This window comes from Armigeres subalbatus, chromosome 1 (genome assembly GCF_024139115.2).
Source record: "Armigeres subalbatus isolate Guangzhou_Male chromosome 1, GZ_Asu_2, whole genome shotgun sequence".
In the NCBI taxonomy this organism is placed as follows: Eukaryota; Metazoa; Arthropoda; class Insecta; order Diptera; family Culicidae; genus Armigeres; species Armigeres subalbatus.
In genome coordinates this window covers 110,129,378-110,249,501 of record NC_085139.1, presented here as the reverse complement: position 1 = coordinate 110,249,501, position 120,124 = coordinate 110,129,378, and the positions used below count along the sequence as shown (strand labels likewise).

General features: G+C 42.1%; 3 protein-coding genes across 3 annotated transcripts; 2 read left to right on the top strand and 1 right to left on the bottom strand.

Annotated features, from left to right (window-relative positions):
* The first annotated feature begins 1,096 nt into the window (after positions 1-1,096).
* Positions 1,097-48,572, top strand: LOC134204782 (uncharacterized). The gene is made up of 12 exons (XM_062679585.1): positions 1,097-1,318; positions 1,385-1,465; positions 1,534-1,834; positions 5,623-5,705; positions 5,767-6,006; positions 7,636-7,888; positions 7,958-8,149; positions 8,209-8,461; positions 8,526-8,700; positions 8,781-9,103; positions 47,840-47,931; positions 48,007-48,572. The coding sequence occupies exons 1-12, from the start codon at positions 1,141-1,143 to the stop codon at positions 48,548-48,550; spliced, it is 2,715 nt and encodes a 904-aa protein (XP_062535569.1). The 5' UTR covers positions 1,097-1,140; the 3' UTR covers positions 48,551-48,572.
* LOC134204770 (aminopeptidase N-like) lies at positions 48,534-73,806 on the bottom strand. Its single transcript, XM_062679580.1, has 5 exons — positions 73,239-73,806; positions 50,942-51,088; positions 50,746-50,881; positions 48,865-50,682; positions 48,534-48,801 (listed from the first exon to the last, which is right to left on the bottom strand). Exons 1-5 carry the CDS (start codon positions 73,754-73,756, stop codon positions 48,547-48,549), a joined length of 2,874 nt encoding a protein of 957 aa, XP_062535564.1. The 5' UTR covers positions 73,757-73,806; the 3' UTR covers positions 48,534-48,546.
* A 10,999-nt stretch (positions 73,807-84,805) lies between these two features.
* Positions 84,806-110,062, top strand: LOC134204761 (membrane alanyl aminopeptidase). The gene is made up of 7 exons (XM_062679574.1): positions 84,806-84,943; positions 106,891-107,562; positions 107,624-108,959; positions 109,018-109,208; positions 109,267-109,432; positions 109,491-109,630; positions 109,694-110,062. The coding sequence occupies exons 2-7, from the start codon at positions 106,892-106,894 to the stop codon at positions 109,995-109,997; spliced, it is 2,808 nt and encodes a 935-aa protein (XP_062535558.1). The 5' UTR covers positions 84,806-84,943; position 106,891; the 3' UTR covers positions 109,998-110,062.
* Positions 110,063-120,124: the final 10,062 nt, after the last annotated feature.

Below are 120,124 nucleotides of genomic sequence, written 5' to 3'. Positions count from 1 at the left end.
GTGTCTGCACCTATCAGAACGTGGTAATGGAATGATGCAAGAATTATGCGGTACCCATATTTATAGGTTCCCTTGCTCTCAATATTTTTCATTGAAAACAGTTTCATGCCTATTGAAACAAGTTTTTCGGGTCTTATCAAGCATGGACATGAAAGGCATACTTGAAATCTGTCGATTGAGGGGATTACCCCAGAAATTCGTCCACTGAGACGAACGCTATTAACGTTTAAAACCTTTCAACACAGCGTAACGCTGTCGATTTGAATTTTTTTAAATGACACCCGGTATAGTAAAGAGAGACGTAAGTCCTACGTCAAAAACATACTGCTAGAAAAAAGGCCTATACGTGGTGGACTGCCATGACGAATGCTTTGATAGCACGTGCTATTTGCACTGCGGATAAATTTTTCACATGTGAAAATCGACCTTCGTGTGAAAGACCGTTCCGTGAGGTGGCCCATGAACTTTTTAAATGTAATCAACACGTTGAATACATAGAATACATCTCACGATTCAGTATTTCCCTAATAACTTTTCTTGCCAGCATCAAATCGTTGCGTTGGGGAACGGTTTCCCATAAAAGTTACTGTTTTCATATTGATTATTATACAAACTTCAAACTGCGCGTGCTCTCTCAAATTACATCCAAATTAGTTGAAAATTTGGGAGGATTATTAAAATGGCAAATGCAATCTTTTAAGCATCGGGAAGTAAAAAAGTCAGAATTTGAATCACTCTACCTTGCATCTTACCACTGAGTTACGTTAGCCCTACACGCGTTCTGTACAAAATAAATGTTCCTAATTTAGTTTATGTCTTTCCCATTACCATCTTACACGATTCAGCACTCCAGATTTGGTTGGTTTACAAAAATCTTTTCTCTGTTGAAGAAGAACTAATGGCTCATTTGAATAACAAATTTCTTTGTGATATTTAAACGTCCCACTGAGCTCGGATCGGAGGGAGATCAATATCATATAAACAGAAGCGACGCGGGTTTTTCATTCATGAAGTTGAGTCACCTCACCACTAATCAGAGGTTGATCGTAAAACCCCCTCGAAGCAAAACAAAACGGATCAGTTGCACTATCGTTCCAGGCGACGCTTCAGCAGTACCGTTTCAGTGCTCGGAGTGATCGGATGCTTGGTTGCAGGCCCTGTATTTGGTCAAATTTTGGTATCAGGTATTGTATACTCAGTGACAGGTGTGAATGTCAAGGACTATCAACGATGAAAAGTAAAATGAAAGTCACAAGGCAGCTGATAAGCCTGTTACTATTCTTCTTCTGCCGTTTCGTGGGGAATTCTGTTGATGCAGGTGAAGTTGTAATTCAGCTCTAGTGAATGATCACACTAAATGCGATTTATTGCACTATCTCTACAGAATTATTACCCGAAAATGTGCCCTTATCGCAAACCACTTCGCTGAATCCACTCATGCCGAACAACGAGCAAAGTGTGAAAGGTTAGATTTTTCCAGGTTTGAATTCACTGAAGCAATGCTGTCGAGCACGAAACATCTCTCGATTTCAGATTGTCCCTACACCTATTTCCCGTACGCCAAAAGGGGCATGGCTAGCTCAATATTTGCGGAACCCTATCGAAACAAGACGTTCGCACATGTCGTCAAGCTTGATACCGCCGGCGGCGAGGCATCAAACTGTGTCGGTGTTGTCGTAGATCAGTTACACATTCTGACGACGAAAGAGTGCGCGCAAAAGCAACCTCAGACTATCAGCTTCCAGAATGAAACGCTACCGCGTTGGGGAATTCTCAGCACGAAATACCACACTAGCCTTGATGTCGCCGTTCTGCAGCTGAAATCCGATTTGAGGTAATGATGGAATTTAATATTGTTTTATTGTTCAATAATCTAGCTCAGCTGATTGTTGCCACATTTATTTTAACTTATAACATATTAGAATTTTGAAGAAATCATGAGCAAATTGTAATGCCGTCTATTTTTTTCCTAACGAAGTTTTACTAAATTTTTGTTATGAAAACTCATATGTGAATATGTACGTTATGTGGAAGATATTGATTTGGAAGTACCGTTGCTGATCAGTACCGTTGCTGATGAAGAATGTGTATAGCCGCCAGACATTCTAAATACTCACGCTCCTCTAATGTGGACGTGTACAATACAAATGTGGAAGTATTGGCTTGAGAAATGGATTGCGAGTGATTTGACTATGCGTCCAATTTGGGAATCTCGAGCTCGTTCAGTAGCCGCTAGGTTGCGAAGGCCGACGGAGGTCCTTCGTAGCTTAGTTGGTTAAAGCACCAGTCTAGCGTACTGTAGGGTCATGGGTTCGAGTACCTTCGAAGGGAAAGTGGTTACCAATACATTTTCCAAATCAATATCTTCCACATAACGTACATATTCACATATGAGTTTTCATAACATTGTAAATTAACGTCCAATCCAAGAATAAAACTCTTGAGAAGCTTAGGAAAACTGCGCGTAGGGAGTTCAATCGTGCTAAGCGAACCGGCGATTGGAGCCTATACAGAAAGGCCCTGACGAACTACAACAAAGAAATAAGGTCAGCCAAACGGAAATCGTGGATTCTAATGTGTGAAAGCATAGAGAATACACCCGTAGTGGCCAGACTCCAAAAAACTCTTTCAAAAGACCACTCCAATGGTGTGGGTAGCCTCCGAAAGACGGATGGTTCGCTCACTGTAGAGCCTAGCGATACACTGAGCGAATTGTTAAAGATCCACTTCCCTGATTCAATCCCTGAGTCGAGCATCGGCGACCAAGGCACTGGAATTGCTGTCTCAGATCCACAAGAGATCCAATCATGGGTTTCTGGATCTAAAAAAGACGCAATAAAGGTTGCAAAGGAAGCTTTCACTCGGGCCAGGGTTGAGAGGGCTGTGAGATCTTTCAAGCCATTTAAGTCTCCTGGCATGGATGGAATATTCCCAGCGTTGATCCAGAAAGAGGAGAAAACACTGGTTCTACCCTTGGTTGAGATTTTTAAGGCGAGTCTGATTTTGGGGCACATACCTAACGATTGGCGTCAAATCCGGGCTGTCTTCATTCCGAAGGCAGGCAAGAGAGATAAAACCAACCCCAAAGCATTCAGGCCGATAAGTTTATCCTCTGTAATGCTCAAAATTATGGAAAAGGTACTATGCGAGTACATAAATCACAAATTTATGAAAGCAATGCCTTTGTCAAAAACCAATTCGCTTATCAAAGTGGAAAATCTACGATCTCGGCACTACATACGGTAGTTCAAAAATCGAAAAACACTTAATGCAAAAGAAATTGCTCTTGTAGCATTTCTTGATATTGAGGGCGCATTCGATAACGCTTCTTATTCGTCTTAGGGTCAGCAATGTTGAGGAGAAAATTCGACCCATGCATTGTTACCTGGGTACATGCTATGCTAGCTAATCGGAAAATCTCCTCTGAGCTTAGCGGTTCATACATCACTGTTAAAGCAACAAGGGGGTGTCCGCAAGGCGGAGTGCTTTCTCCTTTGTTGTGGTCACTGGTGGTGGATGAGCTTCTAGACAGCTTAGAGAGAAGAGGCTTCGAAGTGGTTGGATATGCTGATGACGTTGTCATTATTGTACGAGGCAAATTCGAAAGTGTTATCGTGGAAAGAATGCAATCTGCCCTAAATCACACTTTTTCCTGGTGTCAAAAGTATCAACTAGGCATAAATCCTACAAAACTTCCATTATCCCTTTCACCAAACGGAGAAAGGTACAACTGAAACCCTTTTCTTGAATCAAACACAATTAGTTTATTCAAGTGAAGTAAAATATCTAGGTGTCATACTCGACGCAAAGCTTAATTGGAACTCTCATCTCCAATCAGTTGTGCAGAAAGGTCTCAATACACTTTGGGTTTGTTCAAAACCCTTGGTAAAAGATGGGGCCTAAAACCAAGTATGATCATGTGGATATATAAAACCATTGTCCGTCCCAGGACAACTTACGCTTCCCTTGTCTGGTGGCCTAAAACTAATGAGGCTGCTGCAAGGGCTAAGCTCAACAAAATCCAACGCACCGCTTGCATAGCCATCACTGGTGCAGTTCGTAGTACGCCCACTTTGGCCCTAGACGCAATGCTTCACCTGCCCCAGTTAGATCAATTCATAAAGCTGGAAGCGGAAAAAGTGCTCTAAGGTTAAAGAGAACAAAACACTGCTGTCGGGAGACCTTACGGGTCACCTCAGCATATTAAATGAATTTGCCATAAATCCCGCAATAGGAATTTGTAGTGACTGGATGGAAACGGTAGTCAATTATGACTTACCTTACGATGTGTTCATTCCTTCCCGCCAGGAGTGGGAAGGAGGTGGACCCAGCGTTCCAACAGGCTCTAAAAATTTCTTCACAGATGGTTCGAAAATGAATAATCTGACAGGATCCGGAATCTATGGCCCTTCAACAAAAATTTCTGTCCACTTAGGACAGTGGCCCACAGTATTTCAGGCGGAAATATATGCAATATTAGAATGCGTGTTATTATGCCTGAGGAGAAAGTATAGATTTGCAAAAATATGTATTTTCTCTGACAGCCAAGCGGCACTTAAGTCGCTTAATAACTACACTTGTAACTCAAAGCTAGTGTGGGACTGCATTCTGGCTGTGAATAACTTACCCATACGCAATCGAGTCTACCTATATTGGATCCCAGGACATACGGGTCTAGAGGGAAACGAGATTGCTGATGAGCTAGCCAGGAATGGATCTAATGAAAGGTTCATTGGCCCTGAGCCCTTCTGCGGGATCTCAGACTGCTCTGTAAAAATGGAACTGAACAAATATATGGTCAGTCAAATCACATCAAACTGGAATGCACTTCCCCATACGAGCCAATCCAAAAGGCTCGTAACGATTAACCCCAAGAAAACCCAACAACTATTAGGTCTCAACAAAAGGGATCTCAACATCTACACCGGTCTAATAACTGGACACTGCCCCTGCAGATACCATCTACAAAAGATCGGAGCAATCCAAACCTCAAATTGCCGCTTCTGTGACGAGGAGAGAGAAACATCAGAACACATCCTCTGCTATTGCAGTGCACTCACTCAACGTAGGTTCAAAGTTCTCAGCAAGCCCTTTTTAGGGCCTGCTGACATATGGATCTTATCCCCCAAGGACGTGGTTGGCTTCATAAAGCTAGTCTCGCCAGAATGGGGGAGTCACATACTGTAACTCAGGATCTCTATTCATCAATAATAGATGGTCTTAAGTTCAGTCGATACCAAGGTATCTCAGTGACAAACATGTTACTGAGATAACTTGCGTATTTCACAGCAAAAGGGTATATCACAATAGTCCTAAAATCTGGACGCAGTGATCTTCACCCGACAAACGAGGAAAAAAAAACGTCCAAGTCGGGTGGTTTAATCCCCGGAAATAGGCAATTATCTTTGATTGAACTAAATTTTTGTTACAAGTGGTCAAATAATGATACATATGCAAGCAATTGCAAACCGTTTTTGTTTAACTTTTCCATCAAGACTGGAGTTCTTAATCATTGTTTCTATAAGAAGTTATGGTCGAAATACAAATCCATGTGAGCGTGAGGCAATGGTACTGATCTGTTTACTTAATCACATTTTTTCTGTTACTTTTAACGGTCCCCAGTATCGATGAGCAAATTATTCCAGCGTGCTTCTGGAGTTCACCAACCAAGAATGGTTTTTCTTCAGTTCAATATATCACAAAAGGTTTGATTTTTCATAGATTATTATTTGCAATGAAATTATATCTAAATCGATTTTGTTTTAGATAGTCACATTGATGGCTTCACAGTTAAATCAACAAAGTGCACACTTAGAGAGCGTAAGCAGTGCTACGATGACTCTAGAAAAAAAGCAAATGGATTCGTACAGGTTGGTGCGATTTCCAACTATAAAAAGCATCCATTTGTCCTAGCGCTTGGTTCTGGAAACGATGGAGCATTGTTAGAGGTATCACAATATTCAGATTGGCTGTTTGAATCCACCGGCACCAGTATGGATCCCATAGGTAGGATGGGTAACTTATATTGATAACAGATGCCGTCGCCAAGCGGATATAAAGTTTACATAGGGTGACCATATGGTATCCTAAAGGAGGACATGTCCTCCTTTTTCATTAGAAATCAGATGTCCTCCTTTTGCCCTGAAATGTCCTCCTTTTAGGATATTTTAAGAAAACAGTTGCAACAATAACTTTTTCTGAAGATATTCTAGTTTATTAAACAACACTAATTCAGAGATCCAATCGCAAATGAAACGTGACAAACGATTGCGTTTTTTGTGCTTTCTTATCTAAATTATTTTCCTTCATGTTTTCGAATCAAATCAATGTAAAAATCAAACATTAAATGCGTAAGTTACAGTAATTCAGGTGTCGAAGATTTCAGTAGAATCGGAATGGTGAGAAATGGATAAGGGAACGTCCACAAACTACGTAACGCTTAGAGGGGGGAGGGGGGTTGAGCGAAGTGTGATGGTTCATACAAAATTTTCAGATGTTTCATACAAAAAGTGTGACATAGCGGGGAGGGGGGTCGAAAATGCCTAATTTTTGCGTTACATGATTAATGGATCTTCCCTAACGAAAAATGCAAATGCCTCACAAAATGTTATACAAGTAAACACCCATCGAACGCATATATCGCACGGTTCGTTTATTGAATATATGAGGCGACGAGCAGCCGCAGTTTCTTTAGTTTAAATCTAAACAGTTTTGAATTTCTTCAGTTGAACACTTTGTGGACTAATCATATAGTTAACCGAGCAGGAGATATTACCTCAATAATCCCTCATTCTGTTATTGATACCATAATCTGTTATGAGCTAGCCTTGCATATTTAAGAGGTAAAATATCAAAAATTAATATGCGTAATACTTCAGGCATAACATACTCTGTTATTACAGTACCAAACGCATCACAAATTATTATTCGTTTGGTATTGAAATACCTAACTATGCTATGGCTTAAGTATTTTGCATATAAAATTTTGGTGTTATTTTTTGGTATTTTATCTCTTATGCAAGGCTAGTTCATACCAATTTCTGTTTTCAAGGTCGTCGCTCCTACTCGGGTAACGGTATAGTTTTTATTCACATGCCTTAAATTGTGATTCTCAATGGCATTAAAAAAATCTCCTCTGGTCTACTAAGCATCTTTTGTTCGGTCCTAATAGAACCTAATGAAGTAAGTGATCTAGCTATTGCTAAATGTTCAGATTTGTATGCAATGATTCTTGTGAAAAATTTGTGGAATATGTTTGAAAATGCTAGCATAATAATAGTCAATATTTGTTCACTGTTGATTTTAAAATTAGTTGAAGCTATAATCTTCTTATTATAATAATAGTGCTTGCAGTTCAACTGGAAAGTGCTTAAAATAGACTATGGAAAGAGTCGGAAATGTTTAATCTGGAGATGAAATGTTAATAAAGTAGAAGAAGTGTCGTTTCTGCCTCGACTTATATAATATTCTTAATCATTTCGAAAACTGAAAATCCGTCGATTTTTTTTGTCCTCCTTTTCAACCAAATGTCCTCCTTTTTTGCTAAGACTCGGGTGAATTGTCCTCCTTTGGAAAAATTTGATATGGTCACCCTAAGTTTACATGGCTTTCTCGTCATCCTTCTTCCAATGACAGAATGCGCCCTGAAATACTACAAACTTCGAGAATATGACGATAGCGTTGTTGCTCACCGGGACGGAAGATTCCAATCGGTTCAGCTGCAGAAGGCCTACATAGCATCATCGGGCAGCTTCGGTTACAAAACAAGAATTGGACATTACGTTGAGGATCCTGTGAAGGATACCGTCGTGACTTATAGCTGTTACGGGACTTTGATTCATCGTCAGTATGTGCTGACTTCGGCCAGCTGCATTAACAAATTCAAAGAGTAAGACCGTTGCTGAATGAATCCTTGGAATAAAATGGGTTATGCAAAATATATTATTTCGCTTTCCAGTGAATCACTTATAGTACAAATGCGCGAGAGAAAGAAATATGAACTGTCTTCAGATCCTGATTATTTGGTGCAAGAAAGAAGCCGATACCGAGAAGAGGTGACTGTTGATCGGGTATTCTTGCATCCTGGGTACAGCGAAGCTCTACTTGAGAACGATTTGGCCCTGTTGCATCTGGACCCAGTAGAATTAAGGTGAGTTTGGTGTATACACGATTCATAAGTTGATCAAAAATATATGTACCTTCAAGCAGTTTCGACGAATACTTCAAACCAGCCTGTTTATGGACGCATGATTCCATCGGAATTAAAGAGTTTCAAACCGACGGTCATGGTCCCCAAAGGACTGTCGAATTTCTCGAGGAACGGGTTGAATTGCTACTCAAGGACAGAACTGAAACCGAGCTGTACCTGATATCGAAGATATTGGATGACTGCCCCATTGACTTGCTAAACAATCAAATTTGTGTGGGTGAGGAAGCTACGTTAGTTCCCGGTACTTGTACGGTAAGTAATCAATACTAATCAACTTTTAACTAATTTTCATATTGCCAAAACTGGTTGATTACAGTCTAACCTGGGTTCAGCGATGTCTCGAGAAATAACAGCCATTCCAAGATTCTTCTATGATTATGTTTTTGCAATCAACAGCGAAGGAAATGATTGTGGCATTAATACACCGTCCAAATTTACCACGGTTTCACCGTATATCAAATGGATCGACAGTGTTGTCTTTGGAGAAAATGGTAATCAGAAAAGTGCTGGATGTACAGATGACGATTCGTCAGTGAGATTATGAAAACATTTATTTTCTTCGTACATTTAGTTCAATTTAACAACTTAGATGTCTACTATGGAGATGAATGCAATCTACAGGATGGAACATCGGGGGTGTGCTTAACGGTTCCGGAATGCCCCGGAGTTATCGATGACCTGACTGAGGGGTCCACCGGCAATGTGGAAAAGTGCGGCTTCATGAAGAATGAGGTTCTGATTTGTTGTTCAGCGGTTGATTCCGCTCAAAATAGAAAACCCAGCGAGCAGCTAAATGAAGTTGTGGCAGAAATCGAAAAGTGTCCTGAGCTCTACTCAGATCTTCGCGACCAGAGATCACCACATCAATTGTGGAGCGGTAACATGACGTTTTTGGTAAGTAATTTCAAATTTTTGCATGTGAAAAAAAATGGATGCATAAACTGAAGCTTACACACAGTCAATGAGGTACATGATTTTTAAGTCCGAGTTGGACTCCTGTGTATTCATTCTAAAAGCTGATTTGCAGATATACCTACATTATTCATTTATGTCTGTCTTACATTTTTACATTCAACCAGAGAATGGGAGATTTTAATGCATTTCTACATTATTCACATGCAGACACTATAGACGAATTTCGCGCCAACCCTTCTATGGGGCTGGCAGCACCATCTCAGAATCGAATGAAACTTGGTGGGCATAAAGATATGGTATTTCTAAGCATACTTAGTTTTTCATTGTCAAGAGTAACATTTGATGAGGGCCTAATTTTTTTTCATGGATTTTTTATAAATCGATGTAACTCTAAAATGACAAGACCTACAAAAAAGTGTTGTATGGCGGACTGTCGTCAAATTCCCAGAAGTTTTTTGGAAAAATATCCCAAAAAGAAAATACCGATTTCTACACTGAAAAAAAAAATAGTTTTAAAAATTAAAATCGATATTACAAAAAAACTTCATCTCAGAATCGATGAAATTTTTTCTGCAGATAGGTATTTTAATTATCTAACTTTTCTGGGAATAATGTTCCTGTGACATATTTAAGGAAAAATAGTTTTTCTAACAAAAACTTTTTTTATGTCCATATTGAGTGAAAATTTAGCAGCGTGTTTTATGCCTACTGCGCCAATTATCAATCCCGTGAAACAAGCACTTGTTCTTGAAGCCACCGTTTGTTGGTGTGGCGCTAGTGCTGTTCTTGAAGTTTAAAGTTCCGTTCATATTGCACCGATTACATTTCACGCGGGTATTTAATGATCGCAAAAAGATTTCGATCGTGAAAATTTAAATTTCAATAACTTAAGTTATATTGCTCTGTTTTCGTCATTTATCCAGCATTTAACGTGCGGTAATAGCCGCCACAATATAATTATCATCGAAATCAGTCGAAATTATCACCGAAAAAAACAAATAAATTAATTTCGATAGCCGCCACAACTAAACATGTTCTGGTAAGGTGCAATCTATTTGACGATTGTCTTGTGTCGCTTGACATCGCAGCGATCTTCATAATCCTCATGAATTTATCATTATTGACGAATAAAGGTTGCATGAAGAAAAAGAACCGCATAAAAAATCTTCCCGACTTTCCCCCACACTAAATCGGTTCTCGTCGGTAGCATAGACCAATCTTGGATCCGTCGAATTTATAAATTGTTTCACCGAGCATTATGGGATTTTTACAGGGGTGCTAGCCGACGCTAGTTTTTTTTTTTTTTTTTTTTTTCCAGTAGGGTGGGAATCTGCATCCAGACACCGGTGGGCTACCGGCGAACGGGGTTTAGCTATTGCCGACCCGCTAAAACCACCCTGTTCACAGACCCTGAGTCTCCCCGGAACAGCTTTTTAGGCATTACTTCTGGGAGGGGTCCGTGCTACTACGCACGCCCACATACTAGCTACCCACTAGCTTCAAATCACAACTAGCTACCCACTAGTTCCTCTACCTCATAACTAGCTACCCACTAGTTCCGCTACTACTTAACCAACTACCCGCTGGTACCTCACCCTCGAGACTAGCTACCCACTAGTCGGCGCTATCCGACTGCTGCTCGGCGCGCCAATTGCGCTGCAAGATGCTGGCAATCTGAGTGGTAGCGGCCGAGACCGCGTTCCACTTATCAACCTCTTGACACATCCTCTGGATAAGATTATCCGGAGTAGTGTCCCTCCCGCACACCTCTAGCATTCCGCTTCTAACATCGACGAAACGAGGACATACGAATAGTACGTGCTCGGCAGTTTCGTCGACCCCTGGGCAGTCCGGGCAGACGGGAGAGTCCGTATGCCCAAACCTATGTAGGTACCACCTAAAGCAGCCATGGCCTGACAGGAACTGTGTCAGATGGAAGTGAACTTCCCCATGCCTCCTATTAACCCATCTTGATACGCTAGGTATCAGCCGATGGGTCCACCTACCCTTAGAAGAGTTATCCCAGTCCTGTTGCCACTTGATAGTCGAAGTGACTCTAATGGCTTTACGGGCTCCTCTGGTTCCGCGCATGTCGAAACTCTCCTCGTCTTCCCGTATGACTAGTCCGATGGGTAACATACACGCAATCACACAAGCGGCATCCCGTGATACCGTGCGGTAGGCACTTATCACTCTGAGACACGCTAGCCTGTGTACACTCTCCAGCTTCTGCAGGTTACGTTCGACGCTAAGCGCCGAGGCCCAAGCTGGACCGCCGTATCTGAGGATAGATACTGCAACCCCAGCTAATAACCTGCGTCTGCTGGAGCGCACTCCCGAGCTATTGGACATCATCCTGGATAATGCCGCAATAGCTGTCGAAGCTCTCCTGCAGGCGTAATCTACGTGACTGCCGAAGTTCAGTCTATCGTCGATCAGCACCCCGAGGAGCTTCACCTCCCGCTTGGATCTGACAGTCACCCACGCGAGCCACTGCCTCCTGTACCGACTTACGGTTGTTAACAACAACCAACTCTGTTTTGTGATAAGCTAGCCCCAGCTGCCTTGAGCTCATCCATTCCTCCACTACAGCGATCGCGTGGGCCGCCGTAAGTTCCACTTCCTCAATCGACTCTCCGTAAACCTCCAGCGTTATGTCGTCGGCGAAGCCAACGATCTTAACACCTGGGGGGAACTTCAGTCTTAAAACACTATCGTACATAGCGTTCCATAGCACCGGGCCCAGGATAGATCCCTGAGGGACTCCTGCGGTGATAGAAGCACTACCCTCCCCTTCATCGGTCTCGTATAAGAGTACGCGATTCTGGAAATAGCTTTCCAAAATGTTGTACAGGCCCACCGGAATGCCCAACCGGAGTAACGAGAGCGCGATGGCATCCCAGCTTGCGCTGTTGAATGCGTTCTTGACGTCGAGCGTCACTATCGCACAGAATCGAGTTCCCCTCCGCTTGCGTTGTATCGCTACTTCCGCAGTTTTCACAACCGAGTTGATAGCATCCACCGTGGACCTACCCTTACGAAACCCAAACTGATTGCTTGACAGGCCGTTCGTACCTTCGGTGTACGGGGTAAGCCTGTTGAGGATAATCCTCTCAAGCAACTTCCCTGTGGTGTCCAGTAGGCAGATTGGTCTGTACGCCGATGGGTCACCTGGTGGTTTCCCGGGCTTCGGCAACAGCACCAGCTTCTGTCTCTTCCACCTATCGGGGAAACTGCGCTCGTCCAGGCATCTCTGAACATGTCCGGGTTAGCCATGATCGCTGCCTTCAGAGCGAGGTTTGGAACTCCGTCGGGCCCCGGAGCTTTGTTCGTGTCAAGGGTTCGGGCCACCGCAAGCAACTCTTCGTTCGTCACCGCTGCCACTTCAGCCACTTCAGCACTCGCGTTCTGCGGTGCTGGTTGTGGCCAAGGGCTTGTGGCATGGGACGGGAAGAGAACCTCGATAATGCGATTCAACCTTTCCGGCGACCGTTCGGGAGGCGCCAGCCCCTCTGGTCTTCGCCATTACTATCCTGTAGGCATCGCCCCAGGGATTAGCATTGGCGTTCAGGCATAGGTTGTCAAAACACTTCCTCTTACTGCTACTGATGGCCTTGTTAAGGGCCAACTTCGCAGCTTTGAACGTCAAGCGGCGTTCATCCCTCAACTGCTCAGAGCGAGCTCTCTGCATCCTTCGCCTAGCCCTAAGGCAGGTTGACCGAAGGTCTGCGATTGCTGCACTCCACCAGTATGCTGGAGGTCTACCGTTCCTCGGTGGTGCCCTCCTCTGCATACTGGCATCGCATGCACGTGACAGGACAGCTGTCAGTGCGTCCCCTGTAAGACTGTCGGTGTTCCAGTCCCAGCGCCGCGGTGAATACTTCGCTGTCGAAGCTTTGGGCCTTCCACCCACGGACCTGACGGGGATTTCTCAACCTCGACTGCTGCACACCACAGCTGATCACGTAGCGGATGGCTAGGTGGTCGCTGTGGGTGTAGCCTTCGTCGACCCTCCAGTTCAGTCCCCGGCTAGGCTGGGGCTACAGAACGTAACGTCAATGAACGATTTCCACCCCGTTCCTACGGAACGTGCTGGTTGAGCCGTCATTGACTAACACGACCTCCAACTTTGCTAGAGCCTCTAGCAAAGCTTGACCTCTCTGATTGGTGCAGCGGCTTCCCACTCCACCGCCCAAGCATTGAAGTCCCCGCTATGACAACCGGCTTCCGACCTACAAGGTCGGACGATAGCCTATCGACCATCCGGGTGAATTGCTCTATTGGCCACCGTGGTGGGGCATAGCAGCTACAATAGAACACCCCGTTGATCTTAGCTATGGCGACACCTTCGACAGGTGTGTGTACGACCTCTTGGACCGGAAACCGGCCCGTTGTGCAGATCGCCGCCATCTTGGAGTCGTCCGCGACCCAGTTTCCATTATTGACAGGGACACGGTACGGATCTGCAAGAATAGCGACGTCGGTCTCTGACTCAGAGACCGACTGCCACAGCAGCTGCTGGGCAGTAGCACAATGGTTAAGATTCAGCTGTGCTACCCGCACGGCGATTTCTTATTGCCACCACCGAAGGGACAAGTAGGTCCACCCATAACATGGTTACGGGCTTGCTTCCTACTAGCGCAGATAAGGCACCTTGGTGCTTTATCGCAGGCCTGCGCAAAATGTCCCTCCTCTCCACAACGACGACACAGGTTACTTCGATCCGGCCCCTTGCACTCCCATGACTTGTGACCAGATTCGAAGCACCTAAAACACTTTTCGACTAAAGGTGGCTGGAATATGCTTACTGGGCATATTGACCATCCAACCTTCAGTTTCCCGACCGCCGTCCGCTACCGGTAACTTGAACCAAGCTACCTGCGTGCCAAAAGGTCCACCTCTAAGACGAATAGAAGACCGCTCGACTTCTATATCGCACTGTACCTTTAAAGACGAAATGAGGTCCTCTGCCTCGGTGACTTCATCCAGCTGTTTACACCGGAGGGTCACCTCGGTGCCCAGAGACCTCACTTCCACTCCCTCACCCAGGACCTCCTGGGCCAACCTCTTATAGGCGGTACCGCTCGCCTGCCTTTGCTCCACGCTTCAGCACCAAGATCAGTTCGCCTGCCTTGGTGCGTCTGACGCTTCGCACGTCCTCACCCAGTGTCGAAAGTTTTTCGGCACCTCGCATGGTCTTAAGAACGTCGGCGTACCTCTCTTTGTCGGTCTTGACCAACAAGGCTTCGCCTCTGTCCCTAAGTTTCCTTGCGGGGTGAGGACCCTCTCCCCTCCTCTTAGATCTGCTAACGAGCTGCCAGGGATTTTCGGTCCGCTGAGCAGTCGTCGCAGGTTGGCTACCATCACCCTTGGGTTTAGTAGCCTGGGTTGCCCTTCCCTCGTGGTTTCGCCTGATTGGGTGCCCTCTCTCGACGATCGGGCGCCCTATCGGACTCGACCGTACCGCTGTCCGTAACAGTAAGGCGCCGCTTAACGTTACCGGACCGACCCTCTGACTGCTGCCGGGCGCGTTTGGAGCGCGCCGCAGTCCCTCCCTCGCCGACACTCGGGGTGGTACCAATCACCTCTTGCGTCGGAGCCTTCCCTCCAAGGAAGGAGAAGGGTCCTGCCCCCTTCTCGCTTCCAACCTCCCTCCTAGTGAGCGTGCCGTGTTCGCGTTTTACCGCTTGAACCGACTGTCGAAGTACCAGAAGTTTCTGTTTCAGATCCTTGCTGATATTATTTCGACCGCTCGTGAACTCGATGATCTCATCGAGCTGCTTGGCGACTAACCGGATACCGGTTAGAGGCTCGCCTGGTGTGTTGACTACCTGAGCATCGCTCTGGCTGTCAACCCCTCCCGCTGGGGTAGTGCTGGTCCCGTGCAGACCAGCTACTGCCTCAACACCGTTCTCCTCCCTAGTGAGAGGAGACCTCGCTAGACCCCTACTTGCGAAGGGGTCTCCCGTTGCGCCTACGGCGCCCCTACCTCTTGAAGCTGGAGTAGACATAGCTCATGGGTCCCCCTTGCAGCTGCCATCGAATCCTACTGAAGTAGTCGCCTCTATGATCTCATGGTTGTCTATGCTTGCAAGCAAGCAGGGAGGCCATGCGTGGGTTGACACTTTCGTGTTCAGAGCCAGATCGGCGTTAGTCAGGAGTTCATCTGAGCCTACTTCCGTCTGGTCACCAACCAGACAGCAGACTGGACAGCGTGCCGCAAGGCCCGCCACGGTTTTATGGGACGAAAGGCAGCCTTGCCATTAGCCCACCCTGCCGTTTCGAGTCGGTTTCACCCGGCTCTACTAAGGGAGTAGAATGACTCGGCTGTCAGCCCTCGCAATACACAATATAACAATATACAAAACACACAACCTTTAACACGCCTGCCATAACCGTAATTGAGACTTAAATGGCAGCCTAAGTCTCAATGCGCTACCGCGCTCCCTCGTTTGTAGTCCATTTAGCCGCCTAGCCCTTCAACTGCCGTTGATACGCTATCGTTTCCAGCGAGCACCGCGCGGAGGCGAACTACGCTGCCCGCCTAGCCGACGCTAGTGAGATTGAGCTTATATGTCGGGCAGCCTGCGTTCGCGGAGCTGAGGCGCGATTTAAATCTTTACACACGATTTCAACGAAATTTTGTTCGAGCATCCACGTTTGTTCTCTGTGAAATAAGTTTATCAGACTCCGAATGAAAACACACATTAAGGTCCGTCTCATTTACCGAATTAAACGTGAAAGTGCCAGTTCGAAGATTTAATAAATACCCAGTAGACTGGCCCAGCTTAGTACGGGGAAAATTTTTTTTTATCGAATTCAACGGGGCACCTCCCAGGATTGTGTCTTTTGGTGAGAAAATCAATCTCTCAAAATTTAAGCTTAATCGGTTGTTGTATGAGCTGGCGCAATTGATTTGAAGTTTGTATGGGAATTTCAGCCAAAATATATAGGAAAATACACCTTCGCCACTCATTCGATCTGAAAATTGGTTCTGATCGCTCGATTGAGCTCAGAATTGTAAAAAGGGCAGTTGATATGTTACAGAACATTGTACTATGGTTAAATGAACTTTTACTTAGCTTTGAATTCAAAAATGCTTGCCCCGTGGAATTCGACAACTTTTTGTTTCCTGGGCCAGTCTAATACCCAGTGTTAAAAAAGGCTGATGCACCCCCCAAAACCATTAAAACATAAATCTATCAAAAGTAATCTTGCTCTGCAAGCTGGGTTATTCGATAATTATTGAACTGCCACTATGATATATGAGACAGCACACCTACTTTTCAGTTGACGAAATCAATTCATCTATTTGATCTTGACACATAAACTCTTTGGTTACAAACTTGAGCTCACTATAATGAGGGCATCGGAACTAAGATAAATTAATCTACTTAGCCACTGTACGTGTCATTGACAGGTGTTTTATGGAACACTATTGGAACCTTTTTCCTTTACATTTGATCTGATCCAACTGGAGGTGGATATCGCATTCTGGATAAAATTTTGCTTTACTCTGGACCAAATTGATCCCTCTCCAAGAACTTGCTTTGATAAAATTAGAAAGGTGCCCTCAGATTTTTTAAATATTTTCCCTTCAAAATACGCAGAATTATCGAATTGCTGTGCGTATACATGAACGATTTTTGTTATTGAATTTGATAGCAGAATTCCCCTTTCTATGAGATCTATGCAATAAATCATGTTTCCTGCCAACCCTCCATCAAATCCGTCAAATCTACAAAAAATTAGAAACCTAAGAACAGATTTATATTTTTTCGATTTTTTCGCAAAATGTTTGTATGGGTGACTAACGGGGGATCAAGTGTCCCCATATTGAGGCAATAACTTCAAATCCAAATATCCCAAAACTTTGATGGAATGTTGACATTTTCATCAGTTCAAATCAAAAAGCATATTTATGGCTTGTTGCTGTGAAAAAACGAAAGACTTTGGGCATTGTTATGAAAAGTTGTTCAAATTTTGCGTGGCCAATAAAAAAAATCTTGACAGTTATCACCAAGTTTAGCGCCAAGTTTTCGGCTTCAATCACATTGTATGCAGATGACAGCCGTTTCAGGGGGCTGCCAATTATAGGTTCAGCAGCCTATCATCAACCAACGACAAATTTTGGACGTATAAAAATTTGTTTGGGAAGCAATTTAGCATAATCTAACATAATTGTGGACCAACATTTCAAAATGGTTTATGTTTTATTTGACTTTTTATTTGACTTTTTATTTCACTTTTTATTTGACAGCATTACACTTGCACTGTTAGATTTCTCTGAAAATTATTCATTCATTATCCAAAATGCTGCTCAAGGTTGGAATAATTTCCAGGCAACAATACATCCATTCAAAGTTTACTTTAAAAGAAACGGTTAATAAGAAAACCTGTTCACTTATTCATTTCAAAATTAATTGACTTTTTGGAAACAGTCGATCGATTCTACAAAAATTACTTTTGTGTCTGGGTGAGCTGTAGCACATTATAAAAATAAAAGGAACTTTGCAAGCTGTATAATTTAAATTCAAAACATGGCTTAGAAGCAGAATGGCACTTTTTCACAACATCGCACGGAAAAGGCCCTTGCGAAGTTATTGGTGGCACTCTCAAACGAATGGCAAAACGAGCATCTCTTGTCAAATATTATGGAAATACTATCAAGACTCCTCGGGAGTTGTACGAATGGGCGAATGTGCACGTTTTCAAGCAAACAAAAATATCATTATTTTACATTTCTGTTATATTACGAATGAACAATACCGCCATCGGGGGTGGCAATGGGTCTGGGGGTGAGAATGGGTCATCGCTCTCACCGCGAGCATGGAGGGCGTAGAGCAAAATCGTTCAAAAAGGTCTCTTATATTTTCGTCTTCTTGTCCTCAGATACATCCATTCTACAAGCATTCTAAGTAGTTGAAACCCCCATTTGACCCATTGTCACCCCCGACGACGGTACTCAACAAAAGTTTGATGAACTTTTCAAAAAAGCAAAAACTATAATTGGCACACAAAAGCTTCATTCTTTTATACCAATCGCTCGTAATAAAATCCTGGCTAAAAATATTCCAACTCAGATGAAGACCCAAAAGTCTTTGAATTGTTCAACTAAGTTTACAAATTAATGAGTATTCAAGTAGAAAAAAGAATTAAATGTAGTAACAAATAAAATTGAAGAAAAAATTGAAAAAAATGCGGAAAATTTAATATTTTTTAAATATGCGTTTACCGGAAATCCCCCTAATAAAGTTACCTATCAAGCTTCATCGTTTGGAATCAAAATGTTTATCTGATAAAAAAAATCGACCTCCAATTTTTTTGCTAAACCAATTTTAATCTTTACATTCATTAATTTATTTTCTCGGTGAACGAAACGCTCTTTTATGTTTCAGACTTCATAGTTCACACAAATTTACAATAGCTGAGGTTTTTTTGTAATATCGATTTTAATTTTTAAAACTTTTTTTTTTCAGTGTAGAAATCGGTATTTTATATTTTGTATATTTTTTCAAAAAACTTCTGGGAATTTCACGACAGTCCGCCATACAACACTTTTTTGTAGGTCTTGTCATTTTAGAGTTACATCGATTTATAAAAAATCCATGAAAAAATTAGGCCCTCATCAAATGTTACTCTTGACAATTTTTGAAAAACTAAGTATGCAGAGTGGCTTAAAAATACCATATCTTTATGCCCACCAAGTTTCATTCGATTCTGAGATGGTGCTGCCAACCGCTGGTCGAGTTGACGCGAAATTCGTCTAAGGTACCCCGGGGCAAGTGGGACCTAAAAAATCGCTAGTTCAGCAAAATTGTTAACGCAAACTTAGAAAACAGGCTATTTCAGGACATTAACCACGGATACATCATTATATGCTTCCGTTGTTGAAGTGTAGACGTGTTGTAAGCCATTTATTCAGTTACAAAAAATATTGTTTGTGACATAAATAAATTTACCTGTGGGACCCACTTACCCCTTCAAACGGGGCAAGTGGGACCTATTCTGCTTTATACTGTCGAACGTAACTTATTCTTCAAATAAGATAAAATAAGTAGATAAAATGTTCATATAATTTCTGAGTCGTAGTATTTCAGATCATGGATGGAGGTTTATTGTTTGTCAGACTTTTGTTTTTTTTTTGCAAAAAGAAAGGGATTACAATGTTAGCAAATATAAAAACAAGACAACAGCCGGTTCACTATTTAATTGTCTGTTTCCTTGCTTTCCATTAGCTTACTTTTTTACCACATGTGTTGGATGGAAAGGATAAGCAAATCTTTGATCACTTTTCGAATGAATGTTTCTCTGTTTAGAACACAAATTATTACATAAATTAGTACTTCAAAAGGAACGTTTTTTATTCAGGCGATGCGCAGTGATGTGAATTTGTAATAGAACGAAATGGCCAATTTATGTCTTAAGCATTTTATTTATCTGAAAATCTGTTAATCTGATGCGAAGTTTAAAAATAGCAAAACACAAGACAAAACCTGTTGATCTATTGTAGAATAAATGGATTGTTTGCACTGTCAACGGAAAATTTCGCATAGTTATAACCATTGTTTTTTTCCATGAGGGAGATCATTTTCAGGAAGTAAAATACAGATTTGGTTAATCAACTGTACACTACTTCTTAACAACGAAATTTCGGTTGGTTAACCAATGATATCAACTGCATTTGATTTTGATCCATATGATTTATGAGTTTCGAAGTTATTTTCACTAGACATCAATTTAAAAAGGTAAAATGGCTTTATCGAAAATGTTGTTCAAATATGTCCCACTTGCCCCATGTATGTTAAAACTCAAGGGCAAGTGAAAATTGCAGATGTTTGCTTTAATCAAAACTTTTAAATCGTTTTTGATGTCACACAATTATTTAATTGCTCAAAATATTCACTCTCCACATCAATGATGAATTTAGAAACGACTATTTTGTTGGAAATCCATTGGATTAAAATAAAAGTAATAGCTTTTGCCGGTAGTTTAAAGTCATGATTAAACAATACCATCAGTATGGAGCCGCAAATGGTTTTGATTCCAAATATTTTTGTGTCAGGCGAATTCGTTGATAGTTCTGCTTCATCTTTCTAGAACATTGTTATCATTAAAAACGTTCACCGATTAATCGGCAGCCATAGTACCCACTTACCCCGTATTTTCACTTGCCCCGGGGTACCTTATATAAGCATATATTGGCATATACAATATAGCACATAAGCTATATTGGCATATACAATATAAGATACAGTATAAGATTGAACCGCAGTGTACTGATGGGTAGAGTGTTAATAATAGTTATAATCTGATTCGTCAAGCAGTAAATTTATTTTTGATTGCATCCTGTTCCACAATATGTTATGCTTTTAACAAAACATATACTTATTTAAGTCTTGGCTTGGATTCGAACTAAGGCTTGTCTCAAGCACCACTTAGTTCACCCGTGTGCTAACCGCCTGTTCCAATTTGAAAACTTATACCTACACGGTTAGAAAAAAGTACCTAATATTAGGTACTTTTCACTCAAATCGGGGGTTCAGTGTGGGAACCCAAAATTAAGTAATTTTTTCTTGAAATTAAGTAAAATTCACTTAATATTAAGTAAAATTTACTTAATTTTAAATAGAAACTAACCAAAAGTTAGGTAAATTTCACTCAACTTTTGTAAACATGAGATTACTCAACGTTGGGTTCCCACACTTTAATGCCCTTGTTGAGTGGTTTTGCTCTTCATTTTATGACAACAAAGGGAAGAGGGAGGGAGATGCAAGAGAAAAAAAGTACCTAAAATTAGGTACTTTTTGCTAACCGTGTAGGTGTGATGGTTGAAAGCCAACGTAGTACTAAGGACACACCTGTGGTACTTCTAAAATGGAATAAGAGGACAAGAAAATTATTCCAAGACTATCTTTGATAAAGACAAAGACATTTCAATATTCTTGTTCCATGGTACTTATACCACCAGTGTGTCATCTATAAGACACAGGGGAAATTCCAATGAATCATCAATGAATAGCACTACGACAGAATCACAAAAAAAGTGTATTCGCGATGCTCATGTGTTGGATTTGCAATTTACGATCACTTTAGTCAACTGGTTTCTGGCATTTATTGTTTGATTAGGAAAATTCTTAAATTATAAGGTCACAAAGTAGGAAAAAGTCTGTCGCTTTAACGGCGTTGAAGTTACTTGCACTTCCGTTGCATATAAGTTGAATACTAAGTTATTACGATATCTGAATGTTCTATCAATATTGTTCAGGCAAAAATGGGCCTCCCAGGAGACACGATAGGCAGGGATTTTCCAAACTGTTCAGCTGCACATTCGCATATGGAGACGCATGGTAGGGTTATGCGCTAATTCGTCCATGGCGCTAGTATCCGTCATATCAAATTATAAATCACTAAATACTCGCGAATCGTAAACTGAAATAATGAACTAATCATCTGGCGAGATAGAAAAAAGTGTACACTACGATTTGCATTCATTTAAATTACATTCCGGTGTTACTTACTTGAAATACAGTTAAATTTAACTTTGCGACTGTGACTTTTTGCACAATTTTATACGTTATCCGTGGGACGAAGGAAAATCCAGTTCGTTCACTGCTGTAGAAGACGCGCAACACCGACACCAAAATCAACGTAATTCACTGATTATCACCGCACTTTTTCACATAAGTTTCACTCTGCGCACTAAATAAAAGCAATGTTTATTGCTCAAGTGAAAAATTATTGAAAAATAACTACCGGAAGGCGTTCAAATGATCTGTTTTTTCAAACTTTAGAGCGTTTGAAATTTATTTTCTTCGTCGCCTTGTTTATAGTCGAAAAACGCGTTGCCAAACTGGCGGTTTGAACAGAAATAATCTTATGTTACACATCTGATAATACATCATGCAGTCAATAAAAGTAGGTTTTTCAATAATTTTCCGCTAGCGTAATAAAAGTAAAGTATTCCAAATAAATATTTTTCATACACACTCGTCATTCATACTAAAATTTTCTACTATTCCAAAAGTTTGAAACAGGAGAAATAATTTCATAATAGAAATTTGTTGGCAGCACTATCCACGTACATGTTAAGCATGTGTGTTAGTTGTTTGACAGACTGAGGCATTTAACTGAATGGCAGCACAATCAAAGCCATTTTTATGCGGTCGAAATGGGATTGCACTAGGAAATTTTTGGTAACTGGAACCGAAATAAACTTTCAAATTTGACTTTCAAAATTGACCGAAATGATAGTTATTCTGAATGAAGTCACATATAAGTCATCCAGTTATCCAAGAAATGGCTTGAGCTCAGGAACAAAGATTTGCAGTCCTGTTTTAAGTATGGTATATGCTCCTTGTGTTACAGAGAAAGGATACGTAGATGATCAATTTTCCGATTTCTAATATGGAATATGCTCTCTGTAGTACAAAGAACAGAATGTGTTCACAGCATATGTTCTTGGTCATCCAAGAAATCCCTGGAGTAAGGCCTTTTGGCCTTGGCACGGCAAATGCTGGGTAAAGCGTACCATTGGTACTTCGCGTACCTGAAGGAATAAAATAGACCCCATCTCGCGGTCCTTAGCCTCTTACCCAGCAACTCCTATCCCTACCTCCCCGCGGTGCTGGCCGGGATACGAGCAACCTTAGGGAAGATCGGGTAACCAACCCCGGTGGGAACTATGGTCGTATGCTGACAGGGAAGGGGGGGTTTGCTCCTCTCCGGTGGTGCAAATCTTATTGAGCGTCTGTTCTCCATGTCAGGATCGGCTCACAACAGCGTCTGTTCTCCATGTTAGGGGCGGCTGATCATCGTCCGAGTGCCAGCGAGGGACTCTAAGTGAAACTGTGCACCATGGTCCACCGGAAATAAGGAGGAATGGTCCTCCGGAAATTTAGGGGGTTTGGTGTCAGGCCCTGCAAGCCAGCCTTTAAAAATCATAAGCAACGAACAATCAACAAGAGAGTACGGACCGGAACCATCGGCGAAGACCACTGCGACGAAAAGGGACTAGCGATTGGAAACTCGGTTCGTGGAACTGCAAATCTCTCAACTTCATCAGGAGCACACGCATACTCGCCGATGTGCTCAAGGACCGTGGATTCGGCATCGTAGCGCTTCAGGAGGTTTGTTGGAAGGGATCAATGGTGCGAACGTTTAGAGGGATTCATACCATCTACCAGATCTGTGGCAATACACACGATCTGGCTTTCATAATGATGGACGATATATACAGGCACGTGGCCGATCAATGAGAGAATGTACAGGTTGAGGATCAAAGGCCGGTTCTTCAACTTCAGCATAATCAACGTCCATAGCCCACACTCCGGAAGCACTGATGATGATAAGGACGCATTCTACGCGCAGCTGGAACGTGAGTACGACAGCTGCCCAAGACACGACGTCAAAATCATCATAGGAGATTTGAACGCTCAGGTTGGCCAAGAGGAGGAGTTTAGACCGACCATTGGAAAGTTCAGCGCTCACCGGCTGACGAACGAAAACGGCCTACGACTAATTGATTTCGCCGCCTCCAAGAATATGGCCATTCGTAGCACCTACTTCCAACACAGCCTCCCGTATCGGTACACCTGGAGATCACCACTGCAGACAGAATCACAAATCGACCACGTTCTGATTGATGGACGGCACTTCTCCGACATTATCGACGTCAGGACATATCGTGGCGCTAACATCGACTCTGACCACTATCTGGTGATGGTTAAACTGCGCCCAAAACTATCCGTCATCAACAATGTTCGGTACCGACGACCGCCGCGGTACGACCTAGAGCGACTGAAGCAACCTGATGTCGCCACTGCATACGCACAGCATCTCGAGGCAGCGTTGCCGGAAGAGGGTGAGCTCGATGGGGCCCCTCTTGAGGACTGCTGGAGTACAGTTAAAGCAGCCATTAACGACGCAGTGGAGAACAACGTCGGGTATATGGGTCGAAGTCGACGGAACGATTGGTTCGACGAAGAGTGCAGACAGATTCTGGAGGAGAAGGACGCAGCGCGGGCGGTTGCGCTGCAGCAAGGTACCCGGCAGAACGTGGAACGTTATAGACGGAAGCGGAGACAGCAGACCCGCCTTTTTCAGGAGAAGAAACGCCGCCTGGAAGAAGCGGAGTGCGAGGAGATGGAACAGCTGTGCCGTTCTCAAGATACACGCAAGTTCTATCAGAAGCTCAACGCATCCCGCAAAGGCTTCGTGCCGCGAGCCGAAATGTGCCGGGATAAGGATGGGAGCATCTTGACGGACGAACGTGTGGTGATCGAAAGGTGGAAGCAGCACTACGAGGAACATCTGAATGGCGCTGAGAGTACAGGCAGTGAAAGTCAAGGCAGCGGAGGAGATGACTACGTCAGTTCAGCGGACGATGGAAGCCAACCAGCCCCCACCTTGAGGGAAGTTAAGGATGCCATTCAACAGCTAAAGACCAATAAAGCAGCTGGTAAGGATGGTATCGGAGCTGAGCTCATCAAGATGGGCCCGGAAAAGCTGGCCACTTGCCTGCACAAACTGATAGTCAGAATCTGGGAAACCGAACAGCTACCGGAGGAGTGGAAGGAAGGGGTTATATGCCCCATCTACAAGAAAGGCGACAAACTGGAGTGTGAGAACTTTCGAGCGATCACCATCCTTAATGCCGCCTACAAAGTGATATCCCAGATCATCTTCCGTCGTCTGTCACCATTAGTGAACGAGTTCGTGGGAAGTTATCAAGCCGGCTTCGTTGACGGCCGCTCGACAACGGACCAGATCTTTACTGTACGGCAAATCCTTCAAAATGCCGTGAATACCAGGTCCCAACGCACCATCTGTTCGTTGATTTCAAGGCGGCATACGACAGTATAGACCGCGTAGAGCTATGGAAAATTATGGACGAGAACAGCTTCCCTGGGAAGCTTACCAGACTGATCAGAGCAACGGTGGATGGTGTGCAAAACTGTGTGAAGATTTCGGGCGAACACTCCAGTTCGTTCGAATCGCGCCGGGGACTAAGACAAGGTGATGGACTTTCGTGCCTGTTGTTCAACATTGCGCTAGAAGGTGTCATGCGGAGAGCCGGGTGTAACAGCCGGGGTACGATTTTCAACAGATCCAGTCAATTTATTTGCTTCGCGGATGACATGGACATTGTCGGCCGAACATTTGCAAAGGTGGCAGAACTGTACACCCGCCTGAAACGTGAAGCAACAAAAGTTGGACTGGTGGTGAATGCGTCAAAGACAAAGTACATGCTTGTGGGCGGAACCGAGCGCGACAGGGCCCGCCTGGGAAGCAGTGTTACGATAGACGGGGATACCTTCGAGGTGGTCGAGGAATTCGTCTACCTCGGATCCTTGCTAACGGCTGACAACAACGTTAGTCGTGAAATACGAAGGCGCATCATCTGTGGAAGTCGGGCCTACTACGGGCTCCAGAAGAAACTGCGGTCGAAAAAGATTCGCCACCGCACCAAATGTGTCATGTACAAGACGTTAATAAGACCGGTAGTCCTCTACGGACATGAAACATGGACAATGCTCGAGGAGGACTTGCAAGCACTCGGAGTATTCGAGAGACGGGTGCTTAGGACCATCTTTGGCGGTGTGCAAGAAGACGGTGTGTGGCGGCGAAGAATGAACCATGAGCTCGCCCAACTCTACGGCGAACCCAGTATCCAGAAGGTAGCTAAAGCCGGAAGGGTACGATGGGCAGGACATGTTGCAAGAATGCCGGACGGCAACCCTGCAAAGATGGTGTTCGCTTCCGATCCGGCAGGTACGAGACGGCGTGGAGCGCAGCGAGCGAGATGGGCAGACCAGGTGCAGAACGACTTGGCGAGCGTGGGGCGTATCCGAGGATGGAGAGATGCGGCCTCGAACCGTGCATTGTGGCGTCAAATTGTTGATTCAGTGTTATCTGTTTAGATGTTAACTAAATAAATGAAATGAATGAAGGCCTTTTGATCTACACGCGTAACTAAGGATTAGTTTTCCTGTTTCAAATATGGTACATGCTCTCTGTAGTACAAAGAACAGAGTGCGTTCACAACATATGTTCTTGGTCATCCAAGAAATCTCTGGAGTAAGGCCTTTCGATCTACACGCGTAACTAAGGATTAGTTTTCCGGTTTCAAATATGGTACATGCTCTCTGTAGTACAAAGAACAGATTGTGTTCTTAGCATATGTTCTTGGTCACCCAAGAAATCCCTGGAGTAAGGCCTTTCGATCTTAACGCAGAACTAAAGATCAATTCTCCGGTTTCAAATATGGTACATGCTCTCTTCATTATGGGTACATTACATTTACAAAACAGGCCTGTAGATCATTGGTTACGCGTGTCGACCTGAAGGCCTTCACTTCCGGTATTTCTTGGATAACCGTGAAGATCTGCCATACGCAGGTTCTATCATATGTACCACAATGGGTACATTACATTTACAAAACAAGTCTGTAGATCAGAGGTTCCCAAACTTTTGGATATGCGACCCACCTAGAAGAATCCCATATTGCTTGCGACCCACCAGGTACCAAATGCATTGATTTTGAGAAAATTGATAAAAATGAGATCGCGTTAGATTGGACAAATCATAATAAATTACTTTTTATCCCATCATTGTATTTGCAAAATTTCGTCAATTTTTTGGATTGGATGTGGATTGGATTTGGATGGGATTTGAATTGGATTTGGGTTGGATTTGGATTGGATTTGAAATTTATTCAGATTGAATTTGAATTGGATTTCGATTTGATTAGGATTGGATTTGAATTAGATTTGGATTGGATTTTAAATAGATTTGGATTTGATTTAGATTGGATTCAAATTGGATTAGGATTGGTTTTGGATTGGGTTCGGGGCTTAGATTTGGGTAGTATAGGACTTCTTTCTACTTGTCCAAATATCGTATAACTAAAAAAGGCCGTTGACCTCGTCAGGTTTGTTGTTCTTCAATCATCCAATCATCACTTCGATCCTTATTCCAAATAAGGAATAGATTTGGGGGACAAAATAGTAACAAAATTATGAATTAAGATTCGTCTTTCGCGACCCCCCACTGAACAGCCCACGACCCCCTGGGGGTCGCGACCCACAGTTTGGGAACCTCTGCTGTAGATCATTGGTTACGCGTATAGACCTGAAGGCCTTCACTTCAGGGATCTCTTGGAAAAACCGTGAAGATCTTCCATACGCACATTACACTACCCGCCAAAAGTATGGAAGCGCAAAAATAAGTGTTGCATCACCCGCTTCGAATTTTGCAACACCCCAAAAAGTTTAGCATCACTCTAGAACTAACATATTCGTGATCATGTATTATCGGATCTTTTCCATTTTGAATGATGGAACCGTCTACAAAATTGTTCACGACAACAAGTACGTTGATAGTGAGGACAATTTAGTTCTCTGGGCTGCGATGATCGCCGGGTGAACATCCGGCTAGTCCGGATTCCGGAACATCTGTTGAATTTCATTCTAAAATGTGATTCATCCCAGAGAACTGCGTTATTTACATTATCTTTCGTAATCGTATTGTGACAACAAATTCAATGGAAGCACCACTCATTGGCCCTGTGTGGCCACCCAGTGGGCCTCTGGGAGTTCCGGAACATGCCGTGAGCTGGTCAATTTTAGTAATTCGTTCCAGAAAGCTGCGATTTTTTCTAATACGTTTGTTGTAGCAATGTCAGAGCAACATCAATTCAAGTAGTACTCATTGACCCCGGTTGGCCACCCAGTGGTTCTCCGGGTGTTCCGAAACATCCGATAAAGTGGTCAATTTTGGTAATTCGTCCCAGAAAGCTGCGATTTTTTCTAAACCGTTTGTTATAGTAATGTCAGAGCAAAATCTATGCAATCCCCACTCATTGACAACGAGTGGCCACCCAGTGGTCTTCCAGGAGTTCCAGATCATCCCGAGGGCTACGTGTTTATCTTATGTCTATTTAATGTTTTGTATCTGGTTTCGAAAATCGTATTGATCCTGGGTGGCAACCAAATAGCCTTCTGGGACCCTTCAGGGACCCTGGGACTTCTTCAGACCCAGGAATGTGAATAATTTCAAAATTTCCTCGTAGATACTTTTCAAAATGCTTTCTTACAGTAACCTGATATTTGAATCGATTGGGTACACATCGGAGCACAAAGTTGTCCTCTGGAAGAGCTGATTTGCTTATGATTCAATTCCAGAATTCAACACAGAACATAATTTGTTTGAAATAATTTGAATTAAAAGTCGGAAAACGAAGCATGCTCAACAGGTAGTTTTGTGTAACTTCTGACACAACTGAAATAGTGTCCTCTTTGATTCTGGGTGGCTACCAACTTGTTATTCGAAAAATCGGGAATTTCCATGAAAATCAAATGTTTCAGCATTGGTCTAGAAGTTCTATGGTTTTCTGGTTAAATAAGGGGTTTTTTAATCAGAAAGCCAAACTAATGCAGTGAACACATGTGAAAATAAAATTTGTGGGGTTCCATAATGTATCAAAATTTATTATTCAGGTATGTTTTGGTACATACGATTTAGGGGCTGTGTCCGTCCATATACCTTTTCCACCATGGACACCCTCAAAATCAGACTCTTCCTTAGGGTGGCTCAAATTAGTATGGAAAAAACATTAATAAATAAGCTCCAAATTACTGTTTTTCGATATTTTGTAACGATTATGTACGTAAAAAGTTAATTTGGTGCAATTTAATTTCGGGTCAAATTTTGTCCCTTTTGACACACTGTGAATTGTGCATAGAAATTTAATACACACGCGCGATCAAGCTATATCACACATAGGGAAGCAAATGATTCGTACCTAGCCCAACTATAAAAGGGCCTGCGCTACACGAAACTGGTGTCAGTTTTGATCAGTCGATGGGCCAAAATCGACTATAAATAAACATCCCGGGACAACAGCAAGCCTTGGCTTGGAGGATCAGCCGTCACGCCGGGATGGCAACAAGCATCGTGCCGTTGAATGATGCGACAGGCAGTCGACGCAGGCCGTAGGTAGTATGCCTACCCATCGCTGGTGCCGTGTGGACTCGTCATCGAGTGAACAAGGCAGAGCAGACGTGCAGTTCGACAGCGGTTCCGCAACAGTTGGACACCCACCACCCACCAGGTTGGATATGTGGTTTTGACCGCAACCAAAACCAAAGAGTTATTAAATAATTTTCCAACAATGTGGTGTGGCGACGTTCTTCAAGTCATCTCTTCGTCTGTCCTGCACTGGTCTTTTGCAAGCAAATGTCATCGAGAACCGACGTAAGTGATGACGTTCAGAAGACCCAACATCCAAAGTGATATTGTGTCATTACTACTCTGCAGCGTGGAGCGGTCGGTTCTTGGAGGTGTGATGATTACGACAAGCAACCAGTAGCGTGAGTACTGCTGCCCTTCGGGGTGAAGAAATGTGCACATGAAGAAAGAATTAGTGGAAATTTGAAGCGAATTGGCCAATCGAAATTAGCATGTAACTAAGTGAAATAGTTTGATCCGCTTAATAAATTTTGATGTTTTTTCGCGATGTTTTGTTAAAGTTAAATTTGCTGTGTGTTTTTTTTGTTTATTGTTTTATAAAAAACGTGAACCGAACAAATTCGCGAGAACGGTTTTCGGACCACGACGTGGCCGACTAGCTAGCGGGCAACGAAATGAAATTTGGCAATCCTCTTTTAGGATTGGCGCTTAAGCCAGATTTTTAAGGCGTTTTTGTTCGGGATCATTTTATGTTGTTGTTTGTTTTAAATCCACCGAATAAAACCGTTACAATTTCTCCATACATTTTTCCATACTAATTTCCAATAAGTTTAGCACCGCCCAAACGTTGTCCGATATGGCTGAAATTGTGTCCATAGCATCAGGGCGTCAAATAGAACGGAATAAGAGGGCGGCCCATCAAGCCACCTTACTCTGTCTCTATTATTACTAGCTATTCAAAATTACAAACAAGCTATCCAGTTCAAACAAATTAAAATCTATTTAATATCTGCATTTAGCAGAGACCGAAATGGAACAGATAATAATTAAATTAGTACTAAACTTAAAGCGCTGTATAGTAGGAGGTTGAGGGTTCGAGTCCCTCCAAGACACGTGTATTCTTTTTCGCAAATTTCATATCAATTTGTCCATTTCGAAACATATGCTGTGCATATGCACAGCCAAGATATTAAACAAAAAAATGGTTTTCGTACGGCCGAGTTGCCGAATAATATGCAATTAATAGTACTAAACTACTAAATTTTTGCCTCTTCAAAGTATCCTCCGTTCGCATATATTACTGCCTTGCACACCCTCGGCGTCGGCATACGGTTGATGAGCTTTTTCAACGTTTCCTCTCCAATGCTTTGCCAGCATGCTTGTAAACATTCCCATAAATGATTGTGGTTTACTGGTCGCATTTTCCTCACATTTCGATCTAGTTCATTCCATAGCAGCTCTATGGGATTTAGATCCGGAGATTGAGCTGGCCACTCCATGTTAACTAATTTCTTCTGCTTCTCAAGCTCAGATGCATATCCACGGCAAAGTTTCGAAGAATGCTTGGGGTCATCTCCTACTGCAAAGTAAATCCTTTTCCTATGAGACTCAATCCATTTGGTACAGCATTTTCTTGAAGAATCTTCAAATAGCCTTCCTTGTTTAGTATTCCGGTGATCCGGATCAAATCTCTCACTTTCGTCCCAGCAAATGAACCCCAAACCAAAACAGAGCCTCCACCGTGCTTCACTGTGGGCACCACGAAATTGAAGTTCATTCGTTCACCAGGAAGGCGTCGAACAAATATTCGCCTCTTGGTGGAAAACAGATCAAACTTAGATTCATCGGTAAACAGAACTTTCGACCATTCCTTACTTGTCCAGTTTAAGGTCACTCCTGACGGAATCCAAGTTCCAAAGTGCTCGCGTTTTCGGGGGCACACCACTCGGTTCATAGGCGGCGCACAACTGTCATTTTTGTTGATTTAGCTTTGCTGCGTCGCAGCATGCGTGAAATAATAAAAATGACAGTTGTGCGTTGCCTTCGTATCGAGTGGTGTGCCCCCGAAAACGCACTTGAATACTTTTAAACTTGGATTCCGTCAGGAGTGACCTTAAGTGATCATGTGCCCATTTCAAACGTTTTTCTTTGTTCGCTTCACGTAATAAAGGTTTTTTCCCTGCAATGCGGCCTCTCAATCCAACTGCTAAGAGTCGCCGTCTCACAGTTGTCATTTTACAGTCACACATTTTACGACCGTGCTTGGCGCCACCATCATCCGTGAAGCGATGTGTCGAGTATTGAAACCTTCATTATGTAAGGTTATAATGGAAGCACGCCGCTCGTTGGAGAGTTGTTTTGTGCCGTAACTTCTTTTTCCTGCTTTTGGAAGGGTTTCTTCTTCAATGATATTTTCTGCTTTGGGTTTAAAACTTCCGCGAGGTCTTCCAAGATGTGAAATCGGTGCACTTGTAGCTCCCTTCGACGAACTATCCTGGATACAGTGGAGTTGCTTATGTTCATGCATTTAGCTATTTGTCGCGTCGATTTTCCTGCTTCGGACATCTGCTTGATGCGGATTTGATCGTTCACATAGATCCTCTTCCATTTTTTTGATCCACCGGGTATAGTCTGATTAGCAGTTCGGTAGTCACACCTCTCTCTGATGTTGCGAAGTAAATCGTTTCGTTGCTTGCTGCTGCTGAATTTGATACAATTTCAAATAAATTTAAGAAAAAATACAAAATACAAACTATTACCATCTGCTGTAAGGACGATTAGCAACGGAACCAGTAGCCTTGAAATGTGCAACAAGATGACAGACAGTTGGAGGCGTTACCGCCATTTGCAGCGCTATTTGCCTTGAGGAAACTCCTGCTTGGTGTAACGATGTAATTTGCAATCGTTTTTCTTTAATTGTTCTTTTCCATGATTTCTTGACAATACTTTCGTTCTTCAAAGTTGGATGTTTCTTGGGAGGTTTTCTAGATTTTTGGTCCGCTTCAATTCTAGGTCTTCCTGATCTAATATTACTTCTGTTACTGTTGTATAGCTTATGCCGATGAATTGTTCTTACAACTGCAGACTGACTAACACCGACACTACACGCAATATTGCGAGTGGAGAAGCCTTTGAAGTGTAGAGCAATGATATTGCAGCGCTGTTCCAGTGGAAACTCAACTGTTCTACCCATTTTGACGCTCCAAGGTTCAGCTTTCAACTGTTTTCCGGTAGCTACTTGGATGATCGAATGTCTTTTTATAATACACGGTAGAAAAAAAGTACCTACGGTTGAGTATTTCAAACTCACTTTTGGATTATTTCTTCACATTTTTTCATTCACTCTTCCTTCTGTTGTCAAAAAACGAAACAACTCAACGGCGTCAATTCAGTACGGCAGGAAAACCTTAAGTTCATTCCACTAAAAAGCTCTAAATAATTTTCTTACCTGAATAGATTGTCGTGACATTGTGAGGATAATCTGACGGTTGACGTACGAGAACTGACATCACGAACAATCCTGAACTATTTCTGTTTTGTATAACAGGACATTTTATAACATAATTTCTATGTGTTGAATGAATGTCTATGTGGAATGAACATACCTGGCACCCTTGATATTTCTGATTTGTTTTAGCATAAATTTGAATTACAGTTAGCTTTCATTTTTCCACTCTTCTTTACTGAAGTCTCTGTACTGATTTAAAATTCTGGTCAATCGCGTAGCAGCAACTACACATTGTAGGGTCAGAATGTTACCACCCATAATCACAATTAGAGAACAGCTTTTTGGAACGTGTTGCTAGCAATGACTATTTCTTTGAGTATATCGGAGTATATTCGCTAGTCATTTAAGACTAAAACAAAAACTAAAACTATTACTCAGGATTTACAAGTATTAACGATATTGATTGTGCTCTTACATTGCTATGACTAAGTCGCAACATTTTAGGTTTGATTTCTAGATTTAACCACTTGTTCGAATATTTAAATATTACTTACTGGCCACCCGGGATCAACTAGTGGTCTTGGCAATGATTTTGCTCTCAACTTTCTACCTCATGTCATTTATTAAAAACCCAGAATAATCCACCTAGCATTGACGATGCCTTTCATAAATAATTGCCTACATCACGGCTCTTGCAAACACTTTGAGGCGAATCAATTAACCAACCGTATATGGTTAAACACACCATTTTCTTCATAACTGTTGAACGCAATGATCGATATTGATTATATTCAATAGTGATCAACTAGAGTTTGTCCCCAGTCGAACGCAACTTGTTGGGAGAAAATTGGTTAAGAATTACTATATGAAAAAAGTGGCTAATGTTTTTCGGTTTTCGTGTGCACACACACACACATACACACGGACTGTGTAACTCTCAATGACGTCCACACGTCTGGAGAGTGGACGTCCTCACGTCCCAAACTAGCTCACCTCGTAGGATAGGTCTCAGGGTCGGCAATCGACCTGCTTTAGGGAACACACGGACGAAACGAAGCGGACTATACTAGCCAGGACCAACCACTTGCATGCGTAGGACTACTTTCATTGAAAAAGAAGAATAGTGAGATACATTTAACTTTTGTTTTATTTTTTTTTCATCTTATTTTAGGGTTAGTGGGTTAGGGTTAGTTTAGGTTGCGGCCGATCGGAGAAGTTGGGGCCCTTTCGGTGTCATGCGGAGATCGTACTCCCAACATACCTTACACAGTTCGGGGAGATGTCGCCTTGGCGGCATGAAGACTCTGTCGGGTGACTTCGGATTGGCCTGAATAGCTGACCGGTCTAGGGTATCGACTGCCGCTGGAGCTTGTTCTGTTTTGGCCACGTGGACCGACCGGATGCGAGGACTGGTGACGCTTGGCTTCGTTCGCTGGGGTTTCGGCGGCAGCTGGAGCTTGTTCGATTTTGGCCGCGTGGACCGACCGGATGCAAGGAGGACTGGTGACGCTTTGCTTCGTTCGCTGGGGTTTCGGCGGCAGCTGGAGCTTGTTCGATTTTGGCCGCGTGGACCGACCGGATGCGAGGAGGACTGGTGACGCTTTGCTTCGTTCGATGTGGTTTTGACGGCAGCTGGAGCTTGTTCGGACCTGGCCGCGTGGACCGACCGGATGCGAAAAGGATTTGGATCTCAGGGGTGTATCCTGCGGAACTTCGTCGGAAGTACCGGCTGACGCGCCGGACGGGACTTTCCTAGTAATCGACGGGTGGTGGTCAATGCGTGCGTTGGTCGGGGGCTTCCGATTCCGACAACCGCCGACTGTTGCCGTGGCCGTTTCGGGGCTAGCCTCTTCGGAACAACAATCAACGAGAAACCTCCACCTGGCAATCTAACAATGCCTTAATGACGGTTACGGCGCCCTCAATGGCGGTGACTTGTATCGAACGACGGGACAATTCCCGAGGGAGTCTTCTTTGATGATCACTACTCCGGGTATTTCCCCGGCTGGCGACTTGTCCGGATTTATTCGTCTTGCACGACAAACGAGTGCGAATAGAGTGCGAAATGAGATTTTTTCCGCGATTCACGTGGTCGATAGCGTCGATGAGGTACGTCTATCTGCTACGATTGATCAAACACGACTCTCTCCGATCCAACAGATTTCTTCTCCTCTTCCTTTTTCTCCTCTTCTTCGCCACCGGATATCAGGTTGCCTCTGTGGTAGCTCGCCCGAGGGATGCGAGTCGTCGTTTTTTTAGTGTTAGTTGACGTTACACGTTTAGAGTAGAATAATCATAAAAAAGTTTGCTTATGCGATGATTCTACTCATTTTGTACTACATGCGAAGTCTCACAGTGCTTGGTTTATACTGTCGTTAGTGTAGTTAGTACAAGTGGATAGTTTGACTAGTACATTGTTGTCGGATTCGGTAACAATCATCCCCCGTCGGGAAGAAAAATTGGGCCGACTAGAAGGCTCAATTTTTTTTCCTTTCTAGGATAATTTGATTTGTTCGTAGGTTCGTCAGAAAAGGAGTCTCAATAACGGCAACCTCAGAATCTATTCAATGAAGACCTGGGTTCGGATCCAATATTATTTAACCTCTCGTACCAATTTGCTTTCACCCCCTTCGAGATTTGAACTTCACTGATATTGCCAAATCTACCTTTGTGGCTAGGTACGCGACTCAGAATCTTTACTATTTTTCGCTTTTTAAGTTTCTTTTTCTCCTTTTTTTTAGTGCGGAAGGCTCTATTAAACTACCTTCCTTAAGTTACTTAAATCTGTCTCACCTACTCATTCTTTCAACTCTATCACCTGCGTTCATTGGGCCCTTATTCATCCATTCATTATCCTTTCATTCTTATACCATAATTAGATTCCTATTACGTATGACCTAATCATATCCTATACCTTTCAGAAGACATGTCCCTTCTCAAGATCTGTTCACCGAGCCTAATTCTGTCTCGTGTGGGCTTAGTGCATTCTAGTGCCTAAGAATTATATTACTATTATTCAAATGTGTATTTCCGTTAGATGCATAACGAAAGCATTCCATCAAAACCAAATTCAATTCTAAGAATTTATAGAATTGGTTTGTAGTGTGCAGCAACAAGTTTGGGTTAATTCTCTGTGAACGCACGGAACAGGCGAATCACAGTTGATTTTTTCGCCTCAAACATCGCAGTTAACTTCAGGTCATACTCTTAGGTATCACCCTAATAATTGTTGCTGACGTTTACCAAAAAAGAAACGAAAACCCAAAGGTAAACAAAACAACGATAGCGCAGCTTTCTGAAAGTGAAAGCAAATCTACGAATCACGATTATCTATTTTATTGAATAGGAGGAACTTTTATATTAATGCTGGGTAAGTTCATTGAGACTCCGGCAAGTGAACGTGCTACCTACCCTGGTTTTAATTGAGAAGCCGGCCAAACTCCTAGTCGCTTCCCGGCAAGGTCCTCGAGCTCATATGACGAAGTCCCTTGTTTTCGTATGATTTTCGCTGGTAAGAATTGTGGCCCATACTTGGCGTTGTAGTGCTCTATGGCACTTGACAATTTCATGTTGCGGCGATATACAAGCTGGCCTACCTGTAAGGCTTTGCCAAACGTGCGATGACGGAGCTCATACCTTTTCCGGCACTCTTGATGAGCCTTTTCCAGGTTAGTCTTAACCAGATCGCAAATTTTTCCATATAATTCTTTTTGTCTAATGGATCGCTCTTCATAAGATAGAGATTCGTCAGAATCCCCTAGGCGATGATCAGATCCCTTGGACAGCATTTCATATCCGTGGGTTGTAAAAAAAGGAGTGAGTTCAGTACTTGAGTGGACAGAGGTGTTAAGCACTGTCTCCAACTCGGACAGCTGTGTATCCCACAGCCTCTGATCCTCACGAACGTAGGAGCGGATGGCGGCATTAACAGTACGGTGTACACGCTCCACCGGGTTGGCCTGGGAGTGGTATTTGGCGTTAAGCCAATGTCTCACGTCAAATTTTTGAAGCAACTTCCGAAACTCATTTGATAGAAAGCAAGTCGCATTATCGGTAATGATCACCTCGGGCACCGAGTTTCTGAAAAACCACTGATCACGTAGGGTGTTACAGAGAGAAAAACTATCTATTTTCCGGAATGGTATTAACATTACCCATTTACTAAACAGATCCATGATGGATAAAATGAATTGGTTCTGTTTCCTACTTCGGGGCAACGGGCCAATAAAATCGATTGCTATTATTTGCCAAGGGTGCGTGGTGATACGTTGGTCCCCTAATGGGGGAGCTAGGGCTATATTGGATGCTTTAGTTTCCTTACAGACGGTGCACCCCTGAATGTGCTCCCGTGTCTGAATGGCCATACCAGGCCAAAAAAACTTCTGGCGTATTCGAAAGAGTGTTTTATCCACCCCTAAGTGCATGGAACCATCATGATTCTCCTGAATTATCCCCAGCCGTTCATTTGGGTGGGGAATTTCCTTCCAGTCGAAGCGATTATCCTGCGCAGCATTAGGTGTGGATAGATATTTGAAAAGCTGACCATTTCGTATTTGAAAGTCAACATGATCCGTTGGCCTTTCGGTCACTTTATCTAACAGGTCCTCGTACCATTTTATGGCCGTGTCATTCTCGATAGAAGAGTCCGACTCGGGGTTTACTAAGGTAAGACATTTGTCCTGGTTTTTTGGGTGCGGTGGCAGTGATGGCCGCGATACTTCGTGATATTGCATCCGGGACCGTGTTTTCCTTACCTTTTCTGTGCAGAATGGTCATATCATGATGCTGCAGTTCCAGGCACCACCTGCTGCATCTGGACGCCGTCTTCCATTTTGCCGTCATAATATGGGTTAACGCAGAAGAGTCGGTGATAAGTGTGAAGTGCGACCCTTCTACGTAACCCCTGAAAGCGTCGATGGACAGGAGTGCAGCAAGGGCTTCCTTCTCACACGCATGATAGTTCCTTTGAGGAGTTGTCATTTTGTGAGAGAAGTAAGCTATTACTCTCTCCTGTCCTTCTTGCAACTGGGTGAGAACCCCCGCAACCGCTACGTCACTAGCGTCGGTTTGAATGCTAAATTCTGCGCTAAAGTCCGGCGAGGATAAAATAGGAGCCGAAATCAATTTTTCCTTTATTCTTTCAAAGGACTCTTCCGCCGCCTCGTTCCAACCCAAAATCTTAGATTTAGTTTTCAAGAGGTCAGAGAGAGCGGAAGTGACCCCACTAAAGTCATCAATGAAACGACGATAGTAGTTGGCCATCCCTAGGAACCTTCGCAGCTTTGTAATCGTCGTCGGCCTTTCGTATTCAACTATCGCCCGAATTTTTCAGGGTTTGGACGAAGGCCGACGGTAGAAAGCAGGTACCCTAGGAATGGCAGCTCACTAACGCCAAATTTGGATTTATCTATGTTTATTGATAAGTTTGCCTCTGATAACCGCCTAGCGATCTCTCGAAGCAATCGAATATGTTCTTCGAACGTCTCCGTGACGATGACAATATCATCGAGATACACGAAGACGTTCGGTTCCAATTCACCATGCCCCAGTACACGGTCCATTAGCCTGGCCAAGGACGCAGGACTGTTGACCAGTCCAAACGGGAGCCTGGTGAATTGGAACATTCCTTTGCCCTGTATACTAAATGCAGTGTACCGCCGAGAACTCTTTTCTAATGGGATCTGGAGGAACGCTTCAGATAAATCAATCGTACTCAGGTATCGAGCCTTGGGCAAATGTCCCAAGATCCGCCCAGGATGAGGCAATGGATAGGCATCTCTAATGGTTCGCTCGTTCACTTTTCGAGCATCTAGGCAGAGACGGACCTTCCCCGATGGTTTTATAACCGGAACTACGTTCGACGACCAGTCCGAGTGGGCTCTTTCGATTATACCCAATGTCAGCATACGGTCGAGTTCGGTGGCTACTTTCTCCTGGACTTTTGGAGATAGCGGGTACGGGTATTGGCGTACCGGAGGTTTTGTTTTCCATTCGTCGGAAATCTCTATTCGATGTTCCGCTAGTGGTGTTAACGTAAGAGTTTCAGAAGTGGCCACTTTGAAAAGATTTTTCACTTCTTCAATTTGGCCTTCTTCGGCAGTCGTAAAGGATAAAGATGGGTTCTCAAACTGCACGGCTTCGGCCGTCACCAAAGCACACTCCTGCACAGTAGGCCAAATTTTGAATCGGCGCCAGAAATCCATACCTAAAATACAATTTGCGGACAAATTTTTAACTACTAGCGTCGGTATAATTTTCAATTTTCCTCCGAAGTTGAAAGGAACGTATAACTGTCCTAGTACCGTAAGCTCGGAACCGTTGGCTGACCGTATTTTAGTGACTCGATTTAAGGGTTGTAATTTGGTGCCCTTCATTTTGTGGTATATTTTCTCGCTAAGGAGTGTAAGTTGGCTTCCCGAATCTAACAGGCCTTTCTCGGTTAAGCCATAAATTTTCACGGCCGCATACGGTCTATTGTCTGGTTGCCGTGATAATGATATCGTCAATGATTCTTGGGGAGCTCCCACATAGGCCTCCTCTGGACAAGGCTCCCAACAGTCAGAAGAGGTTATCCCGAAGGGAAAGCTATTCACACGCTGGGGTTCGAATTCGACGGTCGGCGATTTTCGACCGCCTGTAGTCCGTTTTTTTTGCAATACGGACAATGTTGTGTCTCGAATCCTCTAAAACCACATACTAGACACATCAAGCCCTTAAAACTACGACACTGATCCAGTACATGATTAGTTTGTCGGCAATACAGGCATTCGTGATCCCGAGGTGGCCTATATCCCTCAACCAAGTAATCCAATGTCCTTTTTGGCCTCGAGCATCCCTCCATGGGGTTATCTGCCTTGTTTGACTGAATGGAATTTGAAGGCTTCGACTCATGCTTTGCAACCGCCTCTTTCTTGACCGGAGTGTTCTCTCTGGTCCTAGAATAATTTTTCTCCTGTGGCTTCGGATTGGGAGGATGCCGAGAAAATTGTTTCTTACTCTCTCGATTGGGGTTCTCTACCGATACCTCATTCGTCGATTTATCGGTGTCAAACATCTTTGTAAAGAGTGAAAAGTTCGATGCATCAATCAGGTGTCCAGCTTCGAGTAATTCGGAGGGATTAGCTACGGGTTTCCAAAGTAATGCTTTTTTGTAATCCGAGCGCATATTCCTTCTAAGCACTTCCACCCTTTCCCATTCGCCCATGGGGTTTATCATGGAGCGGAACATACTTTCCATCTCATAATAATATTCCTGAAATGTCTCGTTTCGAACTTGTCTCCTCTGATATATTCTTGCACGCACTAGAGAGTCTAGCTCAGGGTGTACAAAAGCTTTGCGGAGTTCTTGAACTAAATGCATCCAATTTGCAAGTCTCCCCGATGACCTCATGGACATATACCAGTTCAATGCTGGTCCAGTGAAAAGGTGAAAAGCCGAATCGAATAATTCCGATTCTAAGATACTCTCTGATAGGGCCAGCTGAGAGACTAGATGAAGAAACTCATTCAGTTTCAAACCTTGGTCTGTGCCGGCGTATTTACTCAGTTTCCATTTCGAAACCGGTAGAGACTTACGGTTATTGGCTCGTTGTGTAACATCTGACACACCTTGAGAGAAACTGGCCATTGGATAACCGACGTTTATTGAGCCGATCGGCGCTGTGGTCGGAATGTTACCGTAATTGGTGGAATGACTGGGTAATGGTACCTGTTCACTACTTGCCAGTGTTCCTGTATCAAGACGAGCCCACCCCATTCTACTAGTCAAATTATAATTTGGTAATGAGGCAGTTGAAGGGCAGTTGTTAAGGTCTGCACCACTGAGGCTGAACTACTCGAGTTTGACTCTCTTTCGCTCCACCCTAAAGGAACCATTTTCCATCCCTGGTTTGACTGTGCAGTGTAAGTTTGCATGTGATTACCAGAAGTGTAAGTCGGTGTCGTTAATGACGATTGCCCTGAAGCAAGCATTGTTGGGGATATAAAGTTTCCTGCAGTTACCTGTAGCCAGTTGTATCCAGTGTTAGAGCTGATTGAAGCGGCCACCTTAGGTGCCGTATTTGTGGGGGTTGGGTTCGTGAAGGTGCTTAATACTGGATACCTACCTGTACTACTACCAGGTGCGTCTGGGCGACCCATGTGAGAGGAGAACACTCCGGTATCGTTTCTCCAATTGGAAGAAGGATTTAAAGGTACTGAATGAACTGAGTACTGTGGTGCCTCGGAAAACCGCACCTCGCGTGACGAAAACGTTTTTTTCGGTATGGCTCCTGTGCAAGTCATCGGAGTCTGTAAGCTTGAGACTTCTGACATCGGAAATTTATCGGACGGAGTAGTCCGAGAAGCTGTATGTTTTCTTTGAATTTACGCAACAAATATAGTTCGTGTTCGAGCATTAAAATTCCCTGTTTCAATCCTTCAGGTTCCATATTATCTGTATTCACTAAACCTAATCTTTGCAGCGAGCCCAGCAGATCTTCATCCACTGAACCCGTATCGTCCGCTGGGGTTTGACCTTCAGCCGGCCTAGCGGTTACGGTGAACAGTCTCTTAAGGCCGATGTCTTCGTCATTGCGCTTCAGATAGAAAAAGTCCCTCAGATATGTTAATACTCTTTCTTGCATATCTTCTAACTGAGCCACCTTTTCTGACTCGATATATTTCCGCAGTAATTTTATTCGGTTTCCCAGATGCAGTAATGAAGACTGACATCTCGGGGGTAACTTTCTGTGAGAATCCTGCAGTGTACATTCAATTTCTCGCAATTTACCTTCACAAGCAAGAAGCTCGTTGTGTGGCTCCCGCTTCCACGAATAATCTTCCTTACCTTCCAATTTCTCTAACTTCAGTCTCTCTCTTAAAGCGCGTCGTTTCCTAGACATGGATTCGTTGTGTTCAAAAACGATTTCACGTATCTCCAATTCAAAATCTAATTCGTCCTCATTGAGATGGTCCACGCGAATATCAAAAAAAAACTTCTGGAGATTCTCCTCCGACCATTCCATAAGTTCATCGGCTTGAGCCATTTCGAATTCAATTTATCCTAACTCAGCCAATAACAAAATCTAAAAAAAACGCCTTATTCTAGAAATCCTAACACTACTATTTACACCTTTAAACCTATACTTTTCAATTCAATGCAGTTTAGTTCAAATCCAATCAGCGAAAAATAATAATGATATAAAATTGTAACAAAATAGAGTTTATAAAAAATGAATCGAAGCAATTCAATAGAATTCGTAATCTCTATAGTAGAGCGACTCGGATCGGTAAGAGCACCGCACACGATCAAACGAACTTCAGCCGTATCCCCAAATAGTTCTGTGTATTGACGCCACTAAGAAATCTTCACGATGAACCAACGAAACACATCGTGAGTCTCCCCAAGCAGGTTTAAAATATTCTAAGCTGAGTTATGAATATTTTTTTCTAGTTGGATCGCCAATTGTAACTCTCAATGACGTCCACACGTCTGGAGAGTGGACGTCCTCACGTCCCAAACTAGCTCACCTCGTAGGATAGGTCTCAGGGTCGGCAATCGACCTGCTTTAGGGAACACACGGACGAAACGAAGCGGACTATACTAGCCAGGACCAACCACTTGCATGCGTAGGACTACTTTCATTGAAAAAGAAGAATAGTGAGATACATTTAACTTTTGTTTTATTTTTTTTTCATCTTATTTTAGGGTTAGTGGGTTAGGGTTAGTTTAGGTTGCGGCCGATCGGAGAAGTTGGGGCCCTTTCGGTGTCATGCGGAGATCGTACTCCCAACATACCTTACACAGTTCGGGGAGATGTCGCCTTGGCGGCATGAAGACTCTGTCGGGTGACTTCGGATTGGCCTGAATAGCTGACCGGTCTAGGGTATCGACTGCCGCTGGAGCTTGTTCTGTTTTGGCCACGTGGACCGACCGGATGCGAGGACTGGTGACGCTTGGCTTCGTTCGCTGGGGTTTCGGCGGCAGCTGGAGCTTGTTCGATTTTGGCCGCGTGGACCGACCGGATGCAAGGAGGACTGGTGACGCTTTGCTTCGTTCGCTGGGGTTTCGGCGGCAGCTGGAGCTTGTTCGATTTTGGCCGCGTGGACCGACCGGATGCGAGGAGGACTGGTGACGCTTTGCTTCGTTCGATGTGGTTTTGACGGCAGCTGGAGCTTGTTCGGACCTGGCCGCGTGGACCGACCGGATGCGAAAAGGATTTGGATCTCAGGGGTGTATCCTGCGGAACTTCGTCGGAAGTACCGGCTGACGCGCCGGACGGGACTTTCCTAGTAATCGACGGGTGGTGGTCAATGCGTGCGTTGGTCGGGGGCTTCCGATTCCGACAACCGCCGACTGTTGCCGTGGCCGTTTCGGGGCTAGCCTCTTCGGAACAACAATCAACGAGAAACCTCCACCTGGCAATCTAACAATGCCTTAATGACGGTTACGGCGCCCTCAATGGCGGTGACTTGTATCGAACGACGGGACAATTCCCGAGGGAGTCTTCTTTGATGATCACTACTCCGGGTATTTCCCCGGCTGGCGACTTGTCCGGATTTATTCGTCTTGCACGACAAACGAGTGCGAATAGAGTGCGAAATGAGATTTTTTCCGCGATTCACGTGGTCGATAGCGTCGATGAGGTACGTCTATCTGCTACGATTGATCAAACACGACTCTCTCCGATCCAACAGATTTCTTCTCCTCTTCCTTTTTCTCCTCTTCTTCGCCACCGGATATCAGGTTGCCTCTGTGGTAGCTCGCCCGAGGGATGCGAGTCGTCGTTTTTTTAGTGTTAGTTGACGTTACACGTTTAGAGTAGAATAATCATAAAAAAGTTTGCTTATGCGATGATTCTACTCATTTTGTACTACATGCGAAGTCTCACAGTGCTTGGTTTATACTGTCGTTAGTGTAGTTAGTACAAGTGGATAGTTTGACTAGTACATTGTTGTCGGATTCGGTAACAACTGACAGACATTTGTTCAGCTCGGCGAGCTGAGTCGATTGGTATATAACATCATGGCTCTCCGAGATTTCTATAAAAAGTTCGATTTTGGAGTGAAATGATAGCCTTTCGGTACAACTTTGTTGTACGAGAAAGGCAAAAAGGTCTCGTTGTCTAGAACGAACTTCTAGACTTCTATAGCCAACGAACTGTCCTTGCAATTATTTTGATCTTACATCGCCACAACAAACGGGTTAAAAAAAAAGTCGCAGCTTTCTGGGACGAATTACAAACATTGACCACTTCACCGGATGTTCCGGAACTCCCGGAAGACCACTAAGAGGCCACCAGTGGTCAATGAGTGGTGCTTGCATTGAATCTCTGACATTGCTACTTCAAACGGATTAGAAAAAGTCGCAGCTTTTTGGGACGAATTACTAACATTGTAAACTTCACCGGATGTTCCGGAACTCCAGGAGGACCAATAGGTAGCCACCAGGGGTCAATGAGTGGTGCTTGCATTGATTTTGCACTGACATTGCTACTACACACGGATTAGAAAAATTCGCAGCTTTCTGGGACGAATTACAAACATTGACCACTTCACCGGATGTTCCGGAACTCCCGGAGGACCAGCGGTCGGCCACCGTGGATCAAGCAAGCGTAATTTAGCATTGTTTTTTTTTTGTCATTTTGCGATTACGAAAGATGATAAAACCTGGCATCTTGCTGGTGACTTCGCACGTTTTTCTGAATCCGGATCATCCGTATGTCAACACGGCGGCCTATGCACCCCAGGGATCTAAATTGTCCTTCTTCATCGTTATCGTTGTGAACCATTTTGTTGAAGGTTCCATCATTCAAAATGGAAAAGATCCGATAATACATGATCACGAATATGCTAGTTCTGGAGTGGATATAGTGCTAATGGTTACTTGGGAAGATTTGATAGTTCGATAGTTATTTCGATGCGACGAACGATTTGACATCCTGGAGAAAAAAAAATAGAGAAACACACCAGATAGTGCATGTTTTTCAGTTGTTTGAATCGCAGATTTTCCAATGGATTCCAAACGAAAAGCGAAGAAAAGCTTTCGATTGCTCGATTGCTTTTCGTCGATGTTTTCTTTTTATTATTGTAGCAAATTGCGCTAGTTTGTCGATGATTTAACGGTTTGGTGCGATAAAGGATGAATGTATCTTGCACCAGAATCGATAATCTCGGTTGTAGCTTTTAAAATAATTGAGCTATTAACAAAATATGAAATCGATCAATACAGTTACGTCCCTATTGAGATTCTCACGTCCGAATGTGTGAGTGGCGATAAAAGGAAAACAAACACTCCTAGATGGTGCTACTCAGCAAAGTTTGGGTAAAAATGAGTATATTTCTCATATATTTTTTGACTCCTTCGCAACCATTGTGATGACTCGATCAATTTTGAGGTTATGAGCAGAAGGAAAACAAACATGTATTTACACATGCCGAATTGCACATCAGTGTGCGAGCGTTAAACGTCACTCATCTCTATGAAACTAAGCGCGAGACTTGATTTATTTATAGTCGTGTTATGTTTCACAATTATTTATTTTCAGTGAGTGTGGCTGAAGTTTCCGGGTTAATCAAAAGCCGAATTCAGTATAACAATTTCTTTATTAACAAGCGCTTTGACAAAAAGGAGGCCTGGCGGTAAGGATATCATTAACCACAATTAACGAAAAGATGTTATCATGATTTTTCATTTCCAGAACTATTCTGCAATCCTCGAGGCTGCATATCTATACTATCGATCAAGTTAAAGCTAAATGGAATAAAGGTTCCCCCAAACACACGCGATGCGACAGTCGCGACGCGATTCTATTCTATTATTTCTCCTCTAACTGGAGGTGCTACGGAAAATGGTGAACAGAGAGCTGACCAATGGGTGCACTTCGACCAAATGCATGAATTCATGTCCAGTCAGCATACGTGTTACCCTCCTCTTGTGGTCAATAGTAACGGTAATATAATCAGGAACGCCCATAACAGCCCAGAACCTATATTGATAGTGAGTTTGTTATTTCAAGTTGTTTTGACGTCAGTGACTATATTGTCTTCGATCCGGAACCATCCGCGGATAGCGTTGAGGATTCTACAACATGTGAGTACAGTGCATTCGCCCCCTCTGAATATGATGGCATACAGAATCGAGCTTCTACGCCACGTACGCCACTACGTACCGATTCAGCAGTGGCTGGTCCTTTGGGATGTGGACGGCAACGTAGTACCAATGATGAGGATGACCTTCGCAATATCCATACGGATAAGAAAAGGAAGAACAATAACAATAACAGCTGAATTGATCGACGGTACAGCAGCAGTGCCTTTCTCTGCTTTGTTCTCTCCGAGGCAGCCAAGTTGGTTGCGACGAGACGGACGCAATGAGAAAACAGAACTGTGCAATAAAAATCCTATTCGACTAAATGCTGATGTCATATTAGAAATTTGGAGACAGTACTCGTCGATAGCAAATCCCTTCCGCACGCGATGGCATATGAGCAAGTCAAACCACCTTCCTTTTGCCAGTGGAGATATATCAGATTCCACACTGATATTCTTCCCTCCCCCTTCATACGGGAGCTTGACAGAAGGAAGGTCGTGCGATATGTGCCATCACAAATATTGCCCTCCGCTCGCTTTCAAATCGACTTCTATAAAAACATTCTTCATGCCTGCCGTATCCTAACGGAACTATCAATTCTATACTTTCGCCTCTAATGCTATCATGAACATGTACGTCCAAGTTTGGAAGATGATATTAGCATTTCCATATCATTCTTATTAGTATTACTTTTTGTTTAGACTCAAGTATTTTCGTCGTTTCTCGTCTAACTTTTGAAAACTTATATTTAAGACATGATAACTTATTGTATGTTTAAATTATTGTACCTTTGCGAATTGTCGTTCCACAAAATGTTTATCATATCAAAATAACCACTAAGCTGTCAAATTTCCAAATGGGCCCACTCGGATTTGCATTTTAACTATTTTTGAGAGAATAACCATCGAACTGTCAAATTTTAACTAAAAGTTAAACGAATCGGTGGAATGGTTCGCACCCTTAGTTGAGCCATGGCCCAACCAGCGAAGAAGGCCCAACTAAAAAGTGACCCAAGTATTAAAATCCCAACCAGCGAATCACGACTAATTTGAATTTAAAGTAATAACTGCAAAAAAACAGATGGGACATTTTGACAGATGCTAAGCGATAATGTTTTGTAATATAAAAAACTTCGTGTTGGGTAAAATTTTTGTTATTATTCTTCTCAACAATAAGCATTTTTAGTAACTAATAGCTCATAACCAAATTCAGATTTGGTCCGCTCTCTATGGAATTCCAATCAAAATGGCTCGTGCGCGCTGGAAAGCGTATCTAATGAAGCAATCCCATTAGCCTTCATTAATCGATATGAGTGCACATTATTAAATAATTTATTTTAACCTCAACAAACCAGCATTTCACCCAACCAATAAAATGGCGTATTTTTAATTTTACCTAACCAACATAAAGCGTAAATCATTTCTTGTCAAGACCACCATATTTAACAGAAGAGAGTTGTAGACTGTTACAGCAGTTGTGGATTTCGCGATTTTCGCGGATTTGTAGCGGATTTATCCTTCCAGTCTGGAAAATCGCGTTTCTGTTTCCTTCAAACATAGTCGCGAAAATCTTTTTATGTGGGCGTTCGCGAAATAAGCAACCTGTTAAGAAGTAAACACTTTTAATATTCGACCATTTCAACTTCGGAAGCTCCTCCGGGAATTCCTCCTACCAAATCTTGGAAGGATTCCTCCGGAAGTTCCTCCGGGAATTCCTCCGGAAGTTCCTCCGGGAATTCCTCCGGAAGTTCCTCCGGGAATTCCTCCGGAAGTTTCTCCGGGAATTCCTCCGGAAGTTCCTCCGGGAATTCCTCCGGAAGTTCCTCCGGGAATTCCTCCGGAAGTTCCTCCGGGAATTCCTCCGGAAGTTCCTCCGGAAGTTCCTCCGGGAATTCCTCCGGAAGTTCCTCCGGGAATTCCTCCGGAAGTTCCTCCAGGAACTCCTCCGGAAGTTCCTCCAGGAACTCCTCCGGAAGTTCCTCCAGGAACTCCTCCGGAAGTTCCTCCAGGAACTCCTCCGGAAGTTCCTCCAGGAACTCCTCCGGAAGTTCCTCCAGGAACTCCTCCGAAAGTTCCTTCAGGAACTCCGGTTGATAAGAAATTAAAAAAAATCTGTCTGACTAATCTGTCAATCATTTTAAAGACCAAAAAATGCGATTTAAAATATGCGATCTAAGAAAATTTCATCAGTTCATCCATTCATATTATTTCTTTGTTTCTTTTAGGGTCTTCTCAAATCACATTCTTCACAAACCACATGTGACGCTACTCTGATTTCCAAAAACTTTTTCATCACTTCTGCAAGTTGTTTTAAAAGGTATATGTAATAATGTTGTCACGCTCGAAATTGTTCAATTTTCGTAAAATGTATAACTAACATGTTTTTTTGCAGGTTCTCCAGTGATGAAAGTCTATTCGTTGAAATTGGACAAACCACCCGTCAACAACACGACGTTGAGAAAACTGTAGTCCATTCTCTTTACACCGACAATAGCCACGAGAACAATCTGGCCCTGTTGAAGCTGAAGACCGCGATCGTTGTCAGTGGGGAAGTGATCCCAGCCTGCTTATGGAAGAATCGCACACACGTCCCATTTGCGTTGAGCGTCCTAGGCACAAAGGAAAAGTTGTTCGACCTACAAGCCTACCCGTTGTATCAACAACGGTGCGAGGAGAAACGATTCTCCAACGTAACGTCCACGGAACTGTGCGTATCGTTCGAGGGACCTTTTGGGAAGTATAAGCCGAGCATCTGTCACGATGCCGGAAGCGGAATCTACAACTTCTACGCCCAAGGAACGGATGAGAAAGAGGTTGCTTACTTGGTAGGCCTCTATACCCGGGGAACTGACTGCGAAGACGATGCGGTGGGAGTGTTCACTCGGATAAGTCATCATTTTGGATGGATCAAAAGTGTAATTTATCGTTTGGCTTAGTGTATTATAGCAAGAAGCATCATGACAAGGGTTAAAAGGAATCCGGCCACAATTGAAGAAGCCCCTCCTCCGCCCGGACTGACGGTTGTTGTACTGAGTGTGTAATCGTTCGATACTAGCCAGCTGCTGATTGCTGCCGAGTGCTTGTTCACCCACGCGACGTTCCGTTCGGCTTGGACCAGTGCCGCGTTGGCAGCAGATTTCACGGAATCTGCGAATACTCCTTCATATTTGGTGATGATTTCTTGAAGCTAAAAAAACGGGAATTAGTACTGCGCCTCTGAACATTTTGCCATTATGCATTCAATGCTTACCGTGTCCAGTCCTTCTTTGTCGTTAACTCTGTTCCCGATTTCCGTGAATATGTTGGTCACTGTTCCGAACAGGTATGATATGTCCGGATAATATTGCAACATGAACTGCAAACTTGCGCGGAGACCTTCGTAGCTGCCGCTCAGCACTGCCACCAATATCTGATTCCTTTCCGATCCTGTAAACTGGAACCCTTGCAGGTTGGTAACGGTCAAAGCCAGATACAACTGAATTAGTGTTTCATTCCTGGTACAACCCATTCCGGTGATGAAACGGCCGAGCAAGCCATTGTCATTGTTGTCTATGGGCAGGTATTGATCGAACATCGTTTGCATCAAATCTAGGCTAAGCTCGGGCAAATGTTTATTAATGGCACAAAATGCAGCAGATTGGACCTCCTCAGGACATAAATAGGATGCGTTATTCATGATTTGTACCATAATGGCCTGAGCATCATTAACGCATTCATCCACCCCGAAGTAGCACGCCAAGTATACGGAATTTCCCAGATGAAGTCTAGCGATGTGGTCAGTCGCATTTAGGGTAACGTTTGCGTAAATGTTGGTTGTGATTTTCCGCAAAAAGTCTTCGAATCTAGAGTAGTTTATGTTACTAGACAACATTCGGTTCAAATGGATGAGCGCATTGTAAGCTGTGCTCCAAGGGATGTACTCACTTTCCCTTTCCAAATATTCCAATAGGGAAAGAGCAATTTCATAACTCAGTTCCCCTGCTTTGGCTAGATTGCTTGCATCGTCAACTAATTGGGCACGATTGATAACCGGAATGGTATTCGAGTTATTTGATTTCAGAACTTCAATTAACGCAGCCCAGTTTACACTGTCGTAGTTCACTCTGTAAAACCCTGTCTGTTGCTTATTGACCAGGACCCAATCAACATCCGTTGGCAGCTCTTTTATGAATTCTGAAACAGTTGGTGTCAACCAATCGATCGCTGATGTATCCTCAAAATCAGCCTCCGCAGAAGTAGCGTAGTTGATTGGCACGTAAAATTTAGTATCTTCGGGAGCAGCTACCCCTTCAACAGGCATCCAGAATCGCTTCTGGACTAATGTAACAAATCTTCCATTTTTAGTTACCGTCACTACCGGATAACCGGCATTGTCTGCCCAACTGTTGAACACAACTTTAATGCTGTCCGGCAGCGGAGCTTGATTAAATTTCTCCAAGCTCTCGTAGAGATAATCGGGCGTTGTAGTCGTGTAGCTGCGGCTACTAATGTAATCATTCAAAGCGTAAATGAAAGCGCCGAAACCAATAACGTTTTGGAACATCCGAATGACCGAAGCACTCTTGGCATACACCACGTAGTCGAACAAACCATTCAAAACATCTGGTTCCGTAGCGTAGAAACTCATCGGTCGATTGCCAGCTTTGTCATCTTGCGAAAACGCCGAGTGTACGTTATTCACTATGAACTGTTCCCACAGGCGCCATTCGATCTCAATCTGCGAAGTCACGTAATACTCAAAATACCTCGCGAATCCCTCGCTCAACCAAAGGTACGTCCACCACTCCGGAGTCACCTCGTTGCCGAACCACGAATGCACAAACTCGTGCGTAATGAGATCGGCAATGTTTTGCTTGGTACGAGCCGTAGTAGTAGCTTCGTCGTAGATCAGGTAAACGGCGCGGAATGTTATGAGACCCCAGTTCTCCATGGCACCCATGTTGAAGTCCGGAATGGCGATCAGATCAACTTTCGGTAGCTGGAAACTGTGACCCAGGAGACCCTCCAGCATTTGCAGGGATTTCGAAGCAAAATCCAGGGCGTAGGTTGTGTGTTGCACTTGGTTCTCCTGAAACACAAATTGGAATCGTTAATATTATCGCAAGGATCATCAGTACAATTTGATTCCTACCGGAGCATATACTCTGATACGATCCTCTTCTTTTGACAAAGTTTGGTAATCAGATACAATGAACGCCAGTAGAAAACTTGACATGTAAGGTGATCTCTCGAATTGAGTAGTTGAATGCTGTTCATCATCTTGGGTTCTAATGATAAAATAATCTGTTAGACGATGGCTTTCTTGAATTGGTTACAAATAGTATTACATATTCTGTACTGGCATGTTTGACAATGCGTGGTATTCAGAGCGATGTCGGATTGTGACGTCGAAATAAGCTTTGTAGGATGGCTCATCGTAGCATGGAAAAACGGTTCGCGCATAGGTCGATTCGAAATGCGTAGTGGCGATGAACCTGGAAAGAATGAAGTACAATCGAAAATTTATATTACTGGTGATTACGCTTGTTTGACACACTTTGAATACGAAAGAAACCAAACTTTCCGAACACGACTTTCAGTGGTTTGATTATTTATTATTTTATTATAAGTCCAACGCAGTTGTTCTAGGGTCTCCAAATTGTACAGAAGAAGATATCAATTGATTTACCTGGTCAACTACGACTGACATAAAACCGATAGCAACTCAGCGTGTCCAAGTCCCTAGAGCCCTTGCGAATACTGCACCATTCAAATAAGTCCAACGCAGAATTTCTAGGATCTCCAAGTTATCCGGAAGTTGAGTTCAATTTATCTACCAGGTCAACTACACCTGACATCAAACCGATAGCAACCAATAGTGTCCATAAAAGCTCTTAGAGCCCTTGTGAATGCTTCACTATTAAATTAAGTCCAATACAGATGTTCTAGGTAGGGCTTCCATTTTTCCCGGGAAACAACTTCCCGGGAAACGGGAAATGAAATAAATATTTCCCGGGATTTCCCGGGATCCCGGGAAATAAAAAAAAAAACTCTCGAAACCAAATTCAAAATCGTAGTTTAAATTTTGTCGTAAAATATGATTTCGAAAATTTACATTCTACATCAGTGATTCTTGCTATTTGGCCCTCAAATGATGAAAAAGTTGTTGAAAGCCTGAGAAAGTTTTTGTTCAGCTTGAAAAGCGTTAACTCCTTCTACAAAACGTTCGCCATGTCATAGGTATCAGCATCTGCTCTGGCTCAAAAGTAAGATCTGCAGTGTCCTGATGAGCTCCGCTATGTGCTACTTTTCCATATTTTTTTTTTAAAACTTTTTCAGGTTGTATTCGCATTTTTTTCAGTTTTTGGACAACGACGGCTTCGAGAGATTCTCTTCTATTATCACCAAAATATTCCTAACATGAACTTTAAATATACTCGACGAATTCTTTTAGTGCATAGAATCTTCTAGTCAACTTTTAAGAATAAGCCATTTTTATTCATGTCGTCCACTTGAAAACGTTTTCGACTTTGAATGTATTTAAAGCAGATGAATGAAATATTTGAAATGAGAATTCTTCCTTTGTTTGAAATGCCGAACAGCACCTGAAACGCATCAAATTGCAAAAGTTTAGCGTTGTAAGACAGTTGTAATGATCGCATACTAAAGGCCTAAAATCTGTTTTCCATCAAGATCTGTTAGCCCACCAATATTATAAAGTATTCAAATGAAATATTTCAGAAATATCTCAAAATACAAACGAGTTTTTGGAATATGAGTATTTTCGGATTGAAGGTCTTAAAATACCATTGACAATAATAGAACAAATCTGCCAAAGCGGTCACTGCTATTGCCTGAATATCTGCGAACATTGGTAGCTCTGCTGTTTCACCACAGACACTAAATTTTTAATTCGACTTCACAACGTTTACCGACGTTTGGACCTACTGAATAAACGAACGATAGATATAAACCGGTTCTTTGTCTCGCCTCTCTTTCAACACGTGTTGGAATGCACTGTATTCTTAAACTTCAAAAGAAAAACGAATAGTGAGATGATGCTAGTAAAAAAATGTAATTGATACCCCAAAATCCGTTATCATCAAATTAAAAAAAAAGATAATTATTACAAAATATTTAAGTATGTTCATTTCCCGGGAAATTCGGGAAACTGATACATAAATCCCGGGAATCGGGAATCCCGGGAAATATGATTTCCCGGGAAATCGTTTCCGGGAATGGAAGCCCTAGTTCTAGGGTCTTCAAATTGTCCCTTAGTTAAGTTCAACAGGTCTACCACGTCAACTACGCCTAATATCATACCGATAGCAACCCAGCGTATCCATATAAGTCCCTACACACTTAGCTCATTTTACAGTATTCGGTAAATTTTACCGAAATCTCAACCGCTGAACTGTTCGGTAAATTAATTTACAGATTTTTTGTAATTTTTTCCATTGCTCAACTGTCAAAATCACCGAAAATCAGTAAAATAATTTACCGAACAGTTCAGCAGTTGAGATTTCGGTAAAATTTTACCGAAGTCGGCGATTTATTTTAAGTGTGTAGAGCTCATGTGCCCGCATGGAAGGATGTCTAAAAGCGAACAGGAATCTACCTCGAAAAGACGCAAACCACCTTAGTCAAGATTCATTTATACTCGGGCCCGTATAATGGTACATTCGGCTATTTACAATTGTGTGTGTATCTACCGGTGCACTCGTCGATCAAATGCCACGCGCCATGTTTTTTTCATTTTTATCATTCGCTTCGCACGCGCACCGTACATCTCGAACATTTTTGGAAGTTTTACATTTTGTTTTTTGTTTGACAAATACGTATTTCGACCTCAACAGTAAGGCCGTCTTCAGTGTCTCGTACTTGACTCGAATTGAACTAATTTTCTCATATCTCATTTTGCAGCTGATCTTCGTTGTGATGAACCAGGGCAAGGGAAGCAAAACCCTTGGGACGATACTTCAAGACAAAATTTTCAAAACGACTTATCTGCTTTTGTAAACAAAGATTCAAACGACGATTTGACGAATCTCACAGCTCTTCCAGGCAAACCAACACCATCAACAGGTAGGTGAAGGTTTCCGCCACCTGTTGATGGTGTTGGTTTGCGTGGGAGAGCTATCAGTTTCTTCAAATCGTCGATTGAATCTTTGTTTACAAAAGCAGATAAGTCGTTTTGAAAATTTTGTCTTGACTTAAGGTACGCATTTGGACGCTACGCCAGCACATTACAGTGTAATTCCTTTCGTAAAACCCCGGTGATAACACCCATCGCAACGGATTGGCGGAAGCGACTATGTAGTGAAGAGCACGATGCCGACTTTGAAACGTCGATTCCGTTGGGATGAGACAACCTCCAACGTTACCCCATCCCATCGTGATGACGCTGACTACGCATGCCACTCCGTCCCATGGGGGACACCCGAACAACTGAACGACACTCCGAGTCATCACCGAGGTCATCACACGTAGAAACCGATTTTCCGACGATAAGGATCTGGTTGATATTCCGTGGATTTATGCACATGTCCAGTTTCTTTCCTATCCGATTACCCACTATGCACCGTAGTTAGTTTTCCCCAATTTATATTTAACCATAATTATCAATATACAAAAATAAAGAGATGTTTTATATCTTCCTAAAAATGCGGTGTTTCATGGATTTTTATGTAAATATCAACAGAGAAAAGAAAAAGAAGAAGCAATTTGGTACCCACATCTAGGAGAAATCTAGAAGACCCGTGGTATTCGAGTCTAGAAGATATCGAGGTAAAATCTAAGAGACCACACCTGTCAAATCCCTATCGGTTCAATCGGTCTACTCGTCTAAAATTTGAGGTAGACACCGGTTTAAACGGTTGTTGCATTTGAGGCGGATTTGAGGTCTGACAGGTTCTAGACATCGAAGAAAAATATCTAGGAGACTCATCTTTTTGTCTCAGAGATATCACGGTAGATGTCTAGAACATCTTTCCGAGCGGGTGAATGCATTCAAATAAGTCCAACTCTGGTGTTCTAGGGTCTTGCAGTTGTCCGGGAGTTGAATTTATTTGATCTACTTGGTCAGCTACGCCTGGAATCAAACTGATAGCAACTAGAGATGGGCAAAACAGCTCATTGCAGTGAGCGGATCTGATCCGTTCAGCTCATTGAAAAGAGTCAGCTCCTTGGATCAGCTCTTCAGTTCTTTAATGCTACATATAATAAAACATAATTGTTAATATTATTATTTTAATTATTGTTCAAAAATTTGAAAAATTTATGTCATTCATTAATTTATTCATTCATTCATCATTAGCTACAGTGAGGTAATAATTTCTATTGAAAAACCGACAATTTTAAACTAATAACATTTATTACGCTTTTTCTGACCGTCTAGTTTTGAAGTCTAGGAGTTCATTTAGAACCATCACATTTATTTCTATACAAAAACTAACTCAACATTATTTTCTATTCATAATTCTAAGTTACATTTTGTTGATACCGTTTCTCAAATCGTTAATTTAAATAATTCAGTCCCTAGTCTCTGATATGTATATGAACCATATCACGTGTCATAAGTTTTCTCTTCATACTGGGTGCAGTAAATCAATGCCTTGTTTGCGCGCGCTTCTAACCCTTCTAACCATGCGTAGTTGACATTTTCATACAAGCGAGCCCATTCATCTATATTGGTTCCCGAAATGCGAGAGAAATAGAGTAAGAGTAATAAAAATACAGAGCACGGTGCTACAAACAAACCGAGTGCACATATAGCAGTATGCTGGCGGGAAAACCCGTTGCAAGTAAAAGATCCGATCCGTGCAAGACACAGCACCCAGCTCGGTTCGTTTGAAGCACACGGTTCGCTCGCTAGAATCGGTCACGACTGATCCGGATCGAGATTCGTGTCGCACGGATCTGAGCTAGTGGCGCAGCTCTCGCTTCCATGTCACAGCAATTTCGAGCTGGACGACGACATGAGCGGAACTGAGAGTTGTTCGGATCTTCGGATCTTTTGCTTAGTACTGTTCGTTCGCTACCGCACTACTAGGTATCTTTTGTGTGTCCGTTCGTAGCGCCGAGTATGTGGGTATGGGTTAAGAAATAGGCGGCAAGCTAGATTATTTTTGCTTGTGTGTTTCTTATTCCTCTCTGTAGCAGAAATGATTTCTGTTGCTTGGCTAGATGGTTCTGTCGCTTGGCTTGATGGTGCTTGAGGTGCAAATAATAAACGATCAGCACGTGCGCGGTACTGGACTGGAATGCTCATACAAGCTCGCTTGTGTTGTGTACCGCGAGCGTGGTATTTTCGTTTGTGCTGTACAAAATACAACAGCGCGCGTACTCGAGTGCGTACGCTCGAGGGAGTTTCTCTAGGCGCGTGTTTGACAATGATGTCATCAATTTAAAGTGAGCTGCTGAGCTGGGCTTCTTTAAAAAAGATCCATGGCTCATCAGCTCAATGTAAGGAAGCGAATCTTTGGAACAGCTCCTGAGCGGAGCGCCCATCTCCAATAGCAACCCAGCGAGTCTCTAAAGTCCTTGCACGCTGACACGCTGGGTTGCTATCAGTTTAGTTGCTATCAGGCATAGTTGACCTGGTAGATCAATTGAACTCAACTCTCGAACAATTTAGAGACCCTAGAACATCTACGTTGAACTTGTTTGAATGGTAAAGCATTCACAAGGGCTCTAAGGATTTATATGGACACGTTGGGTTGCTATCGGTTTGATGCCAGGCGTAGTTGACCTGGTAGATCAATTGATTTCAACTATCGGACAATTTGGAGAACCTAGAACATCTGCGTTGGACTTGGTTGAGTGATTAAACTCGATTGTATGAGATTTGTGCAAATAATGTATCAAGAACTACTATAAGGCCTCCAATACCTCTGGAAGATTGTGGTGAAGTTGCTCTAAATAAATGAAAATTTTCATCACTTCAACATAGAACATCTGCATTGGACTTCGGATTGATACCACGCGTAGTTGACCTTGTAGAGCAATTGAACTCAACTCCCGGACAATTTGGAGACCCTGGAACATGTGCGTTGGTGAAGCAATGGAGGCCTTATGATAGTTCTTGTTAAATTATTTGCACAAATCTCATACAATCGAATTATATTGAAGAGCCCTGTTAGTACGGGCTGATCAACGAATCATTAAATCGTCAAATATGACCAGTTCTATATATAATTGCCTAAAATTGCACTTTTGGGTCACCTAGTTTTCAGAACTATAAAAAGGGGAGGGTGCGGAGGGAAGGGTTGGCATGTACATGATTATTCTCCTTGATTCTAGTGGAAATTCTGAATAAAAACCTTTAAAAACCTCCGAGATACATGGTTTTCAAAATTTAAAGTTCGTCTTGGGCATTTACGGGTTAAACGTCCTCTCCATTGTGGAGAAGGGCAAGTGCATTAAACCTTAGACAATTAATAATTAATGTATTATTAATCTAAGATTAAACGGAAGCTTGGTTCCGGCCGTCCGACAGTTCTATGGAATGTATCAAAAAAGGTCGAATGACAAAAGGTCGTGAGCACAAAAGCTCGAAAATAAAAAATGTAGAATGGGACAGAAAGTTGGAAGGACAAAAGGTCGAAAAGGACAAAAGGACGAAAAGATGAAAAAGGTAAAATAAAAAATAATATAAACGTTCGTGTTCTGCACACAACGTACAGCAGCTTAAGCGCCACTCCCTGGTTAGAGAGACTGCTGACGCTTTCTATAGGTCTGGCTTTGAGACCCTATCTTTGGGCGAATTTTCAAAAGTGGCTCAAACACTCGTGATTCTTTGACCATCCATCCATCCATTCAATTAGAACGAAGATCTCAGATTTGAAGAAAAAAAAACTAATCATGAAAACAGTTCACACTTTCGCGAAGAAATAATTGTATTTTAGGTCTAAGGAGGTTTACAATTGTTTGTTTTTAAGTTGGACGTCGTTGCTACAGATCGAACTGCAGACGAGATGGCCTCTGTGACGCTATCTCTCACTGCAACTCAGAAGGTCGCGATGGCAAGGTACCCTGTTGTGGAACTGTCCAGCGGCGGCAACTAGTATGAGTTCCTCTCTCTGTGCCTCGAGATGGGTGACCCGGTTGCTCACCGAGATATAAATGGATGATGGTGCGCCGAGTTGGCGTGGAAATCCAGAGGACAAGGCTCTCGGCTCAGAATCTATCTGCGGCTGCCGCAAGTGCGACTCTCTTTCACGATGCGCGATTCTCTCGATGACTTCTTTTCTACTTTCTACTTTTTCTACTTCTTTTCTACTCACCGCATATTGGTGAGATCGGTGATTCAGGGCAAGATACCAATCCGAGTCTCAAGCCCTAGGGGTCTAAACCCAAGAAAAAAAAAAACCCTCGTTGAAGGGAAACTATCCCACAACGAAATTAGTTTTGTGGCCATTTGATCAAATAGGCATCAAAAAGGCTTACCTATGCTTGTTTCACTCCTCGCACTTTGGATTAACTTTTAAGAAAAAATTCCGACAATTCTTTAGTTCTATAAATTGGATTTCATTAAAATATATCTTTGATGTACTCAGTCTTATCTCACCTCACTCTAATAGTTCTGACACTTATGCGATTATATAATATCAAAATTTTTTAGGCTAACGTTCCCTGGTTGTAATTTTTGTCGTATGACTCAATTGCTGGGTTTCACGAAAGTGATCGATGGCTTCCAATTTTATCTGCCTCATAGCAGGGCAAAAATTACGGAGCTATTGTTGGATTAGGTCATCTACAAATACAGATGGGAATTTCCTTCAAGGCTAATCCTCATCTGCCATCCATTACGCGATCCGATGATCTTCTTTCCAGATCCTTTCTCTGTGTGTTCCACAATTCCGTATGCAATCCTCATTGCTGTGGGTGCGAGCCACCTCACTGCACAGACACTCAGATTTCTCATGGTCGGTTAATTTCTTGGTTTCTGGATGGTGAGAGAGACCTTAAGGTGGTGCCATTAAGGCTTCATGACATGTCATTCAGAATGGCTGCCTTGCGGCTTACCAACACAGTCAAACAATCACCTACCCCACCCACCCCGATATGCACAGATAAATTTAATTCTTATATTGCCAACATACCTGACCATCTTCTCACTAAAAAAGTAAATCTTGAATTAGTTCTAAGTTCAATCTATGCGGCGATATAAGGATATTATCACATAGCGCTAATTTAGGGAAGATATATAAGCATGTTAACAAAGTGAAAAAATTCCCCCCAGTAACGCACCATGCCAACGACGTCGCCAGTTTCAACACTCGGCTCGTCGTCGGTAGCGTCGTATGCAAGCAATCATTGATCAGCAGCAGACAGTGATGTCGATATGAACTATTGTGAAATCATAGCAGAAACATGTAAAATATCGATAAAATTAATCAATCTTTTCCTAACGCATTAGGTATTGATGCAATAATAATATCTTATTGAGTCTGTTTTGAAGTGCGTTGTAAAAATTGAAAAATCGGAGCAAAAAATGATCTTGTTATTGGTGCGTTTGAGCAGCTGGCAACAACGGTTGAGGATGTAAACATAAACAGCCAGCATCGTGAAAACATAATCCATGATAATTCACCTAAATCAAAGAAAAACTAAAAACTTTTCTAACAAATTCCATCAGCGAATCCCATACTTAGACTGTATTGATTATTACTGCGCCTAAATTGGGTTGAATTCTTGCGAATGCGTGCAATGTTTACTGTTGTCGGATGTTAACAAAAAATTAATCCCACGTGTATGCATACTGAATTGGTATTGGAAGTTTCCACCACTACAAATCCACAGTTGATGATTCTTATGGCACAATTACATACAAATTTGAGTGTCACAACGCTTCACCTTAACAACGTAGCGCGAGAGTAACAATTTCCCTTCTTCTTGAGAGACGTCACAGTCACATACTGCCAGTTGTTTAATGGGATTCTTAGGGAATCTCGTTGCAGTTTAACACAGAGTCGTTACAAAAAAAGACGGAAGAAAAAAGAAGAAAGAATAAAGAAGAAGGGAGGAGAAAACAGGAAAAAGGAAGAAAATGGAAGAAGGACGAATGGAGAAGGAAAAAGAAGAAGAAAGAAGGGCCTTATGTCCCTTTCGACGTTTTGCCCTTCTCGACGTTTTGTCCTTTCGAGCTTTTATCCCGTTCGACGTTTTATAATTTTCGATCATTTGAATTCTCCGACCTTTTGTCTTTCGACCTTTTATCATTAGACCTTTGTCCTTTCAACCTTTTGTCTCTAAACCGTTTCGTGCGGCCGTAGCAAAATGGCATCATCATCTCATCATATGAGCTGGTAAATATGGGCAAGCAGCCAAAGGTTGTAGGACAAAATTTCGAAGGTCAAAAGGTCGAAAGTCAAAAGGTCGTAGATGGAGTTGCAGAGATAAACATATCCACTGTCATTATAGATTTTGCCCCATTCTTCAATTAAGTGGATCCGGGTTTCTCCACACACTTGGCCACGTCCTTACAAGTGTTTTCCTCATCAGTGAGCTCTTCTTAACCTTTACTGTGCAGACCTATTTTATCAGTAAGTTTTTTCCTTCAATCTACTCTTACTTTGTCAAATATCCACCCATTTTAAGTTTCTGGTATTGTTGGATCCAGAAACTCATATAGTTTTCGTTCCCAGATAGATTATTTTGGCATGGAAAAAAATCCTTTTCTCAGCAAATTAATGATTGTAAAATAAGAATTCATCGACAGATGTTATAATTCGTAAAGCGGTTTTGGGCTTGTTTCCCGCATTCTGAGGTCATGACCCCCTTTTTCAGGTCAGTCACCTCGCATCATTCCATCAACCTAGTTACGCCACCATTTCATGGCTGCTCGACGATGGTGCTTATGGGCCTCTGGTGTTGGGTTGAAGGACTATGGTGAGTGGTTGGCTGCGGTCTTCTAGGGTGGTGAAGGCTAATCACGCCCTGCTCTACTGTAGTCGCTACTGTACATGGAAAACCTACACATAAAAACGAGTTTACCTGCCATTCACAAACAATTCACGCATAACACTAAAATTCCACGAATTTCTCGGCAACACTCATCACATAACATAACCAACACTTACAAATCAAACAACGTCATGCGACGTATCAATCTTCATGATTTTACAATACCGGTTCATTGCTGGCAATTTCGTATATTTTCTGTCTGTGTCCATCTGGTCATGTCCCCGGATCAGGTGCCCTGGGGGAAGTGACCACTTATAGATCCGAATCAAACAACGCCATGTGACGTTTCAAACTTCATGATTTAACAATAACAGTTCCTTGCTGGCAATTGCGCGTATTTTCTGTCTGTGTCCATCTGGCCATATCCCCGGATCAGGTGCCCTGGGGGAAGTGGCCACTAATCGATCCATATCAACAGTGTCATGCGATGTATCAATCTTCATGATTTTTCAATACCACTCACTGCTCGAAGTGAGAAGCAGAAAGTAAGTAATAAAAAGCGAAAAGTGCGAAGTGGAAAGAGAGAAGAGGTAAGTGAGAAGTAAGAAGTGAGAACTGAAAAGTGAGAAGTGGGAATTGAGAATTGAGAAGTGCAAAGTGAGAAGCGAAAAGTGAAGAATGAGAAACGAGAAATTCGAAACGAGGAATGGGAAATGATATGTGAGAAGAAAGAAGTGAAAAGTAAGAAATGATAAGTGGGATTCGAGAAAAGAGAAGTGAGAAGTGCTGAGTGATAAGTAGTGAGCAGTAAGAAGTGAGAGGGGAAAATGAGGAATGAGGGGTGACAGGTGAGATGTGAAAAGAGAGAAGTGAGAAATAAGAAATGATAAGTGAGAAGTGAGAACTGAGGACCGAGGAGTGAGAAGTAGGTTGTGACTTGTGAGAAGTAAGATGTGAGAATTGAAAGTTGGGAAATTTATCTTTATTCTTTCCACTTTCCTTCATCCCATTTTGGCTCCCTTTTTCCTTCTTCTTTCTTCTTACCTATTTCCCTCTTCTCCCTTATTTACTTTTTCTTATACTTTCCTCTTTCTTCTTTTATCCACTCCCTCTTCTTCTTCTTATTCCCTCTTCTTCTTCTTATTCCCTCTTCTTCTTCTTATTCCCTCTTCTTTCTACTATCTCCCGTTTTCATCCTTCTTATTTCCTTATTCCTTCATTCTCCTTGCTTTTTTGTTATCCCTTTGTCCTTTTTATTTTTTCCTTTCCCTCCTTCTTTCTTTCTTCTTACTCCTTCCTTCTTTCTTCGTAATTTTTCTTCTTATTTTTACTTCTTTTTTCTTATTTATTCCTCCATCTTTTTCTTTCTTCTTTCTGTCTCATATCTTTCCACTCACCTCTTGCTTCTCAGCATCCTCACTTCTCACATCTTGCTTCTGTTTCCCTCACTACTTACTTCGCAACTATCGCATCTCACTCGCTCGGAACCGAAATAGTGATGCTAGGCTTTATTTACTTCAATTTTGATTGCTGAAACAAGTTCTTTACTCTTTATTTTATCAAAATGATCATTCGATATATATATATATATATACAGCGATTCCACGGGAAAAAAATAGAGTTGAAAAAAAAAAGTTGTCCAATTTTGCTCAAAATCGCTTGGTATGTTCTTTATCAAAAATAATTAGACCCGTATTTTTTTTATTTTTTTATTAGGGTGACCATGTTCGATATAGGGTTACCAGAAAAATCGCTATTTTTCGAAATTTTTTGTTTTTAAAAAATCATAACTTTCGAACCACTGGATCGATTTGCAATATTTTTTTATGGATAGAAAGCTTATTACTTCTAGTTCTTACTAAAATTTTTATTGGTGTACTCAAATTTGCTAAAATGGTCAAAATATTCGTTTTTTAAGATTTTTTAAATGTTGGACCACAACGACTATATATTTTTATATTTTTTTATGAAAATTCAAATATTTTTACATAACTTATCAAAAAATTAGAAATGTTCATCGAGCCGTTTTTAAGTTACATTTTTTTGAAAATTTCATGTTTTCTGCCCATACACACATGGAATGACGTTATTCTCCACTATTTCAAATAGCTCAAATTAAATCAAAAGTATGAAAATGTTATTCAAGAGTGTTTGTTTGGTCTCGTTTATTAGAAGAATTTACGAATCGCAATAGTTGAAAATAATTCAATCGGAATAGTCTGGTGTTGTTATTGATGAGTTCATTCTCCAAAATCGGCAAAGCAATATGTCGTTTTTCAAAAAGGTTGGTTTTCAGCGATCCATACAATAGGTTACCTGCTTTGTTTTTATGTTTTCGATATTTTTGATGCAGGTAGTTCATTGTATTTTCTTTTTTGATTATGATTCATCTGTCTCCTTTTTCTTGTTCACTCTACCTAAATGATACCCAAAGGGACTATTTAAAGTGGTCTATAAGATAAAGTATATGTCAGTCAAGAAAATCAGTGAAATTGTCCAGTTGCCTTACTGAAGAAACGTTTAATACAATGAAGCACGAATGCTCAAATTGCCATGTTTGGAGTAATTGTTACAGGAAACTTACTCCTAAACTGTATGATTATGCAGCGGAAAGGAGAATAAAATTGGATAAAAGCTGTTCCCACATTTGTAATACCTGCTATTGCCGACTTTATCGCATTATCAAGAAAGGAAACGAGCCAGCAGCTCCAAGTGCAGTTAATATAGAATGTGAAAATCAAGAACTCACCGTTTCTGAACCATCGAAACTTGATGAACTCGCCGTTGCCGGACCATCAGACACCAATAATTTCGCCGTGCCGCACCAGCAAACATCAATAATGGTGGTTTCGAAATAATCGATCCCAATGCCGCTGGATCATCGGGAATTGACGCTGTTCCTAGTGTTGGTTAGTAGAATAATCTCTTCTTTTTGTTCATTCAGACATCATGATTTGCTACGTTATACTAGTTGTACTCGATTATTCAGAAAATTGAAAAAACATCAGTTCCGTATAATCTTACCTAATCCGACCTAGTAGCTCAATTTGGAGAGCAGTTGCCTATCATGCAACAAAATAGAATAATCGAATACAATATGTATTACATTATATGAAGAAACATGCTCCTAATAGTTATTTTTCCATCTTGTTTTCAGAATCTTTGTTTTCTTTGGAATCAACGAGTGCTGAATCAATTGGTAGCGCTGGTGCCCAGAAACCCGGAGACGGTCAGGTAATTCTTTAACAAATGAAGGCAAAATTTGATGAAATATCTGACAGAAACGATCGATATAGGATTCTAACTTCCCTTCCCAAATCCTGGACTGCATACAAAATGATGCAAGAATTCGGTGTTTCGCAACGAACTGCTCAACGTGCAAAGAAATTACAGATTGAAAAAGGTTTTATGAGCACACCGGAGACCAGAGTAAATATGTTGTCTTTGAGCGATGATACTCTAACTGTAGTTAGGGACTTTTATAATAGTGACGAGATAAGCAGAGCATGTCCTGGGAAAAGGGATTTCGTTATTGAAAATATGGCAGGAGAAAAAGTGCATGTACAGCGCAGGTTACTTTTATGTAACCTTCGTGAAATTTATTCAATTTTCAAAGAGCAATATTTTACTTTTAAAATTGGATTTTCAATGTTTTCCAGCAGCCGCCCAAAAAATTGTATTCTAGCTGGTTCAAGTGGAACGCATACTGTTTGCGTATGCATTTATCATCAGAATGTTAAATTAATGTTTAAAACCCTCAAGGACAAGAAACTTATTCATAACCATTTAAAAACGTATCATGACTTGCTTTTTTAAAATACTTTGTGAAAATCCTACAGAGAAATGTTGGTTGAAAACCTGTGGCCATTGCCCGGGTACGCAGACACTGGAGAATGACCTGATGAATTTTCTTGAAAATGTCGATTCCTTGGAATTTAAACAATGGAAGCAAACTGATCGTTGTCATTTAAATTCAATGCGAATGGATGCAGAAGAGTATGTGGAAACATTTTTAGAAAAATTAAGCGAATTATCTCCGCATAATTTTATTGCAGAGCAACAAGGAAACTACTTAAAACAACTTAAAACTAATTTGGAAGCAACTGATTGCATTATAATTGCTGACTTCTCTGAAAATTACTCTTTTGTTATTCAGGACGCTATACAAGGTTTTCATTGGGCAAACGCTCAATGCACAATCCATCCTTTTGCCATATATTATAAGGATGAAGCACAAAATTTAAAGTTTACAAGCTTCATAGCAATCGCAGAATTTACTAAACATAACCATGTTGCCGTTCGGCTGTTTATAACAAATTGTATGAATTTCATTAAAAAAAGCTACCTTACCTGAAAAATATCCATTTTTTTCTGATGGATCAGGCAGTCAATACAAAAATAAGATGACTGCTTTCAATTTGTGCCACATGTACAAGGACTTCGGTCTTAAAGCAAAGTGGAACTTTTTTGCCACTTGCCATGGAAAAGGGCCTTGTGACGCTTTAGGAGGTGTTCTAAAGCGAAACGCTTCAAAAGCAAGTTTACAAGGCCATCATATTACAACTGCATACGAACTTTACTCTTGGGCTGTTTCTAAAGTAGATTCCAAAATATATTACGAGTTTTTCTCGGAAAAAGATTACAATGCAATGGAAAAGAAAATAAAGAACCGTTATACTGCCCATGATCTCATATTTGTAACAATCGACAAAAGTAGGCATGGGAGAAATGGAAGGATAATGTTTGTGATACGCATAAGTATGGAAATCTCAATAATTTTCTAAAAATTGACAAAAAATATATAAAAACGTTTTCCATTCGAAATCTTCGGTAGCAACATTGACATTACTTGATATTTGAGTACGAATTTGTTGCGTTAATTTTTGTTCGATACACAAGGCATACAGGCGACAGAATTCTCCAGTGTTACAGTTATGCGGTCATTTTGCTCAATGTTACAAAACAACTTGGTAGTTTTTTCAAGTTTTTTCGGAACAAACCTCCTGATTTCATCTGTCCTGCTTAAAGATCCAACAATTTTGTAACAATTTATAAGATAAACTCAAAATCGAAAAAAATGCAAATGTTACAAATATGCGATCATGGGCAGTATACTCGTGTAAAACAAATCTCTGGGACACAATCGTTTCATTACTTTAAGCCACAAAATGAAAATTACATTATCGTGAAACGGTTTTCGTTTTCAGATGAAGAAAAGTGTGTTAAATTGTAAGAATTTTGCTATGTAATATTTTTTTTGATGAATTATGAAAAATAAAAATAATCAAATTAAATGCTGAGTTTTAATTGAAGGTAATCAGAGAAAACCATTGCTTGTAGTCTAAAGCTTTGAGATTTGAGCTACCATTCCTCAATATAGTAGAACTAAGATTCTCTCAGACTCTCAGACTCAGTAAAAACTAGAAGTAATAAGCTTTCTATCCATAAAAAAACATTGCAAATCGATACAGTGGTTCAAAAGTTTTTAAAATAAAAAAATTCGACAAATAGCGATTTTTCTGGTAACCCTATATCGAACATGGTAACCCTAATAAAAAAATAAAAAAATACGGGTCTAATTATTTTCGATGAAGAACATACCAAGCGATTTTGTGCAAAATTGGACAACTTTTTTTTTCAACTCTATTCTTTTTCCGTGGAATCGCTGAACGTCCATTCCATGTGTGTATGGGCAGAAAACTTGAAATTTTCAAAAAAATGTGACTCAAAAACGGCTCGATGAACATTTCTAATTTTTCGATATGTTATGTAAAAATATTTGAATTTTCATAAAAAAAAATATAAAAATATATAGTCGTTGTGGTCCAACATTTAAAAAATCTTAAGAAACGAATATTTTGACCATTTTAGCAAATTTGAGTACACCAATACACCAAACCAAAAATTTTAGTAAGAACTAGAAGTAATAAGCTTTCTATCCATAAAAAAATATTACAAATCGATCCAGTGGTTCAAAAGTTATGATTTCTATTCTTTTCCCGTGGAATCGCTGATATATATATATATATATATATATATATATATATATATATATATATATATATATATATACATATATATTTTTGGCGCAACATACCATCTTCCTATGATAGTATGTAATTTTATTTTTATGTGCTCAAAAGACGAGAGTATAATTTGTTTTGAAGTAATTATAAACAAACATGATAAATTCATTTTAATTGTCAAACCCGTTACGTTACGCTGTAAAGTAGAAAAGGGTTTGTATTTGTCCAAATTTGCGTTACGTAATTTGTGAACGGACCATCTTACTTGATACTTGATGGGCTACAGCTCTTCTATCTTCTATGAACCTACGCCGAATGGAGTAACCTTCACTGGACTCGATCCTGGGCCAATCGCTTCCAGTCGCCCTGAACATTGAGCGCCCTCAGGTCCTCTTCTGACCTCGAACGGACCATCATTGTTGTTTAATTTAATAAAGTCAACTTGTAACCCTCTAACGCCCAGGACCGCTTTGAAACGGAGTACTTTGATATTTTTTGTAAGTTTTAATTGTTCAGAATTCAAAAAGTTTTTGATATCGATCAATCATATAAACTTCAATGCTTTTTCACATCTGGTTGAAAATTAATTCTAAGCTAGAAAAACAAAATTCTAAAAAGGTGAAATTATGAAACTGTGGATTAAAATTCGTTCAGATCGGTTTTAAAATGCAAAATAATGATTTTGAGCAAAAACAAAAATTTGGGTTGAGTAAACGGTAAAGAATAACATCTGTTTAAAATAGAAGGCAGAACTCGTAAGAACAGCCTATGATTAATAGAACGAAGTCTCCAATCTCTGGCTATTCGATTTTTTTTTCTGTCGACCTTTTGTCTCTTCGATGTTTTGTCCTTCCGAGCCAGTTATTTTTTTTTCAACCTTTTTTCCTTCGACCTTTCTTCATTTTTCCACTTTTCTTTTGACCTTACGACCATTTGTCCTTCAACCTTTTGACCTTCGACCTTTCGACCTTTTGTCATTCCGACCTTTTGTCCTTAAACCTTTTGACCTTGATCTTTAGACACAGATTTCCAGCCAAACGGTGTAGTAGTGCATGAGTAATGCAACGTACACACCAGTCAAGCAGTTTGACGAACATTGACTCCGCCCCCAAGAAAACGCTTCGGTTGCTGCATTGTTTGAACGTGTGTGAAGTTGTTCAAACTAGAAATACTATAATAAGAGATCGGCGAAGACGCCATCTTGTTTCCAATCGAACCGTCAAAAGCGGTTCCAATTCGACTTGTTTACTTTTTGCATCCATAAGAAGCAGGCAAAAAGTTCAAGTGATGCCGGTATTATTTTCACGATTTCATGCATTTTCATACGTTGCCATTTCGACAGTTTTTCACTCCGCCGGTCTCTGGTTATAGGGTGGCTAGTTTAACCCTTAAAAGACTGGGACGACACTTCGACCATACTTTTGGTTATAACTTATGATGCCGTGGGCCGATTTTCGGAATTTATATAGTTTTACAAAGGGGAATAGCAGCACTTTCTAATGCCGTTACGAAATTCCGGTTCATAGATTCCCGTCCGGAGGAATAACCGGAAATGTAGGGGACACCTCGCATATTTCCATGAATCGAAGGTCAAATTTTAATTGTAGTCAATAGTATTCTAATAAAAATAGCTCAAATCGACAATTATATTAATATATGATTGCCAGGAATCGATATCTGTGAATCAATGGACTTATATTGACAACTACGTCCACTATTCCGGGACCGGAATCACCGGTATGTGGTTCCGGAGGACCAAATCAAAATTTCAGAGAACCATACCATGCGACACATCAAATTACACTGCCGCGACGAGATATGACCAACAAAAGTGTAATCGATCCGTTTTGGACACATGTGACCAATCTGGCACAGGCTCCGCTACGCCACTATCCGGTTCTCGAGGACCAAATCAAAATTCCAGAGAACTATACCATGCGAAACATCAAATTACACTGCCGCGACGAGATACGGCCAACGAAAGTATAATCGTACCGTTTTGGATACATGTGACCACTCTGGCACAGGTTCCAGTACGCCACTATCTGGTTCCGGAGGACCAAATCAAAATTTCAGAGAACCATACCATGCGACACATCAAATTACACTGCCACGACGAGATATGGCCAACAAAAGTGTAATCGGACCGTTTTGGTCACATGTGACCATTCTGGCATAGGTTCCGGTACTATCTGGTTCCGGAGGACCGAATCAAAACTTTAGAGAACCATACCATGCGACACATCAAATTATACTGTCGCGACAAGATTTGGCCAACGAAAGTGAAATTGGACTAATAAGAATAAGAATTTGAGGGAGTAGCTGTATAATTTCCGGAATATTTTGAGGATTTTCAAAACATTCTTTTATAAATCTGTGGAGTTTTTTATTTTTTACGGACACCTGTTCTCTTTTACCTTTCGGAGACCAGTAAGATATAGTGTTTATTAAATATTTGTAACGGCCACTGACTTACTAAGTCAATGCCACAATGCATTGAAATTCCAAAATTTGTACATGGATAGCTAAAAATTCAAGCTTTATTCACTTGGTGGTCAATACAATTTCTCAAGTTCTAGTCATTCACTAAGTAGCAGCTACAAGTTGTACGGTTACCCTGCTCATGCTCATGATATGTTGTTTCATTGTCCCTGTATCTTTGATACACTACTATCTGGTGGGTTCCATACTACAGCTCATGCATATTTTGATATTGTCTTCCAGACCTCGAGCTAGTATGTGCATTTTGGATAAATTGAAAGGCCAAATGAGCCCAAAACGCTTCAATTGCAATTCCTGAAATTTCGATTCGATGGTTCTAAGCATTTTTTATTTGGTCCTCCGGATAGTGACATACCGGAATCTGTGCCAGAGTGGTCACATGGGTCCAAAACGGTCCGATTACAATTTCGTTGGCCATATCTTGCTGCGGCAGTGTAATTTGATATGTGGCTTGGTATGGTTCTCTGAAATTTTGATTTGGTCCTCCGGAACCGGATAGTGGCGTACCGGAACCTGTGCCAGAGTGGTCACATGTGTCCAAAACAGTCCGATTACACTTTCGTTGGCCATATTTGGTTGCGGTAGTGTAATTTGATGTGTCGCATGGTCTGGTCCTCTAAAATTTTGATTCGGTCCTCCGAAACCGTATCAGGGCGCAACGGAACCTGTGCTAGAGTGGTCACGTGTGCTCAAAACAGTCCGATTACTCTTTCGTTGGTCATATCTTGTCGCGGCATTGTAATTTGATGTGTCGCATGGTATGGTTCTCTAAAATTTTGATTTGGTTCTCCGGAAACGGATAGTGGCGTACCGACACCTGTGCCATAGTGTTGACATGGGTCCAAAACGGTCCGATTACAATTTCGTTGGCCATATATTGTCGCGGCAGTGTAATTTGATGTGGTATGGTTCTCTTAAATTTTGATTTGGTCCTCCGGAACCGGATAGTGGCGTACCGGAATTTGTGCCGGAGTGGTCACATGTGTAAAAAAAAGGTCGATTACACTTTCGTTGGCAATATCTTGTCGCGGCAATGTAATTTGATGTGTCTCATGGTATAGTTCTCTAAAATTTTGATTTGGTTCTCCGGAACCGGATAGTGGCGTACCAGAACCTGTGCCAGAGTGGTGATATGGGTCCAAAACGGTCCGATTACAATTTCATTGGCCATATCTTGTCGCGGCAATGTAATTTGATGTGTGGCATGGTATGGTTCTCTGGAATTTTGATTTGTTTCTCCGGAATCAGATAGTGGCGTACCGGAACCTGTTCCAGAGTGGTCACATGTGACCAAAACGGTCCGATTACACTTTTGTTGGTCATATCTCGTTGCGGCAGTGTAATTTGATGTGTCGCATGGTGTGGTTCTCTGAAATTTTGATTTGGTCCTCCGGAACCGGATAGTGGCGTACTGGAACCTGTTCCAGAGTGGTCACATTTGTCCAAAACGGTCCGATTACACTTTCGTTGGCCGTATCTCGTCGCGGAAACTGTATCAGGGCGCAACGGAACCTGTGCTAGAGTGGTCACGTGTGCTCAAAACAGTCCGATTACTCTTTCGTTGGTCATATCTTGTCGCGGCATTGTAATTTGATGTGTCGCATGGTATGGTTCTCTAAAATTTTGATTTGGTTCTCCGGAAACGGATAGTGGCGTACCGGCACCTGTGCCAGAGTGGTGACATGGGTCCAAAACGGTCCGATTACAATTTCGTTGGCCATATATTGTCGCGGCAGTGTAATTTGATGTGGTATGGTTCTCTTAAATTTTGATTTGGTCCTCCGGAACCGGATAGTGGCGTACCGGAATTTGTGCCGGAGTGGTCACATGTGTAAAAAAAAGGTCGATTACACTTTCGTTGGCAATATCTTGTCGCGGCAATGTAATTTGATGTGTCTCATGGTATAGTTCTCTAAAATTTTGATTTGGTTCTCCGGAACCGGATAGTGGCGTACCAGAACCTGTGCCAGAGTGGTGATATGGGTCCAAAACGGTCCGATTACAATTTCATTGGCCATATCTTGTCGCGGCAGTGTAATTTGATGTGTGGCATGGTATGGTTCTCTGGAATTTTGATTTGTTTCTCCGGAATCAGATAGTGGTGTACCGGAACCTGTTCCAGAGTGGTCTCATGTGACCAAAACGGTCCGATTACACTTTTGTTGGTCATATCTCGTTGCGGCAGTGTAATTTGATGTGTCGCATGGTGTGGTTCTCTGAAATTTTGATTTGGTCCTCTGGAACCGGATAGTGGCGTACTGGAACCTGTTCCAGAGTGGTCACATTTGTCCAAAACGGTCTGATTACACTTTCGTTGGCCGTATCTCGTCGCGGCAGTGTAATTTGATGTTTGCATGGTATGGTTCTCAGAAATTTTGATTTGGTCCTCTGGAACCGGATAGTGGCGTACCGGAACCTGTGCCAGAGTAGTCACATGTGTCCAAAACGGTCCGATTGCACTTTCGTTGGCCATATCTGGTCGCGGCAGTGTAATTTGATGTGTTGCATGGTATGGTTCTCAGAAATTTTGCTTTGGTCCTCCGGAACCGGATAGTGGCGTACTGGAACCTGTGCCAGATTGGTCACATGTGTCCAAAACGGTCCGATTACACTTTCGTTGGCTGTATCTCGTCGCGGCAGTGTAATTTGATGTGTCGCATGGTATGGTTCTCTGAAATTTTGCTTTGGTCCTCAGGAACCGGATAGTGGCGTACCGGAACCTGTGCCAGAGTGGTCACATATGTCCAAAACGGTCCGATTGCACTTTCGTTGGCCATATCTCGTCGCGGCAGTGTAATTTGATGTGTCGCATGGTATGGTTCTCAGAAATTTTGATTTGGTCCTCCGGAACCGGATAGTGGGGTACCGGAACCTGTGCCAGAGAGGTCACATGTGACCAAAACGGTCCGATTATACTTTCGTTGGCTGTATCTCGTCGCGGCAGTGTAATTTGATGTGTCGCATGGCATGGTTCTCTGAAATTTTGATTTGGACCTGCGGAACCACATACCGGTGATTCCGGTCCCGGAATAATGGACGTAGTTGTCAATATAGGTCTATTGATTCACAGATATCGATTCCTGGCAACCATATATTAATATAATTGTCGATTTGGGCTATTTTTATTAGAATACTATTGACTACAATTAAAATTTGACCTTCGATTCATGGAAATATGCGAGGTGTCCCCTACATTTCCGGTTATTCCTCCGGACGGGAATCTATGAACCGGAATTTCGTAACGGCATTAGAAAGTGCTGCTATTCCCCTTTGTAAAACTATATAAATTCCGAAAATCGGCCCGCGGCGTCATGAGCTATGACCAAAAGTATGGTCAAAGTGTCGTCCCAGTCTCTTAAGGGTTAAACAACCAATTGACAGTTGGCGGCTCGGTTGGAAAAAATTAAAACGGTTTGATTTTGGTTTGAGTTGTCGGGGGTGGAGTCAAGGTTCGCCGAACATGTTTGAGCATTTGTAGTGAAGTTGCACAAACCCCCATATATTTTTTGATGGTTGGTGCTCGAGTTGGTGCTTCGGTCGTTCGTGTGTGATATTGTTGGTCGAATAAATTGATTGTTCGTGTCGCTGTTGGTAAAACTTTATGGATGTTTGAATAAACGAGAGGTGGAGTCAATGTTGGTCAAACGGCTTGACCGTGTGTACGTTCCATAAGAAGCGGAGGAAATCAAACAATTTAGGGAAAACCGATCCATTGAGTTATTGTTCTTTAAACCGCTTTAATCCGAAATACGTCAATTTTCACGTTTTTTGACTGCGATGATTACGAGTAATCACGGTTCTAGCCCTTTGGATCAGATAAGACACTCGAAATGCAATTTTATTGCCACAGAAAAACGAACAATATTGATTTCAAAGTCCAATAAAACAACTTTTGAGATATCAAGTTACAGCTTTTGTGAATCTATACAACAGTGTGTCAAGCTAGTTTCGTAAAATATCTGTAACATTTTTTTTTTGTTTTCAAGTTTTTTTTTATACAGCTCACATCGGTCTTTCAAATCTCGAAAGATGCTTAGTCGTACGTGCGCTAACTTTGTTTCATATGTACAGATATGATGTATTGAGGCATCTCCTAATCCGTGTCTAATAAAATCACCAAACATAGATAACAATTGATACGTCAATACTGAATTTCAGCTTTTGCTAAGTCATCACCGGTGTTTCTTATCTCAGGGTACAAAAGGCTCACCTCGTTATGTTGCCAACCGTGTAGCTACTTCGATACAATCCTTTGAGTGCCGTTCCGATATTATTTGAAAACTCAATATGCACTGTATAAGTTTCATTTTGTTCCAATCTCTCACTAAAGCCAAAGTACAGCTGTTCGTACTGCTCCATAGAAATGAAATTAGCCACGGGAATGTCGTCTCCACCCAATTTAGCCACTTTGATACTTTCGCTGTCGATTACGACTCCTGCACTGTTCAGATAGAAGTAATTACCGGTATCTAAGTACCGCATCTCGATGTCGACAGATCCACGATAGGCATAGAAATTCTCATCACTGATGTCCAGATACAATTTGTACGACAACGGTTCGGAAATCTTGCTCAAGCGGTAACCTTCATCGACAGTTGATGCCCGTTCGATCAGCGTGGGTGAATTGATGGTTGGGGCTGCAGCATCCGCTGCAGTTGCCAGGATTGAAAATGCAAGCAGCGAGGCAAGAAGCAACATTTTTGTCTGATTGGCGTCGATCGAAGCCATTACTACTGACAGTACTGAAAATTCTGGAGATTCAACCGAATCAGCCTGTTCCCAACGTTCGATTCGTTATCAAACTGATAACAGTTAATGGCAATTGTATCTATTGAATTGGCATTATCTGTTATCAACCATCAGGCATAATCCCAGTTTAATAGCTGGTTATCAATGAATGGCGTAGTGTAATGTGGGACAAAAGTGTGCACGTAGTGGCTATCATATGATTACGCAGTGTGGCCTCCCGTAGCTCAGTGATAAGATGCGCGGTTACAAAGCCGACCTTGCTGAAGGCCTTGATAATCGAAATCATTCTTGTATTTCACCGCAGGTTATACGAGTAAGATTATATTTCCAGGGAGTTCTTGAATATCCTCGGAGGAAAATGTTTTGGACAGGACCGTATTCTTGTTTAAGCCCTCTCAAGAACTTTACCTTAGGTTGACGGAAAAGGAAATAATGAAAACAATGGAGCTAACGTCACACATAGCATCATAAATTAACTAACGCTATTTTCGTGTTTTTTTCCTGCAATCTACACGTGATGGTTGTGTCTGTGGTGCAAGCGCCAAGCAGCACAAAGCACCCTGAATCACTGAAATTTCACTGAGGAGTTTAGGTTGTTTATCAGAGTGGTTCAGTGCACGCGTACCATTGTAATGTAAAATGTTTAGATTGGGCATGTTAATATGACAAGTCGCTTGACTTGAACACAAATTGAAGGTTTAATCTCACTTGATTGAGAAGATCCCATCCCAACAATCCCACAATGAAACTGGGGAATACCCCTCGGGTCCGGGGATGGACGGCAGAGGAATCCATCAACCCCCGGGGGCTATAACAGGCCTACAAACATTACAGCAAGCGCAATGTATAAAGTCGTTGTCTCTCAGAAGAACCCCGTGAATTTTGGACGCTGTGCCCCTTGATTTATGGGAGCGAAGTATCGCCCCGTCACACTGTGGTCGGATATCATGAAATCATGGCATTCATAAATAACTCCTTAGGGTTGCCTTATAGAAGTTTGGTGTCTTCCACAAAGTTGTTGCTTGATAAGTAGGCCTTCACATGGTGATAAAAAATTTAGTTAGGAACTCTACCGCTAGGAGGGCGCTTCAGCTAACTTTTTATATGAGCATGACAGGTTGATGGTGTCTCCTGCACAGTTTGATAATTTAGTATTATGAGCAACTTTTGCGAAGGAACCATCTTTGAAAAGGCTTTTGATTCTGAGATACAATGCCTGTTTTATTAAAAATGTGCTTTTATTCCCAAAATTTGATTTTTTTTTATGTTTAATATTTATTTTCGCATAAACTTTCTGTATCCCAGAGAGTAATATATGGTAGGGTCTGACCCAATTTAATCGACAAACAACCTAAAAAGTGTCTTAATTATTGTAAAATATTTAAAATATATAGAAAAATCGGTTTATTTTCCCACTTCCTCCACATCCCTCCGAGATTTTATCTCGGATAGAATCTTTGGGTTGTAAAGAATGAAATGGAGGGGAATTTGGTTGCAGAAATTTGCCGTAAATCTTCCACATTGCCTTAATATTTATTTAGTTCAGCATGTGTTTGAAGAAAAGCTTGTCACTTATTCAATCAAAGTAGGCCGTAAAATATTACTCTCCGAGATGCAGAAAAAATATGTGGAAATAAATATTTCACATAGATACAAAATTAAACTAAAAATAATCAAATTTTGGATATAAACTCACATTTTTTACATAAAATGCATTGTATCTCAGAATCAAAAGCCTTTTCAAAGATAGTTCCTTCTCAAGAGTTGCTCAAAATACTGAATTCTTGATTTTTGCTGAAGACACCATCATCCTGTCATGCTCATATAAAAAGTTAGCTGAAGTGCCGCCCTAGCGGTAGAGTTCCGAACTATATTTTTATCACCATATGAAGACCTACTTATCATGCAACAACATTGTGGAAGACACCAAACTTCTGTGAGGCAACCCTAAGGAGTTATTTATTAATGCCATGATTTCATGATATTCGACCACAGTGCGTCAGATCGCTTTATATGCATCCCAGGGTCATCAACCCGGTCTATAAGTCCTAACAGAGTATGCGTCTCAGACACCCCGTATAACAATTTCATTTTGATCCAGCTCCTTGCTTTGTAGCCGCGCGTTTTACCGCACGGCTAAGGAGGGCCCCCATCCGCTAATAGCATGGCTACCTTCAACCAGCTCGGAGCAAGGTAGCCTGGTAGCTTCCCATCCGATTCTCGCGTTTCCTCAAGAGATCAACTTTTGCCTCCAATGTACTATTAATGACCATTGGAACATCCTGCCGACCCTCGAGTTATTGAATGATAGTTGCCCTTTGATCAACACCATACAGGAAATCAATCATGTTTCTTCGGATCTTCATGGATCTATGGTAGGAGCCAACAATCGGCAATAGGGATCCTTCGGAATATTCCCTTTGAGTTTTTGAATTGGTAGCCTCTCAGTCAGTGTAGTCAACATCTATCTACCTTGTGGTTCGTAGCCAGGCATTACACAAAAGGTGAGTAACATTATGGAAGATTTCGAGTATAATGACCTGGTGTCGCCCAATAATGTCATCTATTTTTTCTACGGTGATTCGGACACTGTCATCGACGTTATCGTTGTTAGTCGAGTCGATCCATTCTCCCTGTTTTGAAGTAGGAAGTGTCTTTCGATCTATTTTGGAGTAACCACTCCCCAATATCTCCTGGATGCCACAATAGTGCTCTGATGCCGTCTACTGAAAATCTTATGACCTTCAATAACGAATCTTAGAAAACAACCCAAATTCGTCCAAGTCCCCTTGGATGTCGCTGGGGTGTCTAACGCACAAACTATCTGCCGGTTACGACATTGGGTGGTTTAAGCGAGAAGAAATGCCCTCCGTTCCCCTTGGACGCTGCCCCCTGGTCATCCGAGTAAGGTAAGTGCGTCGCAACTTTACAAAGAAAAACTCTACAAAAGCCCTTCCGTAATCCAAGAAGTCATAAGGCACCAATAGGAGGAACCTCTCGACACCTTAAATCCATCCCAGCTACCGAACTCTGGGGGACAGTCATCTTGATGCGGACGACCTCACCATCTCTGATCGACCGGAATTTGCCAACGTCTCTATGTTCTATATCTCGATATCTCATCCTATGTCGATGGTTTTCACGGTCTCTTCAATTCACATGCATTTTTGCTTCTACATCTCGAAAACCTGTGTATCTCGATATCCCTTTATCATATTTTATTCAGGATTCGCGCTCCCTATGGCGAGATATTCAAATTTCTAGGCCACTAGACCATCTTCATGCAGTAACAAAACCATTAGAAGCACGATATGACATATGACGTTTTTTTTAACTAATTTTATTGGCTAATTATCTAATACATGCATTCATCTCTTAGACTAGGTGTTCCTTGTTTTCTTAACACTATCATCCTTATTTGCTATGATACATTTTTACTTATTAATATTCATACATTTTAATTGCCTCTGGCAGTTAGGTTTTTTCCTTTGGTTGAATTGAACCAAGAAGAAATTACAATGTTTTCAACTTAAACTAAGCTTTACCTAATTATTTAATTATTTATTAAATTAATGATTTTGTGTGTGTTACTTCTACGTGAAGTTGAACGATTTACAATGATATGGAAATGCTAATATCATCTTCCAAACTTAGACGTACATGTTCATGATAGAATTAGAGGCGAAAGTATAGAATTGATAGTTCCGTTAGGATACGGCAGGCATGAAGAATGTTTTTATAGAAGTTGATTTGAAAGCGAGCGGAGGACAATATTTGTGATGGCACATATCACACGACCTTCCTTCTGCCAAGCTCCCGTATGAAGGGGGAGGGAGAGCTTCCACACTGATATTCTTCCCTCCCCCTTCATACGGGAGCTTGGCAGAAGGAAGGTCGTGTGATATGTGCCATCACAAATATTGTCCTCCGCTCGCTTTCAAATCGACTTCTATAAAAACATTCTTCATGCCTGCCATATCCTAACGGAACTATCAATTCTATACTTTCGCCTCCAATTCTATCATGAACATATACGTCTAAGTTTGGAAGATGATATTAGCATTTCCATATCATAATTATTTATATTTGGGGAATAAGAAGCTAATCGTTGCAATAGAAGATTTTTTAAATTACACGTTTGTTGCAATGTCTCAATATTAGAAATTCTATGAAGTTCATTGGTACTATACCACGGAGGCAACTTCAGAATCATTTTAAAAATTTTATATTGAATCCTCTGGAGTGCCTTCTTTCTGGTATTGCAGCAACTAGTCCACATTGGCACATCACATAACATGGCTGGTCTAAAAATTTGTTTGTAAATCAAAAATATGTTTTTTTTATATTTATTAATGTGTTTTTTTAATCTACAGATTAAGTTCAACTCCGATCAAAAATGTGTTCTTAAGACAAAGTTTCGATTTTTTGTTTATAAGTGGCTTGAAGGCCTTCAATGTGATTTTTAAAAGTTAATTTTTGGTCCAGCAGAAGTCCTAAATATTTGGCTTCGCTAGACCAATTAATTGGAACCCCATTCTTAGTGACAATATGTCTGCTAGAAGGTTTCAAATAAGAAGCTCTCGGCTTATGTGGGAAAATTATAAGCTGAGTTTTGGAAGCATTCGGGGAAATTTGCCATTTTTGCAAGTAAGTGGGAAAATATCCAAACTTTTTTGCAATCTACTACAAATGACACGAAGGCTTCGCCCTTTGGCTGAAAGGCCCGTTTCATCTGCAAACAAAGATTTTTGACACCCTGGTGGTAAATCAGGTAAGTCAGAAGTAAAAATGTTGTACAATATGGGTCCCAGTATGCTGCCTTGTGGTACACCAGCTCTTACAGGTAATCTATAAGATTTAGAATTCTGCAGTGAGCGGTGAGTGAGCGATCTGATGAGCGATCTGATAAATAATTTTGGATCAGTTTAATAATGTACAGAGGAAAATAAAAATTCATCAATTTTACAATCAAACCTTCATGCCAAACACTGTCAAATGCTTTCTCTATATCAAGAAGAGCAACTCCAGTCGAATATCCTTCAGATTTGTTGAGCCGAATTAAGTTCGTAACTCTTAATAACTGATGAGTGGTTGAATGCCCACGGCGAAAACCAAATTGCTCTTCAGCAAAAATAGAATTGTCATTAATATGAACCATAATTCTATTTAAAATATTCTTTTCAAACAGTTTGCTTATTGAAGAAAGCAAACTGATTGGGCCATTACTACAAGCCTCAGCTGGATTTTTGTCCGGCTTCAAAATTGGAACAACTTTGGCGTTTTTCCATTTATCTGGAAAGTATGCCAATTGAAAACATTTGTTAAATAAATTAACTAAAAAGGATAGAGAGCTCTCAGGAAGTTTTTTGATAAGTATGTAGAAAATTCCATCATCACCCGGGGCTTTCATATTTTTAAATTTTCTAGTAATAGATCTCACTTCATCCAAATTAGTTCCCAACGAAGGGTCATAAACATTCCCTTGATTGAGAAAGTCTTCGAAGCTTTGTGTAACCTGATCCTCAATCGGACTAATGAGACCCAGACTAAAATTATGGACACTCTCGAACTGCTGAGTTTTTGAGCCTTTTCGCCTTTTGTTAATAACATTTTATTTTCCTCTTTAAGCGCTGGAATTGGCTTTTGAAGTTTTGGGGTTTAAGAATTTTCGTTCATTTCAAAAAGGGTTTCAAACTGCTATCCCATGGGATCCAACTTCGAAACATTATTCTCAAAGTTGGTATATCTCAGAATAGCGAAATGTTTTTTAATTCCATTTTACAAATCACGCCAAATAACTTCCAACGCGGGATCGCGAGTTCTTTGGTATTGCCTTCGCCTCACTTTTTTAAAAGACGGATCAATAGCTGAAGATCGTCGTCAATAATAATGGAGTTGAATTTAATTTCACATTTAGGAATTGCAATGCCTCTGGCTTCGACAATTAAATTTGTCAAAGATACGAGAGCATTATCAATATCACTTTTAGTATTGAGAGGAATATCAACATCAAAATTCCTATCAATATAACGTTTTATATAAATTTCAATCAGCTCTATGATAATTAACCCTTAAAAGGCCTGGACGACAGTCACCTCCTTCATAGTGCTCGTTCTCAGTAAAGCGTTGACCAAATTTCATGACCCCGGACTTTTCTCAAAGGGGATTAGTAGGGCTTTCTTTTGACATAGGTGAACGCTTCCCGCGTTCATGAGTTTCGAAAATGTCTGTGTTTTTTCCTTATTTTTTGCTATGATGGCCAAATTTCTTCAGTAATCAAGTGCAATAAAGTTCTGGCGTCATAAAATAAAGTAGATACATGAAATATATCAAGTAGAAGTGATTTTGAACGTTTGCAAGTAATCTGATTACTGTAATGACAGATATTGAAAGCCATATACCTGATCTTAGAGTTATGGTCATATTTCTTAAAATCTGATCACGAAATAAACCAAATTGTGCTAGACAAGAGGGAAAAATATCACAAAAAAACTGTAGACATATATTTAATCAATTTTATGTGTTGAAGATACTATTTTGGAGCATTCCAGTTTATCCAAAATATCAATGAGTTCAGGTATTGAATTCTACCATAGAAGCGAAAGGTAATGTTCACATAAAAATACTCAGAGTACATCCTACTCAGTTCAAGGAGTGACTCATGGGAAATTTTTCTACGTGCTTCACTGTGACATTCTAGAATGCGCGAAATGTTCTGAAGCTCGGCTCGTAAGATCTACGCAACAACGGCCTCGAAAATGTTTTCGGCAGCTATCAAAATCCTCCACAACAGATCCTTGGATACCTGCCAAAAACGTTATACAGTAGCCGTTCGATAACTGCAAAATGTTTACTTTGCAGTTAACGAATGCCGTTCGATAACTGCAACGCATTCTAGACGTCAAACGGTTGTCAATCGACGTCAGATGCAATAAAAGTGCATCTAAATGTGCATCCCAATGCAGCTGTCATTAAGTCTGACATCAGTTTGAAGTTTAGCGGTCCGATAGCTGCAAAACTGTTGCAACTATCGAATTGCAGTTAAAAAGCATTGCAGTTAAATGACTTGCAGTTATCGAACGTCTACTGTACCGATCTTTCTGCATTTCAATACACTGATGGCCTTCCGAAACGTTCTTGAGTACAGGTCGTCAGATCTACAATCAAGTGAAAGCGCAATGCTTGTTTCAAATCAAGCTCTGGTAATCCAGTCCAGTTCAAAGAAATCAAATGACTTATTGAAAATTTTTCTGCGTGCCCCATAGCCATAATGACATTCTAAAATGCGCGAAATGTTCTGAAGTTCGGTTCGAAAAACCTACGCAACAACGGCCTCGATAATGTTTTCGGCAGATAGCAAAACCCTTCCCAAAAGATCCTTGGATAACTGCCAAGAAACGTTATACCGATCTTTCTGCATTTCAATACACTGAAGGCCATCCAACACGTTCTTGAGTACAGGTCGTCAGATCTACAATCAAGTAGAAGCGTAATACCCCATAATTACTTTCTAGAATGCGTGGAATCACTTGTCCTAAGACGAGTTTGACGCGAGTCGAGTCAAGTACGAGACACTGAAGACGACCTTACTGTTGAGGTCGAAATACGTACCTGTCAAGGTAAAATCAAGTGTGGAATTCATTCCTATTCATTCGTGCATTCAAATTAGTAAAGGACGGGCGACTTGATTGTGTGTTGGATGTCAACTGTTTGAGTGTAGTTGAAGTGAATTTTTCTGTCCCTGGTACAAACTCGTCTTATGACAAGTGAAGACATTCCACTAAAAAGCTGAAAATAATTTTCTCAACATGCGTGGAATGTTCTGAAGTTCTGCAAGTAAGACCTACACAACAACGGCCTCCAAAACCAATAGCTGCTTTTACTGCGTAGGCCTTACAAGCCGAACTTCAGATTATTTCGCGCATTCTAGAATGTCATTATGCCGCACGCAGATTTTTTTTCAATAAGTCATTTGACTTCTTTGAGCTAAGCAGGATGACCTGAGCTTGATTTGAAACAAGCATTGCGCTTCTATTTGATTGTAAATCTGACGACCTAAACTCAAGAACATTTTGGATGGCCTTCAGTGTACTGAAATGCAGAATGACTGGTTTAACGTTTCTTGGCAGGTATCCAAGGATCTGTTGGGAAGGGTTTTGATAGCTGCCGGAAACATTTTGGAGACCGTTGCTGCGTAGGTCTTACGAGTAGAACTTCAGAACATTTCGCGAATTCTAGAATGTCATTATGGAACCCACAAAATATTTTTAAATAAGTCATTTGACTTCTTTGAACTAGGCAGGATCCCCTGAGCTTGATTATAAACAAGCATTGCACTTCTACTTGATTGTATATCTGACGTCCTGGACTCAAGAACGTTTTGGATGGCCTTCAGTGTATTGAAATACAGAAAGATCGGTATAGCATTTCTTGGCAGGTATCCACGGATCTGTTATGAAGGGTTTTGATAGTTGCCGAAAACATTTTCGAGGCCGTTGTTGCGTAGGTCTTACGAGCTGGACTTCAGAACATTTCGCGCATTTTAGAATGTCACAATGGGGCACGCAGAAAAATTTCCGATTTGTCACTTGATATCCTTGAACTGAGTAGGATGTACTCTGAGTATTTTTATGTGAACATTACCTTTCGCTTCTATGGTAGAATTCAAGACCTGAACCCACGTATATTTTGGATGAACTGGAATGCTCCAAAATAGTATCTTTTGGAGCATTCCAGTTCATCCAATCAACACATTATATTGATTAAATATTTGTCTACAGTTTTTTGTGTTACTTTTCCTTCTTGTCTGGCACAATTTGGTTTATTTCGTGTTCAGATTTTAAGAAATATGACCATAACTCTAAGATCAGGTATACAGCTTTCAATATCGGTAATTACAGTAATCAGATTACTTGCAAACGTTCAAAGTCATTTCTACTTGATATATTTCATGTATCTACTTTATTTTATGACGCCAGAACTTTATTGCACTTGATTACTGAAGAAATTTGGCCATCATAGCGAAAAATAAGGAAAAACACAGACATTTTCGAAATTTATGAACGCGAGGAGGGGCGGCACCTATGTTAAAAGAAAGCTCTACTAATCCCCTTTGAGAAAAGTCCAGGGTCATGAAATTTGGTCAACGCTTTACTGAGAACGAGCACTTTGAAGGAGTTAACTGTCGTCCCGGCCTTTTGAGGGTTAATCTCATCCAGTGATTTATCATCACTGGGGAGACCTTGCAAGACGACTTTGAACAATCGCTCAGTTTTGTTGTCGTATGTGAAGAATTTATGGCGCTTCTCAGTTAACTTCTGAAGAAGACGTTTGCGACAGTCACCCTTCCTGGCAATCTGAAATGAAACCTTGATCCCCTGAAAGTTACTCAAAATCTCATTCCTAAAGCCAGAAAACTCGGCAACAGATACCACAATTGGCGGAATCCTTTGCTTTTTCGCATGGATGAAATCACCTGGGATAGAGATAGATTCGATTTGCTCAATTTCGTTATTAATCAAATCAAACTGATTGCTCAGTTCGATAGGAGAACAATTATCTCTATTTTTTCCGCGCTTTGGCAGGACGGTCTTGAAACCTTGTTTCTTAGAAGGAAGTGGAGAATTCAGAGACTCCCCCTTCCTCTTGTTTTTATTAATGCTCATTGCTGAGCGTGGAGACGTGACCTTCTAAGAGGTCTTCTAAAGCACAAGAAGTTTTCCTGATTGTTTTGCTGATTTTTTCGATAAATCCAATAAATTTCCAAGATTCATAAATGTAGAAGGATTATTCTTATTTTCAGGGCGTTTTCAAATCTTGCGACATACCCAGTTATCAATCTTGTAAGATACACCACTCGTCAGTCAAGCTACAAGCTGCATCGTCTGTCTGCCCTTCTGGAATGCCACGTCAAACCCGTCTACCAGTTCGGGACACGTTGGACGAGTCGCGATGAGATATTGTATGCCTAATGTACTTAAGCCTAACGTCCTTATACCAAACGGGACACCCCTTTGGGCGAGTTTTGTCATACGTTGGCGTTGGTTGTTCAGTGCCCCGAATATCCATTGAGCAAACCGGCAAGCCAAGCCCTTCGGTTTGGTTATTCGCTCAACACAGTCGCCCAGGTATCTGATTCCGTAGGCAGTCCGCCATTGTCATTACACTAAAGCGTCCACGGTAGTCGAACATACATCCACATGTTAACACTTGCCGAAGGTAGCAGTAAACTATCCTAAACTCCAAGTTTCCGGTTTCAAGAAAGTCCGAAAACATTCTCATTGTCCCATTTACCCTGACACTCTGAGGATTAAAAGATGTCAATATTCAAGTATTATCATTGCAGTGGTTGCATTTCGGAGATATATGAACAAATTATTGTAATATTTATGTCCACATAAGGTAATGATTGCACATTTATGCACAAGAAAGGCACCACAACGGCAAGGGGATTTTTCTGGGGTTTTAATCTATCTCCGATATTTTGATTGTTTATCATAAACGTGAGTCATTTTTTTCTTCTATTTTCAGCACGCTTATTCACAGAATTCCAAATAAATGGAATAACATGACTTAGGGGTAATGTTCAGGTCAGACATGTTAACCTGCCAGTTATTTTTAAGAGCTTAAATCTAAATACAAACTAATGTTGACCGATGAATTATTAAGATGTGAATTGTTCCCAATAACTCGTCTGTCAAACAACAGAAACAAAATCTTCTAATGAAGTGCACCCTAAGAACTTTACCCTTAATCGATTTTACTAAAACAGGGGCACTTGCACGTATTTATTGATCATTTCGAAATCAAATTCAATACCGGCGGGATGGAATCTTATCACTGGATGAATTTTCCCTATCGAAGAGACAGCACTGAGATGGAACGCGCGCAGGTGACGACAATGGGTTGTGAAGGCACGGTTATTATATTGGGGCTCATATTGAGCACCTGATAATGGGGGCTCGCAACGATCGGAGACAATGATTTCTTTTTTTCCTGTTTTTCAGACATTCTGCCAAACAGTGCTATAAAACCCTCAAATTGAATTAGCCGCTAAATCAGTACTCTAGTTACGTTCCGGCTGGGTGAAGTCCCGGCTGTTGGGTGTTCAGTTCAGTTCGTTTAGACCTAGGCTGAGTGTCACGTCGGAAGCCTGCGTAGTGGAAGGTACGAGAACAGGCGTAACGCGGGTTGATCAAGTGGTCCTTGTTGGATACTGAAGTGCGAGGAATTGTGGATTTCTTGGGAGAACTGGATGTGAATAATAAAATAGTAGAGACTGGACAATTATTATGTGAAAGTGCATATGAAAACTAGCGTACAGCCTGAGGAGATACAAGTTTAGCTCTATTACAATCCTGAACTTAATTTAATTTAAATTGACGTGTATAGAAGGCAATGAAGAATCTGCAAAAAGGATATTCAGCCAATCTCGTCAAAGCTCTACTCATAGCGCGAAAATCTAAAGTATGGTTTTTAAAATTTAATTGGTTATACAAATTTGAGCCAAAATAATGAATAATTCGAGGGTGCTAATACAAAAATTGCAAGTCACTAATCACATTGATTTCCTACCTACCGATTTCCTACCTACATGTGATTTTCGGATGTACGTATGTGGATTGTGCTATTTATTCAATTTTTTATGACAGCTTGAGACTAGATAATTTAGACTTTATTGAAAGTGAACTAATCTTTGGATTAAAATTGAATGAGATTCTAGACGACCTTAGGTTATTGTGTTTCGTGGACATGGACCCGTTTCAGACCACTACTACCCCTGTAACAATCGAAGAACTAGTCGTTGAGGTTGAAAATTACGTAACTTCAATTATCAATACCATTTTACAATACTTTGTCACGTGATGAGCACATTTCCATCGAATAGCGAAGAAGCTACTGCCCAGAAGCTTATCTGGCGATTATCTTTATTTGTGAGGTTGATTCGCACGAGCCCTATTTAAGATAGTGAGGTAATAAACCTACGACTAAACTGTTATGACCCGTTTGTGAATGTGAGGCAAGGTATACCTATAGGCCTATAGGCATTTCTTAGACTTCAGATAGGCATTTTTTAGACTTCATAAGGTTCTTCCAAACCTTCGTCCTTCAGGCATGACTGCGACTAGTTGTTGACGTAAGGATGCTGCTCTCAGGATTCCTTTCATGATTTCACATTGAAGGGCTAGCATCAATCAGGAGCACCAAACCATGCTATGGTACAGTTTAGCGACACTTTTCGTAACACTTGAAAAGGGTCGCGAAAACGCAAATATTAGCTAATCAGAATCTGAGTTTTTATCACGCATTCGGAAAATCAATATTCGAGTAGCGCCTAACAATATATCCTTTGTCGTCCACTGAGCTTGTTACTGACAAACGCACCTCGCAATAAGCCTTTATCACAACACGGAAACAATATGACAAGAATCATTCTAAAATTGATTCCAATATTTCGATCAATTCACATTTATTTTAATACATTGTAGGAACTTCTAAAAAAATCAATTTTGATTTTTTTTTCAAAGGGAGACCCTTTGAAATAAATAAATGTCTTGTCAAGAACTCCGGAACGCAATGACCGATTAGGCCAATTTTCAATAACGAAAACTAGAGCGTACTCCCAATCGAATTACAATCTGCGAGTAAATCGAATAACACTAAATACCAAAAAGTGTGTCTCACATTAGGGTAAATCACTACTTGGGCCTATGGACCCCATTCCCGGCTCACTGCACAGAAAGCTAATGATTTATACTGTTTAGTAGCCGAAGTTTTATGATTGATCATTTTAAAAAAGTCTCCTATTTATCTCCCACAATACTCAATATTTTTCAACCATTTATTTCACTCCTAATCGATCCAATTTTAGAAAATAAAAATGTAGATTTCAAACTTTTGCTCTTCGTTCCAACACCACTGAGCCGGAGTGATTCTTTCCACTTTTACAAAACGGTATCATCAAATAAACACCTACCTGAAAATCGTCACAGTGCTCGATACAACCATTGCTTCAGGCTGTTTATCACCACACAATAATGCTAAACTCACGCACTTCAATCTTTTGTAATTGTTCGTATCACTAGATTTTATATAAACATATTGTAATACATTTAAAAATGTATCCTCAAACCGAACAAAAAATCACCTCGGCCCAAGAACTTCTAGCTGTACAGTGCTGCCAAAAGGCCATAAGTCTTATTTTAGTATGAAGATAATCCTTCATCGTTAATAGGAAAACTGTCTAATACGTTGACGCTATCATGTTATTTATAATTCTCTCGATTTCAAAAGGTGGAAAAGATATTGTTTTTAAGTGTTTGGAAGAAATTTGGATGAGTAAATATATCTTCTCAACCAAATAAAAATGATTATGAATAATACCATCTGGCATCTTGTTGTCGTGGAACGTGCATATTTTTGTTTACGTCGCATTTTCTACCGTCCCGAGAGAGAATGAGAGTAAGATGTTGAGAGATTGAGTAAAATATTGCGTATGCCGAGGAGATTTGGGGTATGCCGGATAAGCAATCGCCTATGACTGAAATGAGTGCTGCACCATGTTAATTTAAATCAAATAAAAGCTTTTTCAAGCGGTGTTTAGCAAGAATAACTATTTTTGAAGCAGAGGTGAACCCCATCGCAATATTACACGGCCCACAAAATTCAGAAAAGTTGCCCCTAGTCATAAATATCAATTAAATAATGCAGTCGTGCGCATGTTAGGCCGGGAATGGGGTGAGAAACCCTATTTGTATATTTTATAGACAATGAAACAATGCAAAAATACCGAAATGAAAAGGTCATCAAACAATTTTCTTTTGTTGACAAATTTCTACGATTATTCGCCATTATATCACTCATTTATTGTCACCTTTGCTTGCGCATCGGCGAAGCCTGATTCACTGATAAGGATAATCAACCGCTCAATTGCCCCCCAATTTCACTGAATCAAGAAATATTGGGCAATTATTAAGCGGAAGTTGAAGCAGACGATAAGGTTGCCTGCCGGAGTAGACGCGTCTACCCGACGTCGCGCGAAAACTGCACGCAAAGGAATAACAATCAATAATAGGGAGCTGTGAAATCGTATGGACGCTTCGCTTCGCATCGCCCTTCCCGTCTAGACTCTGGCTGCACCCTAATGCTGACTCAAAATTTTGCATAGATGCGTTGGTCGGCGAAGATTGATAAGCGCTGTGTGCAGCAAATGATTTAGGGAATTCCATTATCAAGCATGATTTCATTCCAAGTTCGTCAGAATACAGATCATTTCTGATGTTGAATAGATAAAATACTGTAATGTAGGGGTAGCGGGGGTAAATTGAACAGGCGGGGTAAAGTGGGTAACGGCTTGTTTATCCCCTGTTTATGGATTTCTCGTATTATTTTCCATGTCACACCATAAATTAAGCTTTTTATGCTCGCCGAGCTATTTCAAATCATGAAATATCTATTTAACATCTAGACTTTTGCAATATTTTGCGTGCTCTCGTAAAATGCTAGTTTGATGTAATTTCGGCACTGTTGCATTTAAGAAATGAAAGATCTGAGTTAGTAGTTCTAAAGCAAAATATCGTTCACATCGTTCATTTTGCTTTTTATGAAGCGGAACTGGTTGATGGAAGATAGTTTTGACGTAGAACTACGTCTGTCTTTTCAATATTGGGGTACACTTTACGATTGCACAAAATCGAAAAACGTCACGAAAATATGATAGACTTTGATCGTTAATATCTCAGCCGTTTCTCGATGGATTTTTAATTTTCTTGGACCATTCAATCAAGGAAGAGTCAACGCTTCATACCCGATGTACACTGAAGTCGTTTTTTACGCGGTTCTTTTTAAACAAATCGCTTTTTATGCGATTTTTTTCACACGAATTTCGGGAGTTCCGCGGTTTATTCAGTTTATTATGGGATTTACCCAGTTTTTTTACGTTGTTTTTTTCACGCGGCCCATATCCTCCGCGTAAAAACCGACTCCAGTGTGTTACAATATTTATGTAAGATAATATTTACTAGTGAAAACTTGCTAACAGTCAATCGGTTTCGGTGAATTAGTTAATCTTGTAAGTGCAGCGCAAGCTTCTTCTTCTATAGCACTACACTCCAACTGGAACTTGGCCTGCTTTTTGAATTAGTAATCTATTAGAATTTCTTTAGTTATTAATTGAAATCTTTCTATGCCAACCATTGCATTAGTATGCATCTTGTGTGGCAAATACAGTGGATACACTATGCCAAGGGTGTCGAGAATCTTCCTCTAGAGGTGAGCCAGCCAAGGCCTGAAAACCTCTCAAATAAAGGCATAAAAAGAAATCTTCCTCGTCCGAAAACATCCTAGATCGGATCGAGAATCGATCTCGCCATCTCCAGATTTTGCGCCTTTGGTCGCAAGGCTAACTGGAGACCTCAAGCCAGCATAGATGTCAAATAATGCAACTTGCAGGGTTTTTAACTGGTGCAGTTCGTTTCTGCTAACTTACACGCAAATTTTCTCTCGAAAGCTTGGAGGCGTTTGACGGCAGCTTCCGGCTTACATCTATTGATGTCATTAGAGGGGCTCGTAATCTTCTTCGCTGCTGCAGTGGATGTGTTCTGGGGAACTTTCTTTAGCTCGTTTATGCTAATTTCTAGGTGTCTGCCGGAGTAAACGCAAAGCTCGACTCAACTCTCGTGAAGGAATAATAATTCTTATGAATAAATTGTCAAATTTCTTTGACGCGTCTACTATGTCTTCCTCCAAAGGATGACCATCAAACGCCGTTGGCAGTCCAGCTTTCACGATGGGCTTTTCTGTAATGAGCCACTGGGTGTTTAGACAGACTTAGTGGCGGGTGCTTAGTCTAAGTATCTGCTCCAGTTTGCGTCGGTTATGGTTGCAGCGGTACACTATAAGCTAGGATTGTGCAGAATCATTCTCATACAATAATTATTGGAATTATCATTTGATAATTTCTCATGTGTGAAACGTAGGTGAGTTGTTATCGTCGATAGCTTCTAAAATCTTGGAATCGATTCATTTTAATGTAAACTTAACTAACAACAATTTAATGTGAACAATGAATTTCAATCGGAATCGGATAATTGGCATTGTGTTTTGGTGTTATGTAGGAAAATAAGTTCAAAAGTAGCATATACCAATGCTGCGAATCGAAGTTTTAATCAATCGATAATTTGGATATGTGATCGCTTGAGAGTGTTTCTCATCCTCGATTATTCGAAAATTTTATTTTTATCATCCTTTTCAAATGTTGCTTTAAAAATTATATACATCATCAAACAACGACAACAGATTCACCCAGGGCTTGAAAAATGCTTGCTTTAGTCTCATCGAACGGAAGAGTCGAAAACCTGTACATTACACATAGCTACGTAGTTCAACGTCACCTTTGCGTATAACCTGATTGGCTGGACCTTGAAGTTTTTTAATTGTTTTTCTTACTTTAGGTGTTATTTGAAAAACATGTAGCTATGGGGTAAATTGGTCATGCCGCCTGGAGATAAAGTGAGCAATATTCTGACTGAGAAATGGAGACAAACTAGCTCAAATTTCAACCTTAATCAGTTCGGTTGACAAATCATGCATAGTGTGCGTTGAATTGAGCTCAAATTATTAAAACAAATCAACTGTCATGCAAACCAATCATTTGAATGGCGTGCCCATAAACATAGAAAGATTAATTATCAGTTTTCTGCCTAGGTGTAAACTAATCCGAAATGGAAAAGATTGATCCCTTGAGGCACCAATGTATTACGAAAACTTTCACATCAATATCAGTTTTACCGCAGTTTAGTTCGCTATTGATGTTTTTCCGCAGAAATTAATGCATATTTTCTAGGAATGTCATAATTATAAATATAAACAAAACATCGCAAATATAGCAATAGCTGCTTTGATTACTAGCCTGGAAAATATTCATTGGAGGCGATTTGGATTTTACAGGGTTCCAATTTTTTCTTGCAATGCGTAATAATCCATTTGATTAATAAGCGCACAAAATCTAGCATTTTTGACATGCCCTCAAATAATCTGGAATTTCTTCTGCGACCAGAACATGATTTTTGAAGGGATAAGGGTTTCCAAAGAAAACACAATACTAAAGTTTCCCTGACTCTATGGCAGCCTACTGAATGATACTTCTGCCAGCAGTTGCCGCTCTACCTTATTTCTTACTAGTTATGGGCCCAGGAACGGTTCCGGATTTACATACACTTTAGTGGATCTATGGATCGGCAGCATAAGTCGCGTGGCACCATGTGATCATGGATTGGCTGTGTAAGTCGTAGGTAGCATCGTACGGAACTTATCGGAAGGTGAAAACGTTCAATAGGTTTCTGGCTGGTCCGCAGGAGTTCAAGAGGAGCTTCGGGGCCAAAACAATCAGCAGCTGGTCGAGAGGCGTTGTGCAAGTATCGAAATCAAGCCACTTGTACAGGTACATGTGCCGGAGAGATTGTTTTTACAAACGTCGAATAGAATGCCGTTTGTACGGGCAACGGATTGAACCAGGAGTTGTTTTGGAAATGATGAACTCAGGACGACTGCCTCAATGTAAGGAGGAGTGAGGAGATTAGTGAGGCGCCTTCAAAACAAATAACAAACAGTACTCTGTTAGTAAACCTGAAGTAAAAAAAGTTTATTTGTCCCGTGTATCCCGGGATTTTCGGGGGAAATCCCGAGCTTTTGTCCCGGAAGGCCTCGGGATGGAAACTCTACTTGAGAGCAAAGGCAGAGGATTGCCAATCCAGAAATTGTTTCAAATTTCTGCCAATGATCGCATATCTGTAACAATCGACAAAAAAAATATGCATGGGAGAAATGGAAGGAATAAGTTTGTCATATGCATGCGTATAGAAATCCAAATAATTTTCTAAAATTTGTCAAAAATTACATGAAAACTTGTGCCAGGTGAATTCTTCGGTAGCAACATTTACATTACTATTTTAATATTTTAATACAAACCAAGTGCTGGATTTTTTGTTCGAGACACAAGGTATACCGGCTGAAACATTTTCTGCTCAATGTTACAAAACAACTTGGTAGTTTTTTCAAGTTTTTGCCTTTCTCGTATACTAAGTATACGTAAAGGCTATATGGTCGGGGCTCAGCCAAATCGCACCAAGCGCCAACGAAAAATTACTGATTTTTCTGCTAAAACTTTCGTTTAACAGATTTAATTGAACGCAAATCGTGTCGGATATCCATCAACCCCATAACTGAGGATATCCTACTGCAAATGTACGTTTAAATTCATATGAAACTATTTCCGTTGTCCTTGTGAGATCAAAATATCACAAGTCAGTCGAAAAGCCGCTCGGTGCGGTTTGGCTGAACCCCGACCATATGATCGCTCCAAAAATAATTTTTTTATAGAAGGCCCGGAGACCCATAGTGTTATATACCGATAGACTCAGCTCTACGAACTACCCTACCGAAGTAGAGGATCTCCCCATGCCAATTGGCACTCACTGGGCTCCTATGCGCTTTAAGCGGCACACGGTCGCTTAGATAGGGTGCTTGCGGACACATGTATAAACATTTTCTTCATAAACCACCACCGACGGCCATCACAGATGGACCGCTACCGGCGAAGACATCGTCTCAAGTCAATTCATACAGCTGCTTACCCGCGCGCGATTAGGATTTTGCTGGAAATCATCCTGCGGTCGTAATCAGCATCGGCAGCACTCAATAGAATTCGTATTTCTATTGACTTGGTTTGCAAAATCATAAACTTTGATACGTTGCAAGCCAGGTTTAGGAATTGATAAAAAAAATGGTCACTTCCCCCAGGGAACCAGCATTCCAGAGCATTTCGAAATGTGACTAGATGATCCAAATACCCTCAGAACACATTCCTATGGACTTGTTTTGCGAAATCATGAAGTTTGATATTGTGGCGTATCAAAAGTTTGATACGTCGCAAGCCAGGTTTCAGTAATGATCAAAAAGTGGCCACTTCCCCCTGGGAACCAGCATTCCGGGGTGTCCCAGAATATGACCAAATGAGCCAAATACCCTCAGGACACATTTCTATGAGCTTGTTTTGCAAAATCATGAAGTTTGACACGTCGAAAGAAGTGTTTCCGGTTTGATCAGACAGTGACCATTTTTCCGGACCGGGAGGTTACCCCAGTACTCCCATCGGCGGCGTAAGAGCCGAAGTAGGGTCAAATGGCATTAATGTCATGGCATTCCGTGACATTTTCTTAATTTCGTACTTATGGCTCACACTTTGTATTTAGAACAATGGTCTATTTGACAAAGTTCGAGGATCCTTTAGGCATCATATGTTAATCTTAAAATCCGATTAATCAAATTATTTTGAGTAAATCAATTTTGAGAATTTTTTTTAGCAAATTCAACCGTCTAAGCTACTAGCCACTAAAAGAGCTTAAAATTATTTTCTGAAAAGGGGTTTAGCAAATTAGTAATAACAATCCCATGACATTTTTTTACATTTCCAATCACTGTTCCAATCACTAATAGCGGCAAAACGAAAGTATTTTTCATTTGTGCTGCAATTTTCAATAAGGCAAACAAAACCTTCCTCTCTATAAAATGATGGTTCCCGAGAAAAATTCGTTTTAGTACTGCTCCCACCGACGGAATCTATGACAAAAGGTCGAAGGACAAAAGGTCGAAGGACAAAAGGTCGAAGGACAAAAGGTCGAAGGACAAAAGGTCGAAGGACAAAATGTCGAAAGACAAAAGGTCGAATGGACAAAAGGCCCACGGGACAAAAAGTTGAAAGGACTAAATGTCGAAAGGACCAAAGGTCGAAATTACAAAATTGGTTAAAATTGAAAAACCTGAATGTACTCTTTTAGAACTATAAAGTACGCACAATCCTGGAAAAGTGGAACTACGCCCAAAAGGAGTATATTTCGTTTACTCATTTATGAGTATACTGCTCAGCTCATACGTCAAAATAGGCATACTTTTTACTCCTTTTCTACAAGTGAAAAGTGTGTAATTTTTACTCCGAGATCAAAAGTAAAATGTGTACTGTTTACCCCTACAGTTCCATATATGGACACGCTTTTAAAAGTCGGTAAGGTTTTCCAACCTAGTTTATTTCGATAAGAAAACAGGACAGTATTTAAATCCATAAGCTTTTTTATTTCAGTAAATTAATAATTGAATTAGTAAATCATTTATTAATCATTTTACTTATACACCTTCGTTTCCCGTAGTGCCCGGGGGTATTCGGGAACCATGAACAATTCGTCATCATCGGCTTCTTCCGGAACCTTTAAGTCTGACTCAGCTTTCTTGCATGCTTTGGAAGCTTTCGGTTCCGGTGGTAGCCAGCTGGTAACCGCTTGAAGAACATCGCGGCTACCGTAACGGAAGCGGTTAGCGAGGCTTAAACGTTACCTTATAGTTTGCTTTTACTGGTCTCTTGACTTGGAAAATGTTCGACCTGGATGCAAGCCTGCCATTTGTCAGCTGGAACGACTCCTTTGGACTTCTAGTAGACCAGTCCGAAGCAACAAAATAAGATTAGATATTTGCTGAGGGTTTCTTTATTCTCGCGATTCCTTTTACAAAAGGGACAACAATGTTCTTCATAATTGATTTTAAGTATCTTTGAAAAATATTACCATTACGTACCTGTCTTATACACAGAGCTTTCCGTATCACAAACGTCTGAATGAATAAAAACAGGATTCAACAAATAACTGATTGCAACTGTGAAGTCGCGTGCATGAAACTTTTCTTTTCTTGCGATGGACTACTTTTTACGCATTCCTCAATTTTATCCTCATACCACAAAAAGCGTGAAAAGTACTCCCACGCCAATAACTAAAAGTACGCATAGTTTGACGTATAGGCAATATTCTTCGAAGTGAATGAAAAGTACTCCTAAAATGAGTATTCTTGTATTACCGTGCATAGTATTGAGAACAAAACAAAGCAAAACTATGATGTAAGTACCGCCATCGAGGGTGACAATTGGCCAAATAAGGGTCAGATTGGGCCATGTTTTCAACAAATTAGAATATCTTAATAATGGAATATTTGCACAAGCACTCGAAGCGACAACTCACCAAAGCGCTCGCTAAGTTGTTTGATCCCTGCAAGACGATGGACCTCAGAAGTTCGTGTCCTGCGAGGGGTGTTCAGGATCATCCTCAGGAATTTGTTCAGCACTCTTAGGAGTTTGAGGTGATGGGTTTTAGCGCAGCTCTCATAGACCGGCATGCCGTATTCGATCACGGGAAGGATGATTTGGCTATTTTTCAGGTACCTACAATGACGACTAGCGGTTGATCAAAGGGCTCATCAGTTTCAACAAAACGTCACACTTTGTCACCATCTTGTCAACCTGTTGCCAAAAAATAAGCTTGCTGTCGAGGGTCAGTCTCGTTGGCTCATTCTACTGTCGTGCCTTTGAGGATGATTTTACAGTCCTCATGAAATAATCTGTCAGGACATCCAGGCCTCGTTGGAGTTTTCCTACGAGCGCTCGTTTGAATCGTCCCCTATACATTGTCGAATGCCTTCTCGACATCGAGTAAGGCCATGACGGATGTGTGAGAGACATGCTTGTTCCGTTTGAGGACGTTGGTAATTCGGGTCAGTTGGTGTACGGTTGATCGACCACGTCGGAAACCAAACTGCTCATCGCGCAAGATGTTATGTTGTTCGGCAGACTCGAGTAGACGGTGGTAAATTGCTTTTTCAAACAGCTTGGATAACCCTGAGAGAAGACTGATGGGACGATAGCTTTTTGGAGAGGAAGGATCCTTCCCAGGCTTCCTGATGGGAATGACTTTCGCAGACTTCCAGGACGATGGGAAGTAGCTGAGTCGCATACACTGATTGAAGATCAGCGAAAGGTGCTCAAAGAATAGAGAACTCGTGTGTTTGAGGTCTAAATCTGGGCCCTTCATGTTTTTTGATGATTTGATATAGGCCGTCAGTTTGCCAGCTGAGATCTTCAACTCCTCCAAAAAGTCGTTTGGAGTAAAAGGATGTAGTTCGCAAGCTCGCTAACGGCTGCTTCATGTGGACTGATCATGTTCTGTCCAAGATTGTGTGTGCTAACGAAATGGCGACCTATTCCGGCTGCCTTCTGTGCAGGAGTTATCAAGCGATCATTAGAGTCATTGTTGTCTAGTGGGTTCAAAGGTGGAATGGGTCGAGGCTTGGATTTTAGCATTTTGGTAAACTTCCTTAGCTTAGCACAGTCTGAGAGAGCGCGGATCTTATTGGAAAAATCACTATTGCTGAGGTCCACCATTCTGAATAATTTTAGTCATGCGATTGCAGCCCAGGTAGCCCAGTACCTTGGACTGCCTGCGAATGACATTTCGCAGACGGATCAAATCTTTGGTAAGTGTATCAATGGTCAGGGTGTTGCTTACCTACTGGGCCTTTGGTACATTCTGCTCGCAGGCTAGGGAGAGCGCCTCCTGGATGGCGTGCAGCTGCTCGTCGGCGTCATCGGATGACACCGGATGCCGCTGGTAATCAATGTGCTCGTCCACGCACCGTTGAAACCGACCCCAGTCGACTTGGTCGTCTTGGTTCGTCGGGTTAGCTCGTGCCGATTCACCGAAGTTCCAACTTCCACTACCACCGCATAGTGGTCCAAGCTGAGTTCCTGGAAGACGACCGGCTGGGAGACGTGATCGTTCATGTTCGTGATGAAGATGTCGAGTGTTGCGTGGGCCCCGGAGAGTAGTGGCCCTCCAGCTTGTCGTTGGGCCAGACGACTTCATTCCGGTTGGAGGCGGTGTTTCACCACGATTAATGCCTTGCGTTCAGATCTCCAGCGACGATGAACTGCCCCTGCCGCCGAGTGAGCTTCACTATATCCCTTCTCAATTCGGCCGACGTCGCCTATGACTTGTTTGGGACAGTATGCCACGATGAACGTTGCGACTCCGACGGAGGTGGTGACTTCCACTCCAATGAATTCGATGATTTTGAGCTTGAAATCCGGCAGCAGGCGATGTTGCACCGCAAGGCGATTGCCACTCCTCTCCCTCTAGAGCTTGTTCGAGCGAACCTCACCAGCCTAAATTGTTGCGGATCACCCAGGAATTGTTGCGCTTACCTCGGGCTCCAGGTGGGTTTCGGTGATGAAAGCAGCGTCAATGTCCTTCTCCTCGCTGAGCTCCACGATTTTGCTTTTTAGGGTGCAAGCGTTCCAATTTACCAGACCCAACCTAAAAGCCATTTTCAATTACAAAAAGGTCCAGAGTGTAAATCTGGTCGTACTTGGGTTTGCAGCTTTGAAGCCAAGCCGCAACTTGGCTGAATATCGGAGCCAGCTGCTCCGGGGTGTAGAGCGGAGCGGAATCGTCCGGGGGTAGAGGGTGCTCATCTTGCTGCTGCCGGAATCCTGGGTGAGGGAGTGGCGGCCATTCCCTGGTAGACGGGCTGGATGTTGCTTTGCTTGGCTTGGCTTCCGGTGGTATCGAGGCAGCAGCAGCTGCGAGTCTTCGTTGCGGTTGCAGCGACGGAAAGACCGGGATCGGCCACCACGGAAGCGGGATTGCCGGGAATTTTCGTTCGTCAAACAATGAGGGAGCTTCCGGCTGGACGATTTTTTTGTTGAAGCTTTCTTGCGGATTTCGCAGAACTCTGCGTGATTCGGGAAGCCTCGGGCAGGTGCTGTTGATGGCCTTGATTTGCTTGATTTGCCTGAGGTCCTTCAGCGTGGTAGTTGCATGCTCCAGGTGCACCAGATACAGCTGATCACGGTAGGCCCAGGAAGTGTCATGCCGACGGATTTTGTAAATGTTTGTCGGCTTCAGTCAACTTTCCTCCAGAGCTATGGATTTGATCCTACAGCTTCATTTCGTCCACGTCGTCGAGGCTACGCAGCTCGACTTTGAGGGGTTTGCTTCCGGGAGCGTCGTGGGTGTAAAACTGGAACCGTTTCGCATTCAGGTACTCCAGCACCTTGCCGAAGTGAGACCTTCCCTGGGTCACTAGTTTCATACCTTCGAAGCACAAGCGAAAGGTGCACGCCAACGCGACGAAATGAAAACGTAAACACAGCGAACGAGCGAGAAAAAAACACTTGGAAAAAATGCGCGAGCAAAAAGCACGTCCGTACGCGCTGCTGTCACAAACTGGAATAAGCTCATTAGTTTCGCCGCTTCGTTAGGGTCTGTTCACAAATTACGTAACGCAAAAATGCGAGTTTTTGACCCCCTCCCTCCCCCTCGTAACAAAAAGTAACATTTTTGATACCCCTCCCTCCCCCATGTAACGCGTAACTGTGAAAATTTTACAGGCAGATTTTTTTTCCTTCTCTGAAGCATTCGGGTTTTGGTATTTTTTGAACACTGTTAGAATGATCAAAAATCAAGGATATCAAGGATGCAGCTAGTAGAAACGAAAATAGAATTTGCGATTATAACCATTTACATAGTTTTGCGGAACTGTGGTGTCGAGAAATACAATATTCGCTTAGTATTTTTACGCATATCAGTCCCGCTAGGTCAGCATGCTTGATTTCGATAATGACTAATATACTATAACGATGAACAGCTATTACTTCAATCAGTGATTTAAAAAAAAGACATTCAAATAAATTTTTATTCGCGTTATGCGTAACATTTGGTAGTACCCACCCCCTCCACCACCATTTAGTGTAACAAAGTATAACGCAAGTTGGACCTCCCCCCTCCCCCCAGAAGCGTTACGTAATTTGTGAACAGACCCTTATTTGTAATGAGTGCACATAAAGTTTGCACCCATAACGATTAACAAAAAGGTGGGGTTAATGGGCTCACTATATTGAATACAAGAAAGGAATGTTGCTGCAGAATCATCGTCTCGTGGCTTTCATCAGCAGGACTGAAGTGATATTTTCTGTAAATCGTGGCGACCATCGAGTGGCCATCCGCAACAATCGTCAGCGGATGTGTATCGTAGATAAGTCGTTTTGAAAACTTTGTGTTGTATTGTAAAGACGCATAATAAAAGAGGAGATACATTTGGTTTTCACTCAAATGAAAAATTGTAGTTATATCTTTTTTATATATTTACTTTCGCTTTGTTGAACATTTTCGGTAAAACAAATTCTCTTCTGTGTAGATGGTGGTCCTGACAAAAACCGAATAAGGCATTTTATGAGACGTTTCGCGGTGGCCCGATTATTATGTTTTATTGTGGTATGATTCTGCGTGAACATTCCGTTAGGGCCAAACACAAAATATTTTTTGTAACGTTTTACTTTTCATTCGTGTTTCAGCATTTTATGCTTAGAATACAATGCTATGAATAAACTAACAACACGTTTTAAGAATCATATGACAAACTTTGGTCTAAAACCCTGGTGGAAGAAACGTAAAACAGGCAGAATTCAATACCTTATTTTCATAACGACTTATCTGCATTTGTAAATAAAGATACAAACGTCGATTTGACGAATCTGATGGCACTGCCACGCTAACCATCACCATCTACACGTAGGTGAAGGCTTCGGCTACCTGTTGATGGTGTTGGTTTGCGTGGGAGTGCCATTAGATTCGTCAAATCGGCGTTTGAATCTTTGTTTACAAAACCAGATTAGTCGTTTTGAAAATTTGTTATTGAATTGATGACGAGACCCATCGGAATGTTCAGCGCGAAATTACCAAAGAAACGGACTCCCACTAATTGTCATCCTAATTCAATCCAAATCAAATCAAATGGTAATCCAATCCAAATCTAATTTAAATCCAAACTCAATCCAAATCCAATTCAAACTCAATCCATATCTAATCCAAATCCAATCCAAATCCAATCTAAATCCAATCCAAATCCAATCCAAATCCAATTCAAATCCAATCCAAATCCAATTCAAATCCAAATCCAATCCAAATCCAATCCAAACCAATCCAAATCCATTCCAAACCCAATCCAAATCCAATCCAAATCCAATTCAAATCAAATCCAAACCCAATCCAAATCCAATCCAAATCCAATCCAAATCCAATCCAAATCCAATCCAAATCCAATCCAAACCCTATAAAAATTCAATCAGAATCCAATCCAAATCCAATCCAAACCATATCCAAACCAATCCAAACCAATACAAACCAATCCAAACCAATCCAATCCAAACCAATCCAATCCAAACCAATCCAAACCAATCCAAACCAATCAAATCAATCCAAATCCAATCCAAACCAATCCAAATCAATCCAAACCAATCCAAACCAATCCAAACCAATCCAAACCAATCCAAACCAATCCAAATCAATCCAAACCAATCCAAACCAATCCAAATCAATCAATCCAATCAAACCAATCAATCCAAACCAATCAAATCAATCCAATCCAAATCAATCAATCCAAACCAATCCAAACCAATCCAAACCAATCAAATCCAAACCAATCCAAACCAAACCAATCCAAATCCAATCCAAATCCAATCGAATCCAATCCAAACCAATTCAAATCAAACCAAACCCAATCCAAACCAATCCAAACCAATCCAAACCAATCCAAACCAATCCAAACCAATCCAAACCAATCCAAATCCAATCCAAACCAATCCAAACCAATCCAAACCAATCCAAACCAATCCAAACCAATCCAAACCAATCCAAACCAATCCAAACCAATCCAAACCAATCCAAATCCAATCCAAACCAATCCAAACCAATCCAAACCAATCCAAATCAATCCAAATCCAATCCAAACCAATCCAAACCAATCCAAATCCAATCCAAACCAATCCAAATCAACAAACCAATCCAAACCAATCAAATCCAATCCAAACCAATCCAAACCAATCCAAACCAATCCAAATCCAATCCAAACCAATCCAAATCCAATCCAAACCAATCCAAACCAATCCAAACCAATCCAAACCAATCCAAACCAATCCAAACCAATCCAAACCAATCCAAACCAATCCAAACCAATCCAAACCAATCCAAACCAATCCAAACCAATCCAAACCAATCCAAACCAATCCAAACCAATCCAAACCAATCCAAACCAATCCAAACCAATCCAAACCAACCAAACCAATCCAAACCAATCAAACCAATCCAGATCCAATCCAAACCAATCCAAACCAATCCAATCCAAACCAATCAATCCAAACCAATCCAAACCAATCCAAACCAATCCAAACCAATCCAAATCCAATCCAAATCCAATCCAAATCCAATCCAAATCCAATCCAAATCCAATCCAATCCAATCCAAATCCAATCCTAATCCAATCCAAATCCAATCCAATCCAATTCAAATCCAATCCAAATCCAATCCAAATCCAATCCAAATCCAATCCAAATCCAATCCAAATCCAATCCAAATCCAATCCAAATCCAATCCAAATCCAATCCAATCCAAATCCAATTCAAATCCAATTCAAATCCAATCCAAATCCAATCCAATCCAAATCCAATTTTGTACAATCCGCCAACCTTATTAATTTTTCAAATTCCAAGATATCTGCTCCTACAGGTAATCCCGCTATGGCTACTAAGTCAGTACATTCTAAGATAAATTTCTAGATAATATATTTGGCTTTCCGAACAGTTTCGAATAGTACAGCATTGAATATTTTTCGATTTCTCTCAGATTTCGTTATATAATAGTCTCATGTACGTTACCAAGTGGCTTCATGTAATCTAAATTTGTTTTAATCTAAATCAATGTTCCCAGGACTTTGAAATTTTCTAGATAGTAAACCATTTACCGTTGGTCTTCCATACTCACCTTGTTGTTACACAGACTACAATACATTTTTCGGTCACCTTTCAGACACGCCTTATAGTTTTCTAAACCACAAACTATTTCCACCGATCTTCCAGACGCGCATTGTAATTTTGCAAACCACAAACCAATTTCTTACGGTCTTTCAGGCGAGGCTTGTGAATTAGCAAACCACAAACCATTTTCCGACGGTCTTCGAGACGCGTCTTGTGATTTAGCAAACCACAAACCATTTTCCGACAGTCTTCGAGACGCGTCTTGTGATTTAGCAAACCACAAACCATTTTCCGACGTTCTTCGCGGCGCGTCTTGTGATTTAGCAAACCACAAACCATTTTCCGACGGTCTTCGAGACGCGTCTTGTGATTTAGCAAACCACAAACCATTTTCCAACGGTCTTCGAGACGCATCTTGTGATTTAGCAAACCACAAACCATTTTCCGACGGTCTTCGCGGCGCGTCTTGTGATTTAGCAAACCACAAACCATTTTCCGACGGTCTTCGAGACGCGTCTTGTGATTTAACAAACCACAAACCATTTTCCGACAGTCTTCGAGACGCGTCTTGTGATTTAGCAAACCACAAACCATTTTCCGACGGTCTTCGAGACGCATCTTGTGATTTTGCAAACCACAAACCATTTTCCGACGGTCTTTGAGACGCATCTTGTGATTTTGCAAACCACAAACCATTTTCCGACGGTCTTCGAGACGCGTCTTGTGATTTAGCAAACCACAAACCATTTTCCGACGGTCTTTGAGACGCGTCTTGTGATTTAGCAAACCACAAACCATTTCCAGGCGGTCTTTGAGACGCATCTTGTGATTTGGCAAACCACAAACCATTTTCCGACGGTCTTCGAGACGCATCTTATGATTTAGCAAACCACAAACCATTTTCCGACGGTCTTCGAGGCGCGTCTTGTGATTTAGCAAACCACAAACCATTTTCCGACGGTCTTCGAGACGCGTCTTGTGATTTAGCAAACCACAAACCATTTTCCGACGGTCTTCGAGACGCGTCTTGTGATTTAGCAAACCACGAAATATTTTTTGACGGTCTTCGAGACGCGTCTTGTGATTTAGCAAACCACAAACCATTTTCCGACGGTCTTTGAGACGCGCCTTGTGATTTTGCAAACCACAAACCATTTTCCGACGGTCTTTGAGACGCATCTTGTGATTTTGCAAACCACAAACCATTTTCCGACGGTCTTCGAGACGCGTCTTGTGATTTAGCAAACCACAAACCATTTTCCGACGGTCTTTGAGACGCGTCTTGTGATTTAGCAAACCACAAACCATTTCCAGGCGGTCTTTGAGACGCATCTTGTGATTTGGCAAACCACAAACCATTTTCCGACGGTCTTCGAGACGCATCTTATGATTTAGCAAACCACAAACCATTTTCCGACGGTCTTCGAGGCGCGTCTTGTGATTTAGCAAACCACAAACCATTTTCCGACGGTCTTCGAGACGCGTCTTGTGATTTAGCAAACCACAAACCATTTTCCGACGGTCTTCGAGACGCGTCTTGTGATTTAGCAAACCACGAAATATTTTTTGACGGTCTTCGAGACGCGTCTTGTGATTTAGCAAACCACAAACCATTTTCCGACGGTCTTTGAGACGCGCCTTGTGATTTTGCAAACCACAAACCATTTTCCGACGGTCTTTGAGACGCGTCTTGTGATTTAGCAAACCACAAACCATTTTCCGATGGTCTTTGAGACGCATCTTGTGATTTAGCAAACCACAAACCATTTTCCGACGGTCTTCGAGACGCGTCTTGTGATTTAGCAAACCACAAACCATTTTCCGACGGTCTTTAAGACGCCTCTTGTGATTTAGCAAACCACAAACCATTTTCCGACGGTCTTTGAGACGCGTCTTGTGATTTAGCAAACCACAAACCATTTTCCGATGGTCTTTGAGACGCATCTTGTGATTTAGCAAACCACAAACCATTTTCCGACGGTCTTCAAGACGCGTCTTGTGATTTTGCAAACCGCAAACCATTTTCCGACGGTCTTCGAGACGCGTTTTGTGATTTAGCAAATCACAAACCATTTTCCGACGGTCTTCGAGACGCGTCTTGTGATTTAGCAAACCACAAACCATTTTCCGACGGTCTTTGAGACGCGCCTTGTGATTTTGAAAACGACAAACCATTTTCCGATGGTCTTTGAGACGCATCTTGTGATTTAGCAAACCACAAACCATTTTCCGACGGTCTTTGAGACGCGTCTTGTGATTTTGAAAACGACAAACCATTTTCCGATGGTCTTTGAGACGCATCTTGTGATTTAGCAAACCACAAACCATTTTCCGACGGTCTTTGAGACGCGCCTTGTGATTTTGAAAACGACAAACCATTTTCCGACGGTCTTTGAGACGCGTCTTGTGATTTAGCAAACCACAAACCATTTTCCGACGGTCTTTGAGACGCGTCTTGTGATTTAGCAAATGACAAACCATTTTCCGATGGTCTTTGAGACGCATCTTGTGATTTAGCAAACCACAAACCATTTCCACCGATCTTCCAGAAGCGCATTGTAATTTTGCAAACCACAGACCAATTTCTTACGGTCTTCCAGGCGAGGTTTTAATATTCTTCAAACCACAAACCATTTTTCCGACAGTCTTCTTGACGCGTCTTGTGATTTAGCAAACCACAAACCATTTTCCGACGGTCTTCGAGACGCATCTTGTGATTTAGCAAACCACAAACCATTTCCACCGATCTTCCAGACGCGCATTGTAATTTTGCAAACCACAGACCAATTTCTTACGGTCTTCCAGGCGAGGTTTTAATATTCTTCAAACCACAAACCATTTTTCCGACAGTCTTCTTAACGCATCTTGTGATTTAGCAAACCACAAACCATTTTCCGACGGTCTTCGCGACGCATCTTGTGATTTAGCAAACCACAAACCATTTTCCGACGGTCTTCGAGACGCGTCTTGTGATTTAGCAAACCACAAACCATTTTCCGACGGTCTTCGCGACGCATCTTGTGATTTAGCAAACCACAAACCATTTTCCGACGGTCTTCGAGACGCGTCTTGAGATTTAGCAAACCACAAATTATTTTCCGACGGTCTTCGAGACGCGTCTTGTGATTTAGCAAACCACAAACCATTTTCCGACGGTCTTCGAGACGCGTCTTGTGATTTTGCAAACCACAAACCATTTTCCAACGGTCTTCAAGGCGCGTCTTGTGATTTAGCAAACCACAAACCATTTTCCGACGGTCTTCGAGACGCGTCTTGTAATTTAGCAAACCACAAACCATTTTCCGACGGTCTTCGAGACGCGTCTTGTGATTTAGCAAACCACAAACCATTTTCCGACGGTCTTCAAGACGCATCTTGTGATTTAGCAAACCACAAACCATTTTCCGACGGTCTTCGAGACGCGTCTTGTGATTTAGCAAACCACGAATCATTTTCCGACGGTCTTCGAGACGCGTCTTGTGATTAAGCAAACCACAAACAATTTTCCGACGGTCTTCGCGACGCATCTTGTGATTTAGCAAACCAACCATTTTCCGACGGTCTTCGAGACGCGTCTTGTGATTTAGCAAACCACAAACCATTTTCTGACGGACTTCGAGACGCGTCTTGTGATTTAGCAAACCACAAACCATTTTCCGACGGTCTTCGAGACGCGTCTTGTGATTTAGCAAACCACAAATCATTTTCCGACGGTCTTCAAGACGCATCTTGTGATTTAGCAAACCACAAACCATTTTCCGACGGTCTTCGAGACGCGTCTTGTGATTTAGCAAACCACGAATCATTTTCCGACGGTCTTCGAGACGCGTCTTGTGATTAGGCAAACCACAAACCATTTTCCGACGGTCTTTGCGACGCATCTTGTGATTTAGCAAACCAACCATTTTCCGATGGTCTTCGAGACGCGTCTTGTGATTTAGCAAACCACAAATCATTTTCCGACGGTCTTCGAGACGCGTCTTGTGATTTAGCAAACCATTTTCCGACGGTCTGCCAGACGCGTCTTGTGATTTTGCAAACCACAAACCATTTTCCGACGGTCTTTGAGACGCGCCTTCTGATTTTGCAAACTGAAATATATCATTCATCAAAATTTAACCACTTGAATTCAACTCACCTCATGAAATCAGCGACAGGATCCAAAAAATCGACTGGCAGGATCGCCAAAATGTGTAGCCCTAAATTGCCGGAACGAAGTTATGACGGCGACTCCCCGTGGATGCGTGTGCACGCCGCGGAGGTCTGGCTGGAAGGCGGGCAAAATCATGGCTTGCTGCTCGCCGATTGACACGCTGATATGTGAATCTATTATAACACGCTGAAGGCATTTTACTCAAACCCCACACCGGGAACACTGGAGCAGTCCGCTCACCTTGAAATATCGAACGAAAATGACTCGCGCACAAGACATGGCTCTTTTTATGCACAGAGAAAATGAGGCCGTGGCCCAAAAAGTGCTACCTAACATCAATCCGATGTCTGTGTTGGAGATCATTTTTTTATCGGGCGTGAAAGAATTAAAATTTCAATAGTTTGACGTTGATAATCAATAGTTCTAATGCGTAGATAATCAATAGTTCTAACAGCAAATTGGTGGAAAGTTAGCGAATGGGTTGATATATAAATCTTAAATATCCACCGAACGATAATAGCTATTATCGTTTGAAATCTTACATGATTTCGTGACAGTCCCCAATATTTAAATTTTCTTTTTGCACCCTGTATCCGAGCTATATTTTGCTCTCTCTGTTTGCGTAAAATGTGAAATGTTTTTCACATCATGATAGAAGGTAAATCACCTCAAGAAAGACGCTCGAGGGCAGCGAATTCTTATTAAAAGACGTCCTTTTGAAAATCTAACGAATACGAGCAAAAAAGCCGTATGCTGTACATCCCGTACTTGACATGACTATCAAAAAGGAGGTGAGGGCTGTCTAACCGAACAGCACCAATTAAGTTCGGTCAAGTTCGAAGGCTATAATTATTGGTTAATATGCTCGTATTTGTCAAGATAGCATCAACCTGAATTAAACGCCCCTTATAATCTGGGTCATAAATAAGCTCTCTCGAACGTTTGCTTTTAAATCACCTCTCAATACCAATTATGACTAATTTTACGAAACCGCTATGAAACCGTGCCTGCTAGGCATCGCGGTTATCTAAATATTAACTAAACATTGTAAAACAATTATTAAATAAATCATCTGTCGCTCAAGCTTTTTTTTATCATCGAAGACAATTGATAACAATATGACGCAAATGACGATCCCTAATCAATCAAACCGTAAACGGTTATCTATGCGGGCTGTAGCTGTAGGTTCTCGAAAACATCTTAGTCCACAAGCCAAACCAAACGACGTACGAATAGGTGATCAGAAGTGTTCACATAGTCTCCTCTGTTACTTTGCAGAATGAAGGGTACCGTAGCGTACCTACTGGCGGCGAGCATATGCTGCGCCCTGGCCAGCCCTATCGATCTACTCGAACCGGCGGTTGCCAAAACCGATGAGATTTCACCCCGAGCCGAGCTGGCAGACTACCGGCTCAACGATGACGTGCTGCCGTCGCACTATGATCTCACACTCGAGCCGTACTTCGAAGATGACGGCACACACAAAGCGTTCACTTTCGACGGAATCTCGGAGATGACGTTTCGGGTGACTAAAGCCGGAGTCACCAGCATTACGCTGCAAGCGTCGAAGATTGACATAACTTCGACGTTCTTGAAGCTGGCAAGCAACAGTGCGGATGTGCCTATCGGGGACTCGTCGTACGATGAGGAAACTCATAAACTAACCATACCGGTCAATCAAACTCTCGCTGAAAATACGGACTACCTGCTCGTATTCAACTACGTCGGAGTTTTGGACGATGACATGCGTGGATTCTACCGCAGCTACTTCATCGTTAACGGAGAAAAGGTTTGGATGGCATCTACCCAGTTCCAGCCTACACATGCTCGACGAGCTTTCCCTTGCTTCGATGAACCACGTTTCAAGGCTACATATCAGGTCAGAATCAGGCGTCGAGCTGGTTACAATACTTATTCCAACACGCCCATTGCTCTGCAGACTCCTTTAAGGTATTATTGGGAAATATTTTACTGCATTGGCATTACTCAACGCACTTTTGTTCATTTCCAGTGACAACCGATATGAGGACCAATTCGAAAAGACTCCATTGATGTCTAGTTATTTGTTGGCGTTCATCGTTGCCGACTATATAGTTGTTGAGAGGGATAATATGGGCATTCTGGCTCGTCCGGAGGCCCGGAACCAGACAGAGTACAGCTTACAGGCAGGAATTGACATACTGAAGGCGGTCGAAACATGGATCGATTATCCGTATTCTTCCGTTCCGGAAATGACGCGAATGTACATGGCCGCCGTTCCTGACTTTTCGGCCGGGGCTATGGAAAACTGGGGTCTATTGACCTACCGAGAGTCGAACATCCTCTATCGCAGTGATGACTCGACAGCTTTGCAACAACAGCGCATTGCCGCCGTTATCACTCATGAAATCGCGCACATGTGGTTTGGAGACTTGGTCACTTGCGAATGGTGGGACGTTACGTGGTTGAACGAAGGATTTGCGCGTTATTTCCAATTCTTTGGGACAGCTTTGGTTGAAACAGATTGGGATTTGCACTACCAATTTGTAGTTGAACAGCTGCAAGGGGTTATGCAGATGGATAGCTTGGAAAGCACTCACCCCATGACGTACGATGTCTACACCCCTTCGCAAGTCAGTGGAATTTTCGACAATATTTCATATAACAAGGGCGCTGTAGTTCTGCGAATGGTGGAACATTTCATCACTACAGAAAAGTTCCAAAACGCACTTCGCGAATACATCAAGGAACGGCAGATGAAAACAACTCGTCCGGAAAACCTATTCGATGCGTTCAATACATATGCTGATGCGTCTGTTGAAGACTTCATGGAACCGTGGACCAATCAATCGGGTTACCCGTTGGTAACAGTGACCGGAAGCAACGATGGTTATTCCATCACTCAGCAACGATTTTTGTTGAACAATATGGACCATGATGATAAAACCCTATGGCCGCTACCGATCACCTTTGCTACAAAAGAAGCCGATTTTGCCAACACCACTCCCACGATTGTCACCACCGCTACCTACAAGATCGATATCACCAACCCGGAGGAACTGTCCTATTTTATTTTGAACAACCAACAGGTGGGATACTATCGCGTGAACTACGACACTGACAGCTGGACTAAAATTAGCCAGGCTTTGCGCTCCGAGAATTTCGGCGGGATTCATGTTTTAAACAGGGCTCAGATCGTCGATGACTTGTTCAATCTGGCTAGGGCCGGTGTTGTCAAATACGACGCTGCTCTGGAAATTCTAAACTACCTACAAGACGAAACCGAATATGCACCATGGCTGGCTGCAGTCAACGGCTTGACCACACTTTCCCGCAGGATTCACTATGAAGACGATGAGAAGTTTGCCGTAAGTTTAATATGCTAGAGTGTTGTCGACTTTGTCTGATACTACGTCACCTCCACAGAGCTACATCGTCCAGCTATTCAACAAAGCATACAGTTTGGTCAAGTTCGAAGCTCCAACTGAGGAAGAAACACGGGTTTTCACCTACCTACGTATCAACGTGCTGCAGTGGTCTTGCAACTATGGTTCAGCAGAGTGCAAAAAAGCTGCCTTGGATGAATTCCTTCGCTATTACGAAAACCCTACAGAGAAGTGCGTTTCACATTATCTAACAAAATCACCCATAATAACTAAACATTGTTGCACCTAGGGTTCATCCTGACCTTCGCCAAGTTGTGTACTGTGAAGGTATCCGCCAGGGTTCAGACGAACATTATGATTTCCTTTGGCAAAAGTACTTGGACAGCAATATGGCTACCGAAAAACTTCTCATTCTACAAGGTCTTGGATGTGCCTCGGATAGAGAGCAAATTTTCGTGAGTAGAATGTGTGTTTCGTTTATTACAATAAACGTAACGTTTTTCAAATTTTCAGAAATTAATGGATGCCATTACTTCGGATGACATTCGACCCCAGGACAAGAGCACTGCCTTCTCTTACTTGCTGCTGAATTACTACACCTTGGACTACCTGTCGGAGTACCTGCGGACCTACTATGTGCTATGGGCCAACGCGTAAGTTCTATCAGTCTACTTCCATTCGTTCGATTACATTGACCATCACTCTTTATCCTGCAGTCACGGATCCTACTCGAACGTAGCATCCGCCTTCAATAGTTTGCTCACACGCATGAAAACCGATGAGCAGATGTGGAGGATACGGTCGTTTGCTGCACGAAATGAGGCGGTATTTGGTGAGACCGCGTATAAGTCGATCGAGAGCGGCGTGGAGGAATACCAAGCTAACCAACTCTTCACCGAAAAGTATCGCGAAGTGATTGGAGAGTTCCTGGACAGTACAATCCCGAAGGACGGCGGTTCTGGAAAAGCGACCGTTAGTGTACTGGCAATCGTTGCGGTCGTGGTGGCTTTACTGCGATAGAGTGTAAATAAGAACGGTACCTACATCTGGTATGAAAGAGCGAAATAAAGTGTCATATAACTGTACATATTGAACCTATATAAAACCGATATTGTTTGAAATTCTTTGTGGAGAGCAGTGTTGGTAGAATCATGCTCAAATCTCACTCACCGAAGCCTCATGCGCGAGCTGACTCGCTTGCGATTCTGCATGGAAAGCATCGCGCATGAGTTATTTACACAGAATCGCATCGTTTCGCTCATTCGCCGAAAAATGATTTCGCTCCAAAAGGTGTCAATTCACAATCGAAGCGTATTTTATGTTTAGGTATGGATTTGTTATCCAGTGTTTGAAACAAAGAAAGTTATTCCGATGAATTCAACGAAGAATAACACGCAATAATGCAAATCACGATTCGAATGATGAACGATTCTCTGGGCCATGACTCGGGTGAGGGTTGCCTCGCTCTTGATTTGAATCGTGGATGAGATTTGAGAATTTGAGTTTTCACCAACACACTGAAGAGTTTCTTTCCCACATGTGTGGCATTGGACAGTCATCGTGAGTATACACATTCGCGGGATCCTGTCAGTCATCGTGAGTATACACATTCGCGGGCAGTCGATCCCACCTTCCTCGCGAGTGCAACAGTGCAAACATGATGGGTGACAAACATGTGCGATGTTGAATTGCACACCACAGACGCTCCGGCATGTTGTCTAACTTTGACTCCGCCCCCTAGTTAGTCAGACCAATTCAGTGTCTACAACCGTCTGTCCAAGAGTTGTTCCAACTCAAACAACAGAGAACAATAATATCAGCAAACATAATTTCTCTAGTAGCTTTGTGCTTGTGCTGATGGTTTTGTTGCCTCCCCACGGAATATCCGACCATCGACGGATGGACCATTTTGGCCACCCGGTGGTCCCCTGAAAGATCCGGAATATCCGTAAAAATGGTCAGTTGTGGCCACCGGGTGGTCCCTTGGAACATCCGGAACATCGGCAAAAATGGTCAATTCGAAAATCTCATCGTAGATTCTTTATCGAACCGTGAGTATGGAATTGACCTTTCCCGTCAACAATTTTTATTCGCTTAATCGATTCTTTGGCTTATTTAAGGTCCACTTTCTCAAAGAATCCATAGTTTTTGCCTTCTCTGAGAATTTTTAAAATTTAAAACAAAAAGCGCTGTTTTTTTTAAAGATTGGCTTGATTTTGAACGAACATCGGGTGATTTTTTTTAGACCGCTTCACACGTGCAGCACTTTTTCGGTTTTTGTTTTCGATTTTAAACACAGTCAGAGGGAAAGTTGACCTTAAATAAGCCAAAGAATCGACTGAGACAATAAAACGAGATACAATTTTTGACGGGAAAGGTCAATTAATGTTTCGATCAAGAACACCGTTTAGACCACCGGGTGATCTCCTGGAAGATCCGGAACATCTGTAAAAATGTCAATTAGAAAATTTAATCGTAGATTGGCGGAATTTTTTTGAATCTATTGTTATCGAACCCTGAGTATGGAATTGATGTTTTGACCAAAGGCGGACCATTGTGTTTCCTGGAAGATCCGGAACATCCGTCAATTCTAAAATTTCATCGTAGATCATCGGGATTTTTTTTTAAACCTATTGTTATCAAACCCTGAGTATGGAATTGACCGCAGTTTCTTTTGGAGCCCGTGGTAGGCCCGACTTAAACAGATGATGCGCTTTCGTATTTCACGACTAACATTGTTATCAGCCATTAGCAAGGATACGAGGTAGACGAATTCCTCGACCACCTCGAAGGTATCCCCGTCTATCCTAACACTGCTTCCCAGTCGGGCCCTGGCGCGCTCGGTTCTGCCCACAAGCATGCACTTTGTCTTCAAAGCATTCAACACCAGTCCAACTTTTGTTGCTTCACGTTTCATGCGAGTGTACAGTTCTGCCACCTTTGCAAATGTTCGGCCGACAATATCCATGTCATCCGCGAAACAAATAAGTTGACTGGATCTGTTGAAAATCGTACCCCGGCTGTTACACCCGACTCTCCGCATGACACCTTCTAGCGCAATGTTGAACAACAGGCACGAAAGTCCATCACTTTGTCTTAGTCCCCGGCGCGATTCGAATGAACTGGAATGTTCGCCCGAAAACTTCACACAGTTTTGCACTCCACCGTTGCTTTGATCAGTCTGTTAAGCTTCCTAGGGAAGCTGTTCTCGTCCATAATTTTCCAAAGCTCTACATGGTCTATACTGTGGTATGCCGCCTTGAAATCAACGAACAGATGGTGCGTTGGGACCTGGTATTCACGGCATTTTTGAAGGATTTGCCGTACGGTAAAGATCGGGTATGTTGTTGAGCGGCCGTCAACGAAGCCCGCTTGTTAACCCACGAATTCATTTACTAATGATGACAGACGTCGGAAGATGATCTGGGATATCACTTTGTAGGCGCTGCGTTTTTCTCCTCCAGAATCTGTCTGAACTCTTCGTCGAACCAATCGTTCCGTCGACTTCGTCCCATATACCCGAAGTTGTTCTCCGCTGCGTCGTTAATGGCTGCTTTGACTGTATTCCAGCAGTCCTCAAGAGGGGCCCCATCGAGCTCACCCTCTTCCGGCAACGCTGCCTCGAGATGCTGCGCGTATGCAGTGGCGACATCAGGTTGCTTCAGTCGCTCTAGGTCGTACCGCGGCGGTCGTAGGTACCGAACATTGTTGATGACGGATAGTTTTGGGCGCAGTTTAACCATCACCAGATAGTGGTCAGAGTCGATGTTAGCGCCACGATATGTCCTGACGTCGATAATGTCGGAGAAGTGCCGTCGATCAATCAGAACGTGGTTGATTTGTGATTCTGTCTGCAGTGGTGATCTCCAGGTGTACCGATACGGGAGGCTGTGTTGGAAGTAGGTGCTGCGAATGGCCATATTCTTGGAGGCGGTGATTTCGCCTCCGTAGGCCGTTTTCGTTTCGTTTGGTTTTCGCCGTGAGCGCTGAACTTTCCAATAAACTCCTCCTCTTGGCCAACCTGTGCGTTCAAATCTCCTATGATGATTTTAACGTCGTGGCTTGGGCAGCTGTCGTACTCACGTCCCAGCTGCGCGTAGAATGCGTCCTTATCATCATCAGTGCTTCCGGAGTGTGGGCTATGGACGTTGATTATGCTGAAGTTGAAGAACCGGTCTTTGATCCTCACCCTGCACATTCTTTCATTGATCGGCCACCACCTGATCACGCGCCTTTGCACATCGCCCATCACTATGAGAGCTGTTCCCAGGTCGTGTGTGTTGCCGCAGCTCTGGTAGATGGTATGATTACCTCTAAACGTTCGCACTATTGATCCCTTCCAACAAACCTCCTGCAGCGCTACGATGCCGAATCCACGGTCCTTGAGTACATCGGCGAGTATGCGTGTGCTCCCGATGAAGTTGAGAGATTTGCAGTTCCACGAACCAAGTTTTCAATCGCTAGTCCCTTTTCGTCGCAGTGGTCTTCGCCGATGGTTCCGGTCCGTACTCTCTTGTTGATTTTTCGTTGCTTATGTTTTTTTTATAGGCTGGCTTGCAGGGCCTGACACCAAACTGCCCAAATTTCCGGAGGACCATTCCACCTTATTCCCGGTGGACCATGGTGCACAGTTTCACTTGGAGTCCCTCGCCGGCACTCGGACGATGATCAGCCGCCCCTAACATGGAGAACAGACGCTGTTGTGAGCCGATCCTGACATGGAGAACAGGCGCTCAGTAAGATTTGCACCTCCGGAGAGGAGCAAACCCCCCCTTCCCTGTCAGCATACGAGCATAGTACCCACCGCGGTTGGTTATCCGATCTTTCCTAAGGTTGCCCGTATCCCGGCCAGCACCACGGGGAGGTAGGGATAGAAGTTGCTGGATAATAGGCTAAGGACCGCAAAATGGGGTCTATTTTATTCCTTCCGGTACGCGTACCCCTTAGGCCTTAGTTCATGGATTTCTTGTATAACCAATAACCATGGCCAAAAGCTGTAAACCTTAACAGTGAAACTTCAACCGTCGAACCGAGAACTGAGCGATCTCAAATTATTTATTTATTTACTCAAACCAAGGCTGGAGTGACACCTGTGTAGTACAAAAAAATCACCTCCAATCAGGTCGTATCATGGATCATGAATGTATGTCGCCAGTCATGCAGTCTTCCACCTGATCGATCCACCTCGCACCTCGGCTTTATGTGCCCATCGGATCGTTGCCATGTTTCATGGCCGTATAAAGCCACCGGAAGAATCAGAGTACTATACAACGCGAGTTTTATTTTCGTTTGCAGACTATGGGACTTAAGCTGGTTACGAAGTCCGTAATAAGCCCTATTTGCAGCTGCAATACGCCTTTTCACCTGGCGGGTAACATCATTATCGCACATCTCTAATGTTCCAAGATACATAAATTGTTCTACCACTTCAAACTTTTCACCATCCAGCACTATTTCACTACCACCACCACTAATGAACCCACGTTGATTGCCAGCGACCATGTACTTCGTTTTGCTGGTATTGATCGTGAGTCCAATCCTCGCTGTCTCCCTCCTAAAAGGTACAAAAGCCTCTTCCACGGCACGGCGATCAATCCCAATAAGCGTTCGTGAAAATGGCGCATAATCAACCGAGTCAGCTAGTGCTTTGCTGGTAATAAAACAACACGATGTTTGGTATATTCTGATTCTTCAGAATTTCGCAGTCGCTCTCCAACTTGATGTGTCCATCCTTACAAATGAATGGATGGAACCATGTTTATGGTGATCTTCTTGACACAAACTCTTCCCGCAATAATAAAACCCTTCTTGCTTCGGCGAAAACTTCCCGCTGTACGTTCCGGAGTATTACATTCTCAACCTTCTGCAATTCAAATGTAGTTAGGACTCCGGTAGCCGAATGATCTGCTATGGGAGTTCGTAAAAGCTCCGGCGCCTCTTTTCTTCTTCTGCTTCCCTATCTGACTCGATGCCTCCAGGCCATAATTCTTGTGCCTCCTTCAGCCAGCTCGGACCTTCCCACCAAAGTGCACTGTGAACGATGTCTTCAGACGACATTCTGCGTGATATAAGGTCAGCTGGGTTATCCGTACCAGGAACGTGTCGCCAATTCCAACCCTCCATAAGCGTTTGGATTTTTGGACGTGGTTCATGTTGTTGGTGGTGATTCTATCCAACGCAACATGCAAGTTGAGTCCGCCCAGAAAAAAGGTTTGGACCGTCAGTCTGGTTGATTCTTTCACTTTTTCATATAGCTGCGACAACAGAACGGTGCCACAGAGCTCTAAGCGAGGAATAGATTGGCAGCGTAGTGCAGCTACTTTAGATCGGGATGACAAGAGCCGTACCCAAGTCTTTCCGCTGGAGTCTTGGCTACGTAAGTGAACGCAGCCGCCATACACCTTGCATGAAGCATCCGAGAAACAAACTCCACCAAAGCTGCTCTGGGCAAGATTGCACACCGATCGATTCGAATTTCATTCAAGAAAAGGAGTCCTGCATGCAACTTTTTCCAATTCTCACCCACCATTGAAGATACGGGCTGATTCCAATTTAACCGATTTCCTTCTCCGCCTACCAAAGTCCAGAGTTTATTTATTTATTTATAATTCATCTGACAGCTTAGTCTTAATGAATAAAACTAAAACTAACGGTTACAATAATAGTGACCTCTTCACCCTATTTTTAAAACGTTCGGGTGCTTCGTAAAAGTCAAAAAGCTCCTCAACCATTCTAAATGTCCTGATCATTGCAGAGACTGGTTCGTTGTGCCCAAAGAACGTACGATCGATCCTGCAGTAGTGATCGTTGTCGAAGAGGCACGTTGTTGAATGGCACGAATATCCAGTAGCCCGAGCAACCGAGGAGAGTCGATTTCACCGCACAGTAGTCTAGCCACGAATGTCGCTTGCTGCAGCTTTCGCCTTCTTTCGAGGGTGTCCATATTGCGCAATTTGCACCGAGCAGGATATGGAGGAAGATTAAGTGGATCACGCCATGGTAAATGACGCAGGGCCATTCGAATGAACCTCCGTTGGACACGTTCAATTCTCAAGCTCCATACAACGTCATTCGGAGTCCAGACAATAGAAGCGGTTTCCACGATAGGTCGCACCAGCGCACAGTACAAGGACTTCAAGCAGTGTGGATTAGTGAAGTCCTTCGCAATTTTCGATATGAAACCCAGCTGGCGGTTTGCCTTAGCAATTATCGACGTACAATGGGTGTTGAACGTCAATTTTGGATCCAACACAACTCCAAGGTCAGTAACCTCCGTAACTCTTTGAAGCGTGGTTCCATCAATACGATAATCAAACAATAATGGGTGTTTTGAACGATGGAAGGTCATAACAGAGCACTTTGGAACACTGACAGTCAATTTGTTCTGATAGCACCAGGAAATGAACACGTTCAACAAACTTTGCAGACGATGACAGTCATCAACTGATCGTACTATTAGATATATTTTCAGGTCGTCTGCATAGATAATTCTGCAATCCAAACCCAATTTCGATGCAACGTCTTTGAATTAGAGTGTAAACAGCAGAGGTCCCAAGTTGCTTCCTTGTGGCACGCCAGATAAGTTGCAGAAAGGGGACGAAACGCACGAGTTGCTGCATGAAAATCTTGGCTGACGAAATCCTGGCACCAATCAAACCAAGTGGATCGAATAATGTTGCGATTTGGGAAACTATTTGACGTTTCGTCAGAGAAACTCCTGATTCAATAGATGGGACCGCAAACTGGAATTGAAAAGTATCGGTATGGGATATCCACGTTAATCCAAGAGTTTTAATAAGGTGCTCAGGATTCAAAATAATCCCCTTGGGATCTCATAATGCCAGGTTTTATTCGGGTAAGCTTCAAGAGCTCCTGGGACATTATTACAAGTCCACTTTCGGAGCTTAATTCTACCGCATTGCATTATCTCAGTCAATTGATTCCTAGTACTGACGGCTAGTTCCGCCTCATCCATACCGGTGATGACGTCGTCCATATAAAGATCCTCACGAATTGCTCTTTCCGCGAGCGGAATACGGTCGGCTTCGTCAGCAGCCAACTGTTGAAGAGTTCGGGTGGTTAGAAAGGGTGCGGGTTTCGTTCCGTATGTAACGGTGTTGAGTACGTATACTGCAACTTCCTCGTCCGGAGTAAACCGAAATAGTATGGATTGGAGTGACCAATTCGTTGGCCGAAACATCTTCTCCACGTCCGATACGAGGAGCACCTACTTTGTTCGGTTCCGTAGAATTGTTGATCTCAAATCATCCTGTACAACTGGCCCTACCAGAAGTACATCATTCAAGGACACTCCAGAAGACGTCTTGCAGGAAGCATCGAAGACCACCCTGACCTTGGTGGTGGTACTTGCCTCCTTGACCACGGATGATGCGGTAGAAAACATATTTTAACCTTGTCTCTGTAGCTTCCTCACCTTTGCGCATGTGTCCCAATTTCAGGTACTCGTCCATGAAGGCAATGTATTCCTCCCGCAAATGAGCGTCTCTAGCCAGTCTTTTTTCCGTACCAAGAAGACGGCGGAGTGCGATATCCTTAGACTCACCCAGGTTTGGAAGGACGGCCTCGTTTTTGGGTAGTGGAACAACATAACGACGCGATGGACTTCTCTGAACTCCACGCTGAAAAATCTCTTCACACTTCTTTTCTTCTTGCGAACATACATTCTGAAATTTTATCTCCTCGCAGGACCAGAAGCGTGCCATAATTCATCCCGTTTCACTGAATCGTACGCCGCATTGAAATCAATAAACAGATGATGTGTCAGCAAGTTGTACTTCCGGAATTTATCAAGGATTTGTCTCAGGGTAAACATTTGAACCGTCGTTGATCGGCCCTCACGAAAACCTGCTTGGTATTCGCCGACAAAGGACTCTTCAAGCGGTCTCAATCTGTTAAACAGAATACGGGACATAATTTTGTACGCTGAATTAATTCCTCGGTAATTGGCGCACTCCAGTCTGTGCCCTTTCTTAAAGAGAGCTGGACCTGGCATCAACCTGGCAGCTACTTTGGTTTTATCTGTAAGCATAATCCCTTCTTGGTCGTTGCACATGACGGGAGATGGCGTTGTCTTTCTCCGAACGCCATTTACTATCTCATAAAACCTCTGCATATCATTCTGCTCTATTTTTTCCTGCGCCTAGCTAACCATTTGTTCTTCATATTCTTTTTTCTTCCTGCAGTGGGTTCGTTTTTCGGCTGCTCTTGCTTCCTTGTAAAAATCTCTATTCGATCGGGTACCCGACACCAACATCCGGCTTCTGGCAGCGTTCTTCTCGTCTGTCACTCCCTTCTACTCCTCATCGAACCAACCCATCCTGGGTCGCCCCTGTGCAGTGTGTACCACTTATCGTGCTGTTGTGCTCACCGTTCCATGGATCGACTCCCATAGATCGCTGATGTTGTCGCTAACGTTGATTCCACTTATCCGTTCGTCGAGCTTGTGTCGGTACTCAGCCGATATTCCTTCCGCCGACAGTCGCTGGATATTGTAGCGCATCGTTCGCTGTGATCTTTCGTGCGATACAGTTGACAACCGTGTTCGAATTTTACTGACAACGAGGTAGTGATCAGAGTCTATGTTCAGACCTCTGAATGTCCACACATCGATAACATCCGAGAAATGTCGGCCATCCACCAGAACATGGCTTATCTGTTTGCAAGTTTCACCATTTGTGTGTGTCCAGGCGTGCTTTCGTTTCAACATTGCAATCGTTAAAAACCTTAAATTGTGTCCTAATGTTGTATTCTGTAAAATAAACTTAACTTAAGGATATTCAAAAAATCACTTTGATAAAATTAAAAAGAAAACAGCACTGTTGAGAACTCCTTGCTCGATGTACATAAGAACAAGCGAGATAGCATTTGGGACAATGAAGAGCGGTCGTGCTGAACCGTGGGACGTCGGAATCCAGACACGTAAAAATCTTCTGAAATACGAAAAACGTTCTTCGTTGTTAAAGCTGCACAAGGGCTTCTATTTTTGAAGTGGTCCTCTTTTACGCATTAAAAACGACGGAAACATTTTCCAATAATGAACAAAATCTACACCACCTGAATCACACGCGAATATATGACACCAGAAAGTTTGCGTTTACGTGGTTTCGATTTGTGTTCTAATTTCAAAGCCTACTTTCTACTTCAATGAACAAAAACTTTACCGTCAAGTATTTGAACAGGATAAATATCTTAATGGATTGAACTACAATCTTACGGATGTGGTGGAAGAATAGCAAATCGTTAAATCTGAGTAAATATGAAGGGATTTTGCTAAATTTTTCCTATGGAGCTCAATGATGGATAACTAATTATGAATTGTAATGGTAATATTCGTTCATAAATATACTCCAACAGATTATATGAGAGATTTTATGAGTGAGGCCATTTTGCCCCAGTGGTGCATTTTGGACCGTTCTCCCATACATTTCATTGGCACCCTAATTCGCGAAGTCGAAGCAAATTCTGCTGTTCCCTCCTATGGGAAATCCCATTGCTATCTGTCAGAGTTTGAGTGAAACATGGCCGCCATCCCCTCCTCTCTGTTGCTCTACTGTAAAAACCCATAAAGAACTGTCATTGTTTGTGTGAAGAATTTTGCTTCGACTTCGCGAATGAACAGCTACCAGAGCAAAGCTTTAGATCAGCATGCATCTCGCATCTCGTCTCAGTCAATTATTTTGCTCATTCAAGGTCGACTTTCCCAAAGAATTCATATTTTTTGAAGCCTCTAAAATGTATTTAAAAAAAACGAAAACAAAATCCAAAAACTAACTGCTTATGACGTCCACACGTCTGCACAGTGGACATCCACATGTCCCTAATTAGCTCAGTGGGTATCAATTAAACTCAGGGTCGGCCAATTAATCAATTGGGGTCAAATCGAAACTTTTCCAAGCCAAACAGAAGTATAGAATAGAAGACACCAAATAGGGACTCAGATCCATGAATAACGATAAGAAGCAAAAAAATTTCATTTTATATTTTTATTGAACATACACGAAAGGAAAGAGGATAGGGTTCGATGTGGCCGGTAACTAGTATTGAGACCATGTCTTCATGCTTGAAACATACCTGACCGTATGCGGCTTGGTTGGGTGGGTCGAATGGTGGCGGCTAGCCATAATCTG

What these genes read in the sequence shown, in the direction of transcription:
- LOC134204782 (XM_062679585.1), top strand. Translation starts at nt 1,141, where the DNA reads ATGCTTGGTTGCAGGCCCTGTATTTGGTCAAATTTTGGTATCAGGTAT. An exon ending in TGCATTAACAAATTCAAAGA is followed by an intron (nt 7,889 to 7,957) that starts GTAAGACCGTTG and finishes TTCGCTTTCCAG; the next exon opens with TGAATCACTTATAGTACAAA. An exon ending in TAGTTCCCGGTACTTGTACG is followed by an intron (nt 8,462 to 8,525) that starts GTAAGTAATCAA and finishes GGTTGATTACAG; the next exon opens with TCTAACCTGGGTTCAGCGAT.
- LOC134204761 (XM_062679574.1), top strand. Translation starts at nt 106,892, where the DNA reads ATGAAGGGTACCGTAGCGTACCTACTGGCGGCGAGCATATGCTGCGCC. An exon ending in CGGATAGAGAGCAAATTTTC is followed by an intron (nt 109,433 to 109,490) that starts GTGAGTAGAATG and finishes TCAAATTTTCAG; the next exon opens with AAATTAATGGATGCCATTAC. An exon ending in TATGTGCTATGGGCCAACGC is followed by an intron (nt 109,631 to 109,693) that starts GTAAGTTCTATC and finishes TTTATCCTGCAG; the next exon opens with TCACGGATCCTACTCGAACG.
- LOC134204770 (XM_062679580.1), bottom strand. Translation starts at nt 73,756, where the DNA reads ATGGCTTCGATCGACGCCAATCAGACAAAAATGTTGCTTCTTGCCTCG. An exon ending in AACATGCCAGTACAGAATAT is followed by an intron (nt 50,882 to 50,941) that starts GTAATACTATTT and finishes TTTTATCATTAG; the next exon opens with AACCCAAGATGATGAACAGC. An exon ending in GTATCAGAGTATATGCTCCG is followed by an intron (nt 50,683 to 50,745) that starts GTAGGAATCAAA and finishes TTTGTGTTTCAG; the next exon opens with GAGAACCAAGTGCAACACAC.